This window comes from Schistocerca nitens, chromosome 1, assembly GCF_023898315.1.
Source record: "Schistocerca nitens isolate TAMUIC-IGC-003100 chromosome 1, iqSchNite1.1, whole genome shotgun sequence".
In the NCBI taxonomy this organism is placed as follows: Eukaryota; Metazoa; Arthropoda; class Insecta; order Orthoptera; family Acrididae; genus Schistocerca; species Schistocerca nitens.
Genome location: NC_064614.1, coordinates 73,483,630 through 73,627,808, shown reverse-complemented (window position 1 = coordinate 73,627,808; position 144,179 = coordinate 73,483,630).

Genomic DNA, 144,179 nt, shown 5'->3' with positions numbered 1-144,179 from the left:
TTAAACCAAAGCAAAACGCAAAATAAATCCGTACAGCATTAGAGCCATGGTGTTACAACTAATAAGGCAAAACATCGTGACCACTGCCCAGCGCTATGTTGGATGCCACGTGGTGGCGTTGCGGGCACGTGACGCAGCAGTAAAAGTATGTAAGGGGAGCAGACACGGACGGGCTATCACCCTAGCGAAGATATGGGCTTATTATTATCGTATGTATCAATTACAGTAATACACATTTAGCAAAACAAAGAAATATATATACAAAACTGAACATGTGAAATTATATATAGTACACAAGTTTTAAAACGGCTCAGACTACACTCGGATATTGATGGACTCGATCTATTGGAGTGCCTCGTAGGATGCTTGATGGAGCTTCTCAATGCCACCAGCCACCAGCGTCTGATTGGACAGTCATTCACAATGTGGTTCATTGTTTGGGTGTCGCCACAGTCACACAGTGTCACTTGAAAAGCCCCACTTGTACGTGTTGTATTTGCACCTACCCTCTTCGGTTCGATATCTGTTTAGCTGCACCCACACCTCCCTTGGTTGGTGGAAGCCTGGAACTGGAACTGTTGGACTGGCTACAAGTTCGTGGTTTCGGGTTCTTGTAGCTTGCCACTCACGTTTCCACTCTGCGTCCTGGTCGAATCCTGTGGATAGCGTTTGGACTCCCATTTCATATGCTGGTCTTCTAGATTTGAGGCGTTTCCTGGGCAGTGACAGCAAATCGTCATGAAGAGGGATCGAGTTGTTTTCAGAAACTTGCTGATAGAGGTTGTAAAGAGCAGCCTTTCGACAGAGGTCTGGTGGACAGATGTTTGAAAGCACAGGTAGCCAGCAAGCAGGTGTAGACCGGACTGTAACACTAATTCTTGTCATAACTGAGTTCAGTTGGAGGTCTACTTTCACTACGTGGGTGCTTCAGAGCCAAACTGGTGCACAGTATTCTGCTGCAGAGTATACCAGTGCAAGGGATGCTCCTCGGAGAGCTGACGTGGTTGCTCCCCATGTACTGCCTGCCAGCTTTCTCACAAGGTTCACTCGTGTTTGTAACTTCTTGGCCAAGTTGGAAAGGTGTTTTTTATATATTAAAGTTCTGTCCAGAGTGACTCCCAGGTATTTTGGGCTTTCGTTGTATCTGACTGTCCCAAGAGGGCCGAATTGTGAACTGATCTTTGCTGATGAAAGGCGTTTAGAGAGATGGAACAGATATTTGGTCTGTCGCCATGTCTCCTGAAAATCCACAAAGGGCAGATTATTATTACGCAAAGTCTGTGAAGGAGTATCTCGAACACGGCGAAGCTGGTCGAATATTCAGTTGCTGCTGTCGTGGGCATCCTAGAGATCTGCAACCGGTGTTTCCGAACACACCGAATAACAACACAACTCATGACATACCAGGGACAGTTCTGCTGAACAAGATTTTGTGTTCCTGCTTTTTTGTAAATTATATTTAGTATTTAATAGGAGTGCTATCAAATTGGACGAAGGTGGAAGGGAAGACGTTGAAGGTCATTTTTTTTTAAATTTCCTATTCGCTTTAAGGTATGTGCGTTAAAAACCACTTGCCTCAGTATCCACTACATTTTGCATCCTTGCAGCACTTCCATTCTGGGCGACCCTAGAACTAGCGACGGTTGTGTCACCGGCAGAAAACCCCCCAGCGTTACTGGTGAGCCGGCTTGTCGGCGGCGTGGGAGCAGACACCTGTTCACCTTTTGTCACCGCGCCGCCCAGGTTGCGTGGCTCCGCCGCATTACTCAGCTCGCTAATAATACTCTCCCAGCGACAATCTAATGGCACGGCGCCGGCGCCAAGGCGTCCACAAAGACGCCGGAGCGAGCCGCTGCCAAGAATGTGTTTGCACAAAGGGCCGGCCTTCCCGTTCTCTCCGGTCCGTTCTGCTCGCTCTGATTAAAATCCCCCCTACCGTCGTAATAGATGAAATAGTAAATTTCCTGAAGCACCACGGGCCGAGCGCGCATTTTTCAGAATACCGGCCGACTATTGTCCGGTGATGAATATTCGACTGTCCTGGAGGGTTATTAATGGTCACCGAAGTGGGCCTATTGTCAGCTGTAATTACTTTTCGGAGAATTCCTAAACAGATACTTTTTGTTGAGATTTCAATGGATTCGTGGTGCTTTTCGCGGAACAGTTATGTCAAGCCATTTGCGGAAATAGAACCGATCGACAGTACTCCGAACACAAGACAGTTAATACATGGGAAACGTTTTTGATGCTCTACGAGCGTCTCATATTTTTTCCCTGACTTACGGTCTGTTCATATAACACTGCTCAACGGCCATTTTGCACCTGGGATGTGATATACCAAGTACTAGTATGTATTTTTCTGCTTCCGTGGAGATTAACAGCCTCTTACGTATTTAATTAAAGAACGCATTTCCATTGTAGGCTTTGTTGTGCTTAATTAAAATGGTGCTATAGCTGACTCCAGCCGTGAGCCACCATCAAGCACATATGCTGTGTTATATATTACACATGATGCCCATCACATGATATGTAATGCATGACATGATAATTGTGCTTGATAATTCAGGCATTGACCCATTATAAAGCACATTTGCTATGTCATGTATTACACGTCATTTGTTGAGCATGACATGTAATACATGCTTGATAATGGCTCACAGCCGAAATCACCTAATAGCATGATTTTAGTGAAGCTCAGTACAGCCTACAACGGACAGTGTACTGTTTTATTAATGTATGTATTTTGATGTGTAGAATTCGAATCTACCTTTCAAACTGTTCTAGCACATATGAGTTTTGAGTTTTTAAGTGTTTATGTGGTTTATTGGTTATTTTCCGCATTTTATTGTTTCCTGTTCTTTTGTTTAGATGCCTTTTCTACTTTATTTTATGTTATTTTATTTTATTTGTTTTTTAGCATGGGTGCCCGAGGATCTACAAATTGTCATTAGATGGGACGTGTAACAAAGATTCTAAACTTTATTCGCCTAATGACAAGACAGTTCATAGTGCGAAAGAGACTTTATGATCTACAGCATGTTGAACCACCCATGGTGCATTTTTCAACGTACTTACCATGTCACAACTGTATTGCGAGGTTTTGTTACCTGACTGGGTGTTTCTTGTGAGAAGCAGTGGGAACGTTGTGGTGTTTACAACTTAGTGAAAGTGCCAACTGGCAAGCTTGCTTGTCGTCTAAACCACCCCAGCAGTTATCGCTATGTATGTGGGAAATTCGCCCCAAAATCTCAAAGAAAACCAATGACTGAATTGGTTAAGATGACGAATAAACAGTATTTTCATGGTCCTGTTGGTGAACAAAATAATAATTTCGCAGTTCATATTGTCTGCGTAAGCTCAATTTAACCAAACGTTTTAGAGAAAAACGCCAAACCATGTTACTCGCTCTTCCATTGGTGTGGTGTGAGTCTAAAGACCATTTTTCAGACTGTTACTATACAGCATTCAAGCAAAAGCAGCCTTGAAATAAAATATCCGGATGTATCTTCAGTTAATTCGACCGTGCCCCGAGTTAAACGGTTGCCTCTTCCTGTCTGTAACTTGCAAGCCACATGTTTACTGCGTGGGCTCACGAAATACTGTTGTCTTTTGCGCCTATCGTATAGTCGTTACATCAAGGACCACTGTACAGTCAAAGTCTGGCCTATAATAAAATCATACGTATCTCGAAAGAAAAATGTGGGAAACGTTTCATTGGCTGTGTCCGATAAAATAATTCTGCCTCCTCTTCATCTCAAGTTGGGCCATATTACGAACTTTGTACAAGCTATAGATAAAGCGGATGCCAGGCTTTCAATCACTTAACATAAAATTTTTGAAAATTGAGTGAAGCGAAGCTGAAAGAAGGTATATTTGTTGGATCACAAATATGATAACTGATGAAAGATCCAACTTACAATACCAAATTCAGAAATATCGAATTACCTGCTTGCTCCTCTTTCAAAGCAATTTTGACGGCAACACGAGAGAAAATGGTTCAAATGGCTCTGAGCACTATGGGACTTAACATCTATGGTCATCAGTCCCCTAGAACTTAGAACTACTTAAATCTAACTAACCTAAGGACAGCACACAACACCCAGTCATCACGAGGCAGAGAAAATCCCTGACCCCGCCGGGAATCGAACCCGGGAACCCGAGCGCGGGAAGCGAGAACGCTACCGCACGACCACGAGCTGCGGACCAACACGAGAGATAATAATCATGTTTTCAATGTGAATGATATATTAGACAGGTACAAAGACATGGAGTGCGGAATGTTGCTTAAAATTCAGTTTCTACATTACCACCTTCATTTATTTTCGGAAAATACGGGAGCCGTAAGCCATGAGTGGGGCGAAGGCTTTCACCAATGCATACGTACGACGGAACACCGTTATCAACGTCAATGTAACCCTTCGATGACGGGCAACTCCAGCTTGGCTCTTGCTAGGGAGAGCAATGAAATGACAAAAGACGAGAATTGTTGTCACATTTTTCAACACACCAAAAGAAGTTGAAGTTGGAAATGTGTTGTGGACTAGCTTAGACCTTTTCGATCATGTCCACATACACATACTAAGTCGTATTGGTTTCTAAAGTTCTTATCATGTATTTCAGTTTGTTTTGATACCGTCAGTGTTCGCCAGTAAAATTTTTGATTCTGCTTTGTATCTAGAATATGTGACGTGATAGAGAGAAACTGATTCTGCCAGTGAATTAAACATTCCAAAACTATGTTAATTCGTCCATTTACAAATGAGATGCACAAATAAGTTTGGGTTTGTTTGCTAGTGTAATCTGCACCCTTGAAGCTAGTGCAACCACTGTTTCAGAGTTTTGTTACAAGATCACTCAGTATTTTCAGGCTCTAAGAAAACTACGCATGAGAACTGCAAACATACAGCAAGTAACACGCTATCAGTGGATAGAGTATCTCTCCAAATTTTTGACTCCCTTTACAGGCACCCAACGTGGGCACCGTTTGTGGTACAGCAAATGTCAAAACGGGCGCAGTTTACTGTAGTCGCTGACACAAATCGACTGGGAAGGTTGGGCAGCAGTCTTCTTTGCAGATATGATGATCGAGTAGCCTGTCTACAGGCGCGAACTAACTCAGTAAAGCTACAATATAGAGCTGATGGTTTATCTACATGCTGTCCTGATCTACCCCTTAGTGCAACTAATCCACGGCGTGTATTACGAATCAAAGCTTGGCAGAGGCTCTATCTACCCGTATTTGTAATTTTCCAGTATTTCTTATAGTTTTGTTAGTCGCTCATTTAAGCAGCATTATAAGATTTAGTCATTATGACGCTTGTTAAAAATTTTTGGTGTAAGCCAGATAATTTTGACAGATCTCTGTGTCCAGCAAAGCGTTCATATGACCATTTGGCACTGGTTATTCTTTCTCATCTTTGAAAGTCTGAAATATCACTACAGCTGCACTTAAAATATTTGTTTCGTGGGTGTTTCTAACGTATACATGTTTTCTCTAGATATCTGAATTTCATGCACTACAGTATTATTATTTTAGGTAGCAATTCAAAGACGTTAAGGGTATGTTTCCTGTAATTGCTGTCATTCGTTCGTATTACGTAGCTGTAAAACCAAACTCTGTGTTTTCATCCTGAAAGAGAATGTTTTTATATCTTAGAATTTATTTATTTTTCCGATTTTTATGTTGCTACCGTTTTTATAATCTCGGTACAATAAGTTCAGTTAATTTTTTGCGTCTTTACTAGAATCGATCTCAGAGGGGACAAGACAAAGGGTTGCATGTATACATTAATTTTGCAACAGAATTATAATAAGTAACGATGGTATTCATATAAAATTGCTTTTTTTTGTACATGGTTTGTAAGGTTTAAATAGCTATATCCATTTTTATAAACCTTGTTCTCAAGGCTTCTTTATCTAACCCATTGGCACTAATCTATTCGTCCGGATATTAAAGGTTTTAAAGTCATTCATTATTCTGTGATTACTGTTTAACTGGGTTGCATTGCCATCGATATTTGATTTACTTCTGTTCCGCTAGACAGTTGGTTTTACCCTTCCTTTCACGACATTAAATTATCCTTTTGCCATTTCCAGACTCTGCCAATATCTCTGTATAATCTTCTTATTAGTTCTAATACTTAACTGTTTAAAAGCGTTTTGAAGTTTTGATTCCTTGCACCATTCTTGTTCAAACAATAATAGTATCAATAGTAATAAAAAGCCAAGGTACATTTACAAGGTTTTCTCTTTATTTTGTAAACGACTTACTTTGCGGCTTCGAACAGGTATACAAACTGTTCGTAGTCTTCATATATAGTTTCCAGCAGCTCATATGCTAATATGGAGCGTATTCGAAACGTGTCATTCGGTTTTATATATACTCTAATACACCAGTATAGTACACAGAAAAATCTATTTTGACGTTCTTAATTGTCTTCAAACCTTCTACACTCTTCCATGTAATCGACATCCACTTCTAAGTACCTTTCGTCACGTTGCGGTATCTTCTATTCTCTGCATAGACGTTCTCCGCGGGACAATTGAAGTAAGCTACGTCGGCCTGCAGTCCCTCATTTTCGAAACATAGTCCAAAAGGGCAGTGTTTTCAATGCAATGTGGTGTCCTAGTCGCTGGGTGAGAGATCGAGGATATAGGGGGAGTGGTCGAGAGTTATCGATAGGTTTCCAATAACGTATGTCTGCTTGACATACTTTGCTCTTAGTGTTGTTGGTAAGCATTTTCGGTATCTGCCTTGCACAGCATTCGCGGTATCCTATCTTTTTCGTGACAATCGTGTAAATACTGGTGCGAGGAAATTCATTAGCCACATTGCCAATAGCTAATATTGAATCAGATCCTGGGTCAGTTTCGCTTCCTCAAGTACATTTCTACGGCCAAGTCTCGACAACGATGTCTAGCTTGTTCTTCTGTCAGTAGTGCGTGGTCATAAACAAGGCACAACTTCCGATGAATCTGAGCAGCTGCAGATCCTTTCGGTTACAAAAATTCGAATTACAGACGGCGTTTTGCATCTGGCAGAATCACTGATATTGGAATCTTTCTTCCTCGATCAAACGATACTAAATCCAAACAATTATGTGGCTTTGTAAACAATGGATAGAGCAGCATTCATGCAGATTTGTTGTGGGATGTCAACCATTCCACATAAGCAAACAGCGGTTACTTTTCAAAGATGCCTCGCAAATACTCCAAAAAATTCCTTTTCCAGGCTTAGAAATATGCCCCTTCGTATGTACCCCGAAACGCGTACGTTTCATATGTATTCATTACCAGCGATGGCGAGGCATGACAGAATCTCTGACCAGAGAATTATTTATCGTGGCTAGTCTGCGCTTGACCGCGCGAGAGTTTAGTTGTGTGTGGCGAGTCGGCAGAGGGAGCAGACAATTGGATAGTTGCACTCAGTCACTGCTAGTGTGTATCGAGTCGGCATGCGTCCGCGGTGTGCTCTGCCCACGAGTCTGGTCAGGATTGTGATCGACCATGTGTATTATTGTAGAAGGTAATGAAGCAGCATTGCGCTCAGCTAATAATGTATGTTAATTGTAATTAATTTGTTCAAAAAATGCCCCAATAATAATTTTTCTATAAAGTAACTTTTTAAAGAAAAAAATTCATTTCAAGTTAAATAATATTTCCTATGCATTCCCTCCAAGAATCAAAATTAAATATACGCCAGCATTGCACGAAGCTGTGCCGAAAAATAAGAGCAGATATAGATGCAGTTTTACTGAGGTAAGAAATTATCAGATTTAATTATTTCACAGGGCCGAAGGTCAGCGCTGCTGCCCTTATAAAATTTATCAGTTTTAATCATTTGTTTTGAGATGTTACATCCAGTTTACGGTTAATTATTTAATTAATATTATTGTGGGTTTAATGATCAATCATCATTCCTTAATTTTGTGGTAAGTTTACGCTTGGCTTCATTTCAATTTAACGATATATGGCTCGATTTCCATTTACATTTATTATTGAATTATTCTGACGGGGAGGTTACACTTGGCGACATCCGGACCAGGATCGTATTTCTTTGTGAATCTTCTGATAAGTAGTCAGATATCTGCTCTTATTTACTTAATATAATTAGCATATGGCGCAACGCATTTTCTAATTTGTCAATCTTTCTTCCACAGATCATCGGCAATTTTGTTTGCTCTTTGTTGTATTTGTGTTTGTTGATTTTGCATTGTGCTTATTTCATTTGTGATTAATTTGTTTTGAGAAAAATGCCGCGAAAAACTGTTAACAGTACATCGCGATGTGTAATGAATGAAATAGCCGATTCTAATAATTTGAACGATAGTACTTGTGACACACAATGTAATGATGACAATCCTCCGTTTACTGACAATCAGTGCATACCGACCATTAATAATGATTTTTATCTTAACGTTGAGCAAACGAATTCAATTGTGTCCTCTGTTAATTTAACGACAATTGATGACGCGGGGCGTTCTGTTGCAATGAGCGCTGCCCAGCTTAACACAACCGGTTTGCAAAATTCACGTGACGAACAGACGAATTTTTCTAATGAAAATGAACAGGATACTCAAAGTAGGACAGATTTACTTGATTCCGAGGTAGTGACTAACAGTGCACGTCCGATTAGCAAACATTTTCAAGAATCACAGAATATCCAAATGGATACACAAAACGTGACAATTGCAGGTACACCATCAAACAACACAGAGAATAGAAATGCTAATTTTGGCTCGGATCAATTTACGGCATTTTTACGACAAATTAATGAAAAACTAGATAACAATTCCAAACAACATAAGGAAGATTTCAAACAACAGAATGAGAGACAAGACGAAAATTTCAAACAATTTAGTGGTTAGTGGTTACAACCACTCTAAAAATCTCTCCTCGGAGAAAAGAGCATGCCTCCCAAAATATAATCATCTAAATGAATAGCAATTAATGTTAGGGACTGAGTCGTATAATACAGTACTGCACTTTTTTTATTCTGACTATTGGTTTTGGTCAAATTCAGACCATTTTCACGTCATGAAATCTCTTCAGCTGTGTATACTCATATTATCACTGCAACGTGTTACAATTCCGAACTGATTTATTTGAGTATAACAAGTACTAAAACAAACGTATGCTCTGTCTTGCAGTATAGCCACAGTGTAGCCACAGTTGAAAAGATTTAATGACCCGAAGTTGGTCTAAATTTGACCGAAATCCATAGTTTAATTAAAAGAGCTGTTTATTGCACGTTACAGCATTTGTGAGCCGTCCAGCACCTCCTACACAAAATAAGAATGAAGATAAACTCTTAAATTAGTATGAATATGAGGGACAGTGATGGCACTCTACAGTTCGAACAAGAGAGTGCTGAAGAGTCGGATGAAGTCTACTTTCTCTGAAGCACATGGAGGCACGGAACGATTAAAAGGGCTTTGAAATTCGGGCTTACCGATGTTGTTAATAATAAGATGGACTGACTGAGTAAAAAATGAAGATCTCTTGAAGCGGATCAACGATAACACAATGAATCGGAGAAAGCGTAATATTGTGGACATATTGACTCACAAGTCGTAGCAAAAACCTTCTCATTGAAGGTATGGTGGAAGTAACGTATCGTTTGGGTTGACCTAAAATTGAGGTTCTGAGGCAAGTGGTCAAAGAGGTGAGGTCCAGCACTAAGACTGAAATTAGGAAGACAGCTGACAAGAGACAAGACTGGAGGGGTGAAATAAAAGAGCTCCTGTTGTATGTGCGGTAGTGATCTTTTGTGCCAGTGCGTTTTCTTCTCTCTACTGTCATTTCTTTGTTGACCATTTCTTATGAAGTAATGAAATATTGAGGACCCTGTATCGACTTCCGGTATAAGTTGGATGTAACCTTGGGAGAGGAGAGTGCCATCTTGATTATTCAAACATTTCATCGAGATTTATGGACTATAATGGAAGATACCAATACATATCGATACTGACTTGGCGTGAAATCGAAAGACTTGCACCAGGCGAACGGTCTACCTGACGGGAGGCCCTCGTCACACGACATTTCATTTTATGGTGGAACTTATATCAGTACTACGGTTCCATGGGATTATTCTTAGACTGGATGATTATTTGCTTTTTTCTTTCAGGTTAAATATTTTGGGCATCCTTTGTACAGCCAGTTAATGGTGTAGCAGTATAGAAATCCTGCATTCTCTGCTGATTTTAATGATACTATTCCTACTAACTATTCCGAGATTTTCATCAACGCCAATCATTGCCTGCACAATCAAACGAGCATTCCACCATGCTCTACATTATACACCAGCCACTTAAAGGAAAGTTCATTTAAACGCACTTCAGAATAATATTCTTTATTGGCGAGGCAGAGAGGACGTTTATTGTAAAACTATTCCTTGTATTCTCCTGTAAAACTCTTGTACGTTTTTGTGTTTCGTGTCCAGTACAATGAAAGGGAGAGCAGGAAAGTAAAAAGTTAGCAGTGGACCGATGAATCAGGGCTACACAGTTGAATTACATGCCAGTAGTGTACATTTTGCTTGTTTTCTTTCAAACTTCGCTTGTACGAGGGGTATTTGAAATATTCAGAATTCAATGTAGAATTAGCAATTCCCATTCTTTTTTAGTTTATCCGTATTTAGAACTTTTCTATAACAAAGAACTGCGCTATTAACGCAGGGCATAGGTAAGCAGTGCCAACTTGTTTTTTCTCAGTTACGAGCTTTCAATTTAATTGCTGTATTCTTTAACTAACGTAAGTGTATTTGTGGACTGATATTATTCTTTTAACTGCTATAGGAGGAGGTCATCATTTTTTGCGATCTTGTGGGTTGTGATAAAGTCGTGACACCAAGTCCAAATGGGGAATAATGATGAAAGTAATATTGAGCAAAATGTGGAAAACATTGAGCCTGCTGCTCAAGGCAACGCAAATGCTGATCCCTTAGCAGAACTGTTACGTAGGATCGACAAGATCGGCGGAACTTCAGCAGCAGTTGTCAGTCATTTGAGCGTAATTACTGAGAAGCACGAAGTAATGTCACATAAGCAGAACATAATATAGACAAACCAAGATTTAACTGAAAAAAATAACAACTTTGCATAATGGACTATCTGATTTGACAGAAGCTCATTAGCATTTACCCGAAGCAATCGCACGGTTATCCATTGAGGTTCTTGAGGTAAGAAAGAATCAGGACACTTTCGAATAGCTGATCCACATGTAGGAACATGTAGCTGACCTATCTCTCAACTAGAGAAAAACGTTAATGAACAGTTTACAAAGAGATCAGTTAGCTGCCAATTAGATACATACACTTCTGCAATGAAGAAAGTAAAGAATATTATTTTGAAGTGCATTTAAATGAACTTCCCTTGAACTTTACACTGTGAAACGTCCCCTTTAAACAATTTTACAAGACTGATGAAACGTCCCCTTTAAACAAATTTTACACGACTGTGCTTAAACTGACACACAATATTTTTCTTTAGCGCAACGCAATCTGACTTTAAATAATCTCTACAAGAGAATGGCCCTGACTAACATTAACCTGTACTTTTCACAAATCACTAAATCACTTACCTCACAAAAATCTTCGTTACTCCCACTACTGCAATACAGCAAGCACCACTACTGCCAGCTAAGTAAAAGATTCAAACTATGGAAGGCACTAACTACTGATAGGGATAGTTAGCAAATGAAAGATATTAATAGAGAACAAACAATGTATTTACCTTGATATCATCATATATAAATATAGCAGTTCATGACAAATTACAAAACTCCGCCATCTCTCTCCCCACATCCACCACTGCTGGCGGCTCACCTCCAACTGCGCAACGCTACGCGCTGTTCACAGCCAGCTGCCTAACACTACAATGGCGAGTATTACAACAATGCAAAGCAGCCACAGGCTGCACACAGCACAGCCAGTGATTTTCATACAGAGGTGGCATTACCAATAAAAAAACCTAAACAGCCTACTTACATAGCCCCCATGCTCCCCACAAAAAATTTTACAAATTGGTTTGGGCAGTGGCCAATACAGATTTGAAAAAATTTTTCATCAGTACAATAACAAAGAAATCAAATGCACACACTTATTGATACAATGTTGGTCAAAAGCTAAAATTTTCACACAGTCCATAAAGACAGTCCTGATCATTCATCACATAGCAGTGTTTTTCTCAAAGTCTGAGCAGTAAAAGAAAATGCACACAGAAGTAGTGGATTTCCATGCAGTCTTGAAGAAGTAGCGTTGTCCTTCCAACGGAAAGACAGTGCTGACTCGACATGCAGACAGGTAATGGGCCACAACAGAGCAAACCCACAGCGGAGTCAATCGAAGTTTTGAAGAATATCGTTTGGTAGGTCATCACAGAGCAGACCCACTGTAGTCCTGGTAGAGATTACGGTATTGGTGGGCCACCAGAGGCGCAGACCCACTGCAGTCCTTGTAGAAATAATGGTATTGGTGGATCATCAAAGGTATAGACCCACTGTAGTCCTTGTAGAGATAATGGTACTGATGGATCATCAAAGATGTAGACCCACTGTAGTCCTTGTAGAGATTATGGTACTGGTGAGTCAGCAACGACGTAGACCCACTGTAGTCCTCGTAGAGACGGCCAGCAGCCATCCGTTGTGACTGTGCAGGTGCACAATCACAATTGAAGAGTCTTGCGGATAATATAGCAAGTCCATAACCACCACTTGTGCACTCACAAAGTTTTTGGAATTGTCCTTAGAACCAGCAATGCTGTTATCCAGTCCCTTGCTGAATTATTAACACACGTGCAAACACTAACAGTCCCAACTGCTCACATACTGTGCATATATTATGACCAACAAAAACGTGTGCAGTGAAATGATACTTAATTTGAAGAACTGGTGTCTATACAATTATAAATTTACAACATAAGAATACAATAACAAAGATACAAAATAGATCAGTAAAGAATATAACAATACAGATAACATTTGTAGTACAGGCTTTACAACAGAATAGAAATAAACATATACGTCAGTGTTACAGGAATTATGACATGAGTACATACATGAAAGATCAGAATAACTTTCGAAACATCAACTTCACACATGAGCATTAACACAAAACAGAATAAATAATATCTAAGCATATTTACAAGTTAAATAACATATTATTAATGCCAATTATATTTGAGGATAACAGTATTCCTCATCATAGTGAATGTAGCTTAGTATTAGAAGAAGAAAAAATTCTATGAAACTACACAGAGACAGGAAGAAAACAAATACACTAGGGTACACAAACACATAGTGGGATAACACAAAAGGAAAGGACAGGGTTTGTTTTCAGTGTAACATTTGGTACTGCAGTCCAACCCAAAACTTCATTCCATAGATCTTTCGTCTTATTTCCACATTTGTTTCCACCAAAAAGATCCTATTCAAGCATGCTTTCTGTATATATATGTTCACATATGTCTTACCTCATTATTTATTTTCCATTATCTTACTTCATCATTTATTCCCAAGAAAATCCTACCTAAACCTGTTGTCCCTAAACCCTACTTTTTTTTTGGTTCATATCCTCTTTCAAAATACTGTTTTGGCCAAACCATTTTCTTATAGATTTTCAATGTATTTCTTCCAATTCATCACAACTTGTTCTCTTATATAGTCTACCCCCTCTTAAGCTAACTTAAATCTACTGAGCTCAGATGCTAAACTAAGGGACGAGGCAATGCAGCAGCACATAAAACAATTAATATAAACAGCAATGAAAAAAAAACGCAGATTTGCGAAGCAAGCAGCATTAAGAAATTAGCAAAGCAATTGTAATATTACAACTAATCTAAGGCAATGTGCAGCAAATAAATCATTAGTAAAAGTGGCTTAACAGAATAATACAAAGTCAAATTCAATAGCACTACGCCTGGCAAACAGCAGAAGCAAAGGTAATAAGTTATATATAAACATGACAACGCTCAAGCGGAAAAATATTACAGTAAAGACAACAATGCAGACAAGGGAAATGTATATTCACATCTTAATGTCTAAGTAATTAAAGTGGTGCACCACAAGAAGTTATTCTACCAAAAAAAATTACCCAGTAGTTGAAAAGAAAATTCCGTATCCAATTCCTGTGAAGGGAAATATCTTTTTATGCTCCTTCGTTTTTTTGAATAGATCATAAAATTATTTACTGGATCTGGAGACAGAAAATATTTATATTAGTACATCTATAAAATTTTATTTTAACCAGTGCTGCAGTGCAGCTAGAAACTAGATATTAAACAAAATGAGTAAATAAATACATAAAGCAAGCCATATGGCATTTCTCTCAATACTCGTAGATAGACACTTGTCCTAATCAGGTGTGCAGATGTAAGAATGTTTCCAAGTTATTATTAGCGTCTCGTATTTACGATGCTTTCTACAAAGGAACGTCAATAGCGAGGATAATGGCCTCCCCCTTTTTTTTCTACCTGTGCCGCTGGAAGGCTAATGGTTTTTTTTTTTTTTCGGGCCGCTGTCGCCCAGGTGGGTGCCCGCGACGCATTACGTGCAGGTGGTCACTTAACTTTCGTACGGAAATATTTACGACAGCAGTTTCCGCTACAGTGGCAGTCTTATATAAAAATATTTCACAGGTCGAGAATTTGGGTTACAAATCTGTAGAAACAAAATCCTATAAATGAGTGTCCAAAAAAAATATTCGTCAGCATTGTGATACAGTCACGCATTTACACACATTTCATAACTCTTAAAGTACGATTCTTGGTTTCCAACATACTTCTTCACAAGTCATGGGTCCCTAACCACTATTCATTACTCCTTACCTTATTACACATATACAAATTCGTCGACGCTTCTTCAATACTTCATCATAAGATACACAGCATAATCAAATTCCTCATATAGCATCAGCTTCTTTATCATAAACATACCGCAACAGCGTAATACACATCGTCATCATAACATCATAAAACCTCAGCCAAATCTCAAAACCGTCGTAGCTTCCGGGAATAATTTGAAAACGCTAAAAAATATTCTCTGCTCATTTCAATAGTGTCATCTACCTCAAACGTACCTTAAAAATTATGATCCCATACCAAATACATCATTCAAAGCTCTCATAGTACCACAATGGTTCCGAAAAAATATGAACAGTTTACAAAGTACAGACAAAATACAGTTTCATAAGTGTGAAGTTATCCAACTGTGTAATTGCGTAAACATGTGTCACTGATGCAGTAAAATAAATGTTTGTTTCTTTGTTAAATAATCGGATAGCTGTGTAATTTATGTGTTAGAGAAATATGGTACCGATGTGTACAGTTGTATAAGCAAATACCATATTAGCTAGGGTTCCTTGTGGTTACCACACACATGGTACACAAAGTAAGCGTGTACCCCCCTGAGGATTAATGTAATTATACCCTCAGGTGTTACAGATTACAGCAATGGAATGAAATGTATCACAGAAAACCCTTGTATCATTGCACTTCAAATATCTTAAAGAAAATGTTTTACGTGCGAAAATAATCACTCAAATACGTGTACTGTAGCGCTAAACTGTGTGTCATGTTGTAAGATAATCTCTGTGGAAGTCTCGTATTTATCGTCCTCCGAAAGCTAAGTTCTGCAGAAGTCAATGTACTTACCTGATGATAAACACAAGTGAAATGCTTTGTGTATAGATATCGTAGTTATTACGCTTATTGTTGTGATGAAGAAAGTACTGTACTGTAACGTATTGTTGTGCCACGAAAAAGGCTGTCTCATTGTTGCTATACCACAAGAGTTACTATTAAAACATGTTTTACTTTACAGAATAATACCGAAAAACTGTGCAGATATAAAACATACACCGCAAAAGCAACAAGGTAAATTGTCACTCATTAGTAGCGTCGTGATATAATCGTGTAGCTGTCACATAAACTAACCTCTGTGTCATCTGGTATCTCTCAGAAAGCACTTTAATTTCAGAATGTATTTTCAAATAAACCAAAATGTTGCATTAAAATCTCATTAGCAGTACTGGTAAATGTTCCAAGTATGTGGGGCTTATAGTCGTTACGTAATCATGCAACTAACAAGCAAGAATGTACAAATAACAACACTGTGTCGTCTGTTCACTATAACAATGCATTCGTAATTTCTGTTGAAATAAATTCTCTTGGTTCTTAACTGGATATTTAACTTCAAACATTGTTGCCTGTTAACAGTTTCTCAGAGTGACAAATTGTACTAGTAGCGTGGAGTGAAAAGTTTTATGGCAAAGACTACGTTAAAAAACAGATTATCTTTCAATAAACGGTTTTACATGTGAAATGTGGTATAAACCTTTACTCTTCACAGTACTCAGAGTTTGAACTTGAATGCAATTGTCATGCGGTATACGTCGGTAAAGAATACTGGAATTTTTCTCGAGGTTAGCGTCTATGTTATTTTTCCCTGAGCCAGCTGGCGCATGCGGCTGCCTGCTGTGTGAGTCATTGTCTGTCTCTTTGTTGGCGCGCGTCGTTATTGGGATTAGGAGACCTAGCTTCTACAAATTCGCCTTGCCGAGAGGGCCCAGCTCTGTTATAATCCCGCCAGTTCTGATGAAATTCAGGTCGGTCGTTATGTCGGTAGTTTACATAGTTTCTTTCTTGTCGGTCATCTGGTGTAGAGTTTCTTCCTGAATCGTACCTGCGCTCTGAACTGTTGCGTCTGAAGTTATTCTGTCTCCCTTGATCATAATAGTTCTGGTTACCATATTGTCTGTTTCTATGATTGTCTCTGTCATATTTATTACTACGGAAATGCGATCTTTCCCTGTAATTATTATTATTCTGCCAGTGGTTGTCATATGGGTGGTGTCTGTTTTGGTCACGATTTGTGTTGTAAGAATAGCCTTGTCGTGTCCAGTTATTGTTTCTGTCGTCACGAAACTGTGACGTATGTGACCTGTAGTGATTGTTTTCCTGTTGTCGCATCCGGTGACTGTCTGTGTCAATTTCTAATTCCTGTAGGAGTCCCTGAAAAGCTTCAATGTCATCTTTGCAACGTCCTGCCAAAATAATATGTCGTAAATGTTCAGGCAATTTGAGTAAGCAAATGCGGATGAGTTCTGAGGGGCTGTATGGGTTTGACAGGTACTGATTCTTGTGCAACATGTCTTCAAAATATTTCACAAGACTGGAAAATTCAGATTGTTCGAAATGTTTCATCATTATGATGCTATGTTTTACTCGGTCTTGTGTAGCTTGAGACCAATATGCTGAGAGGAAGGCATGGTAAAATTCTCCTTCACTATGACAATCGTGAATGACCGAACGCATTCTTACAGCTGGTTCATACTCTAAGTAGCCACACATAAATTCTAATCTGTGTTCTAACGACCAGTTGGGGGGAAAACAATGAGAGAATTGATGAAGCCACGCTTGTGGATGAATGTCGTTGGCAGAATTCTTAAATGTTTTGAATTTACGGGTAGTAATGAACAGCTTATAGTCAAAGTCATCATGTCGGTGAGTCGCATATCGGTCATTGTTACGTCGTTTCGGCGGTTCCACTTCAAAATTCGGTGCACCTTGCCAATTTCTTTCATAATTTCCGAAATGCGCTGTGTTATTATTTTGTGGCTGTTCCGTATTTCTATGTCCCTCTTCTTGTACTGGAGCGCGAGTGTCTCTGAAATATGTAATTCTTGTATTATCTGCGTCAACTGATCTTGTACTTCCCGAATTTCTCTTTTGTACTGTGTAATGATTTGATTTTGATTTTGTTTGAATTTCCTAATTTGTTCGCACTCTTCTGTGTCATTAAAGACTACCGGTTTTGTGTCATTCAGATTATCATCTACCTTCGTAGATAAATTATTTAGCTGATCCGAAAGATCAACTACTTTCTCTGATAATGTACTAATTTCCTCCATGTGTCTTGCTACTGTGTCCTTTAAGTTTTCCTGGGTTTTTGCAAGTTGCGTAACCGAATCGGTAGATGCAACTGAGTCAATTTTAGCTTGCAAGGTCTCATGATTTTCATGAACAATAGTTTGCAGTTCTTTTATGGCTGCTTCGTGATTCTGTAGTGCATTTTCATGACGCGAAAAAATAGGTTGGAAATGCTCACAAATTTGTGTTTTTACGTCATTACAGACTTTTTGACATTTCGATTCAATGTGATGTAACTCAGTAGTTAAATCCTCACGTGTTTGTTCAACAGTTTGCTCCAATGAGTCTAACTTTTGAAGATTTTGTTCCATTGCGTCTAACTTTTTAAGATACTGTTCCATTGTGTCTAACTTTTGAAGCTTTTGCTTTGTTTGTCTCTGATTTTGTTCCATTGTGTCTAACTTTTGAAGATTTTGTTCCATTATGTCTAACTTTTGAAGCTTTTGTCCCATTTGTTGCATTAACTGTAATAACAATGCACTGGTGTCTGAAACATGTTCCTCAGTGCTATTCAGCAGTGAAGTTGCACCGGCAACATTCACATTTTGACAAGCAGAAAATGTGTCTTGACTCATTTGAGAAAACGGTGAGGACCCAAAACCTGAATCTACAGTATTTGCAAAATTGTGTCCTGTCATTTCGGATTCCTGAGGCGAGCTGTTGCCGACCGACCGATCGATAATGCTTCCCTGCTCACTGATTGTTTCACTGTCTACGCCATTGTTTGCCGCCCGCTCCATTTCCCTATGCACAATTACCAAATTATTACTTTGAACATCAGTTAATTCATTACTCGATGGCGCTAACACACTGCTTTCGTTTTCACTGTCATTTCGCAGTTTACTTTGGAGCCTAGTATTACGTTTTTCACACGCCATAATTGTCACAGTATTTCACACGACAACACAGAAAAACACAATTTGAAGAGCAAAAATAAGAGAACACATTAACATAACACTGAAAATAATATCTAGTTAATTGCAGCTGCGAAATACTTGGTGCAAATCTACATGCATGCCACAACTGTTTTACTGTACAACAATGAAAACTACAACTACAATGGAAATTCTCTCTATAATTACGCGCTGGCAATAAACAAAAGCTACACTAATTACACAAACTACAAGAAAAATCAGAAGATTCCAGTGAGGTATCCTCGGCTAAGGGTCGACATATGAAACGTCCCCTTTAAACAATTTTACAAGACTGATGAAACGTCCCCTTTAAACAAATTTTACTCGACTGTGCTTAAACTGACACACAATATTTTTTTTTAGCGCAACGCAATCTGACTTTAAATAATCTCTACAAGAGAATGGCCCTGACTAACATTAACCTGTACTTTTCACAAATCACTAAATCACTTACCTCACAAAAATCTTCGTTACTCCCACTACTGCAATACAGCAAGCACCACTACTGCCAGCTAAGTAAAAGATTCAAACTATGGAAGGCACTAACTACTGATAGGGATAGTTAGCAAATGAAAGATATTAATAGAGAACAAACAATGTATTTACCTTGATATCATCATACATAAATATAGCAGTTCATGACAAATTACAAAACTCCGCCATCTCTCTCCCCACATCCACCACTGCTGGCGGCTCACCTCCAACTGCGCAACGCTACGCGCTGTTCACAGCCAGCTGCCTAACACTACAATGGCGAGTATTACAACAATGCAAAGCAGCCACAGGCTGCACACAGCACAGCCAGTGATTTTCATACAGAGGTGGCATTACCAATAAAAAAACCTAAACAGCCTACTTACAACTGAATGGCCAGCATATAGTGAAGCATAGTGCAATTCTCGCTTCATTATGCAAGTAATGTTTGGCGTGGATAAAAATTTCGAAAGAAGTAGTAGGAATAGTACAATTAAAATCGTCAACTCTTTATCGCCTCACCATTAACAGCCGATACACAGCATGTCACAAAAATTTTTCCTGAAAGGGAAAAGCAGGTACCAATCCAATCCAAGAATAAATACGTGAACACCGTAACACAAGCCAGTGTAGACATCTGATGGTATCTTCGACTATAGTAGAAAAATCTCGATAAAAAGTTTAAATAGCCAAAATGGTAATCTCCTTGCCCGAACTGACACCATACACTACGTCATCAAAAGTATCCGGACACCTGCCTGAAAATAACTTACAAGTTCGGGGCAACCTCCATCGGTAACGCTGGATTTCAGTATGGTGTTGACCCACTGTTGACCCCTGAAATGATTAAAATAATAATTATATCGCTATCAAACGTAATAAATATTAATTTTATTAAATTAAGACACCCAATATCAATAATACTTTTCATTATCCTACAAACTTTTCTAGTTGGATTAATAACAGGAACAATAATGGAAAGATATTGGTTATCATATATTTTATTTTTAACGTTTCTTGGTGGTATATTAGTCCTATTTATTTATATTACGAGAATTGCATCAAACGAAATATTTCAACCTAAATCAATTACGATAATTATTACATTAACAATATGAATATTTATTATATCAACATTAATTATTTTAGATACATCAATATTTATAGACTTTTTCAAAAATACTGAAACTATAAATATTGATAATTCAATCAATTATCAAGAAATAACAATAACTTTAGAAAAACTATATAATAGACCAACATTCGTTATTACAATAATAATAATAATTTATTTATTTTTAGCACTATTAGCAGTTGTTAAAATCACCAAAATTAACCAGGGGCCTATTCGTAAAATAAGATAATTTACTAATGAATAAACCCTTACGATTGAGACATCCTTTAATTAAAATCATTAATAAGTCTTTAGTTGATTTACCTGCACCAACAAATATTTCATTTTGATGGAATTTTGGGTCCCTACTAGGGTTATGTTTGGTAATTCAAATTGTAACTGGACTATTTTTAGCTATACATTATACATCAAATATTGAAATAGCATTTAGTAGTGTAGTTCACATCTGCCGAGACGTAAATAATGGCTGAATTATTCGAACCTTACATGCAAATGGAGCTTCTATATTTTTTATTTGTATTTATTTACATGTCAGACGAGGAATTTACTATGGATCTTATATATACATACACACCTGAATAATTGGTACAGTAATCCTATTCTTAGTTATAGCAACTGCATTTATAGGATATGTTTTACCTTGAGGTCAAATATCATTCTGAGGTGCGACAGTAATCACTAATTTATTATCAGCAATCCCATATTTAGGAACAGATTTAGTTCAATGAGTATGAGGAGGGTTTGCTGTTGTTAATGCAACATTAAACCGATTCTTTACATTCCATTTTCTATTACCATTTATTATTGCTGCTATGGCAGTAATTCATTTATTCTTCCTTCACCAAACAGGGTCTAATAACCCTTTAGGGCTAAATGGAGATATTGAAAAGATCCCATTTCACCCATACTTTACTTTCAAGGACTCTATTACATTTGTATTAATAACATCGTTATTAATTATACTGTGCTTGATTAATCCTTATCTCCTAGGAGATCCAGATAATTTTGTACCTGCCAACCCATTAGTAACCCCCGTCCATATTCAACCAGAATGATACTTCTTATTTGCATACGCAATTCTACGATCAATCCCTAATAAACTAGGAGGTGTTATTGCATTATTCTTATCAATTAGAATCTTAATAATTTTACCATTTTATAATAAAACACCATTCCGAGGTATTCAATTCTATCCTATAAATCAGATTTTATTCTGAATTATAGTAGTTGTTGTATGCTTATTAACATGAATTGGAAAACGACCTGTTGAAGAACCTTACATTATAACAGGACAAATCTTAACAATTATCTACTTTACATACTTCTTAATTAATGTACAAGTTGCAAACGCATGAGATAAGCTAATTAAGGAATAATAAGTTAATTAGCTTAGGAAAAGCATATGTTTTGAAAACATAAAACTAGAAGTTTAACTCTTCTATTAACTTTTCTTAAAAAATTTCACTAAATATATGAAATAAATAAAATTTTTAAACCAACAAAAAAAATTAAAAAATTTAAAGATAATGGCAAAAAAACTTTTTCAAGCTAAATACATTAACTTATCATAACGAAAACGTGGTAATGTACCACGAACTCAAATAAAACCAAAGGACATAACAGCAAGCTTAATAAAAAATATAAAAGAATAAAAGTCACCACCTGAAAAAATTAAAGCTAATAATATTCTTATAAAAACAATTCTAGTATACTCAGCTAAAAAAATTAAAGTAAATCCGCCTGCACCATATTCAATATTAAACCCTGAAACTAACTCAGATTCGCCTTCAGCAAAATCAAAAGAAGTACGATTAGTCTCAGCTAAACAAGAAGCAAAACAAGCTAAAGCTAAAGGGGAAGAAATAATAATATATCAACAATAAAGCTGATAATTTATAAAATCAAACATGTTAAAACTACCAATTAAAATAATTAAAGATAATAAAATTAAAGCCAAACTAACTTCGTATGAAATTGTTTGAGCAACAGAACGAAGAGAACCTAGTAAAGAATAATTTGAATTAGAAGACCAACCAGCAATTATAACAGTACAAACACCTAATCTAGTACAGCATAAGAAAAACAAAAATCCATAAGAAAAAGAACATATATAAGTTAAGTAAGGGAAAATAACTCAAACAGCCAAGGAAATCATTAAGTTAAAAACAGGGGAAAAGTAATAAAGTAAATAATTAAATATAATATGAATTGGCTGCTCCTTACTAATTAACTTGATGGCTTCACTAAAGGGTTGAGGAATTCCAACAAAACCTACCTTATTTGGACCCTTTCGAATTTGAATGTAACCTAAAACCTTATGCTCTAATAAAGTTAAAAAAGCAACACTAATTAAAACACAAATAACTAATAAAAGAAAATTCAAAATAAACATAAATAAATCATAAAGTATCAATACTATTTGTAGAAAAAATCTACATAAATGAATTCTAAATTCAACACATTAATCTGTCAAAATAGTAATTTAATTAGTATTAATCAATAAAATAAAAAATATTTCAACCATATGGTCCTTTCGTACTAATATGAATTAATAATCTTAGGATAGAAACCGACCTGGCTCACGCCGGTCTGAACTCGGATCATGTAAGAATTTAAAGGTCGAACAGACCTAATTACTGGGCTACTGCACCCAAAATTTTTCTTAATCCAACATCGAGGTCGCAATCTGCTTTGTCGATATGAGCTCTCAAAAACAATTACGCTGTTATCCCTAAGGTAACTTAATCTTATGATCATAAATTATGGATCAAAACAACAAACATAAATAAATGATATAATAATGAAGAGTTTATTTATTCTTCATGTCACCCCAACAAAACATCATCATTAAATATAGAAAGACAAACAAAAAACTATATAAAAAAATGTTAAGCTCTATAGGGTCTTCTCGTCCTAAAGAAAAATTTAAGCCTTTTGACTAAAAAGTTAAATTCAAAAATTTATTAAGAGACAGTTGATTTCTCGTCAAGCCATTCATTCCAGCCACTAATTAAGAGACTAAAGATTATGCTACCTTTGCACGGTCAAAATACCGCGGCTCTTTAAAAATCTGCTCAGTGAGCAGGCCAGACCTCAAAGTATTTTCAAGAGAACATGTTTTTGCTAACAGGCAGATATCAATTTTGCCTAGTTCCTTATAATAAATTCACAAGGTAAAAATTATATACAAATAAATATACTAATTCTATCATTATTACAAAAATTTTAAAATTAAATTTATAATCTTAATAAAAAACCTAAAATAATAATAAAATCAAAAATAAAAATAATGAACTAAAACGTAATCTTAAAGATAGCTGGTTTGAAGCTTACTATTATATTTTACAAAACAAATTATAGGTTATTAACTTCAAAGCTTATCCCTTAAAGAATAAATAAGTTAATATTTATACCTAAAAAATTAAATAAAAACAATTAACTTCAAAAATTTAAATTTTTTCTTAAGAAACTAGATATCTTGGGAAACGATTAACATCTCATTTCTATAAATAATTTAATAATAATTATGATACATTAACTATAAATTATTTATAAATCAACCCAAATCGAGATAAGTAAAGTAAATACTAAAATTTTGATAAACCCTGATACAAAAGGTACAATAAATAAAATCTACTTTTAAAAATTCAAAATAATATTTCATAAAACAATTACATTACCAATAAACTATAATCTAAAAAATCAATTTTACAAAATATACTAAGACAAAATTCAACAAAATTATTCTTATTAAATAATTAAATAAACAAAAAATAAATACAATAAATTTAATAATCGAGATATCCTGATTTGCACAGAAAAATTTTCAGAGTAAATGAAACACTTTACTAATAAGTTATATCTTGAAACTCTTCCTAGATACACTTTCCAGTACATCTACTATGTTACGACTTATCTCATCTAAATTGAAGCTAAATTAAAACAATAAAATAGAATAATCAATAATGAGAGCGACGGGCGATGTGTACACACCTCAGAGCCAATATCAGTTAAATTAAATAAATTAAATTACTATCAAATCCACCTTCATTAATAGTATTTCACCATCATATCCGTTATAAACAAAAATCTATTCTAACCCACCTCCTCTTAATCATATGCTGCACCTTGACCTGAAATACTTTATAATTATAAATCTTGAGAATTATAACTCTAAAAAGATTCTTTGATAACGGAGATATACAAACAAATAAATTAAGTAGAGTTAATCGTGTATTATCAATCACGGGTTAAGTTCCTCTGAATGGAATGAGATACCGCCAAATTCTTTGGGTTTAAAGACCTTAACTAATAGTACCCTGGTAAATATAATTAACATTTAAAATAATAGGGTATTTAATCCTAGTTTATTATTCAAATTTCACAGATTCATAAAAAGAGCTATAAATAAATTTTAACATTTCACCTTACAAATTTATATTTTAACCCTAAAAATATAAACAACTGTTTTAACCAATAATATTCACTTGTATCAATCGTATAACCGCGGCTGCTGGCCCAAATTATGCCGATACTAAATCAATTGCTATATCCAAAATCAATTGATAATTAAATCAAATTACTGCAAAATAGAACATTTAGTTTAACAAAACTTACATATAATACAAAGAAAAAGTGAATAAATAAGCAAGAATAAAACTTTTGGGAACAAAATAAGAAATTTAAAAAATTATAAAAATAAGAAAAAATAAAAGATTCAAATATTTAAAGAAAAAAAAGAAAAAAAAACACAAAAAATGACAAAAAAAAGAAACGCGCCCTCGAATGACCAAAACAACTTCTCTATTATATATAAATAAAAATTAATATGGAACATGTATACCATTAAATGTATTATATTCTTTCTTATTTAATCTTTCTTTTCACTAATAATAAAGAAAGATTATCGGAACAATTTCCTTATCAACATGTCTACTTCGACATTCAATAAACCAATTCTCACCAAGACACCACTTTGGATTTGAAGCAGCAGCATGATACTGACACTTTGTAGACGTAGTATGATTATTCTCATACATTTCTATTTATTGATGAGGTAGATAATTGTTTTTCTAGTATAAATAGTACATTTGACTTCCAATCAAAAAGCTTGATATAAATCAAGAAAAACAATCCTAATTTTATCTACAAGAATTTTTATTAGATTTATTATTCCAATAATTGTCATAATCCTTGTGACAACATTATCAAAAAAATTAATTAATGACCGAGAAAAAATATCACCATTTGATTGTGGATTTGAGCCAAAAAGATCAGCACGAATACCATTCTCACTTCGATTCTTCTTAATTGCAGTAATTTTCTTAATTTTTGATGTAGAAATCGCACTAAGCCTTCCAATTGTAATTATTTTTAAAACTTCAGATATTATAATCTGAACAGTATCAACAATATTTTTTATTATAGTATTATTAGGTGGACTATACCATGAATGAAACCAAGGAGCCTTACAATGAGCAGAATAAAGGGTTGTAGTTAACTATAACATTTGGGTTGCATTCAAAAAGTATTGATATAATCAATCAACCTTAAATAGAATAAGAAGCGAAGTATTGCGATCAGTTTCGACCTGGAAGGTTGGTAAATAAAATACCCTTATTCTTATTAATTGAAGCCAAAAAGAGGTGTATTACTGTTAATAATATAATTGAACTATAAAGTTCCAATTAAGGAAATGTAAAGCCAATATGAAAGCTGCTAACTTTTTATATTAGCGGTTAAACTCCGTTAACATTTCTAAAATTTATATAGTTTAAATAAAACATTACATTTTCACTGTAAAAATAATATATGTATATTTATAAATAACTAAAAGTAAAAATACTTCCTTAACATCTTCAGTGTCACGCTCTAAGTATAAGCTATTTAAGTAAACGAAAAATAATACCACCAAAATAAATATTCAAAAAATAAAAGTTAAAAGATAAATCTTAAAATTAGAATCATATCAACCTTGTATATAACTAATAAAATAAATAAATAATCTATATAAACCTTGACTACCAAATAATTCACCTCAACCATAATCAAACGACTTTGACGAATAATAACCCAATTTTAAAGGAACATATCTAATAAACTTAGTTGAAATGAAAGGTATAAACCACATAGAACCAGAAAATCTAACAGAAGAAAGTATACTTAAAGAAAACAAATTTTGAGAAAAATCAAAATCAGAAATAAGATAACCCAAATAAGCACCCAAAACAACTACAGTAATAATTAAAAACTTTAAATAATAAGGCAAGGCAATCACATGAGGAACAAGAAAAATTAAGCAAGATAAAAGACTTCCCCCAAAAACAGCAACAAACAATAAACCAATTGTACCAAAAGAAATATAATAACCCTTATCGTCAAAAGAAAATCTAGAATAAAAATTATTATCACCAGATATTGAATAATAAAAAAGACGAAAAGAATAAGAAGCAGTTAAACCACTAGAAAAGAAATAAAGAAAAAAAATCAAACAATTAATTCATCTTAAACAAACCATCTCAAGAATTAAATCCTTTGAATAAAAACCTGCTAAAAATGGTATACCACACAAAGACAAACTAGAAACATTAAAACAAACTGAAGTTAAAGGTATAAAATTAACAATTGAACCTATAAAACGAATATCCTGAGAATCCTTTAAATTATGAATTATTGAACCTGCACACATAAACAATAAAGCCTTAAATAAAGCATGAGCTAACAAATGAAAAAATGCAAGTTTTGGATAACCTATAGCCAAAATTCTTATTATTAAACCAAGTTGTCTTAAAGTAGAAAGAGCAATAATTTTCTTCAGATCAAATTCAAAATTTGCCCCCAAACCAGCCATAAACATAGTTATACAACCAATTAAAATTAAGAATCAACCACAATTATAAGTATCTAATATTGGTCTAAAACGAATTAATAAATAAACCCCAGCAGTAACAAGAGTAGAAGAATGAACCAAAGCAGAAACAGGAGTAGGAGCAGCCATAGCAGCAGGAAGTCAAGAAGAAAAGGGAATTTGAGCTCTTTTAGTTATAGCTGCTAAAACAATTAATACAGTAATAAGCTTTATTTCAAACGAATTAGAAATAAAATCATAATAATAAATATAATTTCAACCACCAAAATTCAATATTCAAGCAATAGAAATTAAAATAGCAACATCACCAATACGATTAGAAAGTGCAGTTAACATACCCGCACTATAAGATTTCACATTTTGATAATAAATAACTAAACAATAAGAAACTAAGCCTAAACCATCTCATCCCAATAAAATTCTAATCAAATTAGGACTGATAATTAAAAACCTATAGAAAGAATAAATATCAAAACAATAATAATAAAACGATTCATATTTTTTTCTCCCGATATATAATCCTGTCTATAATAAATAACCAAAGAAGAAATATACATAACAAAAGACATAAAAATAAGAGACATTCAATCCAAAATTAAAGTCATAACAACCATAGAACCATTTAAATTAAAAAGCTCTCATTCAACAAAAACTCTATAATCAATTATTAAATAATAAATACCCAAAATAAAAATTATAGTTCTAGAAAAAAATAAAGAAAAAAACTCAAAGAACAAATAGAAAACAAATTCACGGCCTAAGATGAAAAAAAATTCATATCATCGACTCCACAAAACAATATTTTTAATTAAAATACTTAAGTAACCTAAACAAAAAAATACTCTCCCTTTAAACAAAGAATATTTAAAGGCAATCAATGTAAAAGTAAAAGATGATATTCACGAAAATAACTGAGAGAACAAGTATAAACACCAGAATAATAATTACCATGCTGAGAATAAGAATACATATATAAAGTATAAACAGCTCCAAAAAATGACAAAAAAATTAAAGCAAAAAATCTAAAAGAAGATCAAGACATAATTCTATTTAATAATCTAAGTTCAACTACCAAATTTAAAGAAGGAGGAGCAGCTATATTAGAAGATCTCAAAAGAAATCATCATAAAGCCATTCTAGGTATCAAATTAATTATACCTTTATTAATTAATAATCTTCATCTACCTAAACGCTCATAAATAATATTAGATAAACAAAATAAACCAGAAGAACATAAACCATGACCAACCATTAAAGAAAGAGAACCTATACAACCTCATCAATTCATAGTTATCAATCCTCCAATAACCATTCTGATATGAGCAACAGAAGAATAAGCAATTAAAGACTTCAAATCTACCTGACGAAAACAAATAAACCTAACAATAACTCCACCAGATAAACTTAAAGACAATCAAAAATAATTAAACTTTAAACCCAAATAAGAAATAACCTTCATAACACGAAAAATACCATAACCACCTAACTTCAATAAAACACCAGCAAGAATCATTCTACCTGAAATAGGGGCCTCAACATGGGCCTTAGGAAGCCACAAATGAACCAAAAATATCGGCATCTTAACTAAAAAAGCAAGAATTATAAACACATAAAACATAAAATAATAAGAACCAAAATCAACCAACAAAGGAAAATATAAAGTATTAGAAAAATCATAAACCCTAAATAACACTAATAATAAAGGCAATCTAGCAACCAAAGTATAAAAAATTAAATAAACACCAGCCTGCAACCGCTCAGGTTGATAGCCTCAACCCAAAATCAAAAGCAAAGTAGGAACCAATCCAGCCTCAAAAAAAATATAAAAAGAAAGAAGACTCAATCTAGCAAATGAACAATAAAGCTTAATCATTAAAATTAAGACTATAAAAACAAAAAAATTAGACTGATAAGAACTTAAATAAACTGAACCTCTAGCAGTAATTATTAAAGAACAAATTCAAAAACTAAGTAGAATCAAACTAAAAGAAAAATAATCAATACCAAAATAATATCTAATTATATTCAAATCTGCATATGAATAAACACAAACCATAAAAACAAAACTAGACAGAAACATTAAAGAATGAACCAATCAACCATCAACAATTATTAACCAAACAAAGAGGGATCAAAAAAATAGTTATAAATAAATACTTTAACATAAAGATAAACCAAAAGAATTAAAAAAATCATTCCCATGAGAACGAATTATTGAAACTAAAATAGAAAGACCTAAAGCACCTTCACAAACAGAAAAAACCAAAAAAATAACAGGAAAAAAATAATCATAATCAAACTCAACAAGAAAAACAATAACCAATATAAATAAAGAAAGAACAATATATTCAAATCTCAAAAGAACCATTAATAAATGCTTAGGTTTAGAAGAAAAAACATAAACACCAGCAAAGTAAATCAATAAAGAAGTAAAAACAGAGAATATAAACATTAGTTTTAATAGTTTAAAAAAAACGCCGGTCTTGTAAAAAGAACTAACTTGACGACAGCTTCAACTCTCGCAGGCACACGTTCAAACATGTGCTCAAAGGTTTCTTGGGGATGGCAGCCCTTTCTTCGTGGAGTGCTACACTGAGGAGAGGTATCGATGTCGGTCGGTGAGGCCTGTCACGAAGTCGGCGTTCCAAAACATGACACAGGTGTTCTATAGGATACAGGTCACGACTCTGTGCAGGCCAGTCCATTACAGGGGAAGTTACTGTCGTGTAACCACTGCGCCACAGGCTGTGCATTATGAACAGGTGCTCGATCGTGTAGAAAGATGCAATCGCCATCCCCGAATTGCTCTTCAATAGTGGAAAGCGAGACGGTGTTTGAAACAACAATGTATACCTGTGCTGTGATAGTGCCACGCAAAACAACAATGACTGAAAATCCCCTCCATGAAAAATATGACCACACCATACCACCACCGCCTCCGAATTTTACTGTTGGCACTACACAAGCTGCCAGATGACTTTCAGGGAGCATTCGCCATACCGACACCATGCCATAGGATCGCCACATTGTATACCGTGGCTCGTCACTCCACACAACGTTTTTCCACTGTTCAATCGTCCAATGTTTACGCTCCTTACACCGAGCGAGGCGTTGTTTGCCATTTACCGGCGTGATGTGTGGCTTATGAGCAGCAGCTCGACCATGAAATCCAAGTTTTCTGACGTCTCGCCTAAATGTCATACTACTTGCAGTCGATCGTGATGCAGTATGGAATTCCTGTGAGATGTTCTGAATAGATGTCTGCCTGTTACACATTACGACCCTCTTCAACTGTCTGCGGTCTTTGTCAGTCAATAGACGACGTCGGCCTGTACGCTTTTACGCTGTGTGATTCCACTTCACTGTCACATCGGAAACAGTGGACCTAGGGATGTTTAGGAGTGTGGGAATCTCGCGTACAGACGTATGGCACAAGTGACACCCAATCATCTGATCTTGTTCGAAGTCCGTCAGTTCTGCGGAACGCCCCATTCTGCTCTCACGATGTCTAATGAGTACTGAGGTCGCCGATATGGAGTACCTGGCAGTATGTGGCAGCACATATGAAAAACGTATGTATTTGAGGGTGCCCGGATACTTTTTATCACATAGTACACATCTCCCTTCTACCATAAGTCGATAAAGAGTCCCGAATATTTCATTCCTCCATAAAAAATGGATAACAAAAGACTGTAAGCAGAGAGAACAATACGCATTGGACGCAGAAGATCGCTACGCAGAGACAACAGAAACTCGGGGAACAGAAAACTCGTAACACAGCGTGATATACGACAGAGTTTAGCATTCTGTCGACAGCGTGATCATTAGGGACGGAACACAAGGATGGTGGAAGAAATTGCCAGTGCCCGTTTTCAAAGTGACCATCCCAACATTTGCTTGGAGCGATTTAGGGAATTCTCATATGGCCGGACAGAGGTTACAAACATTACAGACGATGACTGAAACACCGCTTTAAATTTTCTAACTGTTTCGTAGTATGAACCGTGTAAAGAATGTTTACATGCCAGGCCTGTTTGAAAAAAATGGTACAAATGGCTCTTAGCACTATGGGAGTTAGCTTCTGAGGTCATTAGTCCCCTAGAACTTAGAACTACTTAAACCTAACTAACCTAAGGACATAACACACAACCATGCCCGAGGCAGGATTCGAACCTGCGACCGTAGCGGTCGCGCTGCACCAGACTGTAGCGCCTAGAACCGCTCGGCCACTCCGGCCGGCGGGCTGTTTGACTTTATGTTCAGAATCCTTGAGGATCAGCATACGCAACTAGGTTGTTGGTGTTTTCTAAGCTTGGTTTCCCGAAATGTCCACCGAGGTAACTCAAGTCATAGTGTACCTCCTAATATAGTTTCGGTTAATATTTTGTTCGGCATAGTGCAGCAACTCGACGCGGCATGGACTCAGCAAGTCGTCGGAAGTGATCTTAGGAAATACTGATCATGCTATCTCTGTAGCCGTCCGTAGTTGTGAAAGTGTTGCTGGTGCTGTATGTTATGCACGAAATGACCTGTCGATTATATCTCATAAATATGTGATGGGATTCATGTCAGGCTGTCTGGGTGGCCAAACCATTCGCTTTACTTTTCCTGAATGTTGTTCAATCCAGCAGCGAACTGTTATGAGGCGGTGACATGGTACATTGTCGTCCATAAAAATTCCATCGTTGATTGAGAACACGGAACCCATGAATGGCTGAAAACGGTCCCTAAGCAGTAGAATATAATCATGTCAGTCAATGATCGGATCAGTTGGACCAGAGGAACCAGTCCATTCCATACTGCCTTGTTGACTACTGGGCTCCATGGCTCCGTGGGGTCTGCGACAAACTCACACCCTATCTTCAGCTCTTACCGACCGAAATCTGGACTCATGTAACCAGGCCACGGTTTTCCAGTCGACTAGGGTCCAACCGATGTAGTCAAGACATCAGGAGAGACGCTGCGGGTGATGTAGTGCCGTCAGGTAAGCCACTCGTCTAGGTCGTCTGCTGCCATAGCCCATTAACCAAAATTTCTCCGCACTGTCCCAACGGATATGTTAATCATAATTCCTACACAGATCTCTGCGGTTATTTCACGCAGTTTGTCTGTTATCACTGACAACTCCACACTGACAACTCGACGCAAATGCCACTGCCCTTGGTAATTAAATCAAGGCCGTCTGACACTTAGTAGTCCATGGTGAAAGGTGGCTACACTGAGCCACAGCGCCAGAGATTGCGCCAAAGAGTTTTATTCCGCCGCCTCCACTGGCAGTTCTTGTCGAGAAGTCGTGGTGGAGAGTGCTTGTCGAGATGTGGCAGTAGTCAGTGCTTGTGGAGTGGTAGTAGTGAGTCGGTGTTGAGATGTTGTTGTAGGGAGTGCTTGTTCCATGTTTTATGCAGTTGTTTGATGGGCTAGACAGCAGATGTTGTTCGAATGGAGATATTGTAATGATCAGAGTGCTTTTCGTCAATATATATGAAGGTAAAAAAAATCCCTTTTCTTTTATTATTTCAGTGTCTTAAGTAATGCGTCATTACAGGTTCAGTCAACAAAGCATCTGGCTTGTGTTCTTGTATTAGAGTGTAATTCTGGTTTCCTTACGCAATTATAGTATTTCTATTTTTTTAATTGCTTCAGTATAAATGGTGTTCAAAATATCTTGTCTTATTGACGAAGAACCGTGCCAGATGTGTACGTTGAATCACACTTCCACGCACAGAACAGCTACACTTGTGTTTTGTTGTTTCCTAGGTTTTATAGTTGCTGGGGACTTAATTAATTAATTGTGTTAACGGAAATTTTCTTTCATTCTTTGTTGTTGTTCTATGCAGTCAGATTGCGTACTAAGTCTAGTCAGGGCCAACCGTTTACGACACTTCGTAGCCGGACAGTCAGCTACGAAAAAATTAAAAACTATATAATTAAGCCCCCATGCACGTTTTTTTATTTTAGATAAAAAAAGATATGATTTTTTTATATATAATTGCGTAAGGAAACCAGAATTACACTCTAATACAAGAACACAAGCCAGATGCTTTGTTGACTGAACCTGTAATGACGCATTACTTAAGACACTGAAATAATAAAAGAAAAGGGAATTTTTTTACCTTCATATATATTGACGAAAAGCACTCTGATCATTACAATATCTCCATTCGAACAACATATGCTGTCTAGCCCATCAAACAACTGCATAAAACATGGAACAAGCACTCCCTACAACAACATCTCAACACCGACTCACTACTACCACACCACAAGCACTGACTACTGCCACATCTCGACAAGCACTCTCCACCACGACTTCTCGACAAGAACTGCCAGTGGAGGCGGCGGAATAAAACTCTTTGGCGCAATCTCTGGCGCTGTGGCTCAGTGTAGCCACCTTTCAATGGTGAGGGGTAATGCCGGAAATTTGGTGTTCTCGAGACACTCTTGACAATGTGGGTGGAGGAATATTGAATTCCCTAATGATTTCCGAAACGAAATGCTCAATGCGTCCAGCTCCAGGTACCACTCCGCGTTGGAAGTCTGTTAATTCCCGTTTTGCGGCCATAATCACGTGAGAAAATTTTTACGTGAACCATCCGAGTACTAATGACAGCTCCGCCAATGCACTAACCTTTTATAAGTTGTGTAAATTCTACTACTGCCATCTATGTATGTGCGTATCGATATCCCATTACTTTATTTACCTCAGTGTATATCAGAATGAGAATTTCACTCTACAGCGGAGCGTGCGCTGATATTAAACTTCCTGACAGGTTAAAACTGTGGGCCGGACCGAGACTCAAACTCGGGACCTTTGCCTTTCGCGGGCAAGTGCTCTACCAACTGAGCTACCCAAGCACGACTCGCGCCCCTTCCTCACAGCTTTACTTCTGCCAGTACCTCGTCTCCTACCTTCAAAACTTTACGGAAGCTCTCCTGCGAACCTTGCAAAACTAGCACGCCTGAAAGAAAGGATATTGCGGAGACATAGCTTAGCTACAGACTAAGTGATGTTTCCAGAATGAGATTTTCACTGTGCAGCGGTGAAAATCTCATTCTGGAAACATCCCCCAGGCTGTGGCTAAGCCATGTCTCCGCAATATCCTTTCTTTCAGGAGTGCTCGTTCTGCAAGGTTTTCAGGAGAGCTTCTGTAAAGTTTTCAGAAGTAAAGCTGTGAGGACGGGGCGCGAGTCGTGCTTGGGTAGCTCAGTTTGTAGAGCACTTGTCAGCGAAAGCAAAGGTTCCGGTTTCAAGTTTCAGTGCAATGTTTCGGTAGAATAGTTTTGTATCCAATATCTTCTGATGAAGAAATGATGTTCCCATCCTACGAAGTCAGCTACTCACTTTGCATTAAAATGAGACTGCATACTCTTTTTTATTACATACCTGTACTAAATATTGTTCAGTCAATAGGAATTTTGTAGATTTTGTACATGTTTGCACTTTTGAGGCTGTTTTGTAGCCTGTATTCATATGTCCGTCTTGTGGAGGTGAATGTGTGTTCTTCTCAGTACACTGCGACCCAGACTCATTTCAACCTGCTGATTTCATAAAAGTCTTGACCTGTCTTTGTTATTTTCTATCACTGCCAAAGTTTTTTTTTCTATTCCCAAGAATGTATGTCAGACTGTACCTTCTTTTAGTCCGGTCTGTCACACTTTCTCCCAATGGAGTTCTGTTCCTATACATACTACTTACTCACTTTATCCAGACGGGAAGATCATTACTCCGGAAAGGAAGCTTGCAGAATCGAGTTCTGATCTGACATAGGTTTGTTTGGTTCCTCTTGGTTCCATGCGTGTCTTCGTTAAGATATTACTCACAAGAAGCACTGAACAGCGCTATTGTAATTGATTCATTCTTTTTCAAAACTCTATACTTTCCAAGGTATTACGGGTACAGATACGATTGATGCATGAATAGAACGGTAAACTCACCAATTTTGCATTTTGCACTCTCTAATACATTCTTTGACTGTATCCCCCTCTCCTCCTGGTCACACGGCAAGTGTCCACACGATAGTGGTTCGTTTCATACCTTATGTAGCAACGCCCTGTCAGGATTATCGCGTCAGCAGTGATGCGGTCTCTCAGCTGTTCTAGTGTTCTTCTCAGTAGGGTAAGGTGAGAGGGACCAGGGGGAGGGCGGGGGGGGGGGGGGCGAGGCGTATGTAAACACTGTCCTTAATGTACCAGTAAAGGAAAAAATCATAAAACGTTATGTCGGATGACCAGGACACCAAGGGAAGAGAGACACATTTTCTTCACCATTACACGCAGTCCAGCGATATGGAAGTGTGGCGACCGGTACTTTTCCGTTTAAAGAGAGATCCACTGTCCCTAAATACACTCCTGGAAATTGAAATAAGAACACCGTGAATTCATTGTCCCAGGAAGGGGAAACTTTATTGACACATTCCTGGGGTCAGATACATCACATGATCACACTGACAGAACCACAGGCACATAGACACAGGCAACAGAGCATGCACAATGTCGGCACTAGTACAGTGTATATCCACCTTTCGCAGCAATGCAGGCTGCTATTCTCCCACGGAGACGATCGTAGAGATGCTGGATGTAGTCCTGTGGAACGGCTTGCCATGCCATTTCCACCTGGCGCCTCAGTTGGACCAGCGTTCGTGCTGGACGTGCAGACCGCGTGAGACGACGCTTCATCCAGTCCCAAACATGCTCAATGGGAGACAGATCCGGAGATCTTGCTGGCCAGGGTAGTTGACTTACACCTTCTAGAGCACGTTGGGTGGCACGGGATACATGCGGACGTGCATTGTCCTGTTGGAACAGCAAGTTCCCTTGCCGGTCTAGGAATGGTAGAACGATGGGTTCGATGACGGTTTGGATGTACCGTGCACTATTCAGTGTCCCCTCGACGATCACCGGTGGTGTACGGCCAGTGTAGGAGATCGCTCCCCACACCATGATGCCGGGTGTTGGCCCTGTGTGCCTCGGTCGTATGCAGTCCTGATTGTGGCGCTCACCTGCACAGCGCCAAACACGCATACGACCATCATTGGCACCAAGGCAGAAGCGACTCTCATCGCTGAAGACGACACGTCTCCATTCGTCCCTCCATTCACGCCTGTCGCGACACCACTGGAGGCGGGCTGCACGATGTTGGGGCGTGAGCGGAAGACGGCCTAACGATGTGCGGGACCGTAGCCCAGCTTCATGGAGACGGTTGCGAATGGTCCTCGCCGATACCCCAGGAGCAACAGTGTCCCTAATTTGCTGGGAAGTGGCGGTGCGGTCCCCTACGGCACTGCGTAGGATCCTACGGTCTTGGCGTGCATCCGTGCGTCGCTGCAGTCCGGTCCCAGGTCGACGGGCACGTGCACCTTCCGCCGACCACTGGCGACAACATCGATGTACTGTGGAGACCTCACGCCCCACGTGTTGAGCAATTCGGCGGTACGTCCACCCGGCCTCCCGCATGCCCACTATACGCCCTCGCTCAAAGTCCGTCAACTGCACATACGGTTCACGTCTACGCTGTCGCGGCATGCTACCAGTGTTAAAGACTGTGATGGAGCTCCGTATCCCACGGCAAACTGGCTGACACTGACGGCGGCGGTGCACAAATACTGCGCAGCTAGCGCCATTCGACGGCCAACACCGCGGTTCCTGGTGTGTCCGCTGTGCCGTGCGTGTGATCATTGCTTGTACAGCCCTCTCGCAGTGTCCGGAGCAAGTATGGTGGGTCTGACACACCGGTGTCAATGTGTTCTTTTTTCCATTTCCAGGAGTGTAGTCGACACCAACGGACAGTGATCTGTTGCTACGGCTGTAAGTTTCCCAGGATTCCTTCTGAATGCACGCTGCACTGCTGTAACAGACAGACATCTGCCATAAGCCAACACATAAAATCTCCTTTCTTGCTTTGTCGTCATTTTGTTTCAAGGCACTGAACTCGTGACGCCAAATCCAGAGCACAACGCAGAGAGCGAAGAATCGTTCGATTAAAAGTGATACTGGTATTTTAGTTCTAAATAGTGTGCCAAGTTGGCCCTGTTTTGATGTGTGGACTAAGATGGCAGTACCTCCACCATCTGTGATTCACGAGGTCGCTGCCAGAAAGAGTCTCTATCGATGAGCCAGCAACGAGAAAGTGGAGAGTGACAGTACGGAGTGTGAGATAAAAGCCCTGTCATGGCATTCGACGTAAACAGACGTCTGCAGGTGTGTGCCCTCAAGTTTATGCTCTGAAAGACTGCATATCGGACGTCTCTATCCTGGTTTGCCTGTACGACGGAAGTGTAGTTTCTGTAGCGAGCCTGGGCTGCTCTTACTCTTCGTGCAAAGAGGTGCTGTTATATCTGCCGAGTTACGTCTTGGTCGGCAGTGAACTGCACTGACCCCGGCGACAGACTGTGTTCTTTTGTTCAAGCACGCAGAGTCTGTCTTTCCGGGCTGAGATTTCTCATTATTATTTTCTGAATCCGCTGATAGGTATAATTTGTCAGTTTGTTAACAACTAAAGCATTAATTCTCTCTTTAGATAAGATTTTTTTTTACTATTGCGATATTTTTCAGCGTTTCTTTTTTCTGATATTGTAAGTATTTTCTTAATTCACCCTTACTCCGCTCGACTGTTCCCTTGAGTAATTTGTATACTTGAAGGCTTAAGTGATTTAAGTAATTTTGGCTTGTTTTTTGTTCATATTCTTTGAGACACTTACAGTTCAATACGCTTTGACACGTTGAAGTGGATTACAGTTAAAAGTTTCAATAAATGTTTTACTTCAAATGTGTGGCCCAAGCTCAATTAATCGCGTCACCCTTTTAATCCTGAAAGACCAATACGCTCAAATAAAAGCCGGCATTTTTTGGTATTTGTTTGGTTTTTTTCCTAATTACTGCGTAAAACTAGCGTATTAATTTGCCATAATATGTACTAACACTTTTAATTTTGCCGGCCGGTGTGGCCGTGCGGTTCTAGGCGCTTCAGTCTGGAACCGCGTGACCGCTACGGTCGCAGGTTCGAATCCTGCCTCGGGCATGGATGCGTGTGATGTCCTTAGGTTAGTTAGTGCTCAGAGCCATTTGAACCATTTTTTAATTTTAGAACACAACCTTTTTAAAAAGAGGTGTAAATTTTATTCGTAAAACTTCCATAGGTGTGAAATATTGAACTGTTATAGCAAATGGTAAACGTGATTAGTGCTATTTTAAAAGCCCTGAGAGAAACGCGCAACCAAGACACGAGATAAGAATTGGTACATCATTACTGAGACAAAGATAACCTGTTGCAGTGTGGCATAGCCTATAGTACAGTGCGCATGCCCCTGCTTTGAGCTAGGCTTCTTCACATTTGGTCAGATATAGCTGAGACATTAATGTAGACTCCTACCTATTGCCGTGCGGCGTCGCCTGTTAGGCGGTGTACGTGTACGTGCAGTGTGCAAACTTGCCCCAGATAGTCTGTACGGTAATCCTTCGCTGCTTCGCTGTCGTCGCGGGACATCGGTTGCATTGCAGAATGGCGTCATCCATAATCTGAGAGCTTTTTACGAAATGCGCTAAAAATTACATACAGTACCCATTTTACTGAACGAAGATTATTGGCTAATGGATTACTCCATTACTGAAATTTTAACAGTTCCCATGTAATTGCCATCTAAATTATTCATTTGGCGTTTTTTAGAAGAGCATTTTGAATTTTAGTTGCAAAAAAATAAATTGTAATTAAATAGCTGTTAAAAATTAAAGTATATATATACAGGTCCATTGATCGTGACCGGGCCAAATATCTCACGACATAAGTGTCAAACGAAAAAACTACAAAGAACGAAACTTGTCTAGCTTGAAGGGGAAAACCAGATGGCGCTATGGTTGGCCGGCTTAATGGCGCTGCCATAGGTCAAACGGATATCAACTGCGTTTTTTAAAATAGGAAACCCCATTTTTTATTACATACTCGTGTAGTATGTAATGAAATATGAATGTTTCAGTAGGACCACTTTTTTCGCTTTGTGATAGATGGCGCTGTAATAGTCACAAATATATCGCTCACAATTTTAGACGAACAGTTGGCAACTTGTAGGTTTTTTAAATTAAAATACGGAACATAGGTATGTTTGAACATTTTATTTCGGTTGTTCCAATATTATACATGTACCTTTGTGAACTTTTCATTTCTGAAAACGCATGCTGTTACAGCGTGATTACCTGTAAATACCACATTAATGCAATAAATGCTCAAAATGATATCCGTCAACCTCAATGATGTTGTCCAGGATACCGAGCAGCATAGATAGCACACGTCCGTTGGGCATTTTGATCACAATAGCCATACATCAACATGATATCGGCCTTTTCCGCAATTGGTAAACGCTCCATTTTAACATGGGTAATGTATCACGAAGCAAATATTACGTGATACCACGTATTTATGCGTTTGTGACTATTACAGCGTCATCTATCACAAAGCGAAAAAAGTGGTCAAACTAAAATATTCATATTTCTTTACGTACTACCCGAATATGTAATAAAATGGGGGTTCTTATTTAGAAAAACGCAGTTGATATCCGTCTGAGCTATGGCAGCGCCATCTAGCGGGCCAACCATAGCGCCATCTGATTTCCCCCTTCAAGCTAGACGAGTTTCGGTCTTTGTAGTTTTTTCATTTAATGCTTATTTCGTGATATATTTGGCCCGGTCACTATTAATCGACCACTCTGTATATATTCGACTGCAAAAGTGGTTTTTCTTTGGAAAATTTAGAAAAAAATGAACGCTACAGATTTCATCCAAAAGCTTACTATTTGTTTTCCTTTTCTATGACTTACTGGAAGAATAAGACTCCTTCGTGGCCGACGTCGTTAACACACGCTGGTGCGGTGTCGCTCGACCCGAAGGAAGCCGGTTCGAATCCTAGTGGTGGAAAAAGTTTTCACTGTCAGTATTTGGCCTGCAAGAGCAGGCGAGATGGTGGCGTATTGTTTCTGATCACCAGCCTTTCCGCAACTATCCTGGTTTCAATACCAAACCTGCCCGCAGCGTTTCATGAAAGGAGGGCATGTGACACTAATACCTTGTGTCCTTCGAATGCGGATGTTAAGCTTGGCGGCCCCTATGGTGCTGTTAGGCTATGTGCCGGCACCGGGCTTCACTCTCTCCCTTCTCTCATCTACATCATCTTCACACTACACAAACATTACTTTACACTCCACACACACACAAAACCGTGCGGGCGCACGCACAATATGTGCATGTTTTACTGAAATATTGAAATGGGGCATGTTGTAAATAGATACATATAATACTAAAAAAATAAAGGAAATATGGCAACATACCGACGAGGTTTTCATTTGTTTACCTACTTTATTTGCTATTTTGATTCTGTGCATCTTCAAATGACTAACGCAAAAGTCTGAGGGAGCCTTAGAGTTTTTCAATCTTTGTTCGATGTTTATTACTGGAAATAATAGCAATAAAAACTGAAGGTTGGTTATTTCAAAAGACAATTTTTTGAGAGGTTTTAATGGCTCAAATGGCTCTGAGCACTATGGGACTTAACTTCTGAGGTCATCAGTCCCCTTGAACTTAGAACTACTTAAACCTAACTAACCTAAGGACATCACACACATCCATGCCCGAGGCAGGATTCAAACCTGCGATCGTAGCGGTCGCGCGATTCCAGACTGTAGCGCCTAGAACCGCTCGGCCACCCCGGCCGGTCAGCGGTTTAAGTGGTTAAATTAAACTGGAGGAGGGAAAAACTGGTATAACTCAAAACCGGATGTTTCAGCGATGTCCGCCATCCCTAATACTTAACGGAATGAGTTTATGGTTCTATTCATGCATCAATCACGTAACAGGGGCGTTCAGTAAATTATACAATATGTTTTTGGGGCTTATTTCAGTTGAAAAGATGCGGAATTTACTGTGGGACATAGTGGAATATTGCCGCTTAGTTTATTGAAGTTCCGATAGGTAGCGGTGCCATACGCAGCGTTCAAAAGGGTGTCTGTAACGGATGTGCTTTCTCAGCGTAGAGCTCTGATGCAGTTTCTTTTGGCGGAAAGCCAGAGCATCGCAGACACTCATGATGTGTTGGCAGAAGAGCCAACACCGTGTTGCTAGAGGAGGCCGAAATGCACGCGTTTAAGCTCACGCAGACTGGCGTGAGCTCTGGAACAGTTAAAGGAGTTGAGTCTACTAAATAAAGTACGGAGTTGCTTGAATACTTAACTTTAATTCATAATTGGAGAACATCGCTCTTGATGATACATAATTACAATCTCAATATAAACTGGTAATGGCGCCTTGCTAGGTCGTAGCAAATGACGTAGCTGAAGGCTATGCTAACTATCGTCTCGGCAAATGAGAGCGTATTTGTCAGTATATCATCGCTAGCAAAGTCTGCTGTACAACTGGGGCGAGTGCTAGGACGTCTCTCTAGACCTGCCGTGTGGCGGCGCTCGGTCTGCAATCACTGACAGTGGCGACACGCGGGTCCGAGGTACCGAGGTATACTAACGGACCGCGGCCGATTTAAAGGCTACCACCTAGCAAGTGTGGTGTCTGGCGGTGACACCACAACTCATATGTGCTTGCAGAATGTCTACGGAGACCTGGCAGTGAACAAAAGCACGGTGAGTCGTTGGGCGAGGCGTCCTTCATCATCGACACAAGATCGCGCAAACTTGTCCGATATTTGGTGTATCGGTCGACCGCACACAGCTGTGGCTCTGCAATGCTGGAACGTGCGGACATTCTCATTCGAGGTAATCGACGGATCACAAGCAATCTCCTCACCGCCCAACTGGGCGCCTCAGTGCTGACACACCTGTACATCAGTTGAGGTACTCAGAGGCGTGTGTCCGCTGGGTTCCTCTCCGGCTAATAGAACATCTCGCACCTTCCGACTTCCATCTATTTGGCGCGATGAACGATACACTCCGCGGTAGCAGTAAATGGACGATGGGAAGGATGTTGACATAGCAATACGTTGGCTTCGACGTCGGCCAGTAGAGCAGTACCATCCCGAATGAAACCGATATTTCATTCAAAAAGAGATGTGTCGCATTACTACGAGGGTCAGTCCAAAAGAAATGCACACTATTTTTGTAAAAATACAGTTTTCGTTCTGCATGTGTGAAAGTTTTACAGTGTGTAGATACATCCTTCCCGCTTGTTTTCAAACTTAGTTCAACCTCTTCCCGTGTGTGGCGCCGTCACAGCATGTCTTCAAGATGGCTGCTACACTTGACGTTCGTCAGAAGCTACGTGCTGTCTTAGAATTCCTGTACTGTGAAAACGAGACAGTGGGAAACATAACCAAGAGGTTGAAAAGGTGTATGAAGATGCTGCTGTCGATCGCAGTATAGTTAGTCGCTGGGCAGGCAGGTTCCGTGATAAAGCGGGCACGGCAATATTGAAGATTGTCCTCGCAGCGGTAGGCTTCGTACTGCACACACTCCAGACAATGTGCACAGAGTTAACGAATTGGTAACTACTGACAGACGCATCACAGTGAACGAATTGTCACGCCACGTTGGGATAGGGGAAGGAAGTGTTTGCAGAATACTGAAAATGTTGGCGTTAAAAAAGGTTTGTGGCTTGAAGAAACTTCATGCTCGACTGAGTCGTATTCTACCACATCGGCAAAAGCAGGATGTTTTGCTGTTGCATGACAATGCACGGCCACATGTCAGTCAAAAAATCATGGAAGCGATCACAAAACTCGGATGGACAGCACTGAAACACCAGCCTTACTGTCCTGACCTGGCTCCATGTGATTATCATCTCTTTGGCAAACTGAAAGTAGGAGAACGGTGGAGATGAATTTCTTGGAAGAATTGTGACAGGTGGTGAAACATGGCTCCATCATTTTTCACCAGAGACGAAGAGGCAATCAATGGAGTGGCATCATGCAAATTCACCCAAGAAAAAAAATTCAAAACCACACCTTCTCCTGGAAAAGTTATGGCTACGGTGTTTTTCGATTCCGAAGGACTAGTGCTTGTGGACTTCATGCCAAGTGGGACCACCATAAATTCTGATGCACATGGCACATGTGATGACACTGAAGAAACTTCATGCTCGACTGAGTCGTATTCTACCACATCGGCAAAAGCAGGATGTTTTGCTGTTGCATGACAATGCACGGCCACATGTCAGTCAAAAAATCATGGAAGCGATTACAAAACTCGGATGGACAGCACTGAAACACCAGCCTTACTGTCCTGACCTGGCTCCATGTGACTATCATCTCTTTGGCAAACTGAAAGTCTCTCTTCGTGGAATAAGGTTTGAAGGTGGTGACTCCCTTGCGTACGCTGCCAAACAGTGGCTCCAACAGGTTGGTCTAGAATTTTACCGTGCGGGTATACACGCGCTGGTTCCAAGATGACGTAAGGCAGTTGAGAGGGATGGACATTATGTGGAGAAATGAAAATATTGTTCCTCAAGGATGTATCCACACACTGTAAAACTTCCAAAGATGTAGAATAAAAGATTGATTTAAAAAAAAAATAGTGTGCATTTCTTTTGGAGTGACCCTCGTGGTATGTACAAATAATACTTGGGAAAATATAGACCTTTGGAAGGGAATGAATCGCATTAGCCAAGCTTTTGGAGACACGTGGTACGGATTATAATAGACGTACCTCGAATTTCGCTTGTTACTGCACGTGCTCTACACGAGAAGCGCTCTTCGCTTTTCTGGTGGCCGTAAAGACGTAGCGGACCCGCGAGTCAGACAAACGGAAAAGCTGCAGCTGGGAAATGGGTCCTGGGAGAGATGGAAACGGCACCAAACGAGACTAATCTGGGGTGCCGGCAGGGGCTCGCCCAGTGTTGGCGCAGCGGCAGGTAACGAAGTTAATCTGGTCGTAACGAAGCGCCGACGGGCGGCAATCCGCCTATTGATCTGGATCGGGAAAGTAGTTCCCCCTCCTGCGTCACGTTTCCTCACGCAAGCCGGCCGCGAGCGGCGCCGTGAAATAATGGCGCAACTCCCACGCGGAAGAATTATTCAGTGCCGAGAGTAAGGAACTTTTCCGTTCGATTTGCTCTCTCGTAGTTGACTGGATGTCGTTCCGTATTACTAAGTGGACGCAGATTACAATCGGGCTGTGCCGGGTGTATGGAAAAAATACAAGTAGCGCACAGCAACGAGGTCATTTTTCAAAAGGGAACCACTAGCTTCGTTACTGCGTCCTCGTCGGTTATTCGACACATGTTGTTAAACTTCCACCTAACCTGAGTAGCATTGTAGCAAAAGACACACGGCGGAATGTGATTCACTAGTATTCACCTTTGCTGGTTACAACGGAGTCCCATCGCACACTGTGCGGTGATACCCAATCTATCTTCGGCTAATCCCAACGGCTGGAGCAAATCTCGTTCTACAGTACGTATGAAGAAGTGCCGTAGATGTTCACTAGCAATGTCGACTGTTTCCAGAATGAAATTTTCACTCTGCAGCGGAGTGGCGCTGATATGAAACTTCCTGGCAGATTAAAACTGTGTGCCGGACCGAACCTCGAAGTTGGGACCTTCGCAAAGGCCTCGCGTTGAAGTCTCGGTCCGGCACACAGTTTTAATTTGCCAGGAAGTTACAGTCTCGGCTGTGACTCGTTGATGTCGTGAGATGATGAACTTGCCGATACAAGTACCTTACTTATTGGAAGGGTATCGTAGGGAAACTGGTGTATAAGTCTTCTTAGGTGTTGGAGAACGCTTGCGAATAACTAATATTCGAATTAATGGAATTTTCTCGGATCGTCAGCCGAGTCATGGCGTCGTTCTGTGGCAACGGTTCGACACGGTTCCTACTTTTCATCTTCAGGTAAAGTGTCGGGTTCATTGCGTTTCTTTATAGCCGCTGGACCACAGGCTCGTCTGCAACGAATATACAAGTCGTGTGCCTCCGGAAAGGCTGCCGCGGACAGAGCTAGGGCGATGACGCTATAGTCTCTAGGTGTCCGTAGACCCAATTTATGCTTCATCACCGATGTTATATTTCTTTAAAATCCTGGCAATCTTGGCCGTAGGTGGAGTTTCCCTCCCATAATCGTCCGCGGCTCTCCACACCCCCGTCCGAGTCACCCCTTCTAGAGGCTCACGATTGGCACAGTCGTTGCAGACAAGCTGGAGGAGCCTGTGATACAGCGGTTATAAAAACACTCAATGGACCTGATACTTCACCTGAAGATGACTAGAAGGAAACCTGTCGAAATGTTGCCGCAGAGCGACGCCTTGATTCGGCTGATAACCCGAGAAAACTTTATCATCGAGATTCGCCGAAAAAGGCCGCATTTCCATAGCATTCGAATTCTCTTTGATGGATACGAGAAACCGAATATCACACTCATAAAACTGCCTGACAGTGTCTTATTCCTGATTTCAGTGTAATGAGCGATCTCTTACATTAATGAGGTGATCAGATCTCCCGTATTTTACAGAATCGTTCTTTATTTAGCTTAAGTGTTCCGTTGTCGTGATAAAATAAGTGTTGGACGTATATTGTCCCGTTTTTCAATAACCTTCGTTTTGCTCTGAAATATTCTCCAAAGAATAAAGCAAAACACACTCTTTGATTGAACCAAACTGACCGACTCACGATTTTTTGAAATTCTTTGTTTGATAGGCCCACTCCGTATTGTTTCCTCTATGCGGTGGGTCTTGTTCGGCTCTATGGGCTAGACTTCCAACACATCAACCGCTATTCTAGGTTGACCAATTGCTTATCGATGCTGCTGTGACCTCTGAGAGAGGGGTTTATCTGCGCGAGCGCAGCGCGGAATGCTGGTGACAGCGAGGGATAATTGTCATCAGTACAACGAGTAAGTAGGGAGTTGTCGCTGACTGTAAAAGAACGCCAGACATGGACAGATGGTGAGTTTAGTAGACCATGCTCCACCGCACGGAGGACTGTCATTGTGTGTGCTTGGCACCAAAGCACTGAATAAGCCAGACGCATAGAAATAGTGCGTTGATATTGTGCCGGACATTCTGATCCTTCATGTACTGTGTACTGATGGTTGTGTCGCATTTCACTATTTATCGTCTCTATGGTGAACTGTTACGTGCGGCGCGTTTCGTCACAGGGTTATTTGGTAAGCATGATAGTGTTACGGATATGTTAGCAAACTCAAGTGGCAGACTCTGCAAGAGAGGCGCTCTGCATCGCGGTGTAGCTTGCTGTCCAGGTTTCGAGAGGGTGTGTGTCTGGATAAGATATCGAATATATTGCTTTCCCCTACTTATACCTCCAGAGGAGAACACGAATATAAAATTAGAGAGATTCGAGGGTTTCCGGCAGTCGTTCTTCCCGCGAACCATACGCGACTGGAACAGGAAAGGGAGGTAATGACAGTGGCACGTAAACTGCCCTCAGCGACGCACCGTTGGGTGGCTTGCGGAGTACGAATGTAGATGTAGATGTAGATGTAGACGCTGTTAGTATACTGGGTGAACATTAATACAACCGAAAAACTGAAGTGACGGAATCCTGACCGGAAGTGGAGAAAAATGTTTCTATGAACGTATGTCCAGAAATTCATCGTTGCCACCGTAGATGGCGCCACCGGATGAAAGTACCTTTTGAAACGTCCCCTTAGAAAAATTGTACAAGACTGTGCTTAAACTGTCACACAATATTTTTAGCGCAACGCAATCTGACTTTCAAAAACCCCTACAAAAGAATGGCCCTGACTAACATTAACCTATACCTTTCACAAATCACTTACCTCACCAAAAATCTTCGTTACTCGAACTACTGCAATACAGCGAGCGCCACTACTGCCAGCTAAATAAAAGATTCAAACTACGGAAGGCACTAACTACTGATAGGCATAGTTAGCAAATGAAAGATTTTAATAGAGAACAAACAATAATTGACATCCAGTCTTAGAAATTTCAAAACTCCGCAATCTCTCTCTCCACATCCACCACTACTGGCGGCTCACCTCCAACTGCGCAAAGCTACGGGCTGTTAACATCCAGCTGCCGCTGCCCAACACTACAATGGCAGACAACAATGCAAACTAGCCACAGACTGCACACAGCACAGCCAGTGATTTTCATACAGAGCGCTACGTAACGTTGCCAATAAGAAAACATAAACAGCCTACTTACATAGCCCCCATGCTCCCCACAAAAAAATTTTACAAATTGTTTTGGGCACTGGCCAATACAGATTTGAAAAAATTTTTCATAATTACAGTAAGAAAGATATCAAATGCACACACTTCTTGATACAATGTTGGTCAAAAGCTAAAATTTTCTCACAGTCCATAAAGACAGTCCTGATCATTCATCACAGTAACATTGCCGTGTTTTTCTCAAAGTCTGAGCAGTAAAAGAAATGCACACGAAAATGGATTTCATGCAATCTTGAAGAAGTAGTGTTGTCCTTCCAACGGAAAGACATTGCTGACTCTTGACATGCAGACAGGTATTGGTCCACAACAGAGCAAACCCACAGCAGAGTCAGTCGAAATTTTGAAGAGTATTGGTAGGTAGGTCATCACAGAGCAGACTGTAGTCATGGTAGAGATTACGGTATTGGTGGGCCACCAGAGGCGCAGACCCACTGCAGTCCTTGTAGAAATAATGGTACTGGTGAGTCAGCAAAGACGCAGACCCACTGTAGTCATTGTAGAAATAATGGTATTGGTGGGTCATCAAAGGTGCAGACCCACTGTAGTCCTTGTAGAGACGGCCAGCAGCCATCTGTAGCAAATGTGCAGGTGCACAATCACCATCGAAGAGTCTTGCGGACAATATAGCAAGTCCATAAACCACCACTTGTGCACTCCCAAAGTTTTTTAATTGTCCTTAGAATCAGCAATGCTCTTATCCAGTCCCTTGCTGAATTATTAACACATGTGCAAACACTAACAGTCCCTACTTCTCACATATTGTCCATATACTATGACCAACAGAAACGTGTGCAGTGAAATGGAACTTACAAGTTACTTAATTTGATGACCTGGTGTCAATTACAATTTTATAACATAAGAATACAATTACAAAGGTACAAAATACATCATTAAAGAACATAACAATACAGAGAACATTTGTAGTACAGGCTTTACAAAATAATCGAAATAACATATACGTCAGTGTTACAGGAATTATGAGATGAGTACATACATAAAAGATCAGAATAACTTTCGAAACATCAACTTCACACATGAGCATTAAAACAAAACAGAATAAATAATATCTAAACATCTTTACAAAGAAAATAACATAGTATTTGAAAAATTCTACAACATATCTCTTATCAGATAAACACACAAAGACAAGAAAAACACAAATACACAATAGTGCACAAACACATACCAGAATAACACAGGAGGAAAGGACAGGGTTTGTTTTCAGTGTAACATTTGGTACTGCAGTCCAACCCAAAACTTCATTCCATAGATCTTTCGTCTTATTTCAACATTTGTTTCCACCAAAAAAATCCTATCCAAGCATGCTTTCTGTATTTATATGTTCATATATTTCTTACCTCATTATTTATTTCCAAGAAAATCCTACCTAAACCTGTTGTCCCTAAACCCTACTTTTTTGGTTCATATACTCTTTCAAAATACTTTTTTTTGGCCAAACCATTTTCTTACAGCTTCTCAATGCATTTCTTCCAATTCATCACATCTCGTTCTCTCATATAGCCTACCCCATCTTAAGCTAACTTAAATCTACTGAGCTCAGATGCTAAACTAAGGGATGAGGCATTGCAGCAGTACAAAACAATTAACACAAACAGCAATGACAAAATATTCAAATTGGCCAAGCAAGCAGCAATATCACAACTAATATTATGCAATGAGCAGCAAACAAGAAAAATAAATCAGTAGTAAAACTGGCTTAACAGAGTAATGTAAAGTGAAATTTAGTGGTACTATGCCTGGCAAACAGCAGAAGCAAATGCAATAAATTATATCTAAACATGACAGAGCTCACGCAGAAAAATATTACAGTAAAGACAACAATGCAGATAAGGGAAATGTTTATTCACATCTTAATATCTATGTCATTAAAGTGGTGCACCACAACTTATTCTACAAAATAAATTACCAAGTACTTGAAAAGAAAATTATTAATGCAGTTCCTGTGAAGGTAAATGTCTTTTTGTGCTCCCTCATTTTTTTTGAAAAAATTATTATTTACTCGATCTGTAGACAGAAAATATTTATATTAGTACATCTATAAAATTTTACTTTAACGAATGCTGCAGTGCAGCTAGACACTAGATATTAAACAAAATGAGTAAATAAATACATAAAGCAAGCCATATGGCATTTCTCTCAATTAGCAAGACAATAGCTGTGAAATGTTTCTCATCGTTTCATTAGGCATTTTAGTAAATATCATAAATTAAGAGCTCCACAGTATAATCATATGTTTTCAAGTTTGACCGTGTCGTTTTTTGCGATGCTTTCTACAAAGGAATGTCAATAGCGAGGATAATGGCCTCTTTTTTTTGTCACCTGTGCCTCTGAAAGGCACTCACTAATGACTTCTTTCCAGGCGACTGTCGCCCATCTGGGTGCCTACGACACATTACGTGCAGGTGGTCACTTAACTTTCTTATGGAAATATTTACGACAGCAGTTTCCGCTACAGTGACAGTCTCATATAAAAATATTTCACAGGTCAAGAATTTGCGTTACAAATCTGTAGAAACAAAATCCTATTGATATAACAGAGTCCAAAAAATTTTCGTCGGCATTGTAATACATTCACGCATTTACATACATTTCATAACTCTTAAAGCACGATTCTTGGTTTCCAACAACCTGTTTCACAAACCAGAGTCCCTAACCACTACTCATTATTCCTTACCTTATTCGTCGACACTTCTTCAATATTTCACCATAACAGATACGTAGCATACTCAAATAACTCATATAGCATCAGCTTATCGATCATAAACATACCGCAACAGCATAATACATATAGTCATCGTAATAATAACATCATAACACCTCAGTCAACTCTCAAAATCGTCGTAGCTTCCTCCAATAATTTCAAAACCTAAAAAAACTTATCTGCTCATGTCAAAAGTGTCATCTGCCTCAAACGTACTTTAAAAATCGCGATCCCATACCAAATATATCATTCAAAGCTCTCATAATATCACAATGTGTCCGAAAAATATGAACAGTTCACAAAGTACAGACAAAATACAATTTCGTAAGTGTGAAGTTACCCAACTGTGTAATTGCGTAAACATGTGTCACTGATGTAGTAAAAAAAAGTTTATCTCTCAGTTAAATGACCAGATAGCTGTGTAATTTGTGTGTTAGAGAAATATGGTACCGATGTGTAAAGTTGTATAAGCAAATACCATATTAGCTAGGGCTCCTTGTGCATGCCAAACACATGGTACACAAAGTAAGCGTGTACCCCCCTGAGGATTAATGTAATTATACCCTCAGGTGTTACAGGTTACAGCAGTGGAATGAAATGTATCACGGAAAACCATTGTATCATTGTACTCAAATATCTTTAAAAATAAATGATTTAAGTGCAAAATTAATCACTCAAATACGTGTCCTGTAGCGCTAAATGTGCGTCTTGTTGCAACATAATCTCTGTGGAAGTGTTGTAGTTATCGTCCTCCGAAAGCTACGTTCTACAGAAGTCAATGTACTTACCTCATGATAAACAAAAGTGAAATGCTTTGTGTATAGATATCTTAGTTATTACGCTTATTGCCGTGATGAAGAAAGTACTGTGCTGTAACGTATTGTTGTGCTACTGAAAAGGCTGTCTCATTGTAGCTATACCACAAAAGTTACTACTAAAACATGTTTTACTTTCCAGAATAATTCAGAAAAAACTGTGCAGATATAAAACAGATACACCGCAAAAGCAACATTGTAAATAGTCACTCATTAGTAGTGTCGTGATAAAATCGTGTAGCTGTCACAGAAACCAAATACTAAGTCATCTTTAATCTCACGCAAACTACGTCAAATAAGGAATGTCTTTTCAAGTAAACCAAAATGTTGCATTAAAATCTCATTAGCAGTATATGTTCTAAGTATGTAAGCCTTATAGTCGTTACCTAATCGAGCAACTAACAAGCAAGAATGTACACACACAGTAACACTGTGTCGTCTGTTCACAATAACAATGCATTCGTAATTTCTGTTTAAAAATGTTCCCTAGGTTCTAGACTGGATATATAACTTCAAACATTGTTGGATGTTAACAGTTTCTTAAGTCTGACAAAGCATACTAGAAATGTGAAGTGAGAAGTTTTATGGCAAAGACAAAGTTAAGAAGCAGATTATCTTTCAATAAACGGTTTTACATGTGAAATGTGGTGTAAATCTTTACTCTTCCTAGTACGCAGAGTTTCAACTTCAACGCAATTATCATGTGGTATACGTCGGATTCTGTAAGGTCCATTGTAAACTAGAAAGAATTTGTGACTCAAGTGTTTCTTCTTATGTGACAATGAATGAGTTTTAATGAGAACTTTCTGACCAATATATAATTTCTTTGCATTTGCTTTACCGTGTAGTTTTCTCCTTTTGTCTGCTGCAGATTTTATATTTATAATAGCCAAATCAATTATGTCTTTGTGTAGAAGTTTACGTGTATTCGGGAAAGGTACCAGCTCTCTGATTCTGTTTGGTGGTTCTTCATTCTTTAGTACAAGAGTAGGTGGTAAAGCAATGGAGTCGTGAGGCATTTCATTCAGCACGTTTTGAAATAAGTGTACATATCTGTCCCAATGCTGATGCTTTCTGTGACAATAAAGTCTGCAAAGCATATTGATTTCTTTCATAATCCGTTCAGACGGGTTACAATGTGGTGAGTACAATGAAATAAAAACAGGTTTGGTTTTATGATTCCGAAGCATGCGTGACCAAACAGCAGATCTGAATTGCGGTCCGTTATCTGAAATGATTTTACTAACGTGTCCAACTTCACGTAAGAAATTTTTAACAAAGGCGTTGGATACAGACCGTCCAGTGGCTTTACGTAACGGAGTGAAAGAAACAAATTTTGAAGTAAGTTCAACAGCGACTAGAACGTACGAAAATCCATTAGATGTTCTGACAAGCGGTCCCAAGAGATCAACAGCAGCAAATTCTTTTAATTTAGAAGGAATAATAGGAAACAACGGAGCACGATGTGAGACAGTAGATGGTTTCGCCTTTTGACAAAGTTTACATATAGACAAGACTCTTCGAATTCTCTTTTCCATATTGTTAAAATAACAAGTCGTTCGAAGAATATGATAACATTTTCGTGGACCAAAATGTGCGTAGCTGAAACGAATGTACCAAATGAGCTTATTAACAAAATCGTCTGGAATGCAAAGTACCCATAGCTTGTCATCAACAGTGCAGCGTTTGAAGAGTATGTTGTTTCTAACCAGATAATAATGCCGAATCTGTGTGTGTGTCTTTTCATGCCGTTTGCTCTTGATGTCTTTCCAAATCGGATCTTTATCTTGTTCATGAGCAATGTCCTTTAAAGATGTGGTGATGAAGTTTTCAAAGGCGACTTTCTGAATGTAAAGAATACTGAAATTTTTCTCGAGGGTGCCTTCTGTGTTACTTTTCTCAAGCCCAGCCGGTGCGCGTGACAGTGCGTCCGCAACAATGTTCTCCTTGCCGGGAATGTAGACTATTGTGAAGTGGAATTCTTGCAGAAACAATGCCCAACGTTTTAACCTGTCATGATTTAATTTTGAAGACATAAGAAATTGTAATGCACGATGACCACTGTATACTTTTACGTGCTTACCAGAAAGAAAGAAACGGAATTTGTTAAATGCCCAAACGATAGCTGAAGCTTCTAATTTAGTAACGGAATAATTTTTTTCAGATTTTGTTAGCACTCGGCTAGCAAAAGCAATGGTTTTCTGGACAGTAGTGTCATTTTCTGTGGCTTCTTGAAATAAATGGGCACCAAGACCGACTTTAGAAGAATCCGTGCTAAGGCAGAAATCTTGTGACAGATCTGGATGAGCTAGTATTGGCGCATTAAGTAGCGATTCTTTCAAAGAATTGAATTCCAACTGTGCTTATTCGTCCCAGTTCCAAATAGTATTTTTTCCAGTGAGAGAACAACGTTTTGGTGTAACTAGAATTTGCATATTCAGAAAACGACGGTAAAAATTTACAAGACCTAGAAAACTGCGGACTTGTTTTTTTGTGGATGGAACTGGAATGGCTCTTACTGCTTCTAACGTTTCAGGATCCGGCTGAAGAAGAACTAATATGTCCCAAAAACTTCACCTTTGTCCTGCCAAATTCAGACTTTTCCAAGTTAACTGTAATTCCAGATTCTGCAAAAATATGTAACACGCTGTTGAGGATGCGATTGTGTTGTTCCCATGAGGCTTCTGCTATCAGAATATCGTCCACATATAAGGTGATGTGACGTTTTAAGAACTCAGGTAATTTGGAATTTAGCCCGCGAATGAATGCTGCCGAAGAAATGTTGAAACCAAAAGGAAGTTTCCGAAACTGATAACAAACGCCGAAACAAAGGAAAGCTGTCTATTTTCTACATTCTGGATGAAGTTCGATCTGATAAAAGCTGGATCTGAGATCAATAGAAGACAACACTTTTACGCCATTAAAATTTAGAAGAAGTTCTTCCATCGTTTGCGGCCTGTCTGTTTCAGGAATGATGATAGTATTGATTTGTCTCGAATCTAAGACAAGTCTGATCGATCCATTTTTCTTCTCAACAACATATAATGGATTGTTGTATGAGCTTATTGCAGGCTCAATAATGTCCTCATTAAGCATAGATTGTATTTCTGTTCTAACACGGTCCCCATAATGTGCTGGAATTACGTATGGTCTAACACAAAATTTAGTATGCTCACGAACACGAAATTGGTATTGAAATCCCATGATGGTTCCTGTTTTGTGAGTAAAAACTGTGGAATGTGCTTGTAAAATCTCAAAAAGATCCTGCCTATCAGTGTCATTACAATTCTCAATTGTTCGAATTTTATTCTGAATTAACTCATTACTATGAAATATGTCGTCGATATCATCTCTGTCAGTACTTGCAGAGTGATTGTTAGTGTCTAGTTCCGTAGAAAATTCCGAACTGTTGTCTAACAGGAGGTAAAGCCGATTAATTTCCTCGTCATGGTTTGAGAGCCAATCTTCAAATTTCAAAGCTATTGGCTTACCTTCTTTCTCTAAACTTATTTCAGCATCGTGAAAGTTTAAGATTGCTTTGCATTCATTCAAAAAGTCTAATCCCAATATAATTTCCGTCGACAATAATGGAACAATGAGAATGTTCATAGAGAAGCTGTGGCTTTGACAAAAGAATTCTAAGTTGGTTTGTTGGCGTACATCTACACTTTTTCCAAAGATTGCACCTTGTAATTTAATCTTACGTAACGGAAGTGTGAGGCAATCGTTCGATTTGTTACATTTGCTAAAGGCTGTTTCACTAATTACTGAAATGGGACTGCCAGAGTCAAGTACTGCCATAAATTTTACGTCATTTACTGTAATGTGAATCACAGGATATGCAATGTTGTTCTGTTTTACGTCGTGTTCTTGGAGTAAGATGTCCCTAATGTCTTCCATTTTTACGTAATTACTAGCTACGGCAATTGCGTCGTCAGTTTCATACTTACGTTTCGTGGCTGCCAGCGGTATGAGTCAGTGCCTATTGTCTCTTCTTTGGCACCCGTCGTTATTGGGATTTGGAGACCTAACTTCTACAAATTCACCTTGTCGAGAGGGCCCTGCTCTGTTTGAATCCCGCCAGTTCTGATGCAATTCAGGTCTGTCGTTACGATCATATCGTCTGTCGTCATGTCGGTAGATTCCATAGTTTCTTTCTTGTCGGTCACGTGGTGGAGAATTTCTCCCTGAATCGTAACTGCGCGCTGGACCGTTGCGTCTAAAGTTATTCTGTCTCCCTTGATAATAATTATTTTGGTTCCCAAATTGTCTGTTTCTCTGATTGTCTCTGTGATAGTCACTACCACGGAGAGGTGATCTTCCCCTGTAATTATTACTACTCTGCCAACGGTTGTCATACGGGTGGTGTCTGTTTTGTCACGATATGTGTTGTGAGAATAGCCTTGTCGTGTCCAGTTATTATTTCTTTCATCGCGGAATTGTGACAGATGTGACCTGTAATTGTTGTGCTCCTGTTTTCGCGTTCCGTGATTGTCAGTGTCAATTTCCAGTTCTTGTAACAGTCCCTGAAAAGCTTCAATGTCGTCTTTGCAACGTCCTGCTAAAATAATATGTCTTAAATGTTCAGGCAATTTGATTAAGCAAATGCGGATGAGTTCTGAGGGGCTGTATGGGTTTGAAAGATACTGATTCTTATGCAACATGTCTTCAAAATATTTGACAAGACTGGAAAATTCAGATTGTTCAAAGTGTTTCATCATCATGATGCTATGTTTTACTCGGTCTTGTGTAGCTTGAGACCAATATGCTGAGAGGAAGGCATGGTAAAATTCTCCTTCACTGTGACAATCGTGAATGACCGATCGCATTCTTACAGCTGGTTCATTCTCTAAATAGCCACACATAAATTCTAATCTGTGTTCTAACGACCAGTTGGGAGGAAAACAATGAGAGAATTGATGGAGCCATGCTTGTGGATGAATGTCGTTGCCAGAATTCTTAAATGTTTTGAATTTACGTGTAGTAATGAACAGCTTATAGTCAAAGTCATCATGTCGGCGAGTCGCATATCGGTCATTGTTACGTCGTTTCGGCGGTGCACCTTGCCAGTTACTTTCATAATTTCCGAAATGCGCTGTGTTATTATTTTGTGGCTGTTCCGTATTTCTATGTCCCTCTTCCCGTACTGGGGCGCGAGTGTCCTCTGAAATACGTAATTCATGTATTACTTGTGCCAACTGATCTTGCACTTCCCGGATTTCTCTTTTGTACTGTGTATTGATTTGATTTTGATTTTGTTTGAATTTTCTAATTTCTTCATACTCTTCAGTGTCAGTGAAGGCTACAGGTGTTGTGTCATTCAGATCATCATCTACCTTTGTAGATAAGTTAGTGAACTGATCTGAAAGTTCGGCTACTTTATCCGAAAGTGAAATTATTTCCTCTGTATGTTTTTCTGAACCAAGTTTCAGAGTGTCCATTTGTGTTGAAATCGTATCTACTGTGTCCTTTAAGTTTTCCTGAGTTTTTGCAAGTTGCGTAACTGTATCGGTAGATGCAACTGAGTCAATTTTAGCTTGCAAGGTCTCATGATTTTCATGAACAATAATTTGCAGTTCTTTTATGGCTGCTTCGTGATTCTGTAATTCATTTTCATGCCGCGAAAAAATAGGTTGAAAATGCTCACAAATTTGTGTTTTTACGTCATTACAGGCTTTTTGACATTTCGATTCAATGTTATGTAACTCAGTAGTTAAATCTTCACGTGTTTGTTCAAGAGGTTGTTCCAATGAGTGTAACTTTTGAAGCTGTTGCTGTGTTTGTCTCTGGTGTTGTTCCATTGTGTCTAACTTTTGAAGATTTTCTTCCATTGTGTCTAACTGTTGCTGTGTTTGTCTCTGGTGTTGTTCCATTGTGTCTAACTTTTGAAGATTTTGTTCCATTGTGTCTAACTGTTGCTGTGTTTGTCTCTGATTTTGTTTCATTTGCTGCATTAATTGCAATAATAATGTATTAGTGTCTGGAATCTGTTCCTCTATGCTTTTCGGCAGTGCATTTGCACCGGCAACATTTACATTTTGACGAGCAGAAAATGTGTGTTGACTTATTTGAGAAAACGGTGGGGACCCAAAACCTGAGTCTACAGTATTTGCAATATTGTGTTCTGTCATCTCGGATTCCTGAGGCGAGCTGTTGCCGACCGATCGATCGATAATGCTTCCCTGTTCACTAATTGTTCCACTGTCTACACCATTATTTGCCGCCCGCTCCATTTCCCTATGCACAATTACCAAATTACCACTTTGAATGTCTGTTAATTCATTACACAGTGGTGCTGATAAGCTACGCTTGTCGTCACTATTATTTCTCAGTTTACTTTGTAGCCTAGTGTTACGTTTTTCACACGCCATTATTGTCACAATATTTCACACGATAACACAGAAAAGCACAATTTGAAGAGCAAAAATAAGAGAACACATTAACATAGCACTGAAAATAATATCTAGTTAATTGCAGCTGCGAAATACTTGGTGCAAATCTACATGCATGCCACAACTGTTGTACTGTACAACAATGAAAAACTACAAATACAAAGGAAATTCTCTCTATGATTACGCGCTAGCAATAAACAATAGCAACACTAATCACACAAACTACAAAAAAAAATCAGAAGATTCCAGTGAGGTATCCTCGGCTAAGGGTCGACATATGAAACGTCCCCTTAGAAAAATTATTCAAGACTGTGCTTAAACTGACACACAATATTTTTAGCGCAACGCAGTCTGACTTTCAAAAACCCCTACAAAAGAATGGCCCTGACTAACATTAACCTATACCTTTCACAAATCACTTACCTTACCAAAAATCTTCGTTACTCGAACTACTGCAATACAGCGAGCGCCACTACTGCCAGCTAAATAAAAGATTCAAACTACGGAAGGCACTAACTACTGATAGGCATAGTTAGCAAATGAAAGATTTTAATAGAGAACAAACAATGTATTTACCTTAATAGTCATAATTGATATCCAGTATTACAAATTTCAAAACTCCGCCATCTCTCTCCCCACATCCACCACTACTGGCGGCTCACCTCCAACTGCGCAACGCTACGCGCTGCTAACATCCAGCTGCCGCTGCCCAACACTACAATGGCAGACAACAATGCAAACTGGCCACAGACTGCACACAGCACAGCCAGTGATTTTCATACAGAGCGCTACGTAACGTTGCCAATAAGAAAACATAAACAGCCTCTTACACTTTGACCACGTGCCGTGTGTTCCTTGTATGTTGCAGGTTGTGTGACTGACGCAGCGTCCTGTAAGGTACAGAAAGGTCTGGTATTAATTTCGGGAACAAGCCAAGCAGATAGAAACGATCGATTGGCAGCACCGCAGTACCAAAAGAAGTATTCTAACAGACACCGACCACATCGCACAAATTTCAAGCTTTGTTTGGGCGTTTGCGTGATCATGGGTTCTTCCAGACAAAGGAACGTGTTGGGAGGCGGCTGAATGTGCGTAAAACAGATGTGGAGGACCAGATTCTACAGCGTATTGAGATGAACGCTAATACAAGCTCCAGGCAAGTGGCTGGCCAGTATGGTGTAAGCCAAAGTACAATTAGTCTCTGTACGTCCATCTTTTTAGCGATGGTCGCGGGACTCGGCTCTTCGATTGAGGATGTCAAACTAAACACTTTTCAGCCGTCAATTTTCAACATTATTTTATCAGGCAACCAGTTTCGGCGCTTTATTACGCCATCTTCGGGCCCCTCAACGACGTGTAGGAATAATCTACCAAGCTTGTGATCGAAGCAGGGGCCAGCAATAGTCAGGGGCCTGAAGATGTCGTAATAAAGCGCCGATGCTTGTAGCTTAACAAAATAAGGTTGAAAATTGACTGCTGAAATGTGTTTAATTTGACGTCTTCAAAGTACTATTATGTGTATCTTGCATGACAACCGCTACTACCCCTATCACCTGCAACTAGTGCAAAGATTGTCAGCAGCGGATTTCCCTCTGCGGGAAGATTTTGTCGGTTGTCTTAGCAACAGACCACCACAATGTCCTCTTTACCGATAAAGCATCCTTTAGCAGAATAGATATCATCAGTCTGCATGGTCAACCTTTTTTGGCTACAGACACGGCCCGTGGTCAGAGTAACTTCCATTTGCCAGCGACATCGACCGTTGCAGTGATATATTTCCGGACACATGTCCATAGGACCTTTCTCCCTCCTTTTACAGTGAGGAATCTGTCCCAGCAGTTTGTCGATTTTATTAATGTTCATCCTGTACATTTCATGTGCTATATACAGCTTCAAAACTGTCGTGTACACGGTTTATTAAAGATGCATTTGCCTGTTTTAAATTGTTGAGTGGAATCTACATTCTATATGTAGTATTATAGATTAGTCAAAAAGTGTACAGTTTGTCCATATTACTTCTTAGTTCATAACACGCCCGTGCAAGTAGCATGCGTCAGTGAAATTCTGTGCCCGCATCTCGTGGTCGTGCGGTAGCGTTTTCGCTTCCCACGCCCGGGTTCCCGGGTTCGATTCCCGGCGGGGTCAGGGATTTTCTCTGCCTCGTGATGGCTGGGTGTTGTGTGCTGTCCTTAGGTTAGTTAGGTTTAAGAAGTTCTAGGGGACTGATGACCATAGCTGTTAAGTCCCATAGTGCTCAGAGCCATTTGAACCATTTTTTTTTAAATTCTGTAGTACTTGTTTCTAACAATGGCCTGTTTTAGCAACATTGAAACAAGCTCAGCATGACGTATGGCTTTCAATCGATCATATGAAGGAACTCGAAGGTTTGTGATGTAAATACTACGCGCCAATGCTCATTATCTCCAACCTAAACAAGTCAGGCAAAAAGAGAGGGGACCATTCCGAATAATACATCTATTCTGTGCTCACTAACGGATTCTATACCAATCTATTTCAAATGTTTGTCCATGAATTAAGTCTGAAAAGCTCTATGCAGCTAACTGTTATCCTTCTAGTGTTTCAGCTGAGAGTACAATCTTCATAATTGTCTTGAAATGTATGTGAACTCGCAATAATAGGTATATATTTCAGTTTCTACGTTTTGATGTTTAAGTGGAGCTATGGGTTTGTACAAAGTAAGGACCTGGTGAATAATTCTTATGCCCCTCCGAGCAATTTAAGTGCATTTTAATTTCTGTGGATCTGTTGGGTTCCAGAACACGTAACTGTCAGGTATGATTACTTAAGCAGTACTGCAGATAATGCTTACTTTTGGATTCGTGTATTGAATAATTATCATGGTTCAGCTTCATTAATTTGCTAATTGTTTGCACTGTGTGTTAATTTTAAGAGAGCAGAGTTTGTAAACTAGTGAAAAGTGAGGGAACATTAATAAATATGCGGTGTGTTAATGTAGCTGTGATTCTATCAATCGGTTCCACCCCATCTTGTCCGAGATCCGCGGTCACCGCTACAGCGAGTTGCTAGTAACTTCCGCTTTCTTTGTGCAATTCCTGCTGCTTCAGGTGGCCACGTTTAGAAAAGTGGTTGTAGACCGTTAGAGTACAGGTTACGTTATCTTGTACGATGTATTTCAAAATTTTTACAGAAATACGAAAAAGTAAGTGAGCATTTACTAGCAAAATTATTTTTTTTTTTTTAATTTGTGATAAGTTCCTATGGGACCAAACTACTGAGGTATCGATCCCTGGGCTTACACACTACTTAATCTACACTCCTGGAAATGGAAAAAAGAACACATTGACACCGGTGTGTCAGACCCACCATACTTGCTCCGGACACTGCGAAGGGCTGTACAAGCAATGAACACACGCACGGCACAGCGGACACACCAGGAACCGCAGTGTTGGCCGTCGAATGGCGCTAGCTGCGCAGCATTTGTGCACCGCCGCCGTCAGTGTCAGCCAGTTGGCCGTGGCATACGGAGCTCCATCGCAGTCTTTAACACTGGTAGCATGCCGCGACAGCGTGGACGTGAACCGTATGTGCAGTTGACGGACTTTGAGCGAGGGCGTATAGTGGGCATGCGGGAGGCCGGGTGGACGTACCGCCGAATTGCTCAACACGTGGGGCGTGAGGTCCCCACAGTACATCGATGTTGTCGCCAGTGGTCGGCGGAAGGTGCACGTGCCCGTCGACCTGGGACCGGACCGCAGCGACGCACGGATGCACGCCAAGACCGTAGGATCCTACGCAGTGCCGTAGGGGACCGCACCGCCACTTCCCAGCAAATTAGGGACACTGTTGCTCCTGGGGTATCGGCGAGGACCATTCGCAACCGTCTCCATGAAGCTGGGCTACGGTCCCGCACACCGTTAGGCCGTCTTCCGCTCACGCCCCAACATCGTGCAGCCCGCCTCCAGTGGTGTCGCGACAGGCGTGAATGGAGGGACGAATGGAGACGTGTCGTCTTCAGCGATGAGAGTCGCTTCTGCCTTGGCGCCAATGATGGTCGTATGCGTGTTTGGCGCCGTGCAGGTGAGCGCCACAATCAGGACTGCATACGACCGAGGCACACAGGGCCAACACCCGGCATCATGGTGTGGGGAGCGATCTCCTACACTGGCTGTACACCACTGGTGATCGTCGAGGGGACACTGAATAGTGCACGGTACATCCAAACCGTCATCGAACCCATCGTTCTACCATTCCTAGACCAGCAAGGGAACTTGCTGTTCCAACAGGACAATGCACGTCCGCATGTATCCCGTGCCACCCAACGTGCTCTAGAAGGTGTAAGTCAACTACCCTGGCCAGCAAGATCTCCGGATCTGTCCCCCATTGAGCATGTTTGGGACTGGATGAAGCGTCGTCTCACGCGGTCTGCACGTCCAGCACGAACGCTGGTCCAACTGAGGCGCCAGGTGGAAATGGCATGGCAAGCCGTTCCACAGGACTACATCCAGCATCTCTACGATCGCCTCCATGGGAGAATAGCAGCCTGCATTGCTGCGAAAGGTGGATATACACTGTACTAGTGCCGACATTGTGCACGCTCTGTTGCCTGTTGCATGGGGGGCTTAATTAAATGTATAATGCAAATAATTTTATTTTTCTGATTTAGTAGCTGTCTGTTCGGTTACGAAGTCTCGTAAACGGTTGGCCCTGACGGTTATTATTACGCTATCTGACTGCATACAACAATAACAAAGAATGAAATGGAAATTTTCATTAACACAATTAATTAATTAAGTCCCCAGCAACTATAAAAACCTACGAAACCAAGGCACAAGTGTAACTGTTCTGTGTGTGGAAGTATGACTCAACGTACGCATCTGGCACGGTTCTTCTTCAACAACACAAGAAATTTTAAATATCGTTTATAGTGAATTAATTAAAGGAAATAGAAATACCATAATTACTCAAGAAAACCAGAATTGCACTCTAATCCAAGAACACAAGCCAGATGCTTTGTTGACTGAACCTGTAATGACGCATTATTTAAAACATGGATATAATGAAAAATAAATCAAGTTTCGTTACCTTCATATATTGACCAAAATCACTCTAATCATTACAATATATCTCCACACCGACTCGCTATTACCACATCTCAACAAGAACTTTTCAGTATCACATCTCAGCAAGCACTCCCTACTAGCACATCTGAACACGAACTGACTACTACGAGTCCTGGACAAGCACTGCCCACTACGACATCTCAATAATCACTGTGCCAGTGGAGGCGGCAGAACAATATAGCGCGATCTCTGGCGCTGTGGCTCAGTGTAGCCACCTTTCATATGCCCTTCCTCCACAGGCTAGAATTTGATGGTATTTTTGCCAGCATTGGTGGTGAAAATACCACCAAATTCGTCAAAAAAATACAGACAAAAATAAAAGATAATATTAATACGTAAATATCATATAACTAGATAAAATTTTGGCTTTGCACTGACCTTTCAATAACCTAATATATAAAATACAGTAAGCAATACAAATTCTTTCATACATGTGACTTTACATAACAGTTTACACAAGTATTATGTGATTAAACAATTCAATCAATAGCGTCAGCAATGACGAATATGTGCAGGTAAGAGTCTCATAACTTTCCACAAACAGTAATACACAAAAATCAGTTTATACAATTATTCACATAAACGCTTTCCATAGCTCAAGAATAAGCAGTTGACAGTTCCAGCAGTAGCACCCAGCAATGGTCAACAGGTGCTGACACCAACAAGTGACATCATCTTAGTAGAAGCAGTCCATCAGTGGCACCCAGTAATGTTGAGCAGGTGCAGACACCAACAAGTAACACCATTTCAGTAGAATCAGTCCATTAGTGGCACCAGCAATGTTGATCAGGTGCACACAGCAACAGGTGACTTCATTTCAGTAGAAGCAATCCATCAGTGGCACCCAGCAATGTTGAGTAGGTGCAGACATCAACAGGTGACATCTTTTCAGTAGAAGCAGTCCATCAGTGGCACCCAGCAATGTTGAGCAGGTACACACAGCAACAGGTGACATCTTTTCAGTAGAAACAGTCCATCAGTGGTACCCAGCAATGTTGAGTAGGTACACTCAGCAACAGGTGACATCTTTTCAGTAGAAACAGTCCATCAGTGGTACCCAGCAATGTTGAGTAGGTACACACAGCGACAGGTGACATCTTTTCAGTAGAAACAGTCCATCAGTGAAACCCAGCAATGTTGAGCAGGTACACACAGCAACAGGTGACATCTTTTCAGTAGAAACAGTCCATCAGTGGCACCCAGCAATGTTGAGCAGGTGCAGACACCAACAAGTAACACCATTTCAGTAGAAGCAGTCCATTAGTGGCACCCAGCAATGTTGATCAGGTGCACACAGCAACAGGTGACTTCATTTCAGTAGAAGCAGTCCATCAGTGGCACCCAGAAATGTTGAGTAGGTACAGACACCAACAAGTAACACCATTTCAGTAGAAGCAGTCCATTAGTGGCACCAGCAATGTTGATCAGGTGCACACAGCAACAGGTGACTCCATTTCAGTGGAAGCAATCCATCAGTGGCACCCAGCAATGTTGAGCAGGTGCAGACAGCAACAAGTAACACCATTTCAGTAGAAGCAGTCCATTAGTGGCACCAGCAATGTTGATCAGGTGCACACAGCAACAGGTGACTTCATTTCAGTGGAAGCAATCCATCAGTGGCACCCAGCAATGTTGAGCAGGTGCAGACAGCAACAAGTAACACCATTTCAGTAGAAGCAGTCCATTAGTGGCACCAGCAATGTTGATCAGGTGCACACAGCAACAAGTCACATTTCTCCGCAGAAGCAGTTCCATAAAATTCACTAGCACTGATCACACTGTTCATCAGAGTTTATAAGCAGAAATTAAACATGTCCTAGTGGCACCAATCATGTAGAAAAGGTACAAGTAACAGTCAATAATTTTTTACAATCACTGATCACACAGTTCATCAGCAGAAATTAAACATGTCCTTGTGGCACCAATCATGTAGAAAAAGTGCAAGTAACAGTCCATACTATTCACCATAACTACTGAGACAGTTCAGTCATGAACAATAGTTTGAATGCACATACAATTTCTTTAACAAATTATTATCAATGCTCTTACACTAAACATACAAATCATAATAAACACACAAATGATATCAGGTAATTGTCACATTAACTATTACAGTACACAATAACAGTTAACCTATTATATTTATGGGTGTCAGTGCAAGCCACAACAAACAAGTGAAATAATATTTAGGAGATAGGTTGGGATCACTTCTCTGGGATTATAAAAGGAAAACACACAAAACACACTCACTCATCTTTCATCCACATTAGTGCTACTGTGTAATTGAATAGTGTTAACTGTGTAAATGCAATTCTGTCAAAATTTTATGTTCATCATGTGTATCAAGTAGTAGTGGCAGCAATGTATAACAGTCAATAATAGTTAGTCAACGTCATAGTCATCATGTCAAGACCAATGTTTGCCAAGCCAGATCAAAATGTACTGTTGCTGAACAACTGTCAGTGAGTCAAGATATGCAAATACTTCCTCTCTTCAAAAAAAAAGTGTATACTGCTTATTGATTTGACAAAGTGTGTGTGTAGACAATCTTCCTTCTACTTGAGTGTTCTAGTCTGCCATCTTCATCCTCCTTGTTCCATATAAACCAACAAAAACAATATGCTCCTCATTTACTTTACCTCTTATCCACCAAAACTCCAATAATCATCAACTTCACCAAAACTCAATACCTCAATAATACGTCGATACATATAACCTCAGCACCAATATCATTTCACTTCCATAACAACTCTTTCCTCTAGTCAGTCTCCTCGAACAAGTACAGACAAAATCCTAGTGAAACTTCAATTCATCATCCCATACAATCCGAAGACACAGTGTCCACACACAACCTCTGTGTAATCCATCTGACCCAAATTTTCTACTCATTATAAATTATAAGATACATTTTGGTTCCTTGTCCATCATTAAATAAAAGAAATGCATACATGACCTCTAACAGACTTCAGTTCGATTAACTCTCAGTAATTAAGTACGATTACGGAGTGTGAATGATCATCATATTTCACAGTGTGTACACCACTTCAAGAATCATAGCAGAAGCAAACATGTGGAGTATTTTTTGTGTCAAGTGTCACTTCCTATTTCAATTGCTCACGAAAATGCAGTGTAATACTGTCAATGGTCTAAACCTAGTTTTGGTCTGTCATGTCGTTAGCTTCCTTCCTATTAGCATAAATTTATACAGCTTCCATAAAACCTCAGCTCATGTGACTTCTATGACTTTCTTTTACTAATGTCGTTCGTCGAATTATAGCAGTTCATTTTCTTATCTTAAAAATATAAAGCACTGAGCGTAAGCAAAACATCCAATAGCAAGTAAATATACCAGTAGAGAACAGAATGTCAACAAGTGGATGCAGCACAATCCCTATAACGAGGCTCTGCCAAGCGAACAATCTATAATTAATACCACAGTGTAACCTAAACTCTATGTTCGTACACAGTATATCAGCATTTCTATATACTAAATTGAAGAGTAGTTATGACAACAAAACAGAAATGTGTAAATGTGAAATCCATACGCACAGCAGCAAACATGCCTTACACAATAAACAGGTCATTAGCATCGCATCGACATAAGCAAATAAATGTTCATATGTAATCTTAATAAGTAAACATGAAGGCGCAAGCAGATAAATCACAAAGTGTAACTTACATATCTAACCACATCAGCACAATTAATCAGGTGACAATTATAATTTAAATAAATACGCACAGCTGGCACATAATTAAAAAAAATATGACGTCAGTGAAAAAGCATAGCAGCCAAGCGATGCATAATATACGCAAGTAATAACACTGTTCATTAATCAATAATTGTCAAAATCAGTAAATGTACACAAGCACGTCGCTTCACAAGTAAATTCATAGAACATAAAATTTAGCACAAAGTATGAGTCACGTAATCGCGAGCAGCAAATTACGTCTAAAGTACGTACCTAAGTGAAATTATGTTACCTGAAAAATAAACTCAATCAATAGTTACCCTTTTCAGTTTATTACTTTTTTTTTTTTTTTTTTTGAAATTACATTCTTCCTGAAATTTTCTCCAAAGCAAGTCGTCTTAACGTCGGACACGCACAGAATTTACCTGAAGGTCTTAAATATTTTACACAACCGTATCCTGAAAAATACTGAACGTTAATAACATAATTTATGAAGTCATCATAGCTTTATACAGAATTTATTCGGAGAAATTAGACTGTGTATTTGTTTACGTCTGTCAGTGCATTCGCACTGAGCGCTCGATCAGCTGTAGGCGCGTGACGTAGGAAGCGATTGTTTGCGGTCAACGACTGCCTTGTGCGGCGCGCAGACTGACTGTTGCTTTGAGTATGTGCCGCCGCCAAAACACAGCGCGGTACTCTTGCATTCTCCGCATGTTTACGTAGCTGTTAGTTTCTCTAAAGTATGTCATTCTACAAAAATTTTTACGTTCGATATATGATGTATTCCCTTAGAGCGCCGAGATTTAAGAGTTTCTACTTCAACAGTGTTATCATGAATAATTTTGCGAACTCTATACGGACCGTTATAAAGCAGAAAAAATTTGCGACATAAGCCTTTTCCTTTATGAGATAAACGGTGGGACTTAATTAACACCTTCTGGCCAACTGACAAGATTTTTAAACGACCAGGACGCTTAGCTGATTTCTCTCTTCTAGCAGCCGCCGATGCAATATTTTGTAGAGCCAGGTTGACAACTTCAGAATGCCGCAGTTTCCGTGAAGGCGGAAAAGGAACGATTTCAGAAATGCGATTTGTTGGTACTTTATTTTTTAATATCAATAGAGGCGGTAAAGAAGTTGAGTCATTAGGAAGTTCATTCAGAATGTTTTGAAAAATATGAAGATACTGATCCCAAGTTCTGTGATTCTGATGACAATAAAGACGGCACAATTTATTGATTTCCTTCATCCATCTCTCTGAAGCATTAGATTGAGGGTGAAAAAGTGAAATGAAAATTGGTTTAATCTTCCGACGCCGTAGAGTACGAAGCCAAATTTTAGAGCGAAACTGTGATCCATTATCTGATATAACCTTATCAACATGACCAACTTCTTTAAGAAAATGTTTGATGAAAGCGTTAGATACTGAACGAGCTGTTGCTTTGCGTAACGGTGTAAAACACACATATTTTGATGCCAGTTCCACTGCTACGAAAATGTACGCAAAACCATTAGTAGAACGAACCACTGGACCGAACAAATCGACTGCAGCCATCTCCTTTAATTTCGCTGGAATGATAGGAAACAACGGTGCTCTGTGAGAAATAATTGGCGGCTTAGCCTTTTAACATAATTTGCATTTGGCAAGAACAAATCGAATGCGTTTTTCCATATTAATGAAGTAGCAATTTTCTCGTAATTTATGAAAGCATTTTCTGGGACCAAAGTGCGCATAACTGAAATGTGTAAACGAGATGTGGCCAAATCATCCAATCTAACAAAGCGTCTAAGAAAATTACAGACACCTAGGAAACTACGAACATCACGTTTTGTGGTAGGAACAGCATAATTACGAATAGCATCTAGTTTCTCTGGATCGGGAAGAATACCTTCTGTAGAAATAATGTGACCGAGAAATTTCACCTGAGAACGACCAAATTCAGATTTTTCTAAGTTCACTGTAATGCCAACTCTTGCAAAGATACATAATAATGAATCCAAAATTTTGTTGTGCTCATTCCAAGAACGTTTAGCAATACGAATATCGTCAACATATGAAGTCATATTGTCACGAAGATAAACAGGTAAAATTTCATTTAAGCTACGAATGAATGCTGCAGAAAATATAGTAAGTCAAAACGGTAATTTCCAAAGTCACTTTTGGGTAAAACAGTCAAATCCGGTTATTCTTTACCTACTGTCTAGATAGATGGATAGTAGAAGAATTGTTTTTTTAGATGGAAAGAATAGTGAAAGAGTAGGCAGCGGTGCAGAAAACTAAAAGGGAAATAGCACCACTACAGCTCGGGGCCCTGTGATCGCTACGGCACATATTCACTTAGTGTAGTGAATCCCCTGAGGACTTTTATAGCTGCACATAAATTTCAGTTTGTGACTCAGTGGCAAATCTGGCGGAAGTGCGCACGTAAATCGATCCAACCATGAACATGGACGTATGTCATTCCTAGAATTGCAAAAGATCTTAAATTTCCGAACAGTCAAGAAGTGTTTACAGTCAAAGCTTCCGCCTCGTGGCGACAAAGACCTACCGCGTCTGTCCCAGTTCGAATGTCGATTATTGTCAAGTTCGCGCGCCTGGCGCTCTCTTGTTGCATCCCGTAAATGAAACAAATTACTTTCTTCAAAGCCCTCTGCTATCTGTGATTCTAATTTTCTCCTGCTGTCTTTTCCTACGATTTCGCCTTCGATTTGTTTGACTTGCATTCGTAATGCCTCAAATTCCTTTTTAACGCGTTCATTAAATTTTGCCTGATTTTCAACATGCTTATTTATGTCCTGGTACTCTTCGGTTTCTGCAAATGGTAATGGAGCTGTATCATCTGAATCTCTGTCCCCATGTAAACTAAGATTTGTCAATTTATCTGAAATCTCCTCAACTCTTTCCGATAAGTCACCTATTTTTTCTTTCTGTTTATTTACGTCTTCTGTAAATGTCGCGACTCGGGTTTCGATGTTGTCACATTTAGTAGTTAACTGTTCACACTGTTGCGTTAAGTTATCTATGCTGTCATTTGATACGGATTCCTCGATTCTCTCAAATATTTCCTCCTTATCGTGTGCACGCTGTAAATTTAACTCTGAAAATTTTTGTACTATCACGCGATCTTTTTCTTCCTGTTCCCTGTCCTGTTCCTCTTGTCTAATTCCTATTGAAATTAAACTATTATTGTGAGCATTCAAAACCGGTTGTACTTCTTCTCTAATTTCTTTCTTTGATTCATTTTCCATGTTTTTGAAACCTGTCCCTGTTCGTGAGCCTAACTGTGTTTCCATTGTTCCCATATCAGTTTCTAATTCAGATCGTAACTGTGATCCCACTGCTTTCATCTCGGCTTTAATTGTTCCTATTTGTGAGTCTAACCGTGTTGCCAAAGTTCCCATCTTTGTCTTAATTGTTCCTATCTCTGTTTTAAATTCAGATCGAAACTGCTCCATTGTTCCCCTATTTGTTTTTAATTCAGATCCCAAATTTAATATTGCACTCATTAACTGCTCCATTTCTTCTGTCGTTAACCACGTAATCTGAGAATTTTTCGATTGTGAAACATTTTGAACTGTTTCTGGACTATTTTCCCGACTTATTACATTGTTTTCCACTTCATTATTCATCACACTGTTTTCCTCTGTTGGCGAGTTCGCCATGTTAACAATTTCGTCATTCTCACTATTCATCATTTTTGCCTTTTTCATTGATCGCGTAATCATTTACAAAAAATACAAAACTCGTCACTGTACGAAAATTACACACAATGACTCTTTATCTCCAACAATACCATTTACACGAAATGTTTCCCTCAAACACGCTTAACGAACAATTGAAATAATTGCACTAAATTGTCAAACGCGTATACAAGACAACAATCAAATTCAGAGAAAAAATACCATTATAAGAATGACAATTACCAAATCTACACATGCAAAACAGACTATAATTACTAAACTACAAATTACTACAACAATGCTACTGTCTACTATTTTTACAATCAGAAAAATTCCAAGGGACGATCCTGGCAGGGTCGCCACGTGCATGGGGGCTTAATTAAATGTATAATGCAAATAATTTTATTTTTCTGATTTAGTAGCTGTCTGTTCGGTTACGAAGTCTCGTAAACGGTTGGCCCTGACGGTTATTATTACGCTATCTGACTGCATACAACAATAACAAAGAATGAAATGGAAATTTTCATTAACACAATTAATTAATTAAGTCCCCAGCAACTATAAAAACCTACGAAACCAAAGCACAAGTGTAACTGTTCTGTGTGTGGAAGTATGACTCAACGTACGCATCTGGCATGGTTCTTCTTCAACAACACAAGAAATTTTAAATATCATTTATAGTGAATTAATTAAAGGAAATAGAAATACCATAATTACTCAAGAAAACCAGAATTGCACTCTAATCCAAGAACACAAGCCAGATGCTTTGTTGACTGAACCTGTAATGACGCATTATTTAAAACATGGATATAATGAAAAATAAATCAAGTTTCGTTACCTTCATATATTGACCAAAATCACTCTAATCATTACAATATATCTCCACACCGACTCGCTATTACCACATCTCAACAAGAACTTTTCAGTATCACATCTCAGCAAGCACTCCCTACTAGCACATCTGAACACGAACTGACTACTACGAGTCCTGGACAAGCACTGCCCACTACGACATCTCAATAATCACTGTGCCAGTGGAGGCGGCAGAACAATATAGCGCGATCTCTGGCGCTGTGGCTCAGTGTAGCCACCTTTCACTGTGTCTATGTGCCTGTGGTTCTGTCAGTGTGATCATGTGATGTATCTGACCCCAGGAATGTGTCAGTAAAGTTTCCCCTTCCTGGGACAATGAATTCACGGTGTTCTTATTTCAATTTCCAGGAGTGTAATTTAAACTAAGTTAACGCTAAGGACGACACCCCCCATCCCCTCCCCCCCCCCCACACACACACACACCCATGCCCGAGGCAGCACTCAATTCGCCGACACGGGAATCCGCGCGAACCGTGGCAAGGCACCATAGACCGAGGGGCTACAACGCGCTTTGGCAAAGTTTAAGCTGATTCTCCTTTCCTTAAATTAAACCAGCAAAGCGAGAAATTATTTTGAAATTTTTTCAGTTGATCATGAAGGCCGGTACGATGTTGCGCGAAGAAACACAAGCCATCTGTTTGAATCCAAACTTCGTCACAAAGTACGATATCTTTTGTTAGCAAACGAGTTATTGAAAATGAAGGAAAGCATCTTTCTGATGAAGAGGTTTGCTGCCTCCTTCACGTCAGCGGGTTCCAATGCTGCGATCAATCCGATCAACAGGAAGCTGTTAGAGAAGAAATTTACCCGTTCCAGAATGAAGTAAACATCTATAATAGCAAATGTGTTAGCTCCACACGCATTCTTTCAAATTTGTGGGGAGCTGAAAGATGCAAAGTATATTTCAGCTATGGTGCGCACTTCTAATCACAAGAGTGTAAAACTGATTTCCATGGTTGTTAGGTATTTCGCCCCAAGAAGCTATTCAAGTAAATGTGATTCACCTCCAGAATATAAGAGATGAAACGGCTAATGCTATAACAAATCTTATCATGTAAGATCTCAATAATTTCCGTCTAAAGGATAAAATTGTTGCACAGTGACGTGACAACTGCAATACAAACTTTGATTGTGCAGGAAGAAAGAGACATAACAATGTTTTTCAAAGACCTAAACCCATGCTGAAGAGAACCATTCGTGGTATATCAATGAAAAGCAGCTCCAGGTGCTTAATTATAACTTTACTAAGTCCACACTGCCGGTTTCGGTCTATATTTTAGGCCGCTGTCAAGTTTATCTCAATGTTATGCTGTAGAGAAGCAATATCATTTTCTGTTGCTTCTCTACAAAATACCTTTCAGATACAGTTCGTAACGGCCTAATATAAAGTCCGAAACAGGTGGTGTGAACTTAATATAGTTCTAAATAAGCAATTGGAGCGGCTTTTGATTAACTGAACACCAGTTGCGGAATCAGCATCATCCAAATACGGAGAAACTTATAAATCAAAGTGTAGGTCGTGTAGGGAACATAATGCATATTGCAGTACAAACCAATGATGATATTCTCCCAGTGTACGTAGGAACCACTGTGAACCAGTGGAAAAAGTACACTGAAGAGTCAAAGAAACTGGTACACCTGCCTAATGTCGTGTAGGGCCCCCGCGAACACGCAGATGTGCCGCAACACGACGTGGCATGGACTCGAGTAACGTCTGAAGTAGTGCTGGAGGGAACTGGCACCATGAATCCTGCAGGGCTGTCCATAAATCCGTAAGAGTACTAGGAGGCTGAGATCTCTTCCGAACAACACGTTGCAAGGCATCCCAAATATGCTCAATAATGTTCATGTCTGGGGTGTTTGGTTGCCAGAGGAAGTGTTTAAACTCAGAAGAGTGTTCCTGGAGCCACTCTAGAAATTCTGGACGTGGGAGATGTCGCATTCTCCTGCTGCATTGTGCACGCCCGTCGGGATGCAAATTGGACATGAATGGATGCAAGTGATCAGACAGAATGCTTACGTACGTGTCACATGTCAGAGTCGTATCTAGACGTGTCATGGGTCGCATATAACTCCAGCTGCATACGCGCCACACACCATTGCAGAGCCTCCACCAGTTTGAACAGTCCCCTGCTGACATGCAGGGTCCATCGATTCATGAGGTTGTCTCCATACTCATACAAGTCCATCCACTCGATACACTTTGAAACGAGACTCGTCCGACCAAGCAACACGTTTCCACTCATCAAAGTCCAATGTCGATGTTGACGGGCCCAGGCGAGGCATAAGGCTTTGTGTCGTGCAATCATCAAGGGTACACGAGTGGACCTTCGGCTTCGAAAGCCCCTATCGATGATGTTTCGTTGAATGGTTTGCACGCTGACACTTGATAGTGGCCCAGCACTGAAATCTGCAGCAATTTGCGGAAGGTTTGCGCTTCTGTCACACTGAACGATCCTCTTCAGTCGTAGTTGGTTCCGACCTTGCAGGATCTTTTTTCGGTCGCAGTGGCGTCGGAGATTTGATGTTTACCGGATTCCTAATATTCAGGGTACACTCGTGAAATGGTCGTCCGGGAAACTCTCCACTACCTCGGAAATGCTGTGTCCCATCGCTCTTGCGCCCACTATAACACCACGTTCAGAGTCACTTAAATTTTGATAACCTCTCATTGTAGCAGCAGCAACCGATCTAATAACTGCGCCAGACATTTATTGTCTTTCATGTTGCCGACAGCAGCGCCGTATTCTTCCTGTTTACATAACTCCTTACCAGTTTCTTTGGCGTTTCGGTGTATAAACAGGAGCTTGGTGGTTGGTAAGGGCGGATGGCTTTCCCTGACACTGTTTGCTAACAGTATTGTCGATATTTACGAGAATCTGAAATCATATATTTTGACTTATGAAAAACGTGCTACCAAGTTAAAATCACTCTTTACGGATACTCTGTCATTGATTCGACAGTATGTTATTCGAAGCCAACTGAAAATAGTTTCATCAACAGTAAAACTATTGACAAATGTTCAAATGTGTGTGAAAGCTTATTGGACTTAACTGCTAAGGTCATCAGTCCCTAAGCTTACACACTAGTTAACCTAAATTATCCTAAGGACAAACACACACGCCCATGCCAGAGGGAGGACTAGAACCTCCGCCGGGACCAACCGCACCAAAACTATTGAGGTAGCAAATATGTGAGCAAATCAAGTTCTGGAGAAAACAGAAATATTCATAATGGAAGTGATGCCGAGGATTGAGGAACCCTTTCAAACTATGAAAATTCAATCTTAGATAAGCACATTGCAAGGAAATCGACTGCTGAAAGATTCTGATTTCACGAGCATTTCAAGTACATTTCACACGACGTTAATTGGCCATACCGAAAAACGGACTTAATCATTTCATGCGCTGTAACCATTTAACTGGTTTCAAATGAAATGTTCTCTTTTTTGGAAGTGTGTCCAGCAACGTCTTAAGGCTTTAACAGAGTTTGATGACAATTATCTTGAAAGATATGTATGAATAATGGACTTTTTAAGGAAGCTAATCGTGTTGAAAACGTATGTGAAGTAAAAAAATCATGAATTTAGAAGCGTTGAGAGTGCTACTGAAAAATGGTCCCACCATCTGAAGATATCTGCAGCAAAAGTTTGCAGTTTATTACTACGTTTGTGAATGCTGTACCTGACGCTAATGCTGCTACAAAAAGATTGTTCTCTACCATGAATGATTTATCGACTGGTTTAGTGTGAGAAAAGTCAACGGAACAATTATACGAGAGCAAGTCAAAAATTAACTACACTTTTGATTCAACCGTTTATTAAGATGAAGCTAGAGGTATACAATGCACAGCATTTTTCTACATAATCTCCCTCCTCCTCAATGCACTTAGCCCAACGGTATTCCTGCCAAATAAAAAGTTTTCGGTTGGTCTTGAAGCCACTTTTGCACCGCATTTCGCACGTCCAAATCTGAGGCAAATCGGCGACCACGGAAAACATCCTTGAGTGGACAAAACAAGTGAAAGTTACTTGGAGCAAGGTCTGGGCTGTAGGGAGGGTGTTCCAATTCATCAAATTTCATCGAGTTGATGGTTTCAATCGTATGACGGGCTGTCTGTGTCCGAGCATTGTCATGCAGCAACAACACCCTCTTCGACTGCAAACCTGAGTGTTTGGTGCGAATTGATGCCTTCAGCTTCTTTTCGAACAATTCACTGTGCCCCGCACTGTTGATAGCTGTTCTCTATTCCATAAACTCTTCCAGTATGGGCCCCTGTGAGACCGAACCACAGTTAACCTAACCTTTCCTACGGATGACCCCGTCTTGATGTTTTCCTCGTCTGCGATCCAACGTGTTTCCACTGCAGACTCTGGCGCTTTGACTCAGACTCTTAGAGACGCACCCATGTTTCATATAAGGTGACAATTCTGCTCCAAAATCGATCACCGTCCTTGAAGTGAGTGCCCGTTCTTTTGAAGTAGACTGACTTGAGATTTGTTTGAGATCTGAGTATGTGGGATGTCTCCACGTAAGTTGTGTGCAGCATGGTGTAACCGGCGCGTCCTTTATGTTGAGTAGTACCAGGGTTGTTCTAACTGCTAGCAAAGTTCAATTCTTTATCTCAAAAGTTATCTTCATCACTCTTGTTACTCCGTTTTCGATTTGCATGGTAAGGTACGCACTCTAGTGTGGTTGCTAGGTGTTTATAGCTTTTAACTATTTCCGCGTTCTTCTCCCGGAAAGGTGAAATGGTAATTGTTTTCTAGAGTTCCTCTTTTGCTGAATTTCATTTCCTTTGTATTTTGCCTATCTATTACGTTGTCCTAGGGCTATTCTTCCAGTTAGTGGTTTCTTACATGGGCTCTCTTCTTTCAACAGTAGGGAGGAAATAAGACCGGTGGGAAAGTTCGTGACTGGATACAGAAAAGACGTCAGCTCGGTTGCTCGGCGACCTTGTTGAAAGAAACTGTTATGAAAGACCCTAAAAGTCATTCCCGTAATCTGGGAAAGCTCATTAGAACAGTTCACATTTCTACTACGTAGACTTAACAAAACTGTAAATTTCGTGTGACTAGGGTCTCCCGTCGCGTAGATCATTCGCCGGGTGCAAGTCTTTCGATTTGACGCCACTTCGGCGACTTGCGCGTCGATGGGGATGAAATGATGATGATTAGGACACTTTTTTTTCACTAGCTGCTTATATTTTATGACCCACCGTCTAATTTCTTATGGTGGGTCGTATGTTGCCACTTAGCCGCTGTGACTGGGTGAGGGGTCCGGAGTGACTGAAAGTAACACCACACCGGCTCCCGTCCCCACTTACTATACCGTTGCCCGTGACCCGCCACGTGGAGGCGGGCTCTGTTTAGATCCATTTGATATCTTTTTTTTTTGTGCAGCATTAGAAAACCTTATAACTAATACAAAATCAAGTAAGATATTAATAAACAAAACGAAATTAAATATTTAGAAAGAAGGAAGGAAGAGAACTGAATAGAGAAGGGATAGGTATAATATTGCCCGTCACCTGGTTGTGGGCGGCGGCCCGGGTCTTGGAATGACCCTCAAGACGCTGGCCGTTGCTCACCATGCCTTCAACATCTACCATCCTAAAAACTACCTTAACTAGAAGAGATTAGGGTACGTTAAAGCTAGAAACTAAGACTATGACCTCCATGTCCAGCCTGCTAAACTATTTTCGATATACAATAGAGAGGTAGGTACTTGTGGTAAAAGTAATAAGGTAATGACGCTAACGGTTTGTGTTGAGCCTACAAGGCTCCTAGTAGAGTACATCAGGCGCAAGCACCTCCCGGCCCCGCCGACAACACGACCTGAACGGTGGTTTTCCCCGATCTACCATAGGTATCCGTCGGGTTGGGCTCAAAAGAGAGGAACCACAATTAAGATCCTTCCATACAGGACGAGCGCCGCCTATTACCAGGGGGGCCTAGGTCCCTTGAAGAGGTGCCTAACTTTAAGCTTCAGATCAGGAATTGTTAGTGTAGTGGAGGTTGAGGTATAGGCTGTGTAGGTTGGTTGTACAAACAGTTCACGCTGAGCCAATGAGACTTACAATGATACGTGGTGTGGCAGTTAGCACCTTCCGGCCCCGCCAGCAACACAGCCTGAGCGGTGGTTTTCCCCGATCTACCATAGGTATCCGTCGGGTTGGGCTCAAAAGAGAGAGACCACAATTAAGGGGCTCCGGAAAGGCTCAAAATCATGAAAAGTTCAATTTTCACTTTTTCGCGTTTTCTGAATCTGCAGACTATTACCTTTTAATAGATATATAATTTATTCAATTCCGAAGACTACAACTATTTTAAAATTTTTTTTGAAATGTGTTCTACATGGGCGTGACCCACTGTGGCGCTGTTAAACTGCTGTCAAATGGTGTTATTATTAACGTCCGTGTTTATCAGGTACATTTTAGTGATGTGAGATAAAGTATGTGTTGTGGCTAACCTGTGATGGTTCAATATATATCGCTGGTGCGATTGTCGATTGTTTCATGTTTATTTACTCTGTCGTTATCTCGAAAATATTCGTAATTAATTCTGTTTCTTGAGTCTCTGTTATGTTGAAGTATAATAATGAGTAAAAGTAAAGTTATTAGAAATCCTCTGAAGGCTTTTAAGAAAAGGAGAAATGTTGGAAAGCCAAAGGTATTTAGAAATATGGGAATGAAGATAGGTTCTAACATGGTACGAGCGATGCTTGCTTTAGACAAGGAACACCTTGGGGCTGCAGACAGGGCTGTAAAGAGTCTAGAAATACAAGCAAGAGTAAACAGGAGGAGGAACAAGAGGAAGCTGGAGGAGGAGTTTGCAGAGGATGAAGATAATCCATCCTATGGACCGGGAATGCACTAAAAAGTTAATCCAATCTTTGTCGCTCGATTCCCAAACATATTTGTTTCAAACTTTCAGTAAATGTTACACAGTACCTTCTGCATAATTTAACACAGCCTTTTTCCAAAAAACTGTATATTTTTGAATATATAAATAAAAAATTGCAAAAAAATTTTGTGAATTTTCATTACAATTGAAAAAAATCATCTTTAATAACTGAACTAAAATTTTGTAATATCCCTGTGTTAAGTTGTAGCCCATATTCCAATACGTAATCTGTAAAAAGTTCAACTTCGTACCTCAAATACTTTGTGAGGAAAGATGTAATTTATAAGCGTTATTTTAACATTGCAAGTATAGGGCGTTCCGGAGCCCCTTAAGATCCTTCCATCCAGACCAGACTGTGCGCTGCCTCTTAACGGAAGGCGTAGGTCCCTTGAAGAGGTAACTAGCTTTAAGCTCTTATTAGACATGGACATGCTGTTAACTATTGTAAGGTGTATGCTTCGCCGGCGATGGGCGAGGCATGACAGAATCTCTGACCAGAGAGTAGTTTATTGTTAGTTGTTGCTTGTCGCTAGTCTGTGCGAGTCGACGGTAGAAATCAGTCTGCGCTTGTCTGCGCGACTCGGCAGTAGAAGTCAGTCGGATACGGTAGTAGGGAGTCGGCATGCGTCGGTTGTGTGCTCTGGTCGCGACTCTGGTCAGGACTCTGGAGGATGAGTATTGTTGTAGAAGGTAAAGAAGCAGCATTGCGAATATTTAATAATGTATGTTAATTGTATTTTAATTTGTTCAAAAAATGCCCCAATAATAATTTTTTTATAAAGTAACTCTTTTAAAGAAAAGTAATCATTTCAATTTAAAGCATTTTTCCACTCTTTTGAAGAAAAAGCATTCATTTCAATTTAAAGAATTTTTCCTATGCATTCCTTCCAAGAATCAAAAAAAAAGTATATACATACGCCAGCATTGCACGAAGCTGTGTCGATAAATAAGAGCAGATATAGTTGCAGTTTTTATTGAGGTAAGAATTTTGCTTTTGTTATTCAGAATAGAGGGCCGAAGATCAGCGCTGCTGTCCTTATAAAATTTACCAGATATTATTATTTGTGTTAGGAGGTTACATTTCGTTCATGGTTCATATTTAATTAATATTACTGTGTGGGTTTTTGGTCAATTTTCATTTATCAATTTTGCGGGGAGTTTACACTTGGCGCCATTTTTTATTATTTTCATTTATCAAAATTTCGTGTGGAGAGTTTACACTTGGCTCCATTTCACAAATTCTCATTTATTAAAATTTTTGTGGGGAGGTTACACTTCTGACAGATTAAGTAGATGGAAACTTTATTTGCAGGAATTTAATTTTACAATTGTTCACATTCCCGGCACACAAAATATTGTAGCAGACGCACTATCCCGTTCTCTTAACAACAATCAGCAAGACATCGCAACCAACTTCTGCAAAGCAAATTTCAGCGTCATGTACATTCAACAAGTTGCATTTGAAAATTTCATTTCGTCGTCATTACAAGACATAGCACAAGAGCAGAATAAAGACAACGTATGGAGAGAGATGAAATACCTTTGGCAAGGTAAGAATAATGTTACTATTAGAAACCATTACACTGTACGCAGTGACATTCTGTTTCGCCGCTCTCATCCTGACAGCAACAATTGGTTATTATGCATTCCGGATGAACTTGTTAACAAATTAATCTGGTATACTCATTTGAGTTATGCACATTACGGAGCTAGAAAATGTTTTCTTATACTGAGACAGAACTGTTATTTTACCAACATGGAGAAACGTATACGACGAGTTTTAGCGTCATGTAAAATCTGCCAGAAAGCTAAATCAGATACGACTTCACATATTCCTCCATTACATCCCATTCTACCTGTTAAATTAAGACACATGGCCGCTGTAGATATTTTTGGTCCGATTCCCAGAACTAATAGAGGTTTTTGCTACATCTTTGTCGCTGTTGAACTCACTTCAAAATTTGTTACCTTCACTCCGTTACGCAAAGCTACTGCTAAAACTGTTTCGAAAGCATTTGTAAAACATTTTCTATTTCATGTAGGGCATGTGTTGAAAGTAATTTCCGACAATGGACCACATTCTATATTCTGCTATAAGGAAACGTATGTTACGAGCCAGAAACCTTTCTCCGATATATATATCCAGGTACCATGCTTCTTCGAACCCTTGTGAACGAATAATGAAAGAAATTGATAAACTGTGTAGAATTTACTGCCATAAAAAACATATTGATTGGGACACACACATACTCTCATTCCAAGATGTAATTAATTCCATACCAAATGAATCTACTATGCTATCTCCGTCTGTTATACTGAAAAATGTTGAACCACCTAACAAAATTAAAGAATTAGTAACATTTCCTACATCTCGTCGACTACGACACCATGAAATAATTGACATTGCGCTGAACAACATCAAACGTGCCGCAGAGCGCCGGAGAAGACAGCAAAAACAGGTTTGTATACGCCGTGACTTTCACATTGGACAGAAGATATTAGTACGTACACACTATTTATCGAATAGAGGAAAAGATAGCTGCAGTAAATTTGAACTTCTATACGCAGGTCCATACCGGATTCGCAGCATTCCTCACCCCAATGTAGTACACGTCGCAACATTGAGAACCAGAAAAACCAAAGGGAACCACTACATATCGAACGTCAAACCTTTTATTGAATGAAAATACTTTATGATTTATCACACAGTAATGCCATTTCCTAATTTTTTATGACTGCTTATGCAATTATATTCACATGAACACTTACTGATGATTATCGCTTTTTTTTTTTTTTTTTTTTTTTTTTTTTTTTTTTTTTTTTTTTTTTTTTTTTTGCAAGTGCCCGGCAAGGTAAGGTTAGCAAGTCGCTTTTCTTGTCGTTACACATCAGACCGTGCATATTTTTCCAGATGAACTTACACATTTTATGACCACTTATGCAATTATATTTATGTGAATACTTACTGATGATTGTCGTATTTTTTCTTTCAGCTTTTGTATTTTTTCCAGGAGAAGCTTTTTCATGATACTTACTAAACCTGTTACTTATTAAACCTGTACTAGTACTTGCATTTTTTTTACCCAGTTGTGTCTATCATTTATAAATGTGATCACATATACTGCCTTTGTTTCATAACCTTGCTACAGCTGACTCATGACGAATGACGTTATACATCTACATTTGCAGCAATAACTCAAAAGCAAACAAAGTAATTACCAGTCCCAAATAATGCTACTAGTTTAAGAGAGTTTTAAATAATACTGATCAGCTCTGAATAGTATGTCACTTCAATAATGACTTCTGAATAATACAAAAAAAATGGTTTGTAACTGGCCAATGAATGCCACTGTTTATTGTAATAAGATGACATATGATGCCAATGGTTACTATAATTAGAATAATTATGTATAAATGCTATGCCAATAATTAACTCATTTTGAATAATGACTTCCGAAGAATACAAAAAAAAATGCTTTGTAACTGGGCAATGAATGCCACTGATTATTGTAATAAGATGGCCAATGACTACTATAATTAACTGAATTATGTTAATACTATGCCATTCATTAGCTTCTGTTTTGAATGATGAATTCTGATGGTTTGTAGCTGGGCAATGAGTGCCAATGTTCTCTGTAAACAAACGATTTATGTACATTATTCTGTAATACTATGTCACTTATTAGCTCCTGTTTTGAATGATGACTTCTGATGGTTTGTAGTTAGGCAATGAGTGCCAATGTTCTCTGTAAACAAACGATTTATGAACATTATTCTGTAATGCTTCATACATGGTACAGAAATGTTCAGTAACTGGGCGATGAGTGCCACCAATTACTCAAATCAGTATTTAGACTAGTGTAATTCTCAATGAAGACTACTATGTGACTTAATGTCCTTCACCTTCTGACCTAATTACCAGAAATTACTGCAATATCCATTTGTCCTGTCTATCCTCATAATCATGGAGCACTATATTTGGTTTTTGCACTAATTCTACGTTGGTCTACTTTACAAGAACATGGTGTTGACACGACATGCTGTCCACCACCTTGAGCGATGGAGATGTTATTATGGTCCCACTGTTTGGTGTATCTAGTGTACTACCAAAATGATAGCATGGAATATTATTACGACATTTCATTTTCTTGGCTACACTGATTAATACTTCAAGGAAAAGAGCTTCAGATTGTCTCACTTGGTGTTGTACTTCTGTAGAAAGATATGGACTTTGAGTGCAGCTGCGTGCAACCTAAAGTGCTACAACCATGACGCCATCCTTCCCATTCCTTTCCTAATTTTTGTAAAATGATAAAGACATATACAGTGCGTGTGCACTTTCTTTCATTTGTTAACAAGATCAGTTGTCCTAAAATTACTAAAGACTTCTATAGTGCGTGTGCACTCTATTTCACTCCTTGATATGTTTATTTGTTGTAAAAATAGAGTTTTACAGTGCGTGTGTACTTTATGCCATTTGTACTCATTACGTATACATTTTGTGATTTCCTGATATGTTTTGTACTACAGTGCGTGTGCACTTTCGTCATTTTGTTAACATGATTTGTATTCATTGCGTATACATTTTGTGATTCCCTGATACGTTCTGAAGTACAGTGCTTGTGCAATTTTGTTATTTCTCAATATGATTTGTACTCGTTGCCTATACATTTGTGATTTCCTGATATGTTCACTACTGCAGTGCGTGTGCACTTTTGCCATTTGTTAATATGTTTTGTACTCATTGTATATACATTTTGTCTTTGCTTGACATCTTCTGTACTCAGTGCGTGTGCAATATATTTTATTTCGTGTTCTGCACTTATATATATATATCTGTAAATATTCTGTGATTGTAAAGTTAACTAATTATGAAAAATTTGTTGCTCATGGCAAGTCCAATTGACTCACCATCGCCGCCAAATTTTTGCCCCCCCCCCCCCCCCCCCAGTGGAGGGTTATGTAAGGTGTATGCTTCGCCGGCGATGGGCGAGGCATGACAGAATCTCTGACCAGAGAGTAGTTTATTGTTAGTTGCTTGTCGCTAGTCTGTGCGAGTCGACAGTAGAAATCAGTCTGCGCTTGTCTGCGCGACTCGGCAGTAGTAGTCAGTCGGATACGGTAGTAGGGAGTCGGCATGCGTCGGTTGTGTGCTCTGGTCGCGACTCTGGTCAGGACTCTGGAGGATGAGTATTGTTGTAGAAGGTAAAGAAGCAGCATTGCGAATATTTAATAATGTATGTTAATTGTAATTTAATTTGTTCAAAAAATGTCCCAATAATAATTTTTTTTATAAAGTAACTCTTTTAAAGAAAAGTAATCATTTCAATTTAAAGCATTTTTCCACTCTTTTGAAGAAAAAGCATTCATTTCAATTTAAAGAATTTTTCCTATACATTCCTTCCAAGAATAAAAAAAAAAGTGTATATATACGCCAGCATTGCACGAAGCTGTGTCGATAAATAAGAGCAGATATAGTTGCAGTTTTTATTGAGGTAAGAATTTTGCTTTTGTTATTCAGAATAGAGGGCCGAAGGTCAGCGCTGCTGTCCTTATAAAATTTACCAGATATTATTATTTGTGTTAGGAGGTTACATTTCGTTCATGGTTCATATTTAATTAATATTACTGTGTGGGTTTTTGGTCAATTTTCATTTATCAATTTTGCGGGGAGTTTACACTTGGCACCATTTTTCATTATTTTCATTTATCAAAATTTTGTGTGGAGAGTTTACACTTGGCTCCATTTCACAAATTCTCATTTATTAAAATTTTTGTGGGGAGGTTACACTATTTACATATAAGGTGCAATCTGTTTTTAGGAATTTGTGTGACTTGTGCATCTCTTGTCCGTTGTTCCACTCTGTTCTTTGAATTTGACTTGGTTGACACCTTGGATCATCAGCGCTGGACGCTTCAATATCTATGTTGGTGCCCTGGTCTGTATCTGTTTCTTCTTCATCACTCGTGGTGCTAATCATATCTGTGTCCCCCTGGGCATCGTGACGTATGTTTGGACCGTCTTGCCTTCGGTAGGGTCCGTTGCGCAAGTATTCTATTTGTTGGATCTTCGAGATTTCATCCGTTAGTTTGTTGAGTTCAGTCCACCTTTCCGCGTCGCGTATTATGGCATGTAGTTCGTTCTGTGTTTTCAGGTGATTTATGTGTACTGTGTGTCTTATGTTCGTGCGTTGTCCGCAGAAGAAGACAGTATGTTCAGGGGAACCTTCTTCCCCACATGTGCATCTATTAGTCTGCTGCAGACTCACGCGGTACAGGTGCGTGGGATAAGGGCCATGTCCTGTGATGAAATGTACCATACCGCGGCTGGGATCAATATGTTTTAGTTTTAGTCTTTCCCGGATGTCAGGGAAGAAGTTGTATACACGGCGGCCCTTATCGCTGTTGGCCCACTCGCTCTGCCAGGTATCCACTCGCCATGATCTGAGTTGGCGTGTTGTCTCAATCGGTACACCAGTGATCTGCCGAACCTGGTCTATTCTCACCATCCTAAACCAGTACATTGCTGCGCGGTACCTGATGGTGATATCTATGGGGAAGATTCCCATGACAACACATAGTGCGTCATTTGATGTTGTGTTGAATGCCCCTGTTAGTCGAAGTAGAACACTTCTTTGGCCTCGACGTACAATGGTTCTGTTGGTTGAGAGGTTCAACCTGTGGGCCCACGTACTGGCAGCAAAGCATAGTACTGACTCGAAGAGAGCGCAATGGTATGTTCGTGTCACTGACAGGGGTAGTCTGAATTGTTCCGAATTTAGCCTAGCCAGTTTGTGTAGTATCTTTTCTGCTTTGTTTGTTCATATTCGCATGTGTTCGTGGAAGTTCAATCGTTCATCAATGTATACTCCTAGATAGCGTGTGACTGCTAGTCTTTTTATGTTTGTGTCCCCGATTTTGACTATTGGGTTCCTGCGCATGATACCCTTTAGCAATGTATAAGTTGTTTTGTTTCCTGCTATCTTTAATTTATTATCTGTGCACCATTGGGTTATTGTCCTAAGTGTTCTATTGGCTCTTTCTTCTAGCTGGGCACGGTTGTTTGCTGAAACTACGACGAGTAGATCGTCAGCATAAGCGACAACTCCATCTGTCAAGATGTGCTCCTGTAGTAACTGTAGGAGCGGTTCCTATAACTATGTCCCAGAAGATGGGGCCGCAGATCGACCCTTGTGGACAGCCTTTTGTAATTCGTTTAATCACTTTCTGGTTGTCCATTTGCCAAACGACCGTTCTGTCTCTGCAGTAGTCCATGAAACTATTATACAGAGACTCCGGTACCTGCAGGTGTCTGAGCCTCTTGAACAAGGCCGGCCACGAGAGGTTGTCGAAGGCACCTGAGTTGTCTATCATAATTGCAAGTGTGTATTTGGAGGGTGTGTCGTGTACTATTTGGAGTGCTCTGTTAATTGCGTCGTCTATAGATTTAGCTTCCCTGAAGCCGTATTGGTGTGGTGTCAGTCCCCGTAGTGTTCGGTGTGCTTGTAGTCTTTTGCAGAGTAGTTTTTCTTGTACTTTACCGAGTGTATTGATAAGGCAAATTGGTCTGTATGACTTGGGGTCTGATGGGTCTTTGTCTAGAGCCTTTTTGATGATAACCGCCTTCGAGGTCTTCCACACTGCAGGCACACGGCCCAGCCTTAATGCATCGTTTAACAACGTTGTGAGAAACGGGGTGATCTGCGGTGCAATTTGTTTCAGTACCTCAGAGTGGATACCATCCGGTCCAGGAGCCTTTTTGTTTTTGAGTTCTGAGATCGCTGTCGCCACTTCTTCCTTCGCAAATGGACAGGTGACGGTTGGTGTGGTGTATACTGTGTCTACTTCGCGTCTCAGTGCTGCATGTTGTGGTGTGTCTGTGTCTGCGATGTCGTCGGGCAGGAGTTTGCTGAGCAGGAACTCCGCTGTGCGTCTCCAGCCCTTAGTCATCTCACCATCCTCCTGTCGCAGCGTTCCCAGAACCAGCGGGCTCTTAATTTTCTCTGTCACGATTTTGTATGGTTCCCCCCAAATGTTTAGTTGTGTTTGTGCTGCTACATGGCTGTTCCAATGGTCTTTCCTGGTCTTATTCAGCTCAAGCTTATATTTGTCCTTGGCAAGCCGGTAGTCGTTTAGTCGTAATTGTCTTTCTCTATCTGATTTTGCTCGTTGGTAAAGCTTACGTTTACGTTTTGAGTCTTGTTTGAGTCGTGTTAATTGTGTAGTCCGGGGAATATTTTGGTGTTTTGTCATTCTTTGTGCGGGTATGCAGGTGTTCTGTGTGTGTGTGATGATATCTGTCAGCATGTGTACTCTGTAATCAACACTGCCGGTGATGTCTTGCGGTATGTGCTCATGTATTTTTTGTCTGACCCTGTCCTAGTCTGTTTTGTCAAATAATAGTCTTTTTGGTAGTGTTTCTGTGTTGACGTTTGGTGTACGACTTAAGGTGAGTGTGATGATGTTGTGGTCGCTAGTAGTGATCTGGTCATGTACGGTCCAGTCTCGTACGTGGTTGATGGCGGCATTATTAACGAGGGTGATGTCTATGTTTGATGAATGACCGTTGTGTCGGATGTGAGTCGGGTGATGTCCTTCCTTGTTGAGTACGTGTAGTCTGTTTTCTTGGATGATGTCATTTATTATTCTACCCCTGTCGTCAGTTCTGTCTGAATGCCACAGGGTTGATCTGGCATTTATGTCTGCACAGATGAGAAGTTTTTTGTTGCTAGCGTAATGCGTAACATCTCTGATGAGGTCTGCGTATGGTTTGATGCAATGACAGAATTGGGCGTACAGCGACGCGATGATCCAAGTATCCCACTTGTGTGTGACTTCAACTGTAACTAAGTGCTCGGAACAGAGTTCTGTAATTTTGACTGGATGATTAGGACAGCACCACACCCAGTCCCTAAGCGGAGAAAATCTACGACCCAGCCGGGAATCGAACCCGGGCCCTTGGGAATGACATTCTATGGCGCTGAGCACTCAGCTACCGGGGGCGAACCATATACTTAATAATAACCATATTTTGAATGTTGTATATTTTATTGTTCGCAGCTGACAGGCAGTAGAATTAATGGTATAGTAGGTAATAACGTCTTCTGGAGCATGTAAACACACACACCATATTTTGTAGGTCGTTTGTGTGCAGCATAAAATGAAAGTCTCTTAGGTACACTAAATTATAGTACAGCTACACGCAAAGGTTCAGTGTGGGCCGTAATTATTGTATGGCAGCGAAACTTGGTATACACTCCTGGAAATGGAAAAAAGAACACATTGACACCGGTGTGTCAGACCCACCATACTTGCTCCGGACACTGCGAGAGGGCTGTACAAGCAATGATCACACGCACGGCACAGCGGACACACCAGGAACCGCGGTGTTGGCCGTCGAATGGCGCTAGCTGCGCAGCATTTGTGCACCGCCGCCGTCAGTGTCAGCCAGTTTGCCGTGGCATACGGAGCTCCATCGCAGTCTTTAACACTGGTAGCATGCCGCGACAGCGTGGACGTGAACCGTATGTGCAGTTGACGGACTTTGAGCGAGGGCGTATAGTGGGCATCGGGAGGCCGGGTGGACGTACCGCCGAATTGCTCAACACGTGGGGCGTGAGGTCTCCACAGTACATCGATGTTGTCGCCAGTGGTCGGCGGAAGGTGCACGTGCCCGTCGACCTGGGACCGGACCGCAGCGACGCACGGATGCACGCCAAGACCGTAGGATCCTACGCAGTGCCGTAGGGGACCGCACCGCCACTTCCCAGCAAATTAGGGACACTGTTGCTCCTGGGGTATCGGCGAGGACCATTCGCAACCGTCTCCATGAAGCTGGGCTACGGTCCCGCACACCGTTAGGCCGTCTTCCGCTCACGCCCCAACATCGTGCAGCCCGCCTCCAGTGGTGTCGCGACAGGCGTGAATGGAGGGACGAATGGAGACGTGTCGTCTTCAGCGATGAGAGTCACTTCTGCCTTGGTGCCAATGATGGTCGTATGCGTGTTTGGCGCCGTGCAGGTGAGCGCCACAATCAGGACTGCATACGACCGAGGCACACAGGGCCAACACCCGGCATCATGGTGTGGGGAGCGATCTCCTACACTGGCCGTACACCACTGGTGATCGTCGAGGGGACACTGAATAGTGCACGGTACATCCAAACCGTCATCGAACCCATCGTTCTACCATTCCTAGACCGGCAAGGGAACTTGCTGTTCCAACAGGACAATGCACGTCCGCATGTATCCCGTGCCACCCAACGTGCTCTAGAAGGTGTAAGCCATCTACCCTGGCCAGCAAGATCTCCGGATCTGTCCCCCATTGAGCATGTTTGGGACTGGATGAAGCGTCGTCTCACGCGGTCTGCACGTCCAGCACGAACGCTGGTCCAACTGAGGCGCCAGGTGGAAATGGCATGGCAAGCCGTTCCACAGGACTACATCCAGCATCTCTACGATCGTCTCCATGGGAGAATAGGAGCCTGCATTGCTGCGAAAGGTGGATATACACTGTACTAGTGCCGACATTGTGCATGCTCTGTTGCCTGTGTCTATGTGCCTGTGGTTCTGTCAGTGTGATCATGTGATGTATCTGACCCCAGGAATGTGTCAATAAAGTTTCCCCTTCCTGGGACAATGAATTCACGGTGTTCGTATTTCAATTTCCAGGAGTGTATATCCTAATGCATTAATGTGGAACCGATTTACATTGGAAAAAAGCACTTAGTTATAATTTTGGCCTCCAGGTGCAACTATGGCGCTTGAAATGCAATGAAGATGCACAGAAATGTTTACATATGTAATGGATTAGGTATGGAACGTGGGTAGAAAAGGTCAAGGAGTGAGAAAGGCATAATGTTGATTTTAATATTAACCGCCGCTTACATAATTTGTTCAGTATGATCACCGGGGAGGTCGACGAATCGACGGAATGCTGCATCCCAAAATGGCGTGATCAACAGTTGTTTGCAGCAGTTCTGGTGGAATTTGAACAGCGTGTTTCTGTATACCGGCTTTCAGGTCAGGAAGAGACTGAACGTCTCCCTGTTAGACTACTTCTTCTAGATATCGCCAGAGCCCAAAGTCACGTGGAATCAAAACACGTGATCTTGCAGGCCATGCTTCCGGAAAACTTCTGGAGATGACACGTTCATGGAAGGGTGCGTTAAGTGTGATCCTTCACTGGGCGAGCGACGTGAGATATTGCCACATCTTGCACGAAAACAATGGCTTCCACACGTTGCAGTCTTCCATAGCAGTAATCACATGCTGTACAAGGACGTCTCGGTAACGGGCAGACGTCAACGGTAAGCATGACAAGTCCTCTGGGTGTGTTCTCTTCACAGAAGAACAGGCGAAGAACAAAGGTGCTTGTGAAGCAACACTGCACAGTCACATACGGCGAATGCAGTGTCTCTTCGTTCACCACGCGGCTTAAGTACTGTATAATGTGCCTAGTCACTCAAAAGAATATTGCGCGGACACTTGTCATCAACTTCGATCTGCGCCAGAAACTGAGGAGCAAATTCAGAACATTGCTGCGGATCATCAGGTTTCAGTTGCTGCACCAGTGTAATGTAGACCACAAAACCGAACGTACTGTCAACCATGGGACGGACAATTCCCGTGACAATGCACGAGCTCAAGCACTAGCCAAGGCGCGTGATGCAAAGTTTCGTTAACTCTATATTTAATGAAGCCTTCTTTAAAACATGGTCTCCTGGGTAAATTAATGAAGCATTTTTCAAAGTATAGTCCACTGAATTTGAAACAAAGAGTACCAGTTACTTACTGTGGAAAGCTCTCTCTACTGTGGAAATTTAATTTGGTATTCTGGTTTTCAAATCCCCTGTACACAATTTTCCTTAAAAAAGAATATGCCAGCTCGAACTGCGGGATTTTATTTTTGTAGCACACGTTTTCTTGCCTGAATGTTTCTTAATTCATTGGTGTGTGCAATCCTAATTGAATGATGTTTACGCTGCAGTTCAGATGTTGACACCACACCCATGTTCAGATCGCGAAAGACGGCCCCAAGCCGCGCGGAGTAGCCGCGTGGTCTTGGGCGCCTTGTCACGGTCCGCGCGGCTCCCCCCGTCGGAGGTTCGAGTCCTCCCTCGGGCAAGGATGTGTGTGTTGTCCTTAGCGTAAGTTAGTTTAAGTTAGATTAAGTAGTGCATAAGCGTTGTGACCGATGACCTCAGCTGTTTGGTCCCATAAGACCTTACCACAAAAAAAAAAAAAAATGGCTCTGAGCACTTTGGGACTTAACTGCAGTGGTCATCAGTCCCCTAGAACTTAGAACTACTTAAACGTAACTAACCTAAGGACACTACAAACATCTATGCCCGAGGCAGGATTCGAACCTGCGACCGTAGCGGTCGCGCGGTTCAAGCCTGTAACGCCTAGAACCGCTCGTCCACTCCGGCCGGCTGACCTTACCACAAATTTCCAATTACGGCCCCAAGCGCAATAACACGTCACTGTTCGTTTTTGGAGACAACTTCACTGAGACTGCTTAGCGTACAAATCCGCACTTCAGACTCCAGTGCAGCTCTACCACCTCGATGCGTAAACTCAAAAAACGGGTAACTACTATAGCCAAAGTTGGAACAAACCGCAACTGTTTAGTTTCATCAATGAGTCACAGAAAACGTGCGTCGCGCATAAGCAGTGGATGTTAGACCAGTTACTAACAACCTTGCATCGCCGTGTAAATTAGGCTTCACGCGAGATTTCAAAACTGTTCGATTATTCAACAATCATTTTGGTCCATGGCGGCGGTGGGCAGGGCTATAGCAGGTACTTGGTGCCATAACGTTCCTACACTCAGTAAGCATCCAACTGTGTGTAGCGTGTGGTCTGTGTCCCTGCCACTTTGCTTTTTTGTGGCGTGTTAAAATTTGCACCACTTCTGACATGCAATCTGTGATTAGGTGTTTGCTGGCAAAAAACTGCAAACCAACTGAAATTTACCGCGACATTTGTTAATTGTACAGAAAAGGAGTAGCCTAACGAGTGAAAGTCGGTCGAGGCGATGGTTCATCGATTTAAAAAGAAATGTCTGTACCAATATTCGCGATGAGGAGTGCAGTGGTTGTCCTAGTCTTGCGTCTGGCAAACTAGTGATAAAAATCAACGACAAAATTCGTGAATATCGTCGTTTTATGATTACAGAACTGTCACAACATTTTTCCCAAATTTCAAGGAGTTTCAGCATTAAATTATGGCGAAAAAGCTTGGTTACCACATATTTTGTGCCAGGTGAGTTCCGATAGATCCTAACGGAAGACCACAGAAAACGGAGACTGGTTGCAACACTGAGCTTCCTAGCAGATCTCTACAACAAATGGAAACAAATTGACCCACCATTTTGTAACGGGAACGAGTCTCTTTTGAAGCATGTCAGATGTGAAACGGAAAGACGGTCAGTGGAATGACACACAAATGCTCTCAAGAGATCAAGAAGAGTCTGCGAAAGCTGTCCGCAAGGAAGATAATCGCTACTGTGTTTTGGGACTCTGAGGGAGTGATTCCCTTGAAAGTGGCACAAAAATTAACTCGGAGAGGTATTGTCAAACACTGAAAAAGTGAAGGCGGGCGATACAAAACAAGCGTCGGGGGAAACTTCGCGCAAAAGTTTTGTATTTCACTTCTATGCAAGTCAGCAAACGGCCACATGCACCACAGAACTTCAACGAGATTTTGGATGTGAGGCATTTGTTTGATGATCCGCTGTACATCTCCAATTTGGCGCCGAGCGACTACCACCTCGCCCCAGAACATAGCTCACTACACAATGCTTTGATGCTGATAACGAACTGCATGCCGCTAAAAACTAATCGTTACAATCTCGGCTGGCAGAATAGTACAGAGACGGTATTGAGAAACATGAGCCCCGCTACGGCAAATGCATGAATTTCAGTGGCTTTTATGTGGAAAAATACCTTAAGAGCGCAACTGATTAACGTATGTAATAAACTTTGGCTTAGCCATATCGCTAATTTAATTATTCAAATTCCAGTTCCTTTCCCGATGCCCTAGTATTAACAGGTTAAAAATTAAACTGCGAGAAACTACTGTCAGATCCTATGTACAATATACCAATTCGACGCATTTACTAAATTTGCGGCATTTATTTAGCCAGGAATGGACATGGCGTGACGATCGCCAGCTGCTCATTAAGTGTTACCAAATTTGATTTTCAAATTGCGAATCTAAATTAGGTGCAGCTGTACAGTTTATCAGTGAGATATGAAAACTTGTGCCGGCCGGGGTGGCCGAGCGGTTCTAGGCTCTACAGTCTGGAACCGCGCGACCGCTACGGTCGCAGGTTCGAATCCTGCTTCGGGCATGGATGTGTGTGGTGTCCTTAGGTTAGTTACGTTTTAGTACTTCTAAGTTCTAGGGGACAGACGACCTTAGAAGTTAAGTCCCATAGTGCTCAGAGCCATTTGAACCATTTTTGAAAACTTGTGCCCGACCAGAACTCGGACCGGGATTTACTGCTAAACGTAAGTAGTCGCCTTAACCACTCGGCTGTCCGAGGACACCTCCATAACCGACCCAAACTACCATAAGTCACACTAGTCCACATATCCTAATGCTCGCAAACAATGTGATTCCCGCCAGAGAGGGACACTTGATGTGTGCTCGAGTATAGCGAGAAATCCGGTTTCAAGTCCCGGTCTGGCGCAAGTTTTCGTATGTTACCACGTGCGTTAATGTCTGAAGCAACATTGTGCGAGGAGTGTTCAATAAGTACTGTAACACATTTTATTCTGAGTCAATTTCGTTTGAAAAAATGCGGAATTTCGTTGTGCGACATCGTGGTATATTCTTGCTTCAGCCTCAACAGTTTCATGAAATTCCGATAGGTGGCGGCGTCATACGTACCCTTCAAAATAGCGTATGTGACGAAGGTGCGTTCCAAGCAGAGAGCTGTCACTGAGTTTCTTGTGGCGGAAAATCAGAGCATCGCAGATATTCACAGGCGCTTGCAGAATATCTACGTAAACCTGGCAGTGAACAAAAGGATGGTGAGTCGTCGGACGAAGCATCTGTAAGCATCGCAACAAGATGCGCAAACCTGTTCAGTCTCCAGCGTGGTGCCGGCCATTGTGACCGAGCGGTTGTAGGCGCATCAGTCCGGAACCGCGCGACTGCTACGGTGGCAGTTTTCAATCCTGCCTCGGGCATGGATGTGTATGATGTCCTTAGGTTAGTTAGGTTTAAGTAGTTCTAAGTTCTAGGGGACTGATGACCTCAGATAATAAGTACTATAGTGCTTAGAGCCATTTGAACCATTTTTTTCTTCCGCCTGCCGGCAGGCCGCACACACTAATTGTGGGGCAGTGAGTACGTTACTTCACTAATTTAAAGTTTTGATGCCGTCTTTAATCACGTTAGCCTGGCAACTAATTTGGTGGTCAGCCAGAAAGCCTAAGGGAAACATACTGACCTTAGTTTCCAGTCTGCTCGGCCACATTCCGGTCCAGCCCACTAAAAGAAAAGTGTATATTTCCCTTTTCTTTGCGGGATCAGGACTATGACTTCAGTAAAAGTTTAAAGTTCCACTCATGATTTGATTTAATTAAAGTTTCTCACAAACAACACTTAAAATTGCATTATGTTCAGTCTAAAACAGGTCTTTCTAATCTAACAGCACCTTTAGGACTTCAGAGGCGACCTCTACAGTAACTTCCTACAGATTGTTTTTCGCCCTGACTAACCACTCAATTGAAAGTACGCAATAAATTTTCAAAAATTAATGCTCGCCATAAAAGTGGAAATAAATTCACCGCTTGCGACGCAGAATTGAATTTCACACGGACGGCACACTAACAGTTATTTTACCGAATTGCGCACTATCCAGGACGGTGTATAGTTTCGCGCGAGATCACTATCCGTTTTCGCTGCCAAATACGCGCTTGTCACAGCTCGGCTCTGACGTCATCCGAGGCAGAGCGCGACCGGACGTTTAACTGGCGTGGACCTCACAGTGTCTGGGAGCGAAGTGAACCTTCCTACTGCTGCAGGGGCTGCATTTGTAAGGTGCCGGTGCTGACTGCTGAAAAAACATCTGTTGTCTCTGTCTACTTGCATACGGCGGCAGTTTTCAAATGACCGCTATCTCGGGCACATAATCTTTATTAATATAGGTATCAATTACTTCAGAAACTTCTTAATTTTTGCTAATATGCAGACAAGCAGTTTGAAAGCACATAGAAAGTTTCAGCTCGCTAGAATGAAAACTTTGCTTAATAGAATTTGTTTGGTGGAACTAACGGTAGATTGTTACCTCTGGACCATACCTTTGCTAAGACTTATATCAGTTGCTATTTATGTTACGAGTGTTAAACTTGGTGTAGCTCTATTATTAGATATATTTGATCATCTGGTTTAACCAAAATCCGCTATCATTAAAATTTCAAGTACTTAATCTACAACACTTAGGTACATTTTAGTTACAAAATTAGCTTTTATTTAATTACTCAAAAACTATAAGAGGTAGATTAACGTGGACTCTCTGTTATTAATTTTGGAGTGTACTGAAGCATAAAACAAATGTTCAAATTTCTAAGTCCATTATTTAGCGCCTCTGACTTTTCTCTTAACACGGCATTTTTCCGTAAACTATTAATTTTAGAACATCAAGACTCGGTATTTGGAACATTATTACACTGTTCTAGAGTTTCTCCTGGCGTGTTTGATAATCAAAATATCCACGGGTGTATTGCCGGTCTACAGTGTCCAACGGGCACAATATTTCGGCGATCATACATGTCGCCATCATCAGGTGAACTGACGGACTGAGCTCCTGTGAACGTGCCGGTACGGAGATCCGTACGCTATGGCTGCTCAGGGGGAACTGGGTTCGGTCGCGGCGGCGGCCGATTTAAGTTCCCTCCGCCCGCGGCGCACTCCCTCCGCCGTCCGCGCCCCGCGCCACGGTCGCGCGGTGGAACAGATTACGACGGCGTCTGAGATGACGTCGTTGTGATGGTTCTGTCCGCCGTGGTCGTCACAACTGGTTCCCAAGCCCTGCTAAGATTATAGCCACAGTCACGGTTTATGAGGTCGTCATTGGTGCGAATTTCGATGGCCTCTCTAACAACGCTGTCCCAGTATCTCGACGTCTGTACCAGAATCCTCTAACGTTCATACTCCATAGCGTGATTTTCCGACAAACAATGTTCAGCGACCGCCGACTTGCTCGGATACATCAGTGGAGTTTGCCTCTGGTGTTCACGGCATCGACCCTCGACGGTACGCATCGTCTGACCAATATACGACTTGCCACATTGACACGGAATCTGGTACACGCCGGCCTTCCTCATACCGAGGTCATCTTTGGCGCTCTCCACCAGTGCACGAGTTTTATTCGGAGGACAAAACACAGTTCCGTCCCGGTGTTTCTTCAAAATGCGGGCGATTTTCCTCGAGAGTGCGCTTCTATATGGAATAAACGCAGTGCCTACCTACTCCCTCGTGATTTCATCCATCTCCACAGGTTGTGCTGTAGTGGTTGGGCGGAGAGCACGTTCAATTTGCCACTCTGAGTACCCATATTTTCGAAATACAGTTCTCAGATGTTCCAATTCCTGGGGTAGACTCTGCGTCAAAGATAGTGCGCGCCCTATGTAGTAAAGTTTTAAGTACCCAATTCCTCTGTGAACGGTGGTGACAGCTGTCTGCGTGCAAATACAGATCAGTGTGCGTTGTCTTCCGATACACTCCATGACCGGGGGTGCCGTCAGCCCTTCTCTTGAGCAAGACGTCAAGGAAAGTCAATTTACCCACACATCCCAACATCAAATTCACTATGGAGACTGAAACGGAGGGTTGAAACACGTATGTTGTGCGGCAGCGATGCTGAGACATTGTAGAATCTCTGACCAGAGCAGTTGCGCTCGAAGCGCAGTGCAGTACAGTTGTATCTCGGTAGCAGTCGCGTAATGTAGTGTGTCGCGAGCAGTCGGGTAATGTAGTGTGTCGCGAGCAGTCGCGTAAAGTAGTCTGTTGGTAGCTGTCGCGGAGAGTAGTATGTCTGTAGCAGTTGCGTCGGCGGGCGTCGGCACAGCGATGGTCAAGATTCAGGACAAGGTATAATTTTATTAAATAAATGTTTATGCAGCTTTGCGCTTATCAGATAATGTAAGGTCCACTCATTGTAATTTAACTTTCAAAAATCGCCCCCAATAATAATTTGGATTTAAAAACAAATTTACAAACAATCATTCAAATTCCCTCCATTTCCCTTTAACAAATTTTTTTTTAATAAAAAAAAAAAAAAGGCAATTGCAATGTTTTTCCTCCAAGCCGCAGCCAACAATAAGAGCAGAATTTTGACATGCAGTTTTAATAAGGTAAGAAATTTATTCTGAATTCGCACAGGGCAAAGACCGACATTTTGGTTAAATTGATTTTTGAGTATCACTGTAGTTTCATTGTCATGGGATTCTCGTTCATTATTTTATGGGAACTTGCACTTGAGTCAGATAGCGAGCTTTTATTTAATTGTCTTTGTCATTAATATTTTGCGGGAGGCTACACTTGGCTCCATTTCTAATAAGTATTGTCTTTAATATTTCTTGTGGGGAGGTTACACTTAGCTGTGGCTCCATTTCTATTAAGTATTGTCATTCGAATTTATCTTGTGGGAAGGTTACACTTGGCGACACCCGGTCCAGGATCGTATTTCGTTGAGATTAATATTCTTGTGGGGAGTTTACACTTAGCTGTGGCTCCATTTCTATTAAGTATTGTCATTCGAATTTATCTTGTGGGAAGGTTACACTTGGCGACACCCAGTCCAGGATCGTATTTCGTGTGAATCTTTTGTAAAACAGTCAGATATCTGCTCTTATTGCTTAAATATAATTATAATTTGGCGCAACGCTTTTATTAATTTGTGACTTTCTTTCCTCAGATCATCGGCAATTCGTTGCTCTGTTGTATTTTGTTTGTTGCTTTTGCATTGTGTTTATTTGTTTTGTGATTTATTGTGACTATTGTGAAAATGCCGCGAAAGACTGTGAATAGTGTATCGCGAGGTATTATGAACGAAATTACCGACTTAAACATGACCGATAGCAATTGTGAAACGCAGAGTAATGATGACAATCCTGCGTTCACTAACAATCAGTGCGTTCCAACCGCTAATGATGACCTTTGTCTTTATGATGAACAAACGAACTCGGTTATGTCCTCTGTTAATTTGACGACAATTGATGATGCGGGGAGCTCTATTGTAATGAGCGCTGCCCAGCTTAACACACCCGGTTTGGAAAATTCAACTAACGCACAGAAAAATTTTTCGAATGAAAATGATCAGTGTACTGAAAGTACTCCGGATCTATTTAATTCCGAAATAGTGTCTGACAATGTACGTCCGACTGATAAACCTTTTTGTAAAGTACAGAATGACCAAATGGTCACACAAAACGCGACAATTGCAAATACACCGTCAAACTGTACAGAGAAAGATCCACCATTAATTAGTACAGAGAATAGAAATGATGATTTTATGTCGAATCCAATTATGGCATTTTTGCTGCAAATGAATAAACAACTTAGTGAGAAACTAGACAATAATAATGAGGATCTCAAACAACTTAATGAACAGGTCAAACAACAGAGTGAAAAACAAGACAAATTTAGTGAAAAATTAGACAACAATGATGTAAATTTCAAACAGCTTAGTGAACAAATTAGAGCCGTTGCCGCGCAGTGCCATGACACTAAGGAACAGTTACGCGAGGAAATCGAGGCTTGTTCGCGAAAAAGTAGCGAAGAAATTAAGTCTGTTGCTCAGGAATTAAGGGAATTGCAAACAGCTGCAACAGAAACACTCAGAGACGAAATTAGCGGAGTCGCTAAACAATGCTCTGAAAAAGCTACACAATTACGCGACGAATTTAAAGCAATGACGGTAGAACTTTCGCGCACAGTGGATGAAAAGATTGACGCGAAATTCGAACAACAGAACACACAAATTAACGAACGTCTTAGTCTTCACATAGAAAACAGTAATACGCGTTTTCGTAAATTTATTGATGATCAAAATAAAGTGAAACGCCAGGTAATGGAAACAATCACTGCACAGAGACAGGAAGACAAACGCAAAATGTTTGCGAAGGCGAAAACATACGTAGACAACAATATTGCTACAGTGTCCGACAAAATTAATACTCTCGAACAGTCGAACACAGAATTAGGTGATGAGATTTCTGACCTAAAATCAAAAACAGATACACACACAGCAAATATTCAAACAGTGACCGATAGACTCGAACAATTAGAGCTAACACAGGATTCCGATGTCGTCAAAGATGACGTTAGAAAACTGAACGAAACTGCACGTAAATTGCAAAACCAGATTAATGCCACTGACACTAAAACCGATGATCAGGTTAAAATACTGACTGAAAAATGTGAAGAATTGGCCAGTCGTATTGACGTCATCGAAAATACTAATGACAATAAATCAGACGATACTACACCGGTTTCATTTAATCAAACACCTGAATTTCAAAATTTACAGCAGACGATTAATGAGATCGATTCATCTAACAACACCTTGCGTAGAAAATTGTCAAGTTTACAGCAGGAAGTAACAGAGATGAAAAACATTTCAATTAATAACACATCACAGCAGACGCCACTTTTCGAACATTTGCCAGACTCACGCAGCGCGTGTAATTTGAGTAATCTACAGAGAGTACGGGACTTAGATTCAGAAATGACACAGACAAACAGATTCTCACACAAACCTGAACGTTTTCTTAAATTCAGTGACGAGAACGTACATTACGAGCAATTTTTATTTGTAAGAAAATCTAAGGAACATAATAATGACAGAGTACAGATACACGATTTGAACTGGTTACGTCGATTTATTTTCGTACTTTCACCACTATTACCTGTAATGCAGAAACTAACTTTGAACCTGATACGACAATTTGCCATTGTATTTTCATCAGCATTGAGTGTAATACAGAAACGACAATTAGCATGGATACAGCAATTTATTTCTGAATTTTTACCGACATTGCCTGTAACACAAAAGCTGAAATTTATTTGCAGCGCGTAATAGACCTCAGGGGATTCATTACGCTTTAATGAATATGTGCCGTAGCGAGCATAGGGCCCCGAGCTGTAGTAGTGCTGTTTCATCTTTAGTTTTCTGCACTGCTGCGTTCTCTTCTACTATCCTTTATATCTATCAAAACAGCTCTTTAACTATTGCTCTTCCTAGAATTGAGAAAAATGAGTAATGAGAACCCGATAAGACAAATTTTACCGAATGTGACAATTTTCAGTAGGCACTTCAGAACCACCAGCGTAATTTTGATAACAGATAAAATCGTAATCATCAATGTGTGTAAAATTTTTGGCAACAGGAACCACATTTTGGTAACAATAGATGTTTTTCACTGCAACAGCATGAAAACCAGCCGGTTAGAATACCTAACCAACAATGGAATGCACAAGGTCAACCAGGCTTTAATGTTTCGCCGCGTGCACGTATAGTCCCTGATACAACAAATGGTAACGCACGGCAGCAAAGGAATAACTACGTACAGAGAAGACAGTTTTTCAATTCCAATCGCAATGCACCGTATAGGAATGACTATTACGATAGACGTAAAAATAATGACGATAGCTTTCAGCGTACATCTAACAACAGTCGGTCATACCAACAGCAAGATTATCCACAAGAACCTATTCTCATGAATGAACCCGACAGTAGGTATCATCCAGAGCGTAATACGTCTGGAAGAAGTAATAGGACAGTTCAAATTGTAGAAATGCCACAACATCCTCGTGATGATAGTAATAACACGTCAGATAGAATCTGACTAGATACTGTACAGGACGCATCTTCCAATAACGCAAGCACTAGTTTTGACACGCAGAATGTTATTCACGAAAATGTAATTACTTTTGACGATATTAGAGACACTCTTTTACAGGAAAAACCAGTTGTTCAGAAAATTATTTCACATCCTGTCATCGAAATTAAAATAGGTTCATCGAAATTTTCAGCAGTAATTGATTCTGGCTCACCTATGTCAGTCATTAATGAGGAAACTTTCAACGAGTGTAACAAAAAGAATATTTATCCTACATTTCCTTTAGGCAAAACGAAAGTGAAAGGAGCAGTATCGAGTAAAGGAGTGGATGTAAAATTACAGACGCATTTATCATTTTGTATTGGAGGTCATACTTTTCATTCAAATTTTTGGATTGTTGCCTTATTGACAACAGACGTTATTTTAGGCATGAACTTTCTGGTACAACACGACGCAGTGGTTGATTTTCAAAATTCTCATTTAATGTTGAAGGACGAAAATGTACAATTGGCTTTAGAGTTTCAGCATTCATTATCTGCGGAAGAACAAACAATTAACCGCACAGAGGTCATTTCCGCAACACGTAACATAGACTGTAATCCCACATTGTTCACAGACACGTACGTACATAACTATAATACTCCAGACGAAGCTGACTACGACGTTATGCAGATGATTTCAGATAAAGTTAAACAAAGCAGTACAAATTCAGACGACGAACGAACGCAGTTGCACAAAATTCTTTTACAGCAAGCTCCAGTTTTCGACAACATTCCTGGTACTATGTCCGGTTTTATGTATGAATTTCAAGTGAAACAGCACGACACATTTAAAGCAAAGCATTATCCTATTCCGTATATTCACAGAGAACAAGTTAAAAAAGAACTACAGGATATGCTTGACCAAGGAATTATAGAACCAGCAGTTAGTCCGTACATAAACCCGCTGCATATTGTTAAGAAAAAAGATGGCTCACTTCGGCTTGTACTTGATTCACGTCACATTAATGACATAATTATTAACGAAACAGATCGACCACAGACATTAGAGGAACTTTTACAGAAATTTCACGGTACAGCTATTTATTCCACATTAGATTTGAAATCGGGATTCTGGCAGATTCAACTTCATCCAAATTGTAGAAAGTATACAGCTTTTCTCTGTTTCGGCGACTGTTATCAGTTTTGCAAATTACCATTCGGCTTAACTATTTCTTCTGCAGCTTTTATTCGCGGTTTGAACACAATACTTCCGACAGAACTTAAAGACAGAATTACGACGTATGTAGACGACATTCTTATCGCAGAAGCTAATTGGACTGAGCACAATCTGATTCTTGAACGACTGTTGCAAACTTTTCATGCACAAGGACTTACAGTTAATCTCAGTAAATCGCATTTTGGCAAAACTTCTATAAAATTTCTTGGACACGTAATTTCAGCAGAAGGCATTGCGCCTGATCCAGAAAAACTTCAAGCTCTACGTGACATTACTGTTCCTACGACGAAGAAACAATTACGCAGTTTTTTGGGTTTAATTAACTTTTTTCGCAAATTTATTCATCACTCTGCTTTAGATACACCTAGATTATGCCAATTAACAGGTAAAAACACTATTTGGTCATGGGATAAGCAAGCACACTCTGAATTCGTGAACCTGAAACATGCTTTGTTGAATGCTCCACTTTTATCGCACCCAGACCTTACCAGAAATTTTTCCATTGCCACCGACAGTTCCAACACAGCTTTAGGCGTACACATTTTTCAGGAAATTGAAGAAGATGGCTCTACAGTAATCAAAAACATCGCATTTGCAAGTCGCATTTTGTCACCTGCTGAGCGAAATTATTCCGTCACAGAATTGGAAACGTTATGTGTTGTATGGGCTTTTACGAGATTTCGGCACTTTCTTTATGGAAGACACACCACAGTTTACACAGATCACAGAGCTATTCAATTTTTACTTTCAGCTAAATTCACTCATGACAGACTGAGCAGATGGAAACTTTATTTACAGGAATTTAATTTTACAATTGTTCACATTCCCGGCACACAAAATGTTATAGCAGACGCACTATCGCGTTCTCTCAGTAACAATCAGCAAGACGTAGCAGACAACTTCTGCAAAGCAAATTTCAGTGTCATGTACATTCAACAAGTCGCATTTGAAAATTTTATTTCATCGTCATTACAGGACATAGCACGAGAGCAAAGTAAAGACAATGTATGGAAAGAAATTAAACACCTTTGGCAAGATAAGAATAATGTTACGATTAGGAACCACTACACTGTACGCAATGACATTCTGTTTCGCCGCTCTCATCCAGACAGCAACAATTGGTTATTATGCATTCCTGACGAACTGATTAACAAATTAATTTGGTACACTCATTTAAGTTACGCACATTACGGAGCCAGAAAATGTTTTCTTATACTGAGACAGAACTGTTATTTTGCAAATATGGAAAAACATATACGACGAGTTTTAGCGTCATGCAAAATTTGCCAGAAAGCTAAGTCCGACACCACTTCACACATTCCTCCATTATATCCAATTGTACCTGTTAAATTAAGACATATGGCCGCAGTAGACATTTTTGGTCCAATTCCGAGAACTAACAGAGGTTTTTGCTACATCTTTGTCGCTGTTGAACTCACTTCAAAATTTGTTACCTTCACTCCGTTACGCAAAACTACTGCTAAAACTGTCTCGAAAGCATTTGTAAAGCATTTCTTATTTCATGTAGGGCATGTGATGAAAGTAATTTCAGATAATGGATCACAATTTCGTTCTGCTATATGGACACGCATGTTACGAGCTAGAAACATTTCTCCGATTTATATATCCAAGTACCACGCTTCTTCGAACCCTTGTGAACGACTAATGAAAGAAATTGGTAAACTGTGTAGAATATACTGCCACAAAAGACATGTTAATTGGGACACACACATACACTCATTCCAAGATGTAATTAATTCCATTCCAAATGAATCCACTATGCTATCTCCGTATGTTATACTGAAAAACGTTGAACCACCAAACAAAATTAAAGAATTAGTAACATTTCCTACATCTCGTCGATTACGACACCACGAAATAATTGACATTGCGCTGAACAACATCAAACGTGCCGCAGAGCGCCGGAGAAGACAGCAAAAACAGGTTTGTAGACGCCGAGACTTTCACGTTGGACAGAAGATATTAGTACGAACACACTATTTATCCAGCAAATTAAAAGGTAAGTGCAGTAAATTTGAACTTCTGTACGCAGGTCCATATCGGATTCGTAGCATTCCTCACCCCAATGTTGTACACGTCGAAACTCTGAGAACTAGAAAATCGAAAGGCAATCACCATATCTCCAATGTTAAAGCGTTTATTGAATGAACATACATAATGAGTTATCACACGGTAATACATTTTCCAGATATTTATGTGAACAATTATTGATGATTATCGTATTTTTTCTTGGCAAGTGCCCGGCAAGGTAAGGTTAGCAGATCGCTTTTCTTGTCGTTACACATCAGACCGTGCACATTTTTTGCTGAACTTACACATTTTATGACCACTTATGCAAGTATAATTATATGACTAATTACTGATGATGACTATCGTATTTTTCTTGGCAAGTGCCCGGCAAGGTAAGGTTAGCAGGTCGCTCTTCTTGTCGTTACACATCAGACCGTGCACATTTTTTTCAAAAGAACTTACACATTTTATGACCACTTATGCAAGTATAATTATATGACTAATTACTGATGATGACTATCGTATTTTTCTTGGCAAGTGCCCGGCAAGGTAAGGTTAGCAGGTCGCTCTTCTTGTCGTTACACATCAGACCGTGCACATTTTTTTCAAAAGAACTTATACATTTTATGACCACTTATGCAAGTATAATTATATGACTAATTACTGATGATGACTATCGTATTTTTCTTGGCAAGTGCCCGGCAAGGTAAGGTTAGCAGGTCGCTTTTCTTGTCGTTACACATCAGACTGTGCACATTTTTCATTTTTTTTGCGTATGATTGTTTTCCTGTTTTGTTTGTATGCATTGTGAACTAGTCAAGGTGTAACACACACCATTTGACTTTGACATTTTGCCCTATGATATCTCAACATCGTGACTGTTTTACATTTTTCTTTTTTTTTTTTGCTGCTGCATTGTGATATTCTCTGTACACTTTTTGCCTTTGAACACCGTCTATGTTTTGACATATTACGTTTTTCTGTCATGTTATGCTGTATGCTTAATTATTCTCTGTACACTTTTTGCCTTTGAACACTGTCTATGCTTTTGACATATTACGTTTTTCTGTCATGTTATGCTGTATGCTTAATTATTCTCTGTACACTTTTGCCTTTGAACACTGTCTATGCTTTTGACATATTACGTTTTTCTGTCATGTTATGTTGTATGCTTAATTGAGTCACCATTAACCAGTCATTATTTAATGGGTATAGGATTTAAATGCAAGACATTAATCTTTGTTCATCAGTTTCAGAAAGAAATGATGCGTAATGGAAATAAATTAAACAGATGAGAATTTGACCTACGGAATAAACGAAAGAAGATGCAATAACTTTATGAGGAAGAGTAAATGGATCAGAATTAACAAGCATTAACAAGAATATACTATACACATCGTCGAATAGCAGTCTTAACTAATTTTTTCTTTCAGAATACAAAGCGATTGATGCAAGCTGTCAGACAGAACTACACATTTTAGTTTTAAGTGATGAAATATGCTAGGGATTAGGAATAGTTGTGTGATGAATAATGAAATGATTTTTGCAGATGATAATGAATGCTGATAATGAACAATGATGAAGAATATGGTACTATGAATAATGAAGTTTTTGTTTACAGGTGATGATAATGATGGAGTTATGATGATATGAATAATGAAGTTTTTCTTTACAGATGAGGATAATGTTGAAGTTATGTATTTATGCTATGTAGTTATTTAAGTATTTGTTGCAGTTTACTTTGACAGCAGGTGTTATATTGCGTAGTAGGATGACTGAAGGTTTTGGAAAGGACAGTTATGGAACACATTTTTTTTAAACACATTACACTACCTGTTAATTCGAAGTTCAATACTTCTCAGCATAGTCTGCGTTTCTTCTTTCAGCTCAATAATCCATTTTGTATTTTTTCCAGGAGATGCTTTTCATGATACTTACTAAACTTGTTACTTATTATACCTGTTCTAGTACTTACATTTTATTTTTTTTACCCATTTGTGTCTATCGTTATAAATGTCATCACATATACTACCTTGTGTCACAACCTTGCTACAGCTGACTCATGACGAATGACGTTACACATTTTTCATTATATGAACAACCTAGAAGCAATTTTTTCCTCCTTTTTTTTTTCTCTTCTTCTTGCTTTCCCGTATAATTAGCTAAAGCAATGTAGTGCTAGCACAAAAACAAAATGTATTACCAGTCTCATATAATGTCACTAGTTTATGACATAATTCAATACTTGCTGGCCACTGAGTGCCCATAATTAATGTAATTACTTATTATGCCCATGATTATTAAGGCTATGACTGTAATTAACTGATTTCTAATAATGATTTCTTAATGATATGAAGAATACTGAATGATGAATAATGTTTTATACTATTCAATACTTGCTGGCCACTGAGTGCCAATAATTAATGTAACTTAACGTTTTGTTAGTGTTTTCACTGATGACTTCCCATATTAATACTGAATGATGATAAATATTTTGTACTAATCGAAAGTTGCTAGGCCACTGAGTGTTAATAGTTACTTGTAAATATGTCATTTGAATGAGGAAAAATGTTTTGTAATACTCAATACTTGATGGCGATTGATTACCACTCTTGTCTTTAAATTAATTAATGAACATTTTTCTGTAATACTACATTCATGGTACAGAAATGTTCAATGACTAGAGTATGGATACCGCAAACTACTTATGTAATCACTAATCAAGACTTGTGTGTTAGTTAATGTCCTTCACCTTCTGACCTAACTACCTGAAATTATTGTAACATCCATTTGTCTTGTCCATCCTCCTAATCATGGAGCACTATATTTGGTTTTGCACTAATTCTACGTTGGTGTGCCTCTTAAGAGCGTGGTGTTGACACGACATGCTGTCCACCACCGTAAGCGAAGAAGACGTTATTATGGTCCCACTGTTTGGTGTACCTGGTATACTGCCAAATGATAGTATGGAATACTACTACGACGTTTCACTGTCTTAATAAGCTGATAAATACTTCTGGGAACGGAACTGCAGATTGTATCACTTAGTATTGTGATTCTGTGGAAAGAAATGGACTTTCAGTGCAGCTATGTGCAAACTAAAGTGCTACAACCATGATGCAATCCTTCCTTTCCTATCCTAATAGTGAAAATCATTTTTTTACTAACACCATTTATGTTCATGGCCTATACATTTTTTTCTCGATTTGTTGAACTCTAGTGCGAGTACACTTGTGTCACTTGTCGACATGATTTTTGCCATTTGTTGTCAAAATACTAAAGACATTTTCGATTTGTTTTGAAGTGCAGTATGTGTGCACTCTTGTCATCTATATTGTATATACTTTTTGTGATTTGATGATTTTTTCTACTCTTGCGTTTATTTGTTATAAAAATGTTCAAAAGTTTTCAGTGCATGTGCACTTATGTGAATATGTTTTCAACTGAACTACAGTGCCTGTGCACTCTTCTCAATTTTCGATATGATTTGTGTTCATTCTGTATACCTTTTATGATTTATGTCATTTGTTACTCTTGTATATACATTTCGTCTTTTACTGATATGTTCTCCACTGCAGTGCATGTGCACTCATGACACTTGTCAACATGATTTTTTTTTTTTTTTGCCTGTTATGAAACTGCTAAAGAATTTTTCAGTGTGTGTGCATTTTATTATCTGTCAAATAATTTGTATATACATTTTTCCTGATTTGTTTTGTACTTATATTTTGTCTTGTCTGTAATGTTTTGTAATTGGTGCATGCGCACAACATTTAATTCATGTATTACATCCAAATATTTTGTAAATGTTAATTAATTAAAGGAAAAATTTGTTACGATGGCAAGTCCAAATGACTCACCATCGCTGCCAAATTTTTGCCCCCCCAGTGGAGGGTTATGAAACACGTATGTTGTGCGGCAGCGATGCTGAGACATTGTAGAATCTCTGACCAGAGCAGTTGCGCTCGAAGCGCAGTGCAGTACAGTTGTATCTCGGTAGCAGTCGCGTAATGTAGTGTGTCGCGAGCAGTCGGGTAATGTAGTGTGTCGCGAGCAGTCGCGTAAAGTAGTCTGTTGGTAGCTGTCGCGGAGAGTAGTATGTCTGTAGCAGTTGCGTCGGCGGGCGTCGGCACAGCGATGGTCAAGATTCAGGACAAGGTATAATTTTATTAAATAAATGTTTATGCAGCTTTGCGCTTATCAGATAATGTAAGGTCCACTCATTGTAATTTAACTTTCAAAAATCGCCCCCAATAATAATTTGGATTTAAAAACAAATTTACAAACAATCATTCAAATTCCCTCCATTTCCCTTTAACAAATTTTTTTTTAATAAAAAAAAAAAAAAGGCAATTGCAATGTTTTTCCTCCAAGCCGCAGCCAACAATAAGAGCAGAATTTTGACATGCAGTTTTAATAAGGTAAGAAATTTATTCTGAATTCGCACAGGGCAAAGACCGACATTTTGGTTAAATTGATTTTTGAGTATCACTGTAGTTTCATTGTCATGGGATTCTCGTTCATTATTTTATGGGAACTTGCACTTGAGTCAGATAGCGAGCTTTTATTTAATTGTCTTTGTCATTAATATTTTGCGGGAGGCTACACTTGGCTCCATTTCTAATAAGTATTGTCTTTAATATTTCTTGTGGGGAGGTTACACTTAGCTGTGGCTCCATTTCTATTAAGTATTGTCATTCGAATTTATCTTGTGGGAAGGTTACACTTGGCGACACCCGGTCCAGGATCGTATTTCGTTGAGATTAATATTCTTGTGGGGAGTTTACACTTAGCTGTGGCTCCATTTCTATTAAGTATTGTCATTCGAATTTATCTTGTGGGAAGGTTACAGGGTCAATTACCTTTCCTTGACGTCTTGGTCACGAGAAGGGCTGACGGCACCCTAGGTCATGGGGTGTATCGGAAGACAACGCACACTGATCTGTATTTGCACGCAGACAGCTGCCAGCACCCTTCACAGAGGAATGGGGTGCTTAAAACTTTACTACATAGGGCGCGCACTATCTCTGAAGCAGAGAGTCTACCCCAGGAATTGGAACATCTGAGAACTGTATTTCGAAAAAATGGGTACTCAGAGTGGCAGACTGAACGTGCTCGCCGCCCAACCACTACAGCACAACCATTGGAGATGGATGAAATCAGGAGGCAGGAGGTAGGCACTGCGTTTATTCCATATACAGGCGCACTCTCGGGGAAAATCGCCAGCATTTTGAAGAAACACCGGGTCGGAACTGGAAATGGTTCAGATGGCTCTGAGCACTATGTGACATAACATCATCTATGGTCATCACTCCCCTAGAACTTAGAACTACTTAAACCTAACTAACCTAAGAACGTCACACAACACCCAGTCATCACGAGGCACAGAAAATCCCAGACCCTGCCGGGAATCGAACCCGGGAACCCGGGCGTGCGAAGCGAGAACGCTACCGCACGACCACGAGCTGCGGACGGTCGGAACTGTGTTTTGTCTTCCGAATAAAACTCGTGCACTGGTGGGGAGCGCCAAAGATGACCTTGGTATGAGGAAGGCCGGCGTGTACTAGATTCCGTGTCATGTGGCAAGTCGTATATTGGTCAGACGATGCGTACTGTCGAGGATCGATGCCGTGAACACCAGAGGCACACTCCACTGATGTATCCGACCAAGTCGGCGGTTGCTGAACATTGTTTGTCGGAAAATCACGCTGTGGAGTATGAACGCAAGAGGATTCTGGTACAGACGTAGAGATACTGGGACGGCGTTGTTAGAGAGGCCATCGAAATTCGCACCAATGACGACCTCATAAACCATGACTGTGGCTATAATCTTAGCAGGGCTTGGGAACCAGCGATTGGGTTAATCAAGAGTAAATCGAGCAAACGTATAGTTGTGATGACCACGGCGGACAGAGCCATCATACCGACGTCATCCCAGACGCCGTCGCAATCTGTTCCACCGCGCGACCGTGGCGCGGGGCGCGGACGGCGGAGGGAGTGCGCCGCGGGCGGAGGGTATTTAAATCGTCCGCCGCAGCGACCGAACCCAGTTCCCCCTGAGCAGCCAAAGCGTACGGATCTCCGTACCGGCACGTTCACAGGAGCTCAGTCCGTCAGTTCACCTGATGATGGTGACATGTATGATAGCCGAAATATTGTGCCCGTTGGACACTGTAGACCGGCAATATACCCGTGGATATTTTGATTATTATTACACAAAACTATAATTTAACAAACTTTTAAACAAAAATCTTGATTTTTAACTTCATAATAAATTCTGGTGCAATACTTGTGCGCTACATGCAGACGCGTTAATGTGACGTGGCGCTACTAACAGTGAACTGGGGTAAGTCCTGGCGTACTCGCTTACCTCTGCATCTCACACATGATACAGGCCTTGGTTTGCTTCATAGTGACACATGCAAAGACGTGCCTTCAGCGTTTCGTCCCACAAAAATGCAAACTAACTCAAAAGTAACTCACTCTCCATGCCAAAGCAAGGCCTCATACAAATGTATGCACCCGACAGGAGCTCACACAGACATTGCATCGACATAGACTTTGAACAGTAATATAAATATTACGTGGCTCGACGGGTTAAAATGACGATCACATCGAGTGACATTCTCTGGTGGGAATCACATAGCGTTCGTTTAAGTATTAAGACAAATGTTACCTATGGAAATCTGGGACTATTTTGGAGGCATGATGTTGTTGTTGTCTTCAGTCCAGAGACTGGTTTGATGCAGCTCTTCATGTTACTCTATCCTGTACAAGATTCTTCATCTCCCAGTACCTGCTGCAACCTACATCCTTCTGAACCTGGTTAGTGTATTCATCTCTTGGTCTCCCTCTACGATTTTTACCCTCCACGCTGCCCTCCAGTATTAAATTGGTGATCCCTTGATGCCTTAGAACATGTCCTAGCAACCAATCCCTTCTTCTAGTCAAGTTGTGCCACAAATTTCTCTTCTACCCGATTCTGTTCAGTATCTCGTTATTAGTTATGTGGTCTATCCATCACTCTTCAGCATTCTTCTGTATCACCAGATTTCAAAAGCTCCTATTCTCTTCTTGGCCAAACTATTTTTCCTGCATGTTTCACTGCCATACATTGTTACATTCCATACAATTACTTTCAGAAACGGCTTCCTGACACTTAAATCTATACTCGATGTTAACAATTTTCTCTTCTTCAGAAACACTTTCCTTGCCATAGCCAGTCTACATTTTATATCCTCTCTACGTCGACCATCATCAGTTATTTTCCTCCCCAAATAGCAAAACTCATTTATTACTTTACGTGTCTCAATTTCCTAATCTAATTCCCTCAGCGTCACCCGACTTAATTCGACTACATTCCATTATCCTCGTTTTGCCTTTGTTGATGATCATCTTATATCCTCCTTTCAAGACATTGTCCATTACGTTTAACTGCTCTTCCAGGTCCTTTGCTGTCTCTGACAGAATTACAACGTCGTCGGCGAACCTCAAAGTTTTTATTTCTTCTCCATGGATTTTAATACCTGCTCCGAATTTTACTTTTGTATCCTTTACTGCTTGCTCAATGCACAGATTGAGTAACATCGGGCATAGGCTACAACCCTGTCTCACTTCCTTCCCAACCACTGCTTCCCTTTCATGCCCTTCGACTCTTTATAACTGCCATCTGATTTCTGTTAAATTGTAAATAGCCTTTCGCTCCCTGTATTTTACCCCTGCCACCTTCAGAATTTGAAAGAGAGTATTCCAGTGAACATTGTCAATAGCTTTCTCTAAGTCTACAAATGCTGGAAACGTAGGTTTGCCTTTCCTTAATTTATCTTCTAAGATAAGTCGTAGGGTCAGTATTACCTCACGTGTTCAAACATTTCTACGGAATCCAAACTGATCTTCCCCGAGGTCGGCTTCTACCAGTTTTACCATTCGTCTGTAAGGAATTCGCGTTAGTATTTTGCGGAAGTGACTTATTAAACTGATAGTTCGGTAATTTTCACATCTGTCAACACCTACTTTCTTTGGGATTGGAATTATGATATTCGTCTTTAAGCCTGAGGGCATTTCGCCTGTCTCATACGGCTTGCTCACGAGAAGGTATAGTTTTGTCATGGCTGGCTCTCTCAGGACTCTCAGTAGTTCCAATGGAATGTCGTCTACTCCCGGGGCCTTGTTTTGACTCAAGTCTTTCAGGGCTCTCTCAAACTCTTCACGCAGTGTCATATCTCCCTTTTCATCTTCATGTACATCCTCTTCCATTTCCATAATATTGTCGTCAAATACATCGCCCTTGTACAGCCACTCTATATACTCCTTCCACCTTTCTGATTTCCCTTCTTTGCTTAGAACTGGGTTTCCATCTGAGCTCTTGATATTCATACATGTGGTTCTCCTTTCCCCAAAGGTCTCTTTAATTTTACTGTAGACAGTATCTATCTTACCCCTAGTGAGATAAGCCTCTACATCCATACATTTGTCCTGTACCTATCCCTGCTTAGCCACTTCCTGTCGACCTCATTTTTCGACGTTTTTATTCCTTTTTGGGAGGCATGATTGGAGAGCCGATTCAATTAACGTGACGGGTCGCGTTAAGCGGCAAGTTCAGGTTCGAGTCCCAGTCCGGCATAAGTTTTCAATCTCACCGATAAACAATACAGCTGACGTCAGTTTAGATTCGTTATCTGCAATTGTGAAATGATCGTGTGGCACTGCCGGCCGGGAGGCCCCATCTGTGGAAGTTCGGCAGCCGAGTGCAAGACTTATTTCAGTCGACGCTACATTGGGCGACTTGAACCCACGATCGGAGAAAATCTGCAACCCGGCCGGGAATCGAACCCAGGCCCGCTGTTTGGGAGGCAAGCACGTTATCACTCTGCTAAGCAGGCGCACATTTGCAAATCAAATTTCATAACGTAAATAAATAAACAAAGCACGGATATCACGCAATCAAAAGGCTCCCGTTCAAGAAATTAGCCAAACAGTAACTCACAATATATACCTACCCCGCATCAGTCAAAGTGAGTGTCATCAACGAACCATACACAGTATGATATCTTCTGCTTAAGGCCCGTGTCTGCAGAAGATGCTGCGTGAGTGGAGAGAACATTTGAGGCGTGTGGCTGATGCGTACATATCCGACGCCTGTGTCAGAAATCTGTCACATAACACCAGTCGGCAATAATGTCGAGGAGAGTTTTTTCAGTTTGGCTAAATGCTGTTTGAGATACCAACGTATTGTCAATATTGTACTGAAATGAAATTATAGTATGGCATTGTTGGCCAGGAGGTCCCATTTGGGTTCGGCCACCAAGTGTAAGTCTTATTTCAGTCGGTGCCACATTGGGTGACTTCCGGCCGACGGTGAGGATGAAAACATGATGAGGACAACACAACACCCAGTCTCCGAGCGGAGAAAATCTCCAACCAGATTGAGGGAATCGAACCTGGACCCAGTGCATGGAAGGCAAGCACGTTACCACCCATCTAGGCAGGCGGACAATATGGCACTCAGTATACGGAATGAAAATTGGAGCGGAAGCCAAAGATTTAAGTGTAGTAAGAGGGTTCAAATCGGTAAAAGTTGCAGTAATGTAGAATGCATAGATTAAGAGGCTTGCAGAGAGAAGGCTTGAGTGGAGACGTTAATGTAAAAAAGGCCAGGGGCTGAAGCCACGCAAGAAAAAGTAACATAAAAAATCCCGAAGATACAATATGTGACCAAAGGTATCCGAACACCCCTCAAAACATACGTTTTTCATATTAGGTGCATTACGCTGTCACCTAATCCCAGGTACTCCATATCAGCGACCTCAGTATACATTAGACATCGCGAGAGAGCAGAATGGGGAGCTCTGCGGAACTCACGGACTTCAAACGTGGTCAGATGATTGGGTGTCACTTGTGTCATACGTCTGTACTCGAGAGTTCTAAACATCCCTAGGTCCACTGTTTCCGATGTGATAGTGAAGTGGAAACGTGAATGGACATGTACAGCACAAAACCGTACAGGCCGACCTCGTCCGCTGATTGACAAAGACCGCCGACAGTTGAAGAGGGTCGTAATGTGTAATAGGCAGCCGGCCGTGGTGGCCGAGCGGTTCTAGGCGCTATAGTCTGGAACCACGCGACCGCCACGATCGCAGGATCGAATCCTGCCTCGGGCATGGATGTGTGTGATGTCCTTAGGTTAGTTAGGTTTAAGTAGTTCTGAGTTCTAGCGGACTGATGACCTTAGTAGTTAAGTCCCATAGTGCTCGGAGCCATTTTTTGTAATAGACAGACATCTAGCCGAACCATCACACAGGAATTCCAAACTATCAGGATCCACTGCAAGTACTATGACAGTTAGGCGGGAAGTGAGAAAACTTGGATTTCACTGTCGAGCGGTTGCTCAGAAGTCATACATCACACCAGTAAAGCCGGCCGGTGTTGCCGAGCGGTTCTAGGCACTTCAGTCTGGAACCGCGTGACTGCTACGGTCGCAGGTTCGAATCCTGCCTCGGGCATGGATGTGTGTGATGTCCTTAGGTTAGCTAGGTTTAAGTAGTTCTAAGTTCTAGGAGACTGATGACCTCAGATGATAAGTCCCATAGTGCTCAGAGCCATTTGAACCATCTGAACACCGGTAAATGCCAAACGACATCTCGCTTGGTGTATGAGGCGTAACTATTGGACTACTAAACAGTGGAAAAACATTGTGTGGTGTGACGAACCACGGTACACAATCTGGCTATCCGATGTCAGGGTGTAGGTATGGCGAATATCCGATGAAAGTCATCTGGCAGAATGTGTAGTGCCAACAGTAAAATTCGGAGGCGGTGGTGTTATGGTGTGGTCGTGTTTTTTATGGAGGAGGCTTGCACCGCATGTTGTTTTGCGTGGCACAATCACAGCAACTTCTTGCTTCCCACTGCTGAAGAGCAATTCGTGGATGGCGATAGAACACCTGTTCATAATGCACGGCCTGTGGCGGAGTGTTTACACGACAATTACATCCCTGTAATGGACTGCCCTGCACAGAGTCGTGACCTGAATCCTATAGAACACCTTTGGGATGTTTTGGGAGGCCGACTTCGTGCGAAGCCTCACCGACCGACATCGATACCTCTCCTGAATGGTGCACTCCTGAAGAATGGGCCGCCATTCACCAAGAATGGAGCTGGAAGGTTCCAGCACCTGATTGAACGTATGCCTGCGGGTGTGGAATCTGTCGTTATACGTCACTCGTCCCAAACAACCTAATCTCAAGTCTCGTAACGGGATATGCCACGTGTAACACTAGCCTGTCGTGACACAAACTAATTTTACGCTCTGACAGGATTTTGAAATTTTGGCCGCGTGTTTGTCTAGCGCATAAGGGTATCGGACTGTAATTGCGAATATATTGCAATTAACAGAAAAAAACTAAACAGGCTTTAACTTTGGGGTTTCATGAAAGTAAAAAGTGTCGCCAGCCCAATTAGGCAAATGAATTTGGAAATATATGCTTAATAAAATTAAATGTTAGTTATTGAAGTTAACTTAATCAATATTTCCCTTTGGAATAGCACACAGGATACAAACGGACACAGGACACTCTGAGCTGTGGATGGCAGCAGTTATCAATTATGCACATACTAGTAATCATAGAAAACAAAATCGTACCAAACTCACAATAAGAAGAGCTACACTCAATATTGTTACAGTACTGAAATGTTCCTGCAATAAGTGCAGAACTAAAATTGGCCAGGAGGGGCTTCCGCCTTAACTCACATGTAAATACCACAAAGAAATATAAACAATACCGCAATTAACCAGTTATACTCGCATTTAAAGAAATAAATCAAATTTCCTTAGTAGCAATTAATTTTCTAATATGAGAAGATGTAGTGGGGACCTATAAACCGATATCGTATCACTAGTCAAACTATATGATTACCTCAGTAGCAAAATTTAATTCAACTAAATTTAATTCTTGCTCCACGTGGGATAGTTTATGGTTTTACTCTTTTCAAGGCAAATAATTCAACACCGATGCTCGATTAACATCAAAAATTCATTCATGATAGTAACAAAGCTAAATTAAGTTTCAAGTGAATACAACTTTTTTACCTTTTTTCATCACCTGTAAAGGAGTTGTTTTAGACAGTAACATTTGCACTGTCTGGCGCTGAATTTTTGCAAAACGATACTTTGCATTAAACTGTGATCACTTTAGCACACTCCTAACTAATTTCAACTCTTGCTAATCCTTGCACATTTAACAAACGTAAATAAATCAATAGTTCATTTGGAACAGGATACTCGGTTTTCTTAACACTTAGGCGGGGATCCTGCATAGGTTCATGACCAGGATAAAAGTTAGGGTTCTAAACACAAGTTTATAGCACACGGATAATTATTAAAACCACTCACACAAATTAACTGGTCCATGCTCTGATACTTATTTGTATGCATGAAGTTGGGGGATCAGTGGCGAAGTTGCGATAGTAAGCGACGTGGCGGCTAACTGTACTCCCGGCTGTTGATGTTTGAATGCTCTATACAATATCTTTTTGGCGACGGATTTTTAATGTGTCAGAGCCATTCCTTATTGCCGAGAGTACCATGCAACAGCCAAATCCGCATCCGAGGCAAAATTCCTTGCAAAGCGGTTTCCCGCCGGCCGGTGTGGCCGAGCGGTTCAGGCACTTCAGTTTGGAACGTCGCGACCGCTACGGTCACAGGTTCGAATCCAGCCTCGGGCATGGATGTGTGTGATATCCTTAGGTTAGTTAGGTTTAAGTACTTCTAAGTTCTGGGGGACTCATGACCTCAGATGTTAAGTGCCATAGTGTTCAGAGCTATTTTTTGCTCAGAGCCAGTTTTGAAAGCGGTTTCCCATTGCCTCCCTGGGCAGCCTCGATGTGTACCGTGCAACGGCTAGCCTCTGACTGCGTATCGTTCCCACCAAGTAGCCGCACAGTTCGACCGCCAAAACCACCTTTCACAATCCGCCGAGCCACTTCCGTTGCGGAGGGACTTCCCTACGTCTTTTACATATTACAAACACAAATGCCCTAACAAGGGAACCTCCCCATCGCACCCCCCTCAGATTTAGTTATAACTTGGCACAGTGGATAGGCCTTGAAAAACTGAACACAGATCAATCGAGAAAACAGGAAGAAGTTGTGTGGAACTATGAAAAAAATAAGCAAAATATACAAACTGAGTATTCCACGCGCAAGATATGCAACATCAAGGAAAGTGCATGCTCCCGAGCGCCGTGGTCCCGTGGTTAGCGAGAGCAGCTGCGGAACGAGAAGTCCTTGGTTCAAGCCTTCCCCCGAGTGAAAAGTTAATTTTTTTTATTTTCGAAAATTTATGATCTGTCCATTCGTTCATTGACGTCTCTGGTCACTGTAATAAGTTTAGTGTCTGTGTTTCGCGACCGCACCGCAATACCGTGCGATTAGTAGACGAAAGGACGTGCCTCTCCAATGGGAACCGTAAACATTTGATCGCAAGGTCATAGGTCATCCGATTCATCCACAGGAAAACACGTCTGATATATTCTATACAACACTGGTGACGGCATGTGCGTCACATGACAGGAATATGTTGTCGACCCACCTAACTTGCACACTTGGCGAATGTGTAAAAGGATTCTTCTACCTTGCCCGATTTAGGTTTTCTTGTGGATGTGATAATCACTCCCAAAACAGTGATGAAAACACATAAACTGCAACAAAGAATGGAACAGTTTCCCAGTCGCACAGTTTTCCCTGTAGTCTGTCAAAACATATGTTTTTAACGTTTTCAAATTTTTCCGTGTGTAGACTGTCAAATCCTGCATATGTCCAAGCAAATCTGAACATGTCCTGGAATTTTGGAGAGCAAAGTTGATTATGTGTGAGTGCCTGAACTTTGATAATTGTCTGAAAATAAAAAATTAAACTTTTCGCTCGAGGGAAGACCTGAACCAAGAACCTCTCGTTCCGCAGCTGCTCACGCTAACCACGGGACCACGACACTCCTGAGTTCATACTCTCCTTGATGTTGCTTATCTTGCGCATGCACTACCCAGTTTCTATGGGACTTAACATCTGGGGTTATCAGTCCCCTAGACGCAGAACTACTTAAACCTAGATAACCTAAGGACATCACACACATCCATGCCCGAGGCAGGATTCGAACCTGCGACCGTAGCAACAGCGCGGATCCGGAGTGAAGCGCCTAGAACGGCTAGCCGTGCCACAAATCAGTTACCGTAACTAACAAAGAACACACACTCTATAATCGTAGATACACAGTTACCTAATATAAACCTGTCACTAATCGATATAAGTGTTACAAGCTATACATCCAAATTTGACAAATAAATAGTAATTTAGTAATAAACTACAACTTAAGTGTAGGTTTCAAATTGTTAGCCTGTCGGTTTCTTTCCTTCTTCAGTAATCTGTCACTTGATTAGTTTCATGCAAAAGAGCGAAGTAGCGCAATTATTAGCACACAGGATTCGCATTCGGGTGGACGACGGTTCATATCACCGTCCGTCCTTCCGGATTTAGGTTCCCGTGTTCTCCCTAATATCAGTTAAGGCAATTGCCTGAACGTTTCCTTTGAAAAGGCACGACCAATTTACTTCCATGTCTTTTCTTAATCGAAGCTTGTGTTCCGTCTCTAATGACCTCATTATCGACGGGACGTTAAACACTCATCTTTGCTCCTTTATTTATCGTTTAATCCGTTCTTCACCGCTATGTATTCTTCGAAAACCGGTTTGCAAAATAACATCATTGGCGAATCCTTAAATCCTCACAGCTATTCGTCTCTACACGTCCTTCCAGTGAAAGTGAAATGATATTATCGTATAGCATTTTCGACCTCCTGGTGCAGTTATTTCTGTTCGACACCAGTTCGACGACTCGGCTTTTCGAAAGGAAGTTCCCACCCAGTGCGATAACGGTTTACTAAAAACCCTGAAGAATTTAAATAACCGCCTGCAGATTTTAATATCGCTGCTACCTAACGCTGGTCTAATGTAGCTGTCGAAGTTCCATTCAGCATTGAGCTCAATTTGTAAAGTTTCAGAAAGGTACTTTAGCATTACAGTGTTAATTTTAAATACGACAGATCTACTAATACACGTTGGTAGGCTTTCATAAACAGCTTCAATCTGGATAACGTCATTCACAGTTGTTAGGCCGCACCATTACTAAACACTTAAAACAGACTACCGACGCTACGACCATCTTTCTAGCGGTGCTTTCCAGGGCGATTACACTGTCAGATTCTGGGATGGTCTTCATTTTATATACCGTCGTATTTCTCTAGTCAGGTAACTACTGCATCGCATTCTCGGATGCTACTGCTTGGTTTGAAGTAATGATATTTGTGGAGAGATGCCTGTACGGTACATCAATGCTTGTGCTACTTTAGTAAAAGCGAATTCGCACTAGTACCCCGAGGCAATGTTTTCCTGCAGCGAGACACGGAAGCCGCTGAGCAGTTTCTTTGTGGCCGTTTGTTTGCACTATTGAACCCAGGCCGCGTGGACTGCTGGCTTGCGAACACACGCGCATTTTTCGACTGGAATTGTTGTTAGCCAGGCCGTGCATAATTTGTAGCCATCCTCCCATTGCATGTTGGTGGAATGCTTAATTACTTCGACTGCGTATCTTATTTTTCGCTGTTGTATGCACGGCTGTCGAGAAAACGCACGAAGTTCCTGAAATTTGACAGATCGCTCACAGTCCCTGTGGTGTTCGGGTGTAGCTGAGTGGTTGTCTTGTCCCAGTCAGTGGTATAGCTGTTTTAGTGTTTTTTAATAACGCGGACTAACACGTGAAATGAATATACCCAAGTATTTGGCACATATTTGCTGTCGGAAACTTCTTTCATCATTCACAATGTGGTAGTGACAATTTCGAGTCCTGTTATACTTTAAACAGTAGAATCTTTTCACCATTTCTCGGAATATCCAATTCGCCTCTTTGATATTGTTCATCCCTTCCATCTAATATATGCCCAGCAAGCTGCCCATACCATTTTTGGCCTCACGCACTTTCGGCGAAAACAACTTCCCCTCCATTGAAACAGCATGTTCGAATATTTTCTTTTCTTCAGTACTTCTAGCCAGAAGCGTTAAAAACAGCGACAATAAGATACAGCTCCGTCTTACAGACTTATTAGAATTAAGTTTTATTCGTTGACTTTCCTTTCTTCCACTGGAACAAAGTTGCACAACTACCGGACTGTGTTCACCTCCATCTATGCTTTACTCGTATATTACTTTCCACCCAAGCCGTCGAAAAGCGCGTTTCGTACCACAATCTTCCAGACGTCCTCTGGTTCCAAATTCCATACATATTTCTATTTCTTGACCACTGTTCTACATAATGAAACGAAAGAACTTTTAGACTTTAAATGTACACTATGTGATCAAAAGTATCCGGACTCCCCACAAAACAAACGTTTTTCATAACAGATGCATTGTGCTGCCACCTACTACCAGGTACTCCATATCAGCGACCTCAGTAGTCATTAGACATCGTGAGAGAGCAGAATGGGGCGCCCCGCGGTACTCACGGACTTCGAACGTGGTCAGATGATTGGGTGTCACTTGTGTCATACGTCTGTACGGGACATTTCCACACTTCTAGAGATCACTAGGTCCTCTGTTTCCGATGTAATGAAGTTGAAAAGTGAATGGACACGTACAGCACAAAAGCGTAGAGGCAGTCCTCGTCTGTTGACTGACAGAGACCTCCGACAGTCGAAGAGGGTCGTAATGTGTAATAGGCAGACATCTATCCAGACCATCACACAGAAATTCCAAACTGCATCAGGATCCACTGCAAGTACTATGACAGGTGGGAGGTAAGAAAACCTAGATTTCATGGTCGAGCGGCTGCTCATAAGCCACATATTACGCCAGTAAATGCCAAAAGACCCCTCGCTTGGTGTAAGAAGCGTAAACATTGGACTACGGAACAGTGGAAAAACGTTATATGAAGTGACGAATCATAGTACACAATCTGGCGATCCGATAGCAATGTGTGGGTATGGTGAATGCCCGGTGAACGTCATCTGCCAGTGTCTGTAGTACCAACAATAAAATTCGGAGGCGGTGGTGTTATGGCGTGGTCGTGTTTTTCATGGAGGGGCTTGCCCCCTTGTTGTTTTTCGTGGCACTATCACAGCACAAGCCTACATTGATGCTTTAAGCACCTACTTGCTTCCCACTGCTGAAGAGTAATTCGTGGATGGCGGTTTCATCTTTCAACACGATCGAGCAACTTTTCATAATGTACGGCCTGTGGCGAAGCGGTTACACGATAGTAACATCCCTGTTATGGACTTGCCTGCACAGAGTCGTGACCTGAATCCTATAGAATACCTTTGGGATGTTTTGGAACGTCAACTTCGTGCGAGGCCTCACTGACCGAAACTGATAGAGTCTTACTGCAGCACTCCGTGAAGAATGTGCTGCCATTCTCCAAGAAACCTTCCAGCACCTCACTGAACGTATGCCGGAATTCCAGCACAGCGATGGGGGGGGGGGGGGGGGGGGGGAAGTGCCACGAACTTGTAAGTCATTTTCAGCCAGGTGTCCGGATACTTTTCATCACATACTGTAAGCTTCCCCTTTATCTTTGACGCACGTCTGAATCTAAAATGGTGTAAATTTGAAAAAGAAATGCATACTATGAAAGAATTTTTCCCCTCTGAAAATTCCGTTCCTTCATGGGAAAGGTTAACTGTCTCCAGGTTGCTACTATCAATTCCAAATTATTGAATGAATCAGAATTTCATGTCGTCTGCAATTGGTATAATGTTTTACCCAATTATGACATGTGAAACTTGGTGTCGGACAGGGACGTGAACCCGAATTTCCCGCTTAATCCAAGCGGTCGCCTTAATGAGTTGTCTAGGCTACCCTTCCACGCTTGCCGGCCCGACCCATACCTCCATACGTCACAGTCTACGTCCTTTTATCGTAGTCTTATGTAGTCAAATCGTAGGAGTATGTATACTGGTGTTCAGTAAATATTATGTGCATACTTACCGCTCAGCTACGAGGGTTGGAACTTAAATAGTGGCTACTGTTTATTCACAACCGATACAGAAGAGTTACTTATTTGCACCTGTCACTGTCCTTCAAAGTGGTCACTAACATTGTGTATAGCCCGTGGCCAGTGATGCGGGAGGCGTAGTTTACCGTTAGCAGAGCCTATTCTGTTGATGGTGCGAATGCATCGGTCTACTCCCCGTCGAGGCTCTGGAACAGTTCTGAAGCGTATTCCAAGGATTGGTTCATTCAACTTCGGAATCAAGTCAAAGTCACTAGGACTTAAGTCCGGGGAGTATGGTGGATGGTACAGTACTTCCCAGTCCCATCGACCGAATATAGCCACAGCTTGTATGGGCCCGCGCATTGTCGAGCAAAATGATCGGTGGGTTGCGCAGAAAGTGTCGCCGCTTCATTCGTAAAACAGGTCGCAGGTGATGCTCCAAAAACGAACAGTAATACTGTGCATTGACGGTCTGCCGTGGAGGAACGTAATGCATTAGGATAACACCATCAATGTCATACACGAGAATCACCGTAACTTTCACCATACTCGGGCTCTGATGTAATTTCGACTTTCGCGGCGACCCATAATGACGCCATTCGTTGGTTTGGCGTTTCAGTTTTGGCTTCGTGGCATTCGATTCAGAACTGTTCCAGAGATTCGACAGCCAGTAGACCGCTCCATTCACACCACCAACAGAACGCCCTCCACATCGCTGGCAACGGGTTCTACACAACGCTGGTGATCACTCTGAAGAGCAGTGACAGGTGCAAACGTGTAACTGTTTTGTATCGGTTGTGAATAAATAGTTGCCACTATTTAAGTTCCAACCCTCGTATATTGGTTAAGGAAATATTGCATTGCTTTCCAGTGAAACGCTGATATTTAAAAGAGTTTCATCAGTTTGCGTTTTATTGAACTTCATTTTCCAGACTACAATTTCACTGTTGTTCGTAGAGTACACTGCAGTTCAATGCCATGAATTATTTGATACACCCGGCTAACGTGTTCTTCGAGCGGAATTCGTTGGGTAGCTCTTTAAAAAGATTTGCACTCCACTTTTCGCTATGTCTGCAAATGTACTTTCTTAGCGGAAGAGAGAGGCATTGGGAGGGCAAGAAATCAAAGGAAGTGCCATGCAAGCCTTCCACGCCATTTAACTAGAATTGAGTTTAAAAGGGATTTTATCGCTCCTTCCGAGGCACATAATTTCTGCCGAAGAAATGGTACTTCGCTTCGGCACCTACGTCTCAAACGTAACTGTAGTTAGAAGTCCTGCTAAAATATCGAGCTCTTTCGGTAGATTGAACAATTACTGAAATAAACATTTCTTGCACGTTAAAATGTTAGTGTGTATATTGTTTATTTTTTTACCTTTCTTGGGTGCGTCTGAAAATGTATCGTATGTTAAGGAGATAGCAAAAGACGCGCAAAACAACTTTCTTGAATGAAATATACCTACACTGCAGAGAAAAAATACAACACCAAGACGGACAAGTCACCTTATTAACATGTTATGCATTGTTGCAGAAATATAAGATTACATGCTTAGACATGTTAATCAGTATATCGATTAATACCGAACATAATCCTACAAATACTGCAGTTGCAATCACAGCTGCAAATACCGTTATAAACTCCACTAAATCGGCTCTGGATATACCATTTATATGCAGAAATACCAAATGTGACTGCGAGTTGTAACGGAAGGCCCTACACACCAATAAGTCTGTAGTGAGAGCTGCGTGTAGTGGGCGTATGCACTCCGGTTTAGGCCCCTCACCAGGTCTACGCCGAACATGTGTGCGTCTGTCACTCACATTTAGACAAAACCTACTTTTATCACTGACAACGACTGAGCACCATTCTACTCAACAGTCGACACTACCGTAGCCTTGATTGGCAATTTCGAAGTGTCCATTGCTGCCTGGCCAGAGGCACAGTGGTGTGAGTACTACTGCATGCAGACCGTTCCCAGTGGTGGTCAGTGACGCATCACATGTATGATACGCCCGAATCCCTTCCATGGATGATGTTCGATGGGTCACTGCTGGTTAAATAATGCATCGATCGAGCCGTACGTTTGTACTACGCGACGTCTAGAAGCCGGTCCACAGTCCACTGCCGAAAGTAGAGACACAACACTGGTACCTCGAGCCCAACGTGTGCAGCTATAGCTAGTTGTTTCCATCCAGCTTCCCGCAGGCCCACACTGCGACCCCATTCAAATGGCTACTGTTGTTCGGCAGGAGTACGTACTCGTCGGCTGAGGCATAGTTGTATGATAGAATGCATGTTGAGATCACTATTCACCTCTGAACTCATTACATTTACTATTTGAAGGAAAAAGCTACAACCCATCGGTAGGCTCATATTATATCCTGGTGGCACTAAACACAGTCCTTGAGGGTGTTGGTTTTTTGTTGCAGTGCGTTTTCACAGTTCCCGGCATAAACAAAAACTGTTTCTAATTCTAAATTGATCAACAAGAGACGTTCCGGATTAATGGCGTATTCATGTAACAATGACAAACTCTTTGGCAGCATAGTTAGAACCTATAACCTTACCTTTCGCGGGAAGTATCTCACCGGTTTAGGTGTCGAGGCAGGAATTGCGACACGACCTCAAAGATGCAATACTGAGAGTAACTCCTCTTCTACTTTTCAAACACCAATCGAAGCAGTGAGCGCGGATTGTAACTCAGTACGACAAACAAATGATTTGACCCTAGTGGGTGATGGAAAGATATTGATTGTTTCAGAACTGCTATCATTCTATCCGTGGTCGAGACTCAGGAAAAAATTTTTAGAAGAAGAATAAGATAAAAATACTCGAATTAAAACTTCCAGCTGATGGGCACAACTATTTTATACTAGAATGAGATTTTCACTCTGCAGCGGAGTGTGCGCTGATATGAAACTTCCTGGCAGATTAAAACTGTATGCCGGACCGAGACTCGAACTCGGGACCTTTGCCCTTTGCGGGAAAGTGCTCTACCAACTCAGCTACCGAAGCACGACCCATCAAATTACAACCACAGACACAGACATGGATATCGTAAGGGTAAACAACAAAAAAAAAACCTCCTCAACTTACAAGAATACTAACACATTTAAAGAACCATAACAGAAAAGCAGCAACTCATAAAGGATCAGACCAGCTTGGGAAACGACACACTCTTTAAACTGATTGACCTCTTAATACACTGAAGTAGCAAAGAAACTGGTATAGGCATGCGTATTCAAATACAGAGATATGTAAACAGACAGAATATGGCGCTACGATCGGCAACGCCTATATACGACAACACGTGCCTGGCGCAGTTGTTAATTCGGTTACTGCTGCTACAATGGCAGGTTATAAATATTTAAGTGAATTTGAACGTGGCGTTATAGTCGCCGTGAAAACTATGGGACACAGCGTCTCTGAGGTAGCGGTCAGGTAGAGATTTTCCCATACGACCATTTCACGACATTGCCGTGACTATGAGGACTCCAGTAAAACATCAATTCTCCGACATCTCTGCTGCTGGAAAAAGATCCTGCAAGAACTGGAGCAACGGCAGCTGAAGAGAATTGTTCAACGCGACAAAAGTGCAAACCTTCCGCACGTTAATGCAGATTTCAGTGCTGGGTCATCAACAAGTGTCACATGCGAACCATTTAACGAAACATCATCCATATGAGCTTTGGGAGCTTGATGACTGAACGACACAAAGCTTTACGCCTTTCCTGGGCCCGTCAGTACCGATATTGAACTGATAATGACTGGATTTATGTTGCCTGGTTGATCACCAGTGGACTGTTCAAGCTGGTCGAGGCACTGTGGGACGTGCGCAGATGGAATGAAATGGGACCCCTGATACGTCTACATATGACTCTGACAGGTGACACGTACGTAAGCATCCTGTGTGATGACCTGCGTCCATTCATATCCATTGTGCATTCCCACAGCCCATACGTACCGAATTGCTACAGAGTGGCTCCAGGAACACTCTTCAGAGTTTAAACGCTTCCGCTGTCCACCAAACTCCACAGACACGACATTGTTGAGCATATCTGGGATGCCTTGCAAAGTGCTGTTCAGAAGGGATCTCCACTCCCTCGTACCCTTACTGATTCGTGGACAGCTCTGCAGTGTTCATGGTGTCAATTCCCTCCAGCACTACTTCAGACATTAGTCGAGTGCCTGCCACGTAGTGTTGCGGCACTTCTGCTTGTACGCTGGTGCCCTACACGATTTTAGGCAGGTGTACCACTTTCTTTGGCTATTCAGTGTATCACATTAAATATACACGCATAACCACAGGCTGCATTTACCATTACCATATCGTCCCAAACTCTGTTCTGTAATCACCATCCAGACCCATCTCCATCCTCCCTCCCCCCTCAAAATAAAATGGAATCAACCCCCCCCCACACCCTATCTCCTCTCACACCCCTACCTAGCAGACGAGACAATTTCACTAATTTAGACTGACTAACACACACACACACACACACACACACACACACACACACACACACACACACACATACATACATACATACATAAAAGTAGGTTCACAGGTTGACAACTCTCACAAGTTTAACGAAAACAAACGAAGATTCATAAACACTGTTACTGTGCAGAATGAGAAACAGTTTACAAAAGTGAAGTGTAAATATACAGCGCAAGAAATACTACAGAATACCAAAAACTGGCAAGTGCATATGTGAATCACGTCTTTCGACGTCAACAGCTGCTAGTAAGGAGAGAAGAAGCAGAGTATGTAAAGAAACGCCGTAAGAAACTTGGACAGAAACATTATAAACAAACGTTGTTTTTATCCTAAAACAACCAAAAATGTTCTACCTTATGTATCCAATTTGGAGAATAACCACAGAAGATGCTTTATAAATAAAAGAGAAACACGTCTGGCGTAATATTCTTTAGATAAACTGCAGTAAGCTCAAGACGGATAACCAACAGTAACGGACACTAACGACTGCATAAGCGTTGTATTCATGACTTTGAATCGCGTCCTTGAAGTCAAAGAGAAAACATTTTTCCCCAATTCGCGTAATGTTCTTCAAACCAGTAAGTATCTTGTACTACACTCTTTCAAAAGCATTCCGTATTCTTCCTTATGGTTCAAACAATCTTATTAACAATTTTCGTGGAAATCGTTTCAGTGGGTTAGTAATAATAAATTTTAACGTCATGCATGACGCGACAGTTTTTCACGCATCTCGATTTTTACTACGTCGTTTATCGTGCACTGTGTGTCGTAAAATGATATCGTGTTGCAGATACAGTCAGTGGTACATGTTAACACTGTCTGTAAAATGTGTCGCGAATACTGTGAGTAGTAAAAACATAAATTAAAACGTTATGCCTAATGCGAAAATGAACAGATGAAATGTAAGCGATAAACTTTTTCCTAAAATGAAAATGTATGAAATGATGAGGAACGTTTGTTGCAACTCTGTAAGTGCTATCGTTCTCAAATATTCGGGTGAGTAAAATCTGGCTACTCGCGCATCATGTCCTTCGTCTCTTTTCTACCCCCAACTCCATCCCCCTTCTTACCCCCAAAGTAATAGTGATTGTTTCCAGACAATATCTGGTATGTGTGTCAGGTATATTTACACTTCACTTTTGTAAACTGTTCCTCATTCTGCACAGTAACAGTGTTTATGAATCTTCGTTTGTTTTCGTTAAACTTGTGAGAGTTGTCAACCTGTGAACCTACTTTTATGTATGTATGTATGTATGTATGTGTGTGTGTGTGTGTGTGTGTTAGTCAGTCTAAATTAGTGAAACTGTCTCGTCTGCTAGGTAGGGGTGTGAGAGGAGATAGGGTGTGGGGGGGGGGTTTGATTCCATTTTATTTTGAGGGGGGAGGGAGGATGGAGATGGGTCTGGATGGTGATTACAGAACAGAATTTGGGACGATATGGTAATGGTAAATGCAGCCTGTGGTTATGCGTGTATATTTAATGTGATACACTGAATAGCCAAAGAAAGTGGTACACCTGCCTAAAATCGTGTAGGGCACCAGCGTACAAGCAGAGGTGCCGCAACACTACGTGGCAGGCACTCGACTAATGTCTGAAGTAGTGCTGGAGGGAATGGACACCATGAACACTGCAGAGCTGTCCACGAATCAGTAAGGGTACGAGGGAGTGGAGATCCCTTCTGAACAGCACTTTGCAAGGCATCCCAGATATGCTCAACAATGTCATGTCTGTGGAGTTTGGTGGACAGCGGAAGCGTTTAAACTCAGAAGAGTGTTCCTGGAGCCACTCTGTAGCAATTCGGTACGTATGGGGTGTCGGCATGCACAATGGATATGAAATAATGCCTATACCGTGCTCAAGGCTATAATGAAGCTACCTGCGAAAACCCATGCAAATTCGTCTAGCAGTTTTGGTCGTCAGCGTGTTCAGATAGACAGACATATATGTTTCAGTATAACTTTAAATCAAAATATACTTTTCTTCCGCAATCCGCTTTTACTAAACAAAAGCTTATTTGGAACCCCAAACCATGCTCCAGTTACATACGAAAACCCTACGAAAATTCATCCAGTAGTTTTTCAGCTTAGCGTGTTCAAAGACAAATAGGCAGACACGATAGTTTTACGGGTTTCTTATTAGTATAGATGACATTTAACGAAAAAAATGCTGATGGTATAATTTATGCTTATGATTAGCGTAAATTACCTATGGAGTGCAGCGATTAACAACCATTACCACAAGTTAACGGTATTTGCTTTGAATCATAATTACGCTGGGGGTTTGAAACACTGATAAGTAATCGTACGACGCGAACGCTTCAACTTTAGGCGTCATGGTTTGGTTTACTGAACACCGTATCGCCTCCAAACAATTAACTTCGTTAATTAATCTTTGTGCTTCAGTACCGTCGCACGCCGCTAGAGGAGCCAACCAAAAGGCGCCACACACTGACAAAATGAAGGATCGTGCGGTAATTGGTTTACAGCATCCGTGGGAATGTTGCAGCTGTGTCACGCCTATCGAGACGGCTGAAGAAGTCTTCCGGATGCATCTGACACAGGTCCAACATTTCTAGGAGGTGAGAAGACTGCATTTGTGAGAATTAAAGCAGCAGTGAAATTGGAATACACTCTAAGGTAAAAAATAAATAAAGATAAAAAATAAAATAAAAAGTAAAAGAAAAGACACACCACCCACGAGGGAATTATCCAAATAGGACGGAAATCTGTTGACGTTATACGGAAGTACAGACAAACAAAGATTACAACTTCAAGTCAATAACTCGTTTGTCCACCTCTGTCCTGTACGAAGCAGATATACTCGGCTTGGTGCTGATGCAATATACAGCCTCGTTCACCCAACTGTCAACCTCACCTGCCAGTGGTGTACCCTAACAAGTAGACGAATCTCTGACGGCTGAGTGTCGGCGGTATAACCATAACATCGAGTACAGAGAAAATGCTGTACCATACTCACTTGCTTAAGAGCTATGGTTGGAAAAGCTCAGTGCAAGGATTCAATAAACATACCTGCAGTACTCAATCTAGCCTCGAAAACGTGACTAATAACTGGGATATGACGTGAGCAAGAGAGAGGTACAAGAGAAAATGGTTTAATGACGCTCGGAAATTTGCCATTTGGAACTTTAGGGGAATTGCTCTTAAAGGGGTCGAATTATCTAAACATTTGGAAGAAAAGGAAATAGATTTTGCAGCAGATCCGAAAACAAAGACGGAAACATCTGGAACTTAATATGTAGACGACTACATTATGATCTACAGCGTAGTACAACGGAAGCAAAGGGCTAGTAAAGGTTCTGTCACCGGTATTCACGTTAAATGGGAAGATCAAGTACTGAACTACGAATATGTAAATTAACGAATTGCACTAGTAGAAATTAAAATTAAAAGAGTCCTAAGAATAAAATAAACTTATGAGAAAATGGAAGAAGCAGGTAGACAGTATGGGTGAAGAAAGGTTCCAAGAGAAGGCTCTCAGTTGTAAATGATCTGGAGGGAGGAATGTGGGAAGACTACAAAAAATGGAGTACCGTAACAGGCAATTAACTAATTCTTGACTTGAAGTAAAAAGAGAATGTCCTCTTGAGGGATGCCGTCCCACTTTCTGTCGAATCGGTGCGTTAGATCATCAAAATCCTGAGCTGGTCGGAGGTCCCTGCCCGTAATCCTCCAAACGTTCCAAACTGGGAAGAGATACAGCAACCTCACTGTTTGGAAAGCACGAAGACAGACAGTAGAAACTCACTGTCTGTGGGTGGTCATTATCCTGCTGGAACAGAAGCCCATGATGGCTTGCCATGAAGGATAGCAGAGTGGGTCGCCGAATATAATCGACATACCGCTGTGCTAAAGGTTGCAGCGGATGAAAAACAAGGGGGTCGTCATATGAAATGGAATGGCACCTCGGAATGTCACTACTGGTTGTTGGGCCATATAGCAGGGACAGGTTGGTATTCCACCACTGCCTGGGCTGCCTCCAGACACGTCTTCGCTTGTCATTGGAATTCACTTCGAAGCGGAACTCATCACTGAAGACAATCCTACACCAGTCAGTGAGATTCCAGTCCGAAGACATGTCTGGAGACGCAGGGATGGTGGTGGGATACCAGCCTCACAGTCACCCGACATACCACCATGCGGCCTGTCAACCAGGAATATTGGTCTGGGGTGGCAATTCCTTTCATATAAGGTGCATTCAAGTTCTAAGGCCTCCGATTTTTTTTCTAATTAACTACTCACCCGAAATCGATGAAACTGGCGTTACTTCTCGACGTAATCGCCCTGCAGACGTACACATTTTTCACAATGCTGACGCCATGATTCCATGGCAGCGGCGAAGGCATCTTTAGGAGTCTGTTTTGACCACTGGAAAATCGCTGAGGCAATAGCAGCACAGCTGGTGAATGTGCGGCCACGGAGAGTGTCTTTCATTGTTGGAAAAAGCCAAAAGTCACTAGGAGCCAGGTCAGGTGAGTAGGGAGCATGAAGAATCACTTCAAAGTTGTAATCACGAAGAAACTGTTGCGTAACGTTAGCTCGATGTGCGGGTGCGTTGCCTTGGTGAAACAGCACACGCGCAGCCCTTCCCGGACGTTTTTGTTACAGTGCAGGAAGGAATTTGTTCTTCAAAACATTTTCGTAGGAGGCACCTGTTACCGTAGTGCCCTTTGGAACGCAATGGGTAAGGATTACGCCCTCGCTGTCCCAGAACATGGACACCATCATTTTTTCAGCACTGGCGGATACCCAAAATTTTTTTGGTGGCGGTGAATCTGTGTGCTTCCATTGAGCTGACTGGTGCTTTGTTTCTGGATTGAAAAATGGCATCCACTTTCGACACATCCATAACACCATCCCCACATGTCTCCTTCAACTGTCGATGAATTTCAATTGGTTTCACACTACGCAAATTCATAAAACGAATGATTGCACGCTGTTCAAGTAAGGAAAACGTCGCCATTTAAGTATTTAAAACAGTTCTCATTCTCGCCGCTGGTGGTAAAATTCCATCTGCCGTACGGTGCTGCCATCTCTGGGACGTATTGACAATGAACGCGGCCTCATTTTAAAACAATGCGCATGTTTCTATCGGAGGCCTTAGTACTTGAATGCACCTCGTAGTAGGACACCTTTGATTGTCATCCGCGGCCCCATTCCAGCACAGTCGTGACTCATTGTGTTGCCCTTCATGGCAAGCCATCCTGGGCTTACATTTCAGCAAGATGATGCCCGCCTGCATGTGGCGAGACTTTCTAATGCTTGTCTTTGTGTTTGCCGATATGTGCCTTGCCAGACAATGTCCCTGGATCTCTCTCCAGTTGAGAACGTTTGGAGCATTATGGACGGGCCCTCCAACCAGCTGGATAGAATTTGGCACGATATCCCTCAGGGTGTTCAACAACTCTATCAATGCATACCGAATAACTGCTTGCATAAGGAGCAGACGCTTTACTGATTTGAATAAATTACCCCTTTTTTGTAAATTGTTATCATTTGTTTGTACATGTACCCCACGTCCGCAGCATGTGGTCTTGCGGTAGCGTGCTCGCTTCTCGCGCACGGGGTCCCGGGTTCGATTCCCGCTGGGATCAGGAATTTTCTCTGCCTCGAGATGACTGGGTGTTGTTGTGTCGTCTTTATCATCATCATTCATCTCGTTTAAGGTCGGAGGAAGCCAATGGTAAACCACCTCCGCTAGGACCTTGCCTACTACAGCGGTGCGGTTCTCCCGCATCGCCCCTATGCTCCTCGGAGTATGGGACCTCATCGTCATCATAATCATCACCATGTACACCACATGTATTTACTTCCGTCCCATTCTGATAATTCCTTCATCACACGTCTTTGTTTGTATTATAGCGTATTTTGCTCCAGTGTACGGTAGTAATTACGCTTGATATAAGTGACTGCTTGTAATGCTGCTTTTATCTATAGTAATGTAAAATTCTTTTACGTCAAGGTTAGTGACAGAGCAAAGCTTCCGGAATATAAGTGTTTGCTCGTGGTTTTCACAGACTAGACTTGAGAAACGAACTGTTCACGCAAGTGTCCCACATCTTCATTCTACTGTTACACATTGTTAGTAATTTTTTGTTTATCAAATGTCATTTGAATCTCATTTCAATGATTTATGATTAATGTCAATAAACATTTCCTTGATTTATGGCCCTGAGCACTATGGCACTTAACTTCCGAGGTCATCAGTCCCCTAGAACTTACAACTACTTAAACCTAACTAACCTACGGACGTCACACACATCCATGACCGAGGCAGGATTCGTACCTGCGACTGTAGCCGTCGCGCGGTTCCAAACTGAAGCGCGTAGAACCGCTCGGCCACTCCGACCGGCCCTTGATTGAAAGTATAATACAGTTGTGTTAGTCAACATTATTAACTCTTTTATATTAACAGTCTCCCTATAAACAGACTGACGAGCCATTTCTAGTTATATAGAAGGGGATTAAATTAAGGAATTCACGATCAGCCTTTATGACAAGGCGTTCCAGCCATTAAGGAAGTTCTTGCATCTACCAGCTCTGTTTCTTGGTAATCACGTCTTGCAGCTTCGAGGAGCTTTTTTCACAACACTTCCGATTTGGTTGGGAGGTATCGCAATGAAACAACGGCGACACAGTTGTAACATGACGGACGGAAGTGTACTAGTATCAAACGCCGGCCACAGTTCGAGGTATAAATTTCTGAGGATGTACGTTTTGAGCACAGAATTACATGGAAGTGAATCGTCGATTGTGGGAACATCGGAAAAGATTAGAATCAAATCGTTTGAGATTTTGTGTCACAGACGGATCGTGAAAGCCATGTGAACTGGTAACATAAGCGATGCGTCTCTTTGGGTTAAAACGGCTCAAGTTGCGGCGCAAGTGACTGTGGAGTAGAACCGTGGACCAGAAAAACACGCAAGGGCAGCTGTAACGTTGGTTACATACACTGACTTTATTTTAAATGAGGTTACAATTAACATATATCCTTTCCAGTTGGTTAGAAAGCAGCTTTAAAAAAGAAACAAGTTTTTTCTATCTCTAAGACAATGAAATTTGATCTACAGGTTCGAAACCTCAAAATAATTAACAACGTGATATTTAGACAGTCGGCGCTTTTAAACAGCCAAAGGTTATCACCACAATAAATAGCGATTCTATCACAGAACAATAAATGACAATTCATATTCACAACATTAGAATTTAAATAGAAAAATATTTATCCCAGAACAACAATAACGATACAGCTGCACTTAAAAGGCACGGCTCGACTAATTAATAATTTGAACCCACACAGTCATAACGTGGAACTCTTATGCAAGTCAGTTTATAAATACTTAAAATTTCGTTATCCCAGAGCAATAATAAGAACAAAGATGTACTGAAACATCAGGGCTCAAATGATTAATGATCTCATACCACACAATAATATGACAAAATCGTATGCAAAATACAGGGTGATTCAAAAAGAATACCACAACTTTAGGAATTTAAAACTCTGCAACGACAAAAGGCAGAGCTAAGCACTATCGGTCGGCGAATTAAGGGAGCTATAAAGTTTCATTTAGTTGTACATTTGTTCGCTCGAGGTGCTGATGACTAGGCGTCAGCGTCAGTTGATGCTAAGATGGCGACCGCTCAACAGAAAGCTTTTTGTGTTATTGAGTACGGCAGAAGTGAATCGACGACAGTTGTTCAGCGTGCATATCGAACGAAGTATGGTGTTAAACATCCTGATAGGTGGTGTATTAAACGTTGGTATAAACAGTAACTACCTGAACGTCAACTACCCGAGGCGATGGATCGGCCGCCAGGCAGCCCGTGACAGAGCACTTCATCACTGGCCTCCAAGAAGCCCTGATCTTACCCCCTGCGATTTTTTCTTATGGGGATATGTTAAGGATATGGTGTTTCGGCCACCTCTCCCAGCCACCATTGATGATTTGAAACGAGAAATAACAGCAGCTATCCAAACTGTTACGCCTGATATGCTACAGAGAGTGTGGAACGAGTTGGAGTATCGGGTTGATATTGCTCGAGTGTCTGGAGAGGGCCATATTGAACATCTCTGAACTTGTTTTTGAGTGAAAAAAAACCTTTTTAAATACTCTTTGTAATGATGTATAACAGAAGGTTATATTATGTTTCTTTCATTAAATACACATTTTTAAAGTTGTGGTATTCTTTTTGAATCATCCTGTAAGTTTTTAAATAGTTAAAAAGTGAAACAGCATACCTACTGACCATGGTGTATTACGACAGGTGAATGTAAACACAACCCGCGGCCCCGCAAAAGGCACATCAAGCCCCTCTTCTCCAAACGAGATGCACGTCACAGCACCGCTAAACAGGCTACTGGACGAAATTACCATGTGGAACCATATCTGTTACACACTGAGGTTGTCCATGAGCGACCGGTAATGGAACGCATACAATTCAAACATAAATATACGTACACAGGACATTGCATCAATTACCGCCCTCCCTTTTACCTGTTCTTTTTTTTTATTTTTTTTAAGGCAATAGACAGAAAATAGAAGGTCCAGAGCGGGTACGACACAATCATCAGCAAGCGCTACGAAGCGCTACGAAGCCAGAGAAAAAACTTACTACTTATTTAGGGTGATACTAAGAACAGTAGCTCTCACGGCACAGTGCAAGGGCATCATTAGGTCAAAGAGACTGGTCCTTGGGAATCGGTATTAACACGCCACCAAAAGAAACAAATGCTGTAAATATAGGGTGTTTCTAGACGAATATTTGGGTTTTAAAGCTTTATAATATTTATCATATGAAACTTACATTTATAAATGATATGTCAAATGAAAGAACATATGAAACAGTTTTACGAAGAACCTTATAAATGTTCAATGTGAGCACCATTTACCACACAGCACACATGCCTAGTTCTTCCCAAACGTTGATAAGTGTGTCTTCAGTGATTGAAGCAACAGCTGCTTCAATCCGGTTTTTTAATTCAGGGAGGTCTGCTGGTAGCGGAGGCACGTACACACGATCCTTGATGAAGCCTCAAAGGAAAAAATCGCATGGCGTCAGGTCGGATGAATGTGGAGGCGATGCAAAGCAAGCGCTGTTATTTGGTCCCTTGCGGCCTATCTAGCGCTTTGGTAGAGTGAAGTTCAACCAATCGCGTACTTCGCTATGCCCGTGAGGTGCGCACTAGTGCCAAACACAACTGTTTGAGTTGCTCTTTCATTTCACATATCATTTATAACTGTAAGTTTAATGTAATAAATATTATAAAGCTTTAAACCCCCGATATGCATTTATAAACACAATGTATGTAGCCATCAGCATGCTAACTCATGTATCCAGCCCAACCCAAGCATAATTCGTAATTTATGGCAAGAGTGAGGCCGCACTCTCTAGGCCCAATTTAGACATCAGGATAACTCTACAACACATATTTACGAGCAACTAGCGAGATAAAAATATAATCTTGCAAGGCATATACTTAAAACAGCAATCAGACATAACTGTTCCTTAATTCACACAAGGCAATCAAATCCCCAATAATAAATAACAGTAAAACCAGCTCCAACAGAGGACATTAAAAATTTTAGAGCCTCGCTTTAATTTAATAAATATTATAAAGCTTTAAAACCCCCATATTCATTTATAAACGCCCTGTATATAGCCGTCAGCATGCTGACTCATGTATCTGGCCCAACCAGGCAGAATCCGTAATTTATGGCAAGAATGAGACCGCACTCTCTAGGGCAAATTTACACATCAGGATAACTCTACAACATATATTAACGAGCAACTAACCAGATAAAATTTAATCTTGCAAGGTATATACTTAAAAAAGCAATCAGAAATAACTGTTCCTAAATTCACACAAGGCAATCAAATCCGCAGTAATAAATAATAGTAAAACCAGCTTCAACAACGGACATTTAAAAATTTTTAGAGCCTCGCTCATATAGCTTAGCATAATCTTACAATGAATTTCCACTTAACCCTAACAATACCACTACGAGAGAACAGAAAACCAGTAGCTAAACCAACCAGAAGTGGCCGAGGAAACAACAAATACGTACAATGAGGGCAGCTAGCTCACCACCAGCTCTTAACACGGTGGCTTCACATTGTATTAGGTAAACGAAACAGCAAACAGCCACCCGCAGCAAAGTTCAAGATAACAATCACACTGAATACATGCTCACAAGGTGAGAGAGTACGTCGTCTAACTTTCTGCGTGGTGTCTGTTTGTTCTATATCGTGTCTCCCTACCACTTTCGCGCAATGACGCTCTGAGCGTGTTTTTTAGGAAATTGACTACTTTGAACCTGGGACCTGTTGCTGGTAAGGAGACGTCAGACTACACATGACATGTAGAGTTCAGAAGAGTTCAGTGAGACTAGCGATGATATAACCAAATACTTAATGATTTCAGCGTCAGCTCCACTGCACTCCCTGTAAAAGAATCTTAATACTAACTAAATTTAGTGGAAGGGGTTCAAGGATTTCCTATTTTTAGTTAGCTGGTAAAATAACATCGAAAAAGCAGTTAAGTTTACCATTGGAAATTTTATTCTACTCACAAAACATTGTTTATAAATTGCACTATTGATAAAAGGAAATGTTTTAATACAGGATGGTAAAAACCAACTGCGTTCAACAAAAATGTGAACGAATATTCCCTGAACGGGTTTCCAAGTTCTACAATGGATCGAAGGATGACCTGTGCCAGATCACATTTATAATTTAGGTTTAAATTAAGTTTCACAAAAGAGAAAACTATCAAAATGGTCTACAGTGACCCTCAATTATCTTGAATTACTTATCTAACTTGTCGTAAATTACAGTGGCTGATGTGGCTTCTCAATAGCTATATAACAGAAAAATCATTGCGTTTCAGATTTTTACTTCAAGTGGCAAATGTGAACACCGTGAGCTTTAATTTACGATCGACACTAGTATTACGCAAAAAGGGGTGTAACAGATGAGACTTCTGCAGTTCTGAGTGAAGCTTTATGTGCTGTTATGCGGCATCGCGTGCGTTCATTACCTTGTCGGTGTTCGTCAGGGGGCGGCGGGCAGGACAGCTCCGCTCACCTCGCCGTCTCGGAAGTAACTCTCCCCTAACTTCTCCTTACTACAATTTACCGAAGTTGGTTTAAAAAAAACTATCTGGCTGTTTTCATCTGACCAATCAGGGTATCAATGTTAATCTTAAGCTCCAGCTACAAAAATTCTCTCTATCCAATGAGAAACGTTATACTTTTCGTGGTGGGGCAATGTTTTTAAAGTTTGCAACGTAACAGAGACGCGAAAAAGTATCACGCTAAACCTTGCAGCTGGTGTGGTTCTTTTAGTGTTATCTTAAGATCTATACTGTTCTTCTGGAGGGCTCTATCTTTTAACATGGGCTGAGGGGTGGTCCTGACGTAACAGAGACGCGAAAAAGTCTCACATTAAAACTTGCGGCTGGGGTAGCTCTTTTTGTGTTATCGCAAGATCTATACTGTTCTTCTGGAGGGCTCTAGCTTTTAACATGGGCTGGGGGTGGTCCTATCGGTTAGCTGGCGAAGTGGGTGTCCGTCCCTTATCGTAGGGCCTTCAGCTTAACACGGTTCTGCTCTCGGCTTCTGTTCTCGTTTCTCCCCTCGGAACTGTGTCTGTCTCACGGTGGGAAGGCATGACATGCATTTAGGCATTCTTGTGTTAGTCTGTGGTATTCCATTTGCTCACTCGTTACTCGTATTACTTTGGTTAATTTAATGTCACGATTTATTCGGAGCTATGTGACATACTACTGGATTTGCTTATCATGTCAGGGTTTTCATGGAAGGTGTTGGATTTGCCTGACACCTTACATATCACCACCCTTGGAACTTAATTTTTGCAATGATTGAATCGTTGTCTAAGCCAGTCAAAAATTATTCCGTTATCTAAATTTTGTTGCCTACTGTTCAGCCATGTTATTCTGTTCTATGCTAGTTTGTATTAGTAATTTATATTTTTATATTCTTCCACATTATTATCAAAAATATGTTTATATTGAGAAGGGAAGAATATTTTTATTCCTTTATAATTATTACTTTTTTATTATTTTCTTTCTTTATTTAATTGTGGAGTTTGTTTTTTAAGAAGTTTGTTTTCGAAAGTGAGGAGCCTTTCACATCGATTTCTTAAAAATATTGTTTTTATAAATGTAGTAATTAAGTAAAATCTATTCCTAACACATTTTCTAAATATCATGTACAAGTAAAATGTTTTTGTTTCAACATTGTTACACTAACAAATAAGAATTATTTCCAATAATTGCTTTGACAAGGAAATATACATACACAAGTATTGAGATGATATCCTGACAAATGGTACAAATGTTAAAAAAAGGGAAAACATCCAACAAGATAATATTTTATTCTTTGTTTTTATAAGGAGAAAATAAGTAAAATTTAGTTATACTTTTATTTTTCTGAGGAGAAAATAAGTTGCATATAGTTTTAGTGTTTATTAAGCCTTACTTTTGTTCTTTATATACTGTCTATTTCAGAACTAATGACTTATTTTTATCGACAGTCTATTTTTTACTTAAGTCCATAGTCAATGACTGTTATTTTGTAGTTTATTAGCTGTCTGGTGTGCCTAACTTATTTAGTTTTTCACACGTTTCTTTTGCACAATTCCAACATCACATAATTTGATTTCACACATTCATACAATCCTATGAATGTTTAAGCATGAGGTTGGCGAATGTTTTTTGCACGAAGGTGATGGACTTGAGCGAGATGGATGTGGGCAAGTATTTGATGTACAGCTTCGTTCGTCATTCCCTATTGGCTTTGCAAGTGTGTGTTGCTGTTGTGGAGGTCCCATAATGGAATGGAGCTGTGAGTGCAGAATCTCATGGTCTACTGGCTTGTATGCGGGAAGTCATCGTTATGTGTCGCTGAAAGCGGTCGTTTTTCGTTGTAATACTTCGCAGACGACTAGTTTACAATAGGATAGGGATTTGGGAAGGTATGTCGTCTATTCTTCACCCATCTTCTTTCTTGGTCTCAACCCTGCGAAACTTCAACTTCTGTTCTTCCTGCTTTTTCTCTGCTTCTTACTTGATTCTTGGTTCTTCTCTGGGCAGGATATGGAAATATTTATTGATAACTAGTCGCTTTGAAGTTCTCCTCTTAGTAACAGTTTGATAAATTGTTTGGGCATGTCATTTTTACTTTGTGGAAGTTTTCTTCAGTTTCGTGCATCAGCGTGCTGTTTAATAGCGGTAGTGTGACTTTTACACACATTTTTTGCCAATGGTGGCTTGCCCAAACCGTCTCCTCGTCTGGCCGTTTTTTGCTCGCTCCGCTGAGTCGGGGCGTTCCGGGGTTTACGAGCGGTGAAAGTCCGGTGTTTGCTTGGCAGTCCCTGCACCGGTTCCTTCCGTGTTCTGCCACTCTGTGGTTCCGTCTTCTGTCCCAGCAGGGTTCCGCCACCCTGTGGTTCAGCAGATTTACTGCCCACTTCAGCTATCCTTTGTTGGTCTCGCTGTCCTTTCCCTTCTCTCGACGCTTCTGCCTTATAGGAATCGTGTCTTGCTAATTATGTCCTTTTCTTTCTTGATACATCTCGCGTTGCAACTTGTGGGTCGTTGCATCTGGTCTTTGTTGGAGTTTTTACAATGGTTCTTACTAAAAGTTTTACTTATAATCATCTAACATATGTCTAGTACCTACATTGTTTTACGCCTTCTTAAAAAGGTTTACAAATTTCGGCGCCCTTTCAATGTTACAATTCTAAGATATTTTGAGTCTTAACTTCTACAAAAATCCTCAAATTCGTTTTGTTATTTTTTTTTTGTGTAGTGTTGTGGTGTATAGCATTTTAGTATTTCATGCTGTTAGACTATCTACGCTTTATCCCTTCACCTTAATCTATGGTACTATTGGTGTTATTTTTGTTTTTGTTTTTATTGAAACTACTTTCTTTTTTCCACCTTCCTCTCTCTTCATTCTTCTTTCTCCTGACGATCTTATCTGCATATCTGCAACATAATCTTGAAATATTGTGCTGATTATTTATCAGTAATAAAATTAATCTTCAAACTTGTACTGAAAGTGTTTAATACTGCCAGTCTTAGGTAAAAATACCTCTGCTTTATCTCGTAAAATACCCTCTGATTCTCTTTTACTGTATGTCGAAATACCACGAACTTCTTGCAATTTTTCGTCGATTTCTTTATGGACTTCTAACATGAGTTGAGGCGATTCCCCCTTTTGTGCAGACCATTCTAATTCTTCATCCTCTTTATCTCGCGTCATTCTTAATTGTTTGTTTATAACTGGTATTTCTTCTAATTTTAGCTTTTGCTCAAAGAGAAGTGTGACATTCCCGAATGTTACGCTAGCTTTCCCCGCATCTATTATCGCTCGTCTCTCATTTAAAAAATCTGCACCTATAATCAAATCTACAGTTAGTTTAGGTATAATCACGAAGTTGGCTTCGATCTTTTGACTTGACATGAAAGAGTTAACCTTGTTTGTCTCGTAACTTCCGCAGCATTCTTTCTAATAGGACCTCTTACTTTAATCTTACGTGTTTTCAGAACTGGCAATTCCTCTTTGGCATTACACTGCATGAATAAATTTTCTGAGATCGCAGTCAGTTCACTTCCGCTATCAATTACAATATTGACTGGGATATGCTTTACCATGGCCTTCACAATTAGCTGAATTTGAAAGGGTTGGTTCTGTTCTGCTTCTTCTTGCATCAACGAATCCTCCACTGAATCATACATGAGTCTTTTTAGGAATTTCCCTTGTGAATTCGAACTTTCTGTAGGATAAGCTTCGACTGCTACTTCTCTCACTTTTATTTCCTCTTCTCTATTTCTTCCTTCATTTACGCTTTCTTCCACATCCTCTACTTCTTCCTCATCCTCATCTATCTTCTCCTTCTTCGTCGCTACCTCCACATAATCGCATCTAAATGCTCTAATTATCGCTTCATAACTTCCTTCATTATATACGTTGGGTTGTGTGCCCACTCGTAACTTATTTTCAACTTCTGTCGACTGCGCATTATCCTCATTGAATTCGCTTTCCCTCATTTCCATCTCAAATAGCTCTGCAATACTCATTACTTCCTCCTTTTCTCCTACATTCGTTGTGCATGCCTCTGGTAATTCATCTTCCTCGTCAGTATTCTCCCAATTAATTTCGTCCCAACACGATATTGTTATTTCCTTGTCTTCGTTTTCATCTGATCCCTGCGGATTTGTTTCTTCCTTCTTCTCTTCTCGTGGTAAGATTTTTACTTCTCTGTTCAAGGTGCTGCAATTGTCCTGGGTCGGTGCGTCATTCTCTTTGGCATGGGCGCTTAGCTGTGCATTCGAACGTTTATCAGTGTTTGGTGGTCTTACCTCCACCTCTTCTATCTGTATTCTCTTTTCTTGTTCAGTTTGTTGATAGTGGTTTCTTTGTTGATAATTTGTCGGTCTATTGGTTCTCTAGTACCCTTTCCGGTTGTCGTTATACCCTCTGTAATAGTTGTTGCCGTTCCTGGGTGAATTATAGTTATTGCCATATTCTCTTGTAAATCCATAAACAGTTCTTTGTTGAAATCTATTGTCGTTTCTTGGTGCGAAGTTATCACATGGTTCGTAATTATTGTTTCTTCGTACTGTGTCTTGTGGATTCCACTGCTTTTTGCTTTCGTTTTCACGTGCGCTTCGTCCTTTTCTTGCGTCATCTTCCGAAAATATGAACTCTAGTTCCCTTACAATACCTTTAAATGCTTCGACGTCATTGCCTCCGCTACCTACTAATGATTGCTGGTATTTCAATGGTAGCTCCATCGCGCATAATTTAATCAACTCTCCGTCACTATATGGTACATATAAGCATTGATTTTTCTTTGCCATTAATTTGAAAAATTTCACGAGACTCTTCTCTCCAGAATTTTTAAAATATGGGTTCTGTAATAATTCGTACTTCACTCTGTTCTGTGCTTCGCTGGACCAATATCGTGAGAGAAACTTCTCTCTGAAATCTTCGTACGATCGGCATGTCGCTGCAACATTCTGCATGGTTTCTGCGACTGTTCCTGACATGTGTGCACATATAAAGTCTAATTTGTGTGCTAGCGTCCAGTGTTCTGGTAATCCTACTCGGAATTGATCAATAAAAGGTCGTGGATGTAATGAATTTCCTTCTCGAAAGTGTTGAAATTTTTTGACTATGAGGAAATGATCGTTGTCGTACTTCGTCATAGTTCCATATGAAATTCGCGATTCTTCACCACTTTTGTTTCTGATCATTTCTCCCGTCGTTCTTTGCGGTTGTGGTAGATCCATTGGATATTGGCCACTGTAACTTTCGCCTAACCTTGCGTAGTATTGTTGGAGTGGGACGCAATAATTTTCTTCCATCGGTTGTGAACGTGTAGCTGAATGCATTGCACTGTACTCTTCGTGACCTGGCTTTCCATTATCACGTATTGGTTGGGTATCTTGTCTGGCTAACCTTGCTGCTTCATTGCACGATCCAAACTGTCTTGAAACATACATTTGTGGTTCCGCATGTGTTTGAGATGCCGTTTGTTCATCAAGAATTTCGAAACGTGTTTGTTGCTGTGCAGGCTGTCTGATTTCACATATGTTACTTTCCGCCTGTGATTGGAATCGCAAATGCGTAATATCTTCGTTAATTGCTTGTTTTTCCGGTGCTGTTACAGATACGGATGTGGTTGCGGACTCTGTGCTTGTTCGATCCTGTTCACTACGCTCTTCAATGGTTTGTAACAACTCTGTTCGTAATTTCTGAAATTGTCGCTTCGTTTGCGCTTCTATTTTGACTATGCGGTTATCATATCTTTTCAGCGCTGCTTTTGTAATACGTTTGTGTAACACACTGTTTTCAACAACTTCACGCGCTGTACCTGCTGCTTGTTTAGTAATTTCCTTTATCTGTTTCTCTAGTTTCTTGACTTCTCCCTGGGTGTTGTTACGTAATGTTTTGATCTCGTCCTGAATGTCATTACGCAATGTTTGTACGTCCGCTTTTACCTTGTCAATGTCTGTTCTCAATTGATTGTGACCTGTTATTAAGTTTCCTATCACTTCTCGAGATTCTTTTGCCTCGTCTTCAATATGACTTAGGTGTAACTGAATTTTTTTGTTTTGTTCTTTAATCTCACGCATTTGTCTCGTGGTTTCTGCATTCTGAATTTGAATTTGGTTCGCTATTTCTTTATTTTGCCTTGTCATGATTGTGACCTGTTATTAAGTTTCCTATCACTTCTCGAGATTCTTTTGCCTCGTCTTCAATATGACTTAGGTGTAACTGAATTTTTTTGTTTTGTTCTTTAATCTCACGCATTTGTCTCGTGGTTTCTGCATTCTGAATTTGAATTTGGTTCGCTATTTCTTTATTTTGCCTTGTCATGGTTTCCGTAATTTGTTGTGATAATTCTGCCAGATTGGTGGGTCCTATTGCGTTTTCTTCCGACGTCTTACGCTCTGTGTTTTCGCCTAAGTGTTGGTTCGCAACCGATTGCATTGAACTCTGCTGTGACACCTTTCTGCTCGCATTCCTTGTACTCTGTGCTGAGGAAGCTCTGATTACTTGTACTATGGGTTCTACGTATTCAAGACGCAAGTTAGAATCCTCATCGACTCTCTCTCTACTTTCCTGCTCCTCTGTCGTATGCTGACTTACGTTTTCTATGCCTTGACGTACATTATCTTCGTTATGGTGCGTTATATGTCCTATTTCTCGCGATACTGCATCGTCTGTTGTACTGTCCTCTATTCTCTGTCCATTTTCATGGTGGGTCTCTACCTCAATTCGGTCAAGGTCTCGATCTGCCATTGCTAATCTTTCCGAATCCCTTATTTTCTGTTTTAAAAGCAATTCACGCGCCCTACTTCGAGTCAACATGCGCTCATACGATCTCACGCGTTTCATAAACTTTTTGTCCACACGACTTGACACTTATTATACCCAAGACTGACAATCCATTCACTTACTTGTTGGATCAGAACCAACTTGTCAACGATGGATCAGAACCAACTTGTCAACGATGTATCCGCCACCTATGCGCTTGCATTGAGGAGAATTCTTAATTCTAACAATTTTTAAAATTCATAACTTAATTATGCTATTGTCTCTGCTTGAATGTCTCACTATCTATCGCTGCAGCTACTGGTTTCAACTATTTATACCTTTCAAAAAAAATTTTTTTTTAATTACGATAAAAATTTTTAATAGGATATTTTTCCGACCTAGTTAGGCATGTGGTCGACCTTCAATCATAGTATTTTACCATCCTGGTAGGGTCGCCATTCTCTAACATTCTGCGTGGTGTCTGTTTGTTCTATATCGTGTCTCCCTACCACTTTCGCGCAATGACGCTCTGAGCGTGTTTTTTAGGAAATTGACTACTTTGAACCTGGGACCTGTTGCTGGTAAGGAGACGTCAGACTACACATGACATGTAGAGTTCAGAAGAGTTCAGTGAGACTAGCGATGATATAACAAAATACTTAATGATTTCAGCGTCAGCTCCACTGCACTCCCTGTAAAAGAATCTTAATACTAACTAAATTTAGTGAAAGGGGTTCAAGGATTTCCTATTTTTAGTTAGCTGGTAAAATAACGTCGAAAACGCAATTAAGTTTACCATTGGAAATTTTATTCTACTCACATAACATTGTTTATAAATTGCACTATTGATAAAAGGAAATGTTTTAATACAGGATGGTAAAAACCAACTGTGTTCAACAAAAATGTGAACGAATATTCCCTGAATGGGTTTTTCTAAGTTCTACAATGGATCGAAGGATGAGCTATGCCATATCACATCTATAATCTAGGTTTAAATTAAGTTTCACAAAAGAGAAAACTATCAAAATGGTCTACAG